Source organism: Pezoporus occidentalis, unplaced genomic scaffold (genome assembly GCF_034315485.1).
Source record: "Pezoporus occidentalis ecotype Australia unplaced genomic scaffold, CSIRO_AGI_Poc_V1 ctg20, whole genome shotgun sequence".
Taxonomy (NCBI): domain Eukaryota; kingdom Metazoa; phylum Chordata; class Aves; order Psittaciformes; family Psittacidae; genus Pezoporus; species Pezoporus occidentalis.
Window position 1 is genome coordinate 6,893,677 of NW_026913856.1, and position 123,974 is coordinate 7,017,650.

The 123,974-nt window shown below is 42.2% G+C and overlaps 3 protein-coding genes and 2 long non-coding RNA genes across 6 annotated transcripts; 3 read left to right on the forward strand and 2 right to left on the reverse strand.

Annotated features, from left to right (window-relative positions):
* Positions 1 to 2,057: 2,057 nt before the first annotated feature.
* Positions 2,058 to 5,113, reverse strand: LOC134163398 (uncharacterized). Its single transcript, XR_009964723.1, has 2 exons — positions 4,527 to 5,113; positions 2,058 to 2,420 (listed from the first exon to the last, which is right to left on the reverse strand). It is a non-coding gene; the product is annotated as an uncharacterized LOC134163398 (long non-coding RNA).
* A 788-nt stretch (positions 5,114 to 5,901) lies between these two features.
* On the forward strand, positions 5,902 to 22,898 carry WFDC1 (WAP four-disulfide core domain 1). 2 transcript variants are annotated; one of them, XM_062618331.1, is made up of 7 exons: positions 5,902 to 6,956; positions 13,204 to 13,399; positions 13,958 to 14,041; positions 16,254 to 16,394; positions 17,157 to 17,198; positions 18,034 to 18,108; positions 22,765 to 22,898. In XM_062618331.1, the coding sequence occupies exons 1-6, from the start codon at positions 6,810 to 6,812 to the stop codon at positions 18,090 to 18,092; spliced, it is 669 nt and encodes a 222-aa protein (XP_062474315.1). In that variant the 5' UTR covers positions 5,902 to 6,809; the 3' UTR covers positions 18,093 to 18,108; positions 22,765 to 22,898. The 2 variants fall into 2 exon arrangements, with proteins under 2 accessions (XP_062474315.1, XP_062474314.1); XM_062618330.1 differs by lacking the exon at positions 22,765 to 22,898 and adding an exon at positions 19,016 to 21,715 and having other exon boundaries at positions 5,905 to 6,956.
* A 149-nt stretch (positions 22,899 to 23,047) lies between these two features.
* Positions 23,048 to 24,758, forward strand: LOC134163478 (uncharacterized). The gene is made up of 2 exons (XR_009964747.1): positions 23,048 to 23,447; positions 24,538 to 24,758. It is a non-coding gene; the product is annotated as an uncharacterized LOC134163478 (long non-coding RNA).
* Positions 24,759 to 26,079: 1,321 nt separating this feature from the next.
* Positions 26,080 to 53,860, forward strand: ATP2C2 (ATPase secretory pathway Ca2+ transporting 2). Its single transcript, XM_062618332.1, has 27 exons — positions 26,080 to 26,589; positions 33,326 to 33,436; positions 34,363 to 34,479; positions 36,375 to 36,464; positions 36,546 to 36,581; positions 36,666 to 36,727; positions 37,648 to 37,756; positions 37,833 to 37,982; positions 38,075 to 38,143; positions 38,755 to 38,830; positions 39,075 to 39,141; positions 40,310 to 40,434; positions 42,293 to 42,390; positions 43,143 to 43,244; positions 44,058 to 44,147; positions 45,537 to 45,638; positions 46,215 to 46,371; positions 47,786 to 47,956; positions 48,581 to 48,678; positions 48,780 to 48,830; positions 49,252 to 49,418; positions 50,069 to 50,137; positions 50,220 to 50,336; positions 50,987 to 51,134; positions 51,728 to 51,823; positions 52,135 to 52,276; positions 52,965 to 53,860. Exons 1-27 carry the CDS (start codon positions 26,485 to 26,487, stop codon positions 53,072 to 53,074), a joined length of 2,835 nt encoding a protein of 944 aa, XP_062474316.1. The 5' UTR covers positions 26,080 to 26,484; the 3' UTR covers positions 53,075 to 53,860.
* A 1,291-nt stretch (positions 53,861 to 55,151) lies between these two features.
* MEAK7 (MTOR associated protein, eak-7 homolog) lies at positions 55,152 to 68,351 on the reverse strand. Its single transcript, XM_062618334.1, has 8 exons — positions 68,276 to 68,351; positions 66,471 to 66,647; positions 63,639 to 63,869; positions 62,760 to 62,904; positions 59,492 to 59,932; positions 58,127 to 58,245; positions 57,853 to 58,032; positions 55,152 to 56,803 (listed from the first exon to the last, which is right to left on the reverse strand). Exons 2-8 carry the CDS (start codon positions 66,636 to 66,638, stop codon positions 56,675 to 56,677), a joined length of 1,413 nt encoding a protein of 470 aa, XP_062474318.1. The 5' UTR covers positions 66,639 to 66,647; positions 68,276 to 68,351; the 3' UTR covers positions 55,152 to 56,674.
* Positions 68,352 to 123,974: the final 55,623 nt, after the last annotated feature.

Here is a 123,974-nt window from a genome sequence, read left to right on the forward strand (position 1 = left end):
ACTAACACTGCATGCCTTTCATTTTAGGGTGAAATCTGTTCTCCAGGACATTCCTTGGAGGTTTCCAGCCCGTGACTCGGCTTCTCTCAGCACTTGCAGTGTGAGAGCTGCATGGTATGTCCCTCCCATCCAAAACATGAATCAATCCCCATTGTCATTAGAGGGAAAGAGTTCCTATTTCCCCCCCAGCCCCTCTGACCTCCTCCTCTGCCTAGCTGTGGGGACTCCAACTGCTCACAGAGGCATCTTTTGGAGACAAAAGGCTCTGGGACAACAATGCCCCAGTGGGAACTGGCACAGGGAGTGTGTGGGCAAGAACCACAGCTCTGGTCCCACCCTGAGGAGTGTTTGGGATTCACAGTGGGCTCCCCAGGGCACGCAGCATCACAGCAGAGGCACGGCTGCATCACAGCAGATGCACGGCCACATGCTGCACCCTGACATGAGCCTCTCCCAGACAATTACCTTTCTGCCCCATAATTAATATGATGTTTTGATCATGTATTTGAAGCCTTCCTGCTAATTCTGTTAGAGGGATGCAGCACTCATGAGAGTGCCTCTCTAATAACATTCATCTGCTTAATTTATATCTCATATGCAGTGAACTTACTTGCAAGTAAAGACACTTTATGTTCCTCTTTATATGGTTTTCCAAACGGTCAGGGGCCACTTAACCTCTGCCAGGCTTTGTGAGTGCTTGAGGCCAGATGCTTAAAGGGAATCACCTGTCTGTGTTTTGAATGGCTTTTGATCTTTTATTTCATCCCATAAATTCCCAGTGGAGTTCACTGGTAGCAAACATCTGGCACAGACACAATAACCAGCTTTTCCTGCCCAGAGAAGGAGTGAATCATACTGAAAACCCAGATTTGGTGTCTTTCTGTAGAGCTGTCCATAAAATAACCCTCTGGGTGAGGAATGGTGTCATCTGCATTCAGTGTCTCCCCTCAAGAGATGCTACAGTTTCTCCTATTTGTGGATTATTGCATTCACCCACCTGGGTGGGCACACATAAGGGACTCCTTTTCCTGCTAGCCCATGCAGTGAGCAAACTCACTGGCTGGGCTCATAGGCAAGAAAAATAACATAATAATTATAATATTGCTGCTTTAGGACATCTTGCAGAAAGCACAGGTTGGAGGGGTGACCATACAGATGAAAGTGATGCCATCTATCACAGCTGAGGAGCCCAGCACTTCCTATGGGTTTCCTTGAACTTCACATGTCAAATTTAGCTGAACCAGGGAAGCTGAATCAGGACTATTGCTTTTCTGTTCTTATATTCACAACAAAACAGCTCTGGATTTACTTGGTTTTGCTGATTTCCTAAAACTGAGTGAAAGTCTGACTAGTAAACCACGAGGGTGAGCCTTCACAAGGCAGTCGAAGTAGCAGGGAGGAGCATTAACTTGTTTCTTTGTGATCAGTGGAGTTATTCTCCTGATGTGTCTGACCCATAAGAAGCCCAGCAAAGGGCTCTATCACCCTTTGCTGATCCCAGCACACACCTGCAGGTCTCCCCCAGGCCACATAAACCCTGTTCCAAATGGTACATCCATCAGGATGCGCACCCGGCTGTGTAGGGAATGGGGGAGCCAGAGCAGCTGCAACCTCACCTCCCCATCAGATCAGGTTATAACAACAACCTCTAACCTGCCTAACCCCCCGGAAATCAGTGCCCTTTGCTCTTGGCAACAGAGCCTATCCAGAACCGGTGAGGAAACAGCAGGCCTGTAAGTGCCACGGATAAGGATTTGCAGCCACCTCTGGCATGAAGGTACTGTGATTATATCAAGCTAAAATGAGTCACCTCGTGCTGCTGGAGCTGTGTGCTCTTAGGAAACTTTCTCTTTGACATAATCTTTCCTTAAAAGTCAGATCTTTCCTCTGGGAAAAGGGAAGTCTTGGCTTAGACTGACCTACCTCACTTGTTTTCTTGGCTGGAGAAAGACATTCTCCCTTGGCTGCACAAACACCCTGTGACTTTCACTCATAACCTGCCTGAGAACGCTTTTACAAACCATTATTTAATTCATTCTAATCAGGCAGCACAAACCCTGGTTCCTGAAGTGATTTTATTCTCCCAGCCTGATAAAATGCCTGTCGTTTTATTCGGATACATCGTCCCCACTGTAACAAATGGTGCTGAATGTTTTACAGGTCCTGGGGAGATGCTCAAGTCTTGGCCATGTCCTCCAAGCATCGTCTGACAGCAATTTATGTTACTGCAGAATCTGCCTTATTGAAACCATTTGTGGAATGGGAATTCATGCGGATTTGTGCACAGGAGATGACTGTTTAGTGATGATGTATGAACGATCTCATTTAACTTCCTTGAAGGCAGTGGGAATATGTAGCAAGAAGCCTCACCACAAATCTTGAAGCAGAAAAATCTTGACTTGGTGATATTCTGCTATTCCCTGGACAAGCATATGGAAAAAAAACAATTTATTATGAATGACACAACCAAGACCACTGTAAACTTTCAGTAGTAGAAAATTTGTGCACAGGTTCACACACATTTACATGTGGCCGGATGTGCTCTTTTCACCTTAATGCTTTCCCTGAGCTCATTGCTCATGTGGATATAGAATCATAGAATCATAGAATAGTTAGGGTTGGAAAGGACCTTAAGATCATCTAGTTCCAAACACCCTGCCATGGGCAGGAACACCTCACACTAAACCATCTCACCCAAGGTTCTGTTCAACCTGGCCTTGAACACCACCAGGGATGGAGCATTCACAACCTCCCTGGGCAACCCATTCCAGTGCCTCACCACCCTCACAGTAAAGAATTTCCTCCTTATATCCAATCTAAACTTCCCCTGTTTAAGTTTTAACCCGTTACCCCTTGTCCTATCACTACAGTCCCTAATGAAGAGTCCCTCTCCAGCATCCCTATAGGCCCCCTTCAGATACTGGAAGGTTGCTATGAGGTCTCCATGCAGCCTTCTCTTCTCCAGGATGAACAGCCCCAACTTTCTCAGCCTGTCTTCATACGGGAGGTGCTCCAGTCCCCTGATCATCCTCGTGGCCTCCTCTGGACTTGTTCCAACAGTTCCATGTCCTTCTTATGCTGAGGACACCAGAACTGCACACAATGCTCCAGGTGAGGTCTCACGAGGGCAGAGTAGAGGGGCAGGATCACCTCCTTCGACCTGCTGGTCACGCACCTTTTGATGCAGCCCAGGATATGGTTGCTTTCTGGGCTGCAAGCGCACACTGAAGCCGGCTCATGTTCATTTTCTCATCAACCAACACCCCCAAGTCCTTCTCCACAGGGCTGCTCTGAATCTCTTCTCTGCCCAACCTGTAGCTGTGCCTGGGATTGCTCCGACCCAGGTGTAGGACCTTGCACTTGGCATGGTTAAACTTCATGAGGTTGACATCAGCCCACCTCACAAGCGTGTCCAGATCCCTCTGGATGGCATTCCTTCCCTCCAGGGTATCAACCGAACCACACAGCTTGGTGTCATCGGCAAACTTGCTGAGGGCGCACTCAATCCCACTGTCCATGGCAGCAATGAAGATGTTGAACAAGACCGGTCCCAGCACCGATCCCTGAAGGACACCACTCGTTACTGGTCTCCAGCCGGACACTGGGCCATTGACCACAACTCTTTGCGTGTGGCCATCCAGCCAGTTCTTTATCCACTGAGTGGTCCATCCATCAGATTGATGTCTCTCCAATTTAGAGACAAGATATAGTTATATACATTACTAATCTTATCTCTTTTCTCTAGCTGTCAGTCTAACTGCCTGCCTGCTGAATGGCCAAGATTTCAGACAGGCAGGAGCCAAATTTAACCAAGACATTTTAATAATACAAGGACATCTTATGCCAGCATTATTTACTCCACTTTGCGTAGCACAGCCATACAGCAACCTTATATGGATGTAAGTATCACCAGAGGGAGTAAGTATCACCAAGAGTAAAGGACTGTGGCCCAAGTGTAGCATGTAGATAACATGTAGTTAAAAAGAAAATGACAGTCTATTTTCTCTTTCCCTTTTAGTAGCAATAGTTTTAAAAACATCATACATTATCAAACACTAGCACTTAGAGTAACGCAACTCAGAAATCTGTTTAGCAGTAAACTTTAAATTTCTAATTATTGCCTAATTATTAAATTTCTGATTATTGTTTCCTAAGGATTAGTGCCTGATTCTTATAATTACTTCACAAGCTGCTAAGACTTCTTTATACTAATAGTTGCAGCCATTAACCTGCTGAGAAATGCTTTGTTAAACATGGAATTCCTCAGAAAGTCAAAGCTGCTTCTCTTTTATTCTCCCCTTTTTTTTCTGAATGGGCCATTCAGAAGTGAACTTGGTGAGACACGAACTGCTCTGTGGAGGGAGCAAGGAGCCTCTTGTAGCTGAGTGCACTAAAGTCTCTCAGACTAAACAACTGCTGATTTCAGATGACATTTGGTGGGGATGATGGTGACCTGTAGGTACTGTCTTCACCTCAAGGTAACACTTGAGTCATTAGGGAGTCACTTTGCGTAGCAGTAGACTGACCTGTGGACAGGAGTTGTTCACAGTTGTCCTTATTGAATGCAGAAGAGAAGACAGCCAGAGGGACATGACCTGTTTAAAGGAAAACAGGGATAAATACTGTTTTAAATGACTACAGCTCTGGGAGAGAGGAGAACCAGCAGGATGGTGCAATGCAAGTGACAGGGACCTAGAGGCATGCTTTCTGATGAGAGGGCCTTCTCAGAAGGCTGGTGGAGGCTGATGAAGCCTCTGTGCCATTAAAGGTTCTCCAGCCCCATCCATGCCTGAAACAATTGTGCCATGGGCTCCCCCCAGATCCTGTCAGCCCCCAGAATGCTGCTCACACCTGTCATGTTATTGCAGGAGCAACCTATGGACCAAGCAGTGATGAAGTTTATACAAACTCAAAGCAACATACAGTCATTGCATCTCCACAGAGATCCCCTCTATGACACTTGCCCCCCAGGGCTCCTTTGGGAGACCATGAACTCCATGCAAGCAACGCAGCTTGCTCTGCTGGTCCCAGGAGGACCTCCTGTTGCTGCAGCTGTGAGGGAGGTGACCTTCCCCGGTTTAACACTTCATTCTCTTTCCCCATCCTTCTTTCTCTGCTTTCCTCCTGGCTTTTCTTACCAGCTAAATTCCCTGGCATGAACTGAACAGGTGTTGTTGCTAGGAAGCTTTCTACAGCAGTAGAGATACGGACAAAACTACCCCAAAGCAGTTACTGCTAAAAACACTGTAACTCCCTTATGTCTAAAAAATCAAATATATTCCATTAAATACAGAGCTTTTATAACCCATACCTCACTTTTCTTCTGATTCCCACTATCGCATTCTGGAAAGCGTGGAGATGGAGTCCTATGGCTACCACCTACATGCAGCTATTGATACTTAGATGTGGGTCCAAGTACTACAGCTTTCAGGTATAAGGAAGAATAGGAAGGTTTCTTTGCATTTGCTCACAGGCTTTGTCACTCCTGTGCAGACCCATTTTATAGCAGATATAAAAGAAATTCAGTGCATCCAGCCTTCTCTCTTCTGTACCCAGGCTATGGAGTGGGGTTGAGGTCAGGGTAAACTGAAGGCAAGCAAGGCTTAGTGCTCTTATCTCGACTAGCTTTGTGGTTCTATTTCTTTCTTCATTCCAGGTGGAGGCTGGTGCTGCTGGAGGAGAAATTCATGGAAGATTATAAAATAAGTGGCTCCCATATTTGGCTCTCCAAGCCCTGAACATTACTGAAGGCTGTGAGAGTGTATGCATACATATATATGTATATATACACATGTATACATACATATATATACATATATGCACATATATACACAAATGTATGTGTCTGTACTCATGTGTATGTAACAGTTGCCCTATCCTCATACGTTGTCCCCTGCCTCTGCCTCTGTCCCAGGCAGGATGCTGGGATTCTTTCAGCCTGATTTCATAAGTCCTTTCTTATCCTTCAGCCACTTGGGTGTCTGAATGTCCATGCAGGTGTCTAATACCTCATATCCAGTCTCTCCGTCTCTCCCATTGTCAGGCACAGCCTGACTCATGTCCCCTTCCTTCCATTTGGTCATGTCATTTCTAAATCACCTTCCTTCCCTACTCCCCACCCATGCGTATGGATTTCTTTTCCCCAATGGCCACGTCTTCCCCTTCTTCGAAATCATTTGCAGAAAGCTAACTCCAGTTTGGTTTAATTAAAGCCCCTGCTCTTTTATCATGTCTTTAAATCACTTCCTTCAAGCAATCTTTACATGAAATTATCACTTTGTCAAAGCACAATCCCAAGGCACAGCTCGGGGCACAGTGGGAAGCACACAAAGGGAAAGCAGGGAGGCTCGGTAAGTTTGGGTGAGCTGTTTGCTCAAAGCTGCCGAGCCCACCCCTCCAAGACCTTTATTTCCCCCTGCGGCAGCTGTCATCTGATCCCACGCCCTGGCTCTGAATGGGGCTCTCTGAGGATGCCAGATGTTGGGAACAAAGGTCTAAAAATAATCTTCACAAATAACCTTCCCATCTATCACTGTAGGAGGGCACGTGCTTGGTGCGGACATGCGAGCCGAGAACCTGAGCTAACTTGGACTAAAGAAGTTCAACAGCAGCTCCTGGCTTGTGGGCTTGGGTGGTTTTTTTTTTTCCCTTCCCCTTTCCCTTCCCAGAAGCTGCGCAGGGAAAAGCAGCTCTCAGCAGCGGTCAGCCCTCACTCTCCCTCCCTCCCTGTATCCCTCCCTATCCTCACGAAGGCTCTGATCGCCTGGATCCCAAAAGCCAGGCTGCTTACTTGATCTCTCCTTGGGAAAATGGATTCCAGGCTGCTGTCAGAGATGCGTTTCTGTACAAAGATCCTCACGGCAGCCTTATGTGTCTTAGTTTTGCTGCCAGACTTGGGCTGTGCAAGGAATCTCTGGAAGCGTGCTCTGCATCTGAAAATGACAGAGAAATACGATGTGAGTACACTGTGGTGGGGTGATCTGGGGGGAGCTGGGTGCGCTCACCGTGAAAAGGGAGTTTTCTTTCCATGTATTATTTTAGAATAAGAACTATTTGGATCCGCGGCTGTGTCTTTATAAAAGGATTACAATAAGTTTCCTAGGCTCTGCTAAACTTTTGCCACCTAGCTGCTGCAGTGGGAATATGTGTAAAGCATGCTTGGGACAGCGAGAAGACATTGGTACGGCAGCTGTCACTGCTGTTCCTATGGACATCATGGGACAGCAAGTGAAGTGTGAATGGGGAGAAAGGGAATGAAAAACCTGCATGGCTGGGGATAGAGTTAATGATAGAAGATACTGTGATTTATTGCTTAGAGCAGGGAGGAGGGGTCCCTGCCCCATTCCTCCTCTGCCTTCTGGGGTAATTTGGGGTAAATGTCACCAACTTCTAGTGTTAATGGGTCCTAAAGGGATGGTGGCATTGCCTAGGGTTTTGTAAATCACTGCAGCAGAGAGACCTCCAGGTGTATGTACAGTGTCAGAGTAACGTGCTGGTCACCTTAATGGGTGTAAGGATTTGATCAGAGAAATCCAGTCTCCTGGGGTGTTCTTTAGGAGGAGAGCTCCCCTCTGCTCCCCACATCCCTGCCCGCTTTTGGCAGACTGGTGGTGCTGAACACAGCCACTGCTTCCAAACCTGCATCGGTTCTTAAAACAGGGAAGAGTTACTGTGAGCAGAGAAAACGATGGTGCTGTGTCTTGTCCTGGTGTGTTTGAGCCAAAAGACTTAGAAATGGACATGGAGGAAATTGGAAAACAACAAAAAAGGAAAACAATTTGGTAGTTTGACTTTCACGCCTGCTGTTTAGAAAGAAAAATGTTAATTCAAAACTTTTATCATTAAAGTCCCTTTAGAAACCAGCTTCTGCCCCTGTAGTCCCTTAGGTGGAAACCCCAGCCAGTCTGTCTTCTCATTCTCAGGTCTGATATCATCTTCCATCCATTGCATGTGCTGGAAGTCCTTGGTGTCACATGGGATTCTTCCACCTGCTTTCTGCAGCCACTTAGAAAAGCTTTAATCTAAAAAGGATCCCTGTTTTTGCCCATGCCATCTAGAGTGATGTTTGGGGACAGCTACATTGGGTTGGTGTGATTGCTGACTCAGAAGGGTGACACAGGCCTTTTGCCTGTGCTGAATGAACTGCTCTGCTCGTCTCCTTGAAATTTTGCAGAAGACATTATGCTAATATTGGAAGGCACCCCAATATTTGACAACAAGACGTTTTCTTCATTGTATCCCCCCTTGGGACAAAGTATTCTCTGGTTTATATTTTAACTGGAAAATGGTGACATGAAAAGCTGTGTTTCCCTCAAAATCAGTCACTGGAAAGTGTATTTATTACTATGTTGTTCTGTCACACTTCAATGCGAAGCTCAAATTTAATAGTAGGTATGAAGTAAATGACCCAGAGAGATAGGACTGGGGCAGAACAGGAATTTACATGTTGATCTTCAGATAATATCCTCTGCAGAGGCACAGAGCCTGCTCCCCTGAGGATATATCCTCCTCTTTCAATCTGCAGTTCTTCAAAGGTCTGTTTTTTCTGGCAGCCATAAATCCAGGTGCTACTGACATGGCAAGCTCAGCTAGAATTGTTTGTATTGATAGAAACATCTTATCTTGGGAAAATAGAACATACTTTGCTTATTTCTTCTCAAAGCCTTGCAAGGAGGAAGACGTCTGCACTCCATCCTTTTACCCGCCAAAGTCTGTTCTAGCAGCCCCTCCTATTTCTCAGAAAGAAGCTTTCTTTTCTACCAAATGCTGTGTTCCCTCCAGTTTGAAAATCAAAATCTGTGGGTGGAACAGCTGATTTGTGAGTCACTTGGATAGAGGGATAACAGATGGAGGTGCTTACGGCACTATGCAGCCATACAGGAGATGGGCCATAGACATTGCTGTGGGATCCCCAGGACATGGGTAAGGTCCATAGAGAGAGGAGGTGGTGATGGGTGAGGATCTGACTGAGACTTATGTTGTATGAGTCCGAGACATCTGGGTCTGCAGCAGGAGCAATGCATCCACCAAACTGCTGGCCACAGAATGCTGAGCAAGCGTTGATGAGGAGCTGGCTTGAGGTCTGGCCAGGAGTTGTTCATTCAGGTGTCTGAGAAAGGGTGTTGGCTGGCAAGGAGGGGTCAAGTGGGAGCACTGAAGGGAGAAAGAGGAGAGGGAACGCAGTGAGGAGGAAAATCTGGCAGTCACAATGGGATGGAGGAGCTGGGCTTCCAGCTATTAGCAAATCCATGTATTTTACAGCCAGAGGGACACTTGTCTAGAGCAGTGATTTGTAGCTGGTGTTCTGCAGCCACTGCATAGCCTGTGGATGGTTCCCAAAAGGCAGAAGGAGGGAATTACCTGAGCAAGGGCTTCAATTCATTATCAAGACACCTACATATCTATTGGGAAAACCTGGGGCAGTCTTGATTCTAATTCAGTGTCAACTGCACCAAACGTTTGAGAAAGAAAACCAGCCTTCTTTTAAAGATTTCCAGAAATGAAGAATTCCTCACAGCTGCTGTAATGTTCTTCCAGCAGTTTATTTACCCTCCAGCTCACTGTCATTAACCAACACTGAGATATCCTCTTCATCCACCAGATTTTCACACCTCCCATGAGATTTCTGTCCCGCTTATGCCTCAGAGTAACATAAGAGCAGAGCAGCCCTCAGCCTCCCCTTTGAAACCTGCATAAAGTTCTTGCTCTGCGTTCCCTGCTTTCCACCCCTTTAATTGCCATTATGCATCTTCTTTGAGTGCACCCTAATTTTGGGACTATCTTCCAGTACTGCCTACACCAGAACCAGAATTACTAATCCAGAGTCAACAGCAGAATATTATTCCTATTGTTTTGGCCTTGTCCTATTTAACCCTCCTTCAGTTTGATATTTGCAACTTTGAACACGGATGATCTATGTTTTTCCAGGTCTTTGACAGAAATATTGGAGGGCTCTATATTACTCCTGACTGTGTTGTTCAGAGAAAAGGTGGTTTATGGCCAGTGTTTGGAAATACCTGCTGGGGCAGCGCTGGTGACTGGAGGCTGGGAATAAACCTCGCGATATTCAGGCCACGCAGAATATGACTTGGCAGAGAATTGTGCTTTAACACAAGCTCTGAGTTCAGTTTCAGGCACAAATAATAGAACAGATTTGGGATTTTTTTGGTGGCAGACCGCAGCCCATGGTTACTATAGAAAATAGGGTTGAGAGTAAGTGATTGCATTCAGGTTTTTCCTTGTATTCTTTCCCGACTTCCAGGGTTCCTGAGCTGAACTCTCAGCTTTCTGCCTTACTTTGTTTCTGGGTTTCTCTAAGACAGATACAGTCATTAATATTATTTAATAAGTCTCATTGGGAAACACCAATTTGCCTCCTGCATTGAATTATAAAGGAAGAAATCTGGACACAGTAGCAGCCTATAAAGATAATAATGCTGAGCCATGCCCAGAGCCAAACTATAAATCCTGGGAGAGCTTTTAAAAAGACCTTGTAACCCATACCTGGAGACATCCATAACCAGGTTATTTTGGGAATGAGGGAATTCTGCTTCCCACTGGGATGGTTTATGCATTGACAAACCAGTGGCAATGGTTTTATTAGATCAAATGTGCCTGGTCACGGGTTTTTTGACAGTGAGCTTTTGAAAGAAATAAGTTCAGAGCAAAAGGTGAACAGAGAAAATGGGCAGGGAAGTCATGAGGTACAAAATTATTTGGCTAAAAATGTTAGATTTTTCCCAACGGAAATCTCATTACTGAGCCAACTGTTCATTGCAGTTTTGGCTTCTTGGTTTCTGAATCATCTGTGAAGCAACTGCAGTAATTGTTTGGGGTTTGGGGGTTTTTTTCCATGTATCCACTATTCGCCTGTATTATTTGCTCATATTTCAGCCTGCAGCTGACATTTCACATAACAGAAAATAAACTGTGACCTTCCACGGATGAACACTTCTTCCAACAGAGACATGTTAAGTGCTTGAAACTGCTTAGATTTACTGTTAAATACTTATACCCCCAGATTATACATGGTCCAAGCACTTTATTTAAAATCCAACAGCAAAAAAAAAAAGTTGAACTTGCAACACCTTCAGTTCAAAAGCATGTTATTTCAAAGCTGGAGTGTTGTCAGCTTTTAAGGAATGGGATGATGGGATCACTCACACCTTGTTTTACACTTCAGCATTGAAAATATCACAATTAGGAAATTGTTTCCTTTCAAACCTATTTTGTGGTTCAAAAAGCCTATCAATTCATGGAAAAACAACCTCACAGAAGGGTTTTTGGTCAGTTTTTTGTTTGATTAATGGAAACAACTAAGGAAAAAGTGAATAAAATTGTTTATTGATACTGGGAACAGGGCAGACAGCTGTCATTTGTAGAAATATTAGGAGTTTTCTGTCTCAGACACAGACACACACACTCACACATTCTTTAACCAGTTAGAGCTATAAGCAGGGTATGGATTTTCTTTAACATACACCTTGTAACAGAAGTTAAAACTTCTGATCATCCTGTCTTTATATTTCTCCACTGGCTGACAAGCACTGTGGAGCCAGGCAGTGGACAAACTTTCTGCTTCCCATTTCCCCCTCACTATGGCTCAAAACCATAGGTCAACTTTGTGTTAAAACCCACTGCCTTATCAATACAATTCTATACTATGTACGATATGGAAGTAAAATGTCTCACATCAGTACCACAACCAATAAGCACCGTTACTTCTTTGGTGTCCCTTGGGGTTGCCTTCATCCTCTACATCACAAATTATCCCAAGGGAGTGAAGATGATGCTGTTTTCTCCGTTAAAGGATGATTGATTGCTGCTTGGTCATGTGTAGCAGCAGAGGCCAGCGGTCAGTACCCAGGGCAAAGGACCTCTTGGGGCCTCTCCTAGGACATTTTTCGCCCGGTTCATGTGTGCACACACTGTTTTGCAAAGGCACACATGTTCCACAGAAGCAGCTGGGAGGTTTCAACACCAAGGATGTAGCAGCATGTAAATAAAGAGGGGTATTAGTAGCACCCCAAATGTCTCCATAGCCTGATGGTGAAATTTTATAGAGACCCCCTCAGGGACAGTTGCACCATGTAGTTTCTTGGAATAACAACCGCAGTTGTTTGTCACTGATTTCTCAACATAACAGTGATGGAATCAAGTATATACAGGACTGTTAAACTCAACAGCCTGCTAGCAAATGCATGGCATCACTCACCTCATGCCTTTGGCTAGACACTGTGTTAAAAGTGCAAATCCGGAATCTGTGGTTTTATTTGATTAAAGCTTATTAATGTCTGGTAATAAATCTGCAAACTGATTGCCCTATCTGAGTACTTTATGCTGCTCTGGGGAGCTGAGCCCAAGGCCAGAGGTGAGTAGTTGCCATAGGTGAGAACGGAGTGGGCTTGGGTGATTCACCTCTCTGTTGGAGGGAGTTGGCTTCTTGCTAAATGTGTGAATAATATCTGAATGCTGCCTCTTATTTCTGGTAAAATCCTCTGCCTGTTAATCCACTTTAAATCTCCCTTGTCCTTTTGGTGTGCAATGAGCAGCTGGTCTCCTTTCTGCTGTAGTCAAACACAGCTTCATTTTCTTGGGGATTAAACTGACATCACCCACACATATTTCACTCAGATCATTGCATGTTTTAGCAATGGTCTCTGATTTAACAACCAAGCACCTTGCGCTGGGCAAGCTTGAATTACAGCTCCCCTGTGAATTCTGGTCCAAAATAAGGTGATAAAGGCAGAAGGAGCCTATTGAGGAGACAGGTGCTACGTGGGACATTAGTTCCACATCCCATCTGGGGATGTAACATCAAACCAATACGGTGTCAACACTTCCACTGCGTTACTATATAAGTATTATGGCATGCTCATCATGAGGATGCAGGGAATATTTCCCTCTGTTTCCCAAGCAAACATAAAAGACTTTGAAGAAATATTTTCTACCTCCTTATTGCCGTTACAATAACCTTAATTATAAAATGAGTTCCACACATTAATTTGGTGTTTGGGTTTCCAAAACAGTGCTGTAAGGTGATCATACAGCTCTTCAGTGTGCCGTATTCAGGGAGCTGAACGGTTCGTTCTTCCTCATGAATACCTGAAACCCACTCTGAAAATCCTTTCTGTGTTTCAGCTGATGGGATATTTGGTACTCACCTCATGCCAAACCTTTGTTTCCTTTTCTTCTCTTTGCAAGGATTATGAGTACCCTCTTCATTCTCACAGTTCCCACTACCAGAAGAATGACCGGTGCCCCCCTCCGCCCCAGACCTTGCCTGAGCGAGCCTGCGAGGTGCCAAGCTGCCGCTCCGACTCCGAGTGTGAGAGGCACAAGCGCTGCTGCTACAACGGGTGCATCTATGCCTGCCTGGAGTCTGTACAGCCACCACCAGGTAGGGTGGCCCCAGGGACCAGAGATAGAGAGAAGCATGTGGAATAGTGGCAGTCATCACCATGCGCGTTGGGTCTTGGGTGGGAGGCATAGTTTGAGTATGAGTTGAGGATAAAGCTTCAGTTCCACACTTCTATTTCCTGGGATGATTGCTCAAAGCAATTATGCAAAAATTTCTACCAGTGCAAACTGCAGATGACAGTTCTTTTCCTGGGATTATGTGTTCAGGAAGAGAAGGAATCCCAGTCTGAATTAGAAGCAAAGCAGCCATCTCATCTGATCCGTGCCATGGGAATGGATGATGGGAAACAATAGCTGCTGTGGCTTTTATGACACCAGGTTCCTGTGGCCCTGAATGCTTCTCCTCTTCCATGGTTCTGTTACCATTGGGACAACAAGAGAATGAATATAAGTATCTTGCTGAAAACTCAAATCCATCCTTCAGGAGCCTGTCAACATCATCACTGACTGTTAGAGGAAATCTGTGACTTCTCCATTGCTGTGTGGTCTGTGGCTACTCCACCTCAACTCTGTGGTTTCTTGTTTCTGCCTTTTACAGTCTTAGACTGGTTGGTTCAGCCCAAACCTCGCTGGCTGGGTGGAAATGGGTGGCTTTTGGATGGCCCAGAGGAAGTCTTACAAGGTACAGCATCTTCCACTGTCTTCTCTGAGATATCGGTATTTATAGTCACTAAATAATACACCCATCATACACAGGATTTGCAGGGATGTTGGGCTGCTTGCATTTGTTTGGAGTTTCCATAGGAATAGCACTGTGTGGTGCTGGGGGCTGGTTTCTGGTGGAATAAATCAGTTGTATCCATTCTTGAAATAAGTGGAAATATATCTTTTTCTAAGAAAAAATGTTTTGTCAGCATACACATATTTTCTGCCTGCCCCCTGATAGACTGTGGGTGGATTTGGACTGGGATATCATTTAATCCAGAGTAGATCCTCACACAGATGCCTTGGGCTGGGGCTAAGGCTCTCGGGTCTGAAGGCTGCTTTGAACAAGAGCCCTGGCAAACTGCTACAGAGTTATGCCAATCTGCCATGTTGCTGGGAGCATCTAAGCTTGAAGACTGATGATGAGATTGGGATAATTCCATAGGGAAAGGCCTTTTAATTCTTTTTTCCTATACCCCAAATTGAAACAAGGAGGGAGTAGGGAGGTGGGAAGAGAAGTTTTCTTCTACAAGACATTGCCAGATGCATGTGTGCATTCCTAAGGTTTTTAATTTCTTCATGGAAAGGCTGTTCCAGCTTTTGATCAGCTTTAGTCAGACACACAAGTGATGCCAATAAATTATCCTCTTTGGTCTTATACAGATGGTATCAGACTTGCTGAGCCTTGACTCTCATCTATTGTGGAAACTCCTAGTTCTTCAAGAGAAAATTCTGCCTCCAGCTCACTGGATTTGCACTGCTAGAAATAAGATCAAATAGGTTCCTCCTCATTCATCTTGTCACGCTTATATTATTTGTTCTTATCTTGAACACCTTCATCTCAGCTTGGGGGAGTAATTATTGCAATAAGAACCATCAGTCATGGCATGAGAATTACAGCAGAAGTCCTTGGAATTAAAATCCTGGCAAATGAAAGGGTGGAGTGTCCCTGCATAGTCTGTACATTTAATGGACACAAACACCGCCTGTGAGTCCTGCTTTGCTTTCTTGTTCTGCCCTGCACTAGCTGAATATCCAGGGTCAAGGCAGTTAAAGCCTCTGTTTGTAACAGGGAGGGTGTCATGGTTTAATCCCAGCCAGAACTCAGCCCCATAGAGCTGATCGTTCACTCCCCCCAGTGAGATAGGGGAGAGAATTGGAAGAGTAAGAGTGAGATGATGTTGGCTGGGTTGAGACAAAGGCAGTTTAATGGGTAAAGCAAGAGATGCACACAGAGGCAAAGCAAGGCAAGGAATCAATTCACCTCTTCCAATCATCAGGCTAGTGTTCAGCAATGCCCAGGAGAGCAGGGCTCCATCACACCTCATGGTGACTTGGGAAGACAAACACCATCACTCTGAATGTCCCCCCTTCCTTCTTTATCCCCCAGCTTTCTATGCTGAGCATGATGCCATAGGGCATGGGATAACCCCTGAGTCAGCTGGGGTAAGCTCTCCCAGATGTGCCCCCTCCAACCCCTTGTGCACCCACAGCCTGCTTGCTGATGGTGTGAGGAGCAGAAAAGACTGTGTAAGCACTGCTCAGCAGTAACTAAAACATCCCTGTCCTATCAGCACTGTTTCCAGCACAAACCCAAAACACAGCCCCATGCCAGCTACTATGAAGAAAATTAACTCCATCGCAGCCAAAATGAGCACAGGGTGGCACTGCCTTACTCCATAGTGAGTCACACCTGAGGTTGAAATTCATCAACAATTTAATGGGTGTGGAATGAAGAACAAAGCAGCAAACCATCAGCTTCCTGGTCATGTTTCCCTGGTTTCTCACTCAGCCTGAAATACTGGAGGAACAGACTTATGGCTGTTGAAAGGAATAGCAGCATGGAGGGACCATCAGTGCAAACACGGTGGGCATGGAGCATCTTCATCACTCTCCAGCACTTGTACACCACGCACAACAGGCTATGGGGAGAGTGTCCTTGTATGTAATCAGATTGACCTGCACTCCCCATACCAATGTAGACACCTCAGGTTTTTATGTAAGGTGTGAACTGCATCACCAGCCATGCCAGGCTTCTTTGAAGGTGTTAGCTCCTTGGTACCCTTGCATGGAAGTAGTCAGAGATCCTGTCTGGGAGGAGATACAGATGAAGGTGGCCATGCTGTCAGATTTGGGGTTACCTGTGGGTGTCGAAGACATGATTTATGACCTGCAGACTTCTTTTGCAGCTGAGGCCTGCAGTACCACTGAGGATGGAGATGAGCCTCTGCATTGCCCCACTGGCTATGAATGCCATATCATCAACCCTGGGAACGTGGCTGAAGGAATCCCTAACAGGGGACAGTGCATTAAGCTCCGAGGAAATCCAGGTCAGTTCTGGAAATGTCCCTTCCTTTCTGTTTCTGTCATGCAAACACCAGTAAGGGACAATGGGCTTTCACTGCCCAGAAAACATGAGAGCAGATGTACCACTAGATCTCCTCCAGAGCCAGCGGGTGCATTGAATAGTGAGATATGTACATCTGTACTGGTCTACAAATGATCTTGGTGTAGAGACATCAGTCACTGAAACGTCAAAACAGATCTCTGAACTGCATCCATAAAAGATTAAGATTTTCTGCAGGACTTATTGATCATCTATGTTACTCTTTTATAACTTACTTTTAATAGCATCCATATATTAATGTAATGCATGACTATGTGGCTCTTAGACATAAGGTGTTTCTAACAGCTTAAATGATTGTTTAAATGGTAAACAGAAAAACTTAGCTGCGTCTTGAATTATGTAAATCACTAATAGATGGTCTGAAATTTTACCTAAATTGCTTTCATTTGAGAAAATCTGTGATTCCTTCATTCATAGCTACTGAAAAGAACATAACATGCTCATGGCCAGCAGTTAACCACTCTCAGGGAAGGTGAATTGCATACCACATAGTTCAATAACCTGTTTTATAACAGGCTTATAACAGCTTACACCACTTCAGCTACACAGATTTTTTTATTTTCCTGTTTGTGAGGTTGCTATTTCTATACCTATAATTTCTCTGTGCTGTACACAGAAAGCTGGAGTTTAACACAAAGAATGAAAGCTCACTGTATGTGTTCTCATTACATACCTTCTTTTTCAGATGGACGCAACCTGAGGCATAAGTATTACAAAGAATACTTTGGTAAGCTGCTGGCATGAAGTGCTCGTTGTTATTAAGCTTTATAGTTATTGTATTGCTTACAATTAACTTGCTGCTTATGAAATTAAGGTTTGTACATAGGAAAAAGTGATTCTGTAGCGTGAAATCTCTACGCCTTGGTCAAAAGATCTCATTTTAAGATCCGCAATGCCGTGCCTGCGGACTCTTGATAATCAATATCTCCATGTGTTAAATGGTGCAGGGTTTTGCCAGGGGTTCCTGCCCAAGGGGTGAAAAACACCCAACCCAATACCCTTTTGTTATTTTTAAGTATACTTGAGCTTTGCTCCTGGCCCAGGGGCCCTTGCAGATGAACTCAGAACTCTGTCAATGCAGGGTCTTTTGCCAAGAGCTTGTACTGTGGTATGTGATAAGAGATGACCAGAGCCCAGAGAATCAGCCCCTTGTTGTTATCTATAACCACAGTGGTATTTGTGCTCTTGCACAAACTGATCAGCATGTGACTCAAATAAAGCAGGAGGACCTTCCAGAAAACCTTTTCCTCATGGCTTCAAAGCTCATGTTTTCTGCTAACTCTTGGATATAGAGGGGGAAAGTCAGATCAGATTGGAAGTACTACTCAGATATAACTAGACAACATCTTTGACATAATAAGGTTTACAAACAGCCAAATTTGTCCAGCTTAGCTCATAAAGCTATGACAGGATTTCCTTTCCTCTGTCCAGTGGGCTATCACTGCTCTCCCAGAGAACTGCTAAATGATGAGACCAGTAAAACTGTACTGCTTAGGTAATCTTGAGAAAAACTTTGCCACGGAACAGCATGAAATCTAACTTTGCGGATATTTGGTTTACAGGGAGCAGTTCCAACAATGTGGTCAGCTATGTGAAAAACCAGCAGAAGCATTTAGGCTAATCAAAGGTGTGCCAGGGTAAGTGTCCTGTGAATAAAGGGAAAGCTGGGTGAAAATAGTTGGTGGTTAGCATACAATTATTTAAAGAAGAGGTTGTTTGAGGGTGAAATTACATCTCTTCAAAATGCCACTATAAGGACAGCACCTTAAAACTGCATACAGATGCATACTTTGAGCTTCATGAAACACCTATGCTGACAAACAGACCTTGCTGTAGAAGTATCTTGAGAACCTGCAGCGTCGGAGATTGAGGTCTCCAAAACATTCCATGAGAAGCTAATGTCTTTCCCAAATACTGCTTTCCGTCACTCTTTTTTACTCTAACTTCACAAGATGCACCTGATTCCTTTGAAGAACCTTGAGGGTGTTTAGAGAATGAAGTGATTTTCAGGATGCTGCAAAACTTTGTCTACCTTAAGATTTTAACCTTTCTGTTTAGGGAGCTTCTTCTAATGTAGGTCTAACTGCTCCTGCAAGACAAATTAAAAAGCTATTTTGGACTGATTGCAACAAAGGTCAGTCTTAAAATACTTAGGCAGGTGGGTGATTTTGTGGGATAACTTTACGTGTGTGAACGGTTGCTCTGAGCAGTGTGACCCACTCATGTGAGTAAGTGTACATGTATCCGGCCAGAGCGAAGCCAACTGAAAAAGCTCCAGTCATTTTATCAGGCTTTGAATTAGGTAAGAATGAAAATGTTTATTAGACCAAAGGTTCAGTCCCACGGTAGTTTACTCAACACTTTAAAACTAACTTGAGCTTAACTGACAGCTATGGAAACAAAGCAGCTCAGTGTGTCTTTTACGTACCTACGTCAGGCTGACTGTTGGGATTGCACAGCTACATAAGGACAAGTTCTGTGCAAGCATCTCAGGAAGGATAAATATTTTAATTCCTCTTTTTGTTTTGTTTGATTTTCATCCAGCTGGACCGCTCTGTTTAGCAGCTGTCAAGGAATGCTTTACCCAACAGTTTTCTAGGTTTTGGAAGAACTCTGGTCCCAAATCTCCATGACCACGTCTCCAGTATTACCCTGATCCCTGCTCATCCATGATAAAAGGCTTCACTCTCCAAGGAGCACAGTGAATCTAGATTTTAAGCCTACCAGAAGGGGGAGAAATGTGATCCTCTGAAAGAAACCACACTGTTTATGAGCTGCCCTTCTACCAATGAAATGCAAATACCTCCGAGTGGATCCCTATAAACCACAGTGCCATTGTCAGGCTGCTGGAAGAGAGCCTGCCCTTTACGTATGTGTTATGTGACCGATTCAGATTTCACTACCACAAACATAACTCAGGATTATAAAATGAAGTGACGTCAGAATTGTACCTAAATATCATATCTCAACTGCATTATAATAGGCAAGACTGTAAGACCAAAGGGGATCTCTGGATCCAATCCAGTGTCTGCCTATCTTGAACAGCTAAGCCTTTTCGTAAGCTTAAAGTCTGAAGAAACCTGCAGGTTTCTTCTTTTCCACCCAAGGCTTACCAGGTTTGACACCCAAACCACAAGCCTAAACCTGAAGTCTTAAGAATTGGAAGAACTCTGGGTTAGGAGCAAAACCGGTTTTATAAATGTATATTTAGTTACTTTCCTTTAGCTTCTCAGTCTGGTGAGCTGCAGATCGAGAGCTAATGATGGAATAGATTTCTCCCTACAATGTCTAAGAAGACACACATATGTGCCAGCCTTTTTAAGTTTTCAGCCAGCACAGTTAATACTCACAAAGTGCACATCTGCTCTTTTGTACCCGCATAACCTCAGCAAAAAGGCAGAAGTCTGGATTATTTGATGCATATATTAAAAAGGCAAATTGAGGATAAGTTTGTGTAATTAAAAGGATTGTCTGGCAGATGGGCAGCTGCTCTTTAGAAGTCCTGTACCTTTATGTCAACTTCCATAAATCCTTAAGGCCAAGTTATTTGTATTAGGCCTCACAGCTTCTTTTAGCATTATAAAGTGGAAAACACATCTTCTATGGCTGTTTTCCTTTCCAGTGGCACTCCCAAAGGGACACTTGCATTTAATTTCAACAAATCTGTCAGAATTGCTAGGCAAAAGAAGCCGTGTTTGCTCCCTTATTTAGTACATGTCCCTGTATGCATGCATAAAATTAGCATTTTAATATGCAGAGTAGTAGTGGTAGATATAAATACCCAATTCACAAATACAAGTGCCTGCTGCCACCCACAAACTAGGGGATTCTTTTTTACACTCACCAAATAGCTTAAGCCAAAGCTAAACCACCTATAAAACACTTGATGCTTCTTCTGCGACATTTGCAGCTGGAGAGATGAAAGATGCCAAACTGCTCTTCTGTTTTCTATCAGCCATAAGCACACACACTCCCTGATGCTTTATAGAGCAAAGGAACAGATGAAGGGCTCCAGATTTTCCTAAATATCTTGGTTTGTTGAACTCCATTCACTTCTTTGAGCTTTTGCTCCAAGTTCTAGGTATTAAATGCAACACCATGTTTGCAGAAAGATGTATTTCTATGATTTTATCATATGCAGCTTCATACAATGATATCTTCTGTTGAGGTGCAGGAGTCCATCCATATCTTATAGTTCCAGTCTCAGTTTGGGCCAAAAACCTGCCGCTTTGCCACTGACCTTACTTGACAACTTAAAGCAACACAGCTCATAGCAAAAGTCCTAATGCAGCCTCACTCCTACATGCTGCTCAGTGAAACAGATTGTTTTCAGCATTACTTTTTGCAGAGAAATCAAGTTCTGATTAAGTGAGCAAAGCCCTTCGATGGTTACTGCTAAGACCCAAAGAGCGAATACCAAATAGTTCTACTTTAAAATTAAGAATTCAGTGCCTAAAAAGCTACGATGTAGGTGAAAAACTTAAGCATTAGTAAGTTTAAGCATTAAAAAATTTGCAAGATCAAAACTTCAGATCTCAACCTAATCTTGCAAAGCATCCAAAAATATGCTTTATTTGAGTGTACACACTCACTTCAGTGGCTGCTTTTTTGTAGCCACAAGAGCACACACCTGACCACCTTGCTGGATGGGATGGTGAGGATATAAAGGATATTTTCTACTTGCAAAAGGAATTTTAAAAAATTAAAATTGACAAATTAATACTTTGTTGTTTAAATTCAGTTTACTGGGTGTTATCAGGGACATCACCCTTCCTCATGGTGCTAGAACGGCTGGGGCTTGTTTCAAGTTAATTCTTTTCAAGTTATTCATTGTCAAACTCAGAAACAAGAGCCACAGAAAAAACTTGCCCAAGTTCTGCGTTTTCAACACTGGCATCCATTGGATGCTGAAATGAAAACACAGACCAAATAAGTTGTCCTCAGCTTGTCTTCTCTCCAAAGACAAATGGTTTAGCAACAGTCCTGCGGAGCACAGTAGGAAATCACTGCTGTAGGTTGTTCTTAATGTTTCCATGTACACTTTAAGTCACGTTGGGTGCTATAACAAACTTTATGTGTATCACTGTGTGCTACTAATGCTCATGGCCTTCCGGATCCTTGGCCACTGCCAGGGGAGCTGCTCTGCCTTGCAGCAGACCCTTCCCGGTTTGTGTCCTGGTGCTTACACATGTGCAGGTTCTGCCATTTCGGTGCTCAATAAAAAGTGACCAGTATATTTTTGAACTCTGCCTTGTTTCACTTGTCTGTTCTTAACATGGCTTTGAATTAGGGGAAAAAGGACAAGTCTTTCAAATGTTAGTTGTTGGGATGGCTCAGGAAGAATAGGCACAGTGAGAAAAGTGTAATTTTGTCACCTGGAAGTAACAGGCTCTCAAAACACATCTACCATCAGTGTCCCCTTCCAGAGGCCACCAGACACTCAGTCCTTGGTGCCTTCATTTCTACTGCCCAAGCTGAAGCTGATGGACAGTAGTGTAAAGAGGATAGTGATGGTGACCTAAGCAGATGGTGACTGTTTTATTTGACCAGGCATTTTCCTTGTTGATTCAGAGCTGTTGTTCACTGCTGGGTGCCTTTCAGCAGCCATCTCAGGCAGTTTTATGGGAGGCCAAGGCCTGCTCCAAGGATGGGTAGGTAAACCAAGTAGAGGTCATCAAGCTGCCCACTGCAGGAAACCAGAGCTGAAAGAGGAGCCTGGTACTGAGTGTTTGGGTTGCTGAGCACTGTTTTACCAGGATCAAACAAGATTTCATCATCCCACCAGCTCCACCCACACTGGTCTTGCTCTACCTGCTCATCAGGAGTGGGCATGAGTTTGCGTTGCTTCTCTTTTGCCCTACGTTGACAACAGAGAGTGAAACTGCCTGTGATGGAGCCAAGGAGGGAATAGCTATGGGTTTCATTGCTCTGGAAAGGTTTTCTATGGGTTGTGAGAAGGCACTGGCTAGCACTAGGTGTCAGGGCAGCTCTTCAGTCTGTCAGTTAAGTTAGCCTTGGGATCACTCAAACTCCTCATGACAATGGTCATATGGACTGTTAGGATGGGGAGGTCAAGGGTGTGTGTGCTTAACTCATGCCTCCTGCTGTAAGGTAAGAATAAGCAAGATTAGGTACCTTGGCTTGCAAGAGAAGAATCTATTTGGTGAACACAAAATTATACTTGGATCTCAACTTGTTTCCATGTTAATGCATGCCAGTATAACTGCTGTTGGTGTAATAGGCTTATGGTCTCCATGGAAAGAACACTGTGTAACCTAAGACATCATCTGCAGATGGCACTGAAGTGCCATTGGTGCACCCCTGAAACCAGCAGCTGGAGTCAACAGGAGGACAAACATCATAAGAGACCTCCAAGGAGCCAGAGGTCCGTATTAAAACCCCAGCAGGTCAGCAATCAAGTTGTAAATATGAGAATAATAATAATAAATTACTCTAATTTTGACCTGTTTAGTTCAGAGTTCCCTTGAGTTTTATGGTCCGGAAGCATTTTGATTGACTTCAGGAAGATCTTCCCTTGTTTTGTAAGCACTGAAGAAACCTATGGAGAACCTTTGGAGACTGACAGTTTCTCTTTGCCCATTGCATGGCAGGGATTTGTTCATACAGGGGTTGTGTCCCACCTTACTTTGTCTACACAGGCTGGATCTTTCTCTGGAGGCAGTGTGGGGTGAGCAACAATTGTCTGTCTAAGGCAAAAGGATTTACAGCATCATTTGTCATCATTTAAAGATAAATGAAAAGGACACTTTTGCTGATGAGTCTACAAAGGTAAGTCCTGTTTCTTCCCCTTACTTTCTCCTCATTACTTTTCTATGAGGACACAGTAGCAAGAACCAAGGCAGAAGCTGTGCAAAACAAAAAAGACCTTTTCCGAGGTTCCAAAAGGTCAGTTTCCAAGGCAGAGATGTGGATGCTGGGGCTCATTTCACCCAGCCTGAGCTGCACCACCAGGTGAGTCTCTCAGAAAGCCAGAAACCAAGAGGTTAAACTAAATCCCCCCTTTCTTCCTGGTGACACACTGAGGGACAGACCTAAGGCTTTTGTTGACCCTGTGTCAGTAGCATTGACAAGAGAGAAAGGAACCATGGCCCAGATCTTTGCTCTTTGTTTCTATAACCAGGGCAGTGGATGTTCTGCTCAGAGGCCTGGGGAAAAAAGCCCACCTGAAAGCAGAATATTGGGATTTTTGGGTAGCAGCAAGCATTAAATTCTACCCATGCACCAGAGGTTTGTTCCCTCAAGGTGGCACAAGAGGAACGAAAGTGTGGCCAGCCCTGGTTATGGCTAGGGAAGCAGGTAAAGGAGCTGTGAGTTTTGAACTGAAAGCAGCCCTTTTGGGCTCACACAATCTCAGTCACGGCTGCTGTACCGTATGTGTTTTCATAACACACATTTGCTATTTGAAAGAAAAACAAAAGGTTTCCCACATAACCTACTTAGAGCTAGAGTCTGATGCTGCAACTTTTTCATCCAATTAAATAGGAAATGCCATGAAAGTGCTGTGTTATTTTCTTTACAATGTAATCTTGATTCAGTTTATTCCCACCATTTTTTTGAACCACAAGACAGCAAAATACATGAATTTTCCATTGGATTGCCTAACAAGCTTTCCCCAAAGCACCAAGAAAATGAAACTTCAGTCTGTTCAGCAATTCTTCAGAACGCGTGGCAAATAGCCACAACAACTACATTTCCTTTCTGCCTTTATTCAGTTTCATTGGTGTTAAAATGTAATTTCACGTTATAGGGCTGAATGGACAGAAAGATGACAGGTCCTGAGCCCAAACTACGGCTTCTCTGGAGCTGCTGGGTAATAAACCACAATGCATTGATTCTTATGGTGTGTTACATGCTCCTCAACCCAAATTTCTCCTATTTAGGTCCCGTTTGTCTCAGTGTTTTTGCTGAGCCCCTCACTTCAGCAGTCCTCATGCCTGTGTGAGGCCAGGAGGGAGGTAGATGTGAATGAGCCCACACTGCAGACATTCTGGATCCTGTTCCCTGGTTGTGTACACACACTGGGATACACGTGTTTCCACAAGTAGCAGCTTTTGGCCAAGAGGAGGAAGTTAAACAAGGAAAGAGTCAGCAAGAGCCTGTTGCTCAATCAACTGTATGGGAGAGCCATGCCCTCCTGTATGAGAGAGGCTGCACTACCTCATACAGCACAGAGACCCAGGAGGACTCACCTTTGCCATGTGCTGGCTTCCTGGATGATGGGAGAGGGTTTGGGATGAGAAAAACAGGATTAAACCAAGAAAATTTCCTGGATTGATGGGTGAGGTTTTGGGGATGAGAAGAGCAACAACAAGAACAAGGGAATTCTTTTTCCCATCTCCCTAGAGAGGGGGAAGATGATTTTTTCTCCACTTTTCTATCAGGGAGCTATAATTCAGTGAGATCCCAAGGCTATCACTACTGCCAACACGCTCAGAGGAACAGAAGAATGTATTTCCTTGCCAGGCAGTGCCTGCTTTGCCTTATCAAGACCAGGGCAGAGCCAGCTGGCTGTGCTCCAGATCCTTGCAATAGTTACAGAAGGAGGGGACCAGCTGGGAAGCGTTTGTGAGCTCAGAGATGTGTTACCATCGAGTTCCCACACATTTTGATAAGGTCTAAATCTCTCCATACCCCTGGAGCCTGGGCAGCCTTTGGGCACCTTCCCTGAGCCCTGAGCAGGGCCTGTATGGGAGCTGCATTATCCCTGGGTGTTTTCCCATGGGAAGGAGGGGTGTTGCAGCAATACAGGAACTTCCCTCATCTGCTTGACGCGTCCAGTTGGGGTCATTAGGAAAGTATTTCTCAACCAGGAGCTGAGGGAGTTAGGAGGCACCAGCTGTGCTTTACAACAGCCTGGATATTTGTAGGGTGTTTCCCTATTGCTTCATTTTCTCCTCAGTGTGGAAAGAAGCTGCCCCAGTGTGTTACCTGCAGCTGCAAGCTCCATTGTGATGGTGGGGTGTCCCACGGGGCTCTTCAGCTTTCCCTAGAGCCAATGGCACCTGGGAGATGCAAATAGGAAACAGTGAAATGCTCCACATTTGATGGAAGCTGGCCAGGTTCTGCGTATCATGGGCTGTCCCATACGTGAGTGGTCCCATCATGGTCCAGATGTCACCTCCCCATCTCCAGAGCTGTGAAGCTGGCACCTGGGTGTCCTATGAGAAAATTGTTCCCCTGCAGAGAATTGTTGTTTTCTGACTTGGAATTACGTTTAATTCCCTTAATGCAGCTTTTACAGTCCAAGGAGGACCTTAATCTCATAATTTACACCTTAGAGACAATTTAAGCCTCAGTGAATCCCGCAGTCATGATGCCTGTGGGAGGATGTAGGTGTCCCGGTGCAAACCGGAGCACAGTGCTCCCGAAGAGGCAGCTATACATCTTCAGAAAGGATGTCACTGCAAACTTTAGCTGCATACTGAGATTCACCATGGAAGAGCTCCCCTCTGGTGAATGAACCGTGGGGTTTATAAATGATCACCACCAATTCATACATTATACCCTCTCCCTGATGTAAATACTTCTAAATACCAGCGTTGTGCTGACTGGAGCATTTCTCAAGGAGGATTTACAAACAGGCTCTGCAGTGTGTGCAACCTGTCCTGCCTCTGCACGCAGTGGCCTTGGCAAAACACCCTCCCTCCTATCTGTCTTCTGTGCTGGGGCACCTCCCGCATCTCTTCTTCAGAGGGTGGGGAGGAAAACACAGAGCTGCAAGCCCTCAATCCGGGTGCCGCATAGGGACACCTCACTCCTGTACCAGCCACGGTGTCAAACACAGCTCCTGGCAGGGTTGGATGGGCGAAGCACCCTGCATCGCTGCCGAAGGGTGCGCAGCCTCCCGCCGGCACCTGCGGCCGAAGGCGTGACTTGGCAGCAGGTAAACCTGCCTCCTCTCCCTGCCTGTGACCAGAGCCCTGTGCTGGCAGGGGAACCAGAGCCAGTGCTGCCGGCGGCGGGTGGCACTGTCCCACCGCTGCGCTGTGAAGATGGTAGAAGGAGGTTTCACCAAACTCCTCCAGAAGAAGCTGTTTTTCCACCTTGCACAGAAATATCAGCCCCTTGGAAGCGGCGAGCCGGAGGAGGAGGAGGAGGTGAGGATTGGCTTGTGCCTCTTGCCTGGACCTGCTGAATAGCTTTGTGTGATTGGGGTTAATTCTGTCTACTTAGTCTGCTTTGTCCCACCGGTAACTTGAGAGTGCTGCTGCTGCTCTCTGCCCCGTCCCCTGTACGATGAGGGATGTGATTGATGATGTTTACCGGGCAATGGGGTGAGATGGGGATTGTTGTTCCTAAGGGATACTCCCAGGACAGACAGCTCAGGCCAGGGCTGCTCAGGAATGTTGTCCTGTGCACCGAGGAGTTTCAAAATGAGCAGAACACGTAGGAGAGCGACTGCCATGCGGCTCGTGGGAGCTGTGGGAGGGTTTCGGGAGTGCTGGTGCCAAGCACAAATGCTGTCTCAGCAGAAGAGTAGATGGAGAGCAAGGCTGATCCCACCTCCAGGGGTACCACAGGGGATGTGACCCCTCGGGCTGTCTTCAGTGTGGTCTGTGCAGTCGTTACTGTAATGAATGGCTGGGAAGACCTGCAGAGCCCACCTCAAAATAACACTTTCACTCCTTGAGCTGTGCTGGTGTGTGAACATTCACTTCCCCCTCCCTGCTTTCACTACCTCTCCTCGGTGCAGACGGACCAAGGGGTGGACAGTGGTTTTTAGGTGGCACAGTTGCCGTTCTCCTTGCTTTTTCACCCCAAAACGTTCAGCTATGGGATTTTTGTTACCACCTTTGCTCAGCGCAGGGGTTTCTGTTGCTTAAGCCCTGGGTTTTCTCTCACATGAGAGATTGGTTGAGCGCCCTCCCATGTAAACACAATTCCTTCAGCATGTGGGGTTAGCCCTTAGTCCCATCCCAACAAGCACCATCCACACACTCCTAGATATTCATGCTCTTTTCCATGACTGAGGTGTTTTCTCGGGTGGCATTTCAGCTAATCCTCTGCTCTTTTCTGAGTCTCATCTTTCCAGTATGGGGGTTGGACAGTGCTACAGGGAGAAGGGCATTGAAGCCTTACCGTGTGCACCGCACAGCACATTGTGCAATGCTGCTCTGAGCTATTCATACATAGCTCAGAATACCAGGAAAGGAAGAGCTTGATGAGGTTGCAGAAGGTATCTAATCTCGTTTTGATGGGAAGCTGAGATTTCTGATAGGCAGGAGGCCACCAGCAATTAGTCTGCCTTGTTCTTTGTCAATACCACTTCTGTTGAAGCACAATAAATAATGATACATATTTAATTCCAAATACCAACCCTTCTTGAATTGTTGTCTACTCCATTCTGAGTATGGGATGTTTTGGTGTTAAAGATGTGAGTCCATGTCACCTAATGGAACTGAAGCCAGGAAAAAGACACCAATTGTGGGTTGTGAAGGAAAAGCCCCAGTGCTGATAGCTGCAAGGTGCTGCTGCTATCTGGAGGTGGCAGAACAGTTAACTTTCACACTGAAGCACAAGTACAGCTTGTGTCTAGACTCTGCTGTATTCAGTTTCAACTCCTTTTCTACAGCAGCCCATCCAGAATAACAGGGAAGTTTTGTGGTGCCAGCTCACAGTTTGTGAGAATCGTGTTTTTCCTGCAGAAATCTGAAGAACAGCCAAAGATTTTCCTTCTGTGCATCCAAGAATGTGTGTGCGTGTTCACATATGTGTGCACATATACATGTGTGTGCATGTGTGTTTGAAAGAGAGAAGAACCTATGCATCACAGAGACCACATCACCTCTTCCTTTTGACCATGCACCAAGTTCACCCCCTAGTATTCAGTGGACCCAGTGGGTACCATCAAAGGCAGATTTCCTGAGGGTTGCAACCCTCCTCTCCCAATAGCTTTTAACCTGATGAGCTGTTGGGTTTTGTCACACCATCCATGGCAATTCATCCATTTTCATACTATGGGATGGCCTCCGTTGCCACACATGGTGCCAGTATGAGAAGAATTCACCATGGAGATCTTCTGCCAACCCAGAAGAGACCTGCTGTGATTTAGGGGCTTTTTCTGTTGTTAGCTTTAGAAAGAGCTGGCTCCTACCCCAGGCACATCTGGGCAGTAGATTTTAGTGCATTACAGTTTTACTCAGAGTTTCTTCAGAGCTGCCAGGACTTTTCCTTTACAATTATTCCATTTCTCCTCACCAAAACCCTTTTGGATCCTTTCCCCCACAACGCATTCAAGGTTCAGCAGCCGCGGGATGAAGTTCGGGTATTTCCCTGTTCTGTCCTAAAAAAATTACTATTCCAGTTTAGCTTGAGGCTTTTTTCCATTTCAGGCTTCATACCAATGATCATTTATCTCCTGGAGACTTTCACAGGCTCCATATCCTCCTGAATACGTGGACCATCCTTATCAGAATAGTTTTGTTATCCTGCAGGTACCTATTTTTTCAATATGTCCTTAGGCTAAACAGTGCAACTTGCCTTCCAGGTGAAAAAAGGAATGGCATTGGATAGCCTCTGTGCAGCACTGACAGACCTCCTCTCCTCTCCTCTCCTCTCCTCTCCTCTCCTCTCCTCTCCTCTCCTCTCCTCTCCTCTCCTCTCCTCTCCTCTCCTCTCCTCTCCTCTCCTCTCCTCTCCTCTCCTCCTCCCTCTTTTCCCTTTTCCCTCTCCAGTTTCTCTTTTCCCCTTTCTCTTTTTCTTCCTTTCCTTTCCTTTCCTTTCCTTTCCTTTCCTTTCCTTTCCTTTCCTTTCCTTTCCTTTCCTTTCCTTTCCTTTCCTTTCCTTTCCTTTCCTTTCCTTTCCTTTCCTTTCCTTTCCTTTCCTTTCCTTTCCTTTCCTTTCCTTTCCTTTCCTTTCCTTTCCTTTCCTTTCCTTTCCTTTCCTTTCCTTTCCTTTCCTTTCCTTTCCTTTCCTTTCCTCTTTCCTTTCTTTTCCTTTCCCTTTCCTTTCCTGTTCCTCCAGCGTCGACAGGTTTCCAGGCTGAGGGCTGCAGCACCCTCTTCCCAAGAGAACCTATATATAAAGTTGATTTAACTGGGGCTTGGTTTTGGCCTGGGTGACACTTGTTTGGGAGAGCGAGGAGGTTCCTCAGTTGGAATCACTGTTGGCTATGGGCTTTCCTGCAGCGATGTCAATGCCATCATTCAGCTCAAGGGGGATTGCTTTAAGTTAAAGGGAGCTTGAAGATTATTTTTCCTTTAATTAGGAGGGGAGAAGAAAAAGGTCGTATTTGAGCCAGAGGAACAGAGCAGAGGTGGCGAAGGGAGTGGGATTTGCATCTGGGACCTTGCTCCCAAGGTCTATGCACTGCCCACACAGCCTGACTCAGCCCTCCAGTACCCTCGGTGTGACTTAAAATTCAGGGAATAGTTTAAAAGCAGCTTTTTTGAAAAACCCTTATTTTTTTTTAAGTATTAAAAAGTCTGTTTTGAGGCTTTTATCTGCAAGCAGGGGACCCGGGACTGCATTTCAAGTTAAAAAGCTTCGATGCTGCAATAGATGTGAGATGGGGATGAGGAAACTGTATGAGAGGAGCTGAAACCATGGTCGTGGGTAGGAAATGGCTGGGGGATCATATGAGGGAGCCCAGTGAGGCAGCCCCTCATTTGCAGGGCTGTGGTTTGCTCTGGGTTTGTTTCTGAATGCTGCCTGCACCCCTGAAATGCAGTCTGTTGCCTGCCCCGAGCACCAAGTAGAGCAAGGCAAAGGGGCTTTTGAGGGAATTGTTTGATTTATTATATTTCAGGGGTTTTTAGCAAGGATGAGGAATGTACAGGAAAAATGATTCTATTTAACATTTTTAAAGGCTTCTTGTCGGATTAAGTAACCCAGCCCACTTAATACCAGATTGCAATACATCAGATGCTCCAAAGTAATCTAAGACGGGGGGGGAAGAATCTGCAAGACCTCAGTACAGTCAGAGGTGGGGGGATATCCCAAGCACTGATCTGTTGGGCTGCTTGCCAGGGTATACAAAAAGAGCTATGTATTCTGCAGAAAGCCCCATGCATTCTTCCTTCCCACATGGGCTGCTTGGTGGGACAATTGATGGATTGTTTCAGGATGAGGGATGCAAAGGCACTGGTGCAGGTATTGGTAGCACTGAGCCTGCTCCCAGACACAAGCAGCTGCTCTCTACACCCTCCAATACCACCTGCTCTTGCAGAGCAATAGGTAAACTAATAATTCAGTTTATTTTACTTCTTCCTGCCCTGCTGTATGGAGTTGTGAGCTCTTGTGCTTGAGTTATGCCCAATGGACGAAGGTTAAAAGTGTAAATTGAGAATGTTGACAGCCCACATCTGTTCTATAGCGTAAATAGAAAGCAATTAACAAGGAGAGGTTATGTTAAGAAGAGGTTTGCTCAGGGCACTGCCTGATGCCTAACAGACATGGGATGGGATGTGTTTAGGGGCAAAAAGGGTCTGCACCAGCAGCACTTTGTAGAGCAGGAGGGAGATGATGCTCCCCTGCTGCATTTCCAGCTTGTGCAGCACTAAAGCTGTTCATCTGAACACATTCGTCAGGGGGAAATCACAGGCATAAGCTAATCAATGCAAATTAATGAGTCCCAATAAAGCTGTTCATTTCACAGCAGCCCCTGGCTGTAAGGAGCACAGAGATGTCAGCACTCCTCTCAATCCACAGTCAGCACTGGCTGCTTATGGCACAGCACATCCAACATGCTTTTGTCATTCATTTCCTCCACGCCTTTGGGAAGGTAAACAGCAGTGATAAGAGCTGGCCCCTGGCTTTCCCCACTGGCTCCAGGGCACTGCAGGCATGTTGCTGTTATGCCTGGGTCTTTTGCTATCCTCCAGCTCCTTTAATTACAATTTCAACTCCTTCAAGCAAGGCTGCACCTTGACACCTGCATGTGTCACCAGCAGCACAGAGGAGGCTGTAAAAGCTGTGCTAATCAAATCAACACAGTAATGAGTGCAAGGTGTGTGTCTGTATGTGACAGCCATATGTTTTCCTTCCCAGCAAGTCCTTCCATCTCCTTAGGTTCATGATTGGCTCTCGTTCTTGCAGCATCTGGGTGTCAACAAAGTTATGGGGAACTAATGAATTTGCACAAGTAGGACATACAAGTAGGAGTAAATCATCAGTTTTAAGCATGGAGGGGCTTTTTTCGTCCCTTCTAGGGATGTCTGTTAAGGAAACATTGAAATAATGGTGATGTCTGGAGGTAGTGTGCTTCAAAACAGCGCAGAAATACTGCAGCTTCTGTGGGAGAAACGTGCTCACCAGTGTGAGGGAAGCAGGAAAAGCCTTGGAAGTCTTGGACATAAGGCTGGGATTTGGAAGGGCAGGTTCTTCCCTGGCAAAATGGCTCCTCAATGAGACCAAGGGAGCACAGAAAACTCTTGTCTTTCTGCTGGCAGTGGGCTGGTGCTGGTATCACACGTGTTAGCAGCGTTAGCAGGTATGCTGTGGACTAGCAAACAGCAATGAAAAGAGGGCTGCAACGTATGGAAGTGGCAAAAGCCCATTTAAGAAGCAGGGCTTGGAGATACTCATATCTCATATACTACAAGCTCTCCAGAAGGCACCAGACAAAAATCAATTACAGGTACCAGCATAAGAAAACATCCAAAGAGGTTTTCTTCATTTATCCCCAGTTTTAGATTGCAAAACACTGGATGCTTCTGGAAACTTCCTGAATATTCAGAGACAGGCTAAGTTTCCAAATAGCACTTCAGGCACTTCTGAAGTCCTCCAAACCCTTGCTCAGGTGCTGATGAGCTATCTGAATGCTTTCCTCAGCAAACACCCCAGGGTGCTGGTAGCTGGTGCCAAATTCCTCCCATGTGGCAGAGCTGAGCTCTGCTGGGGGGTGATAACTAAGAGCTCTTGAGATACTTTTCTTAATGAAGACACTCCCTTGTGCTTTATGAATGAAGGTAAATGGAAATGGATTTTCCTGTCCCTTGGAAAGGGTGAGATTTCTCCTTCTTACTCTGCCATAGTGGTCACCTCGCCTCCATTCTAGTGCCTGGCTGAGATTTCAGGGGATGCCGCTGGTCTGGGAAGAGCAGTTTGGAAAAGGAGACAAGGGATCTCAAAAGCTAAGAGTGGACAGTGAGGGTGGTGAGGCACTGGAATGGGTTGCCCAAGGAAATTGTGAATGCTCCATCCCTGGTGGTGTTCAAGGCCAGGTTGGACAGAGCCTTGGGTGATATGGTTTAGTGTGAGGTGTCCCTGCCCATGGCAGGGGGGTTGGAACTTGATGATCTTAAGGTCCTTTCCAACCCTAACTATTCTATGATTCTACGACAGGGTACGGGGAGCAAGGCACAGCCCTTGGGCTGCCTGGATGGGGCAGGAAGGGTTTGTCCTGTTCACAGGTGTTCGCAGCAGGAGGAAAATGATGGACATGGGAGAGGGGACTTGCTTTTTCTGTCTCAGAGATCTTTCTGCTCACTTTTTCTGTTCATTTATCCTGTGAAAAAGGTTGGGTTTTTTTGTGCTCTGAGCATCGGGCTGTGAGACACTGGCATGGAAAAATGCCCATTTTAAGCAGATGCCAGCAGAGCTCAGCACACTTTTCTGACCATGGCAGTGGTGTGTGCTTTTCTTTTTGGTAATCAGCTCCTTACAGCCTTTCTTCCACTACAGGATTGTGCACATGGCTTTGAGGCTGTAATACAGATTACTTAGTGAGTGGTATAAAGCGCTGTGGTTTAGGAAGTGTTTTAGCTGACTGTGAAATCACACAGCTGGCAAGGTGTGGGAAAGGAATGGGATTAAGAGAAGAAGAAAAGAGATGCTAAAACGTTTTCATTGACTGTGCTCTCACCTAACAATTGCTTTATCTCGTTTATTCAGACCCATGAGGAGTGTGAGCTGAAAATAATTGAGCAGGAGAAGGAGGTGGCAGTTCTGCCTCCGAAAGACGCATGCAAGTGCCATAAAGAAGACTTGGCTAAAGCTTTAAATGTAAGGGGGTTATTGGCTCTTTGTGAACATAGCAGCTCAGTCTGTGTCATCTGAGCAGCAGGATTGGTCTTTGGTTTCACTGCTGGAGTGCCCAGTCCCTCTGCCTTTACCTGGGATGAATCCTCACGTTGGCTGTGTTGGAAGCTTAGCTCTGGGTACAGAACTTTGTCCCAGAGAAGGATTTCATTGCAGTGAATGGCTCTGTGAGCTGAAGGGAAAAGAGTTCAATTGTCCAGCCTGGATAACAAAGCACTGGTAGAGGATCCCTGGGTACAGGCTGCAGAGCTCAGACACTCCAGTTACCAGCAGGTCCCAAAAGTGTTGTGTAAATGTAGCCCTTTTCCCCTTTATTTCATAGCAGGTTTTATTTCAGAGGCAAAACTCATCATATTTATTGTCCTAAATGATTTCTCAAAGGCTTTTCATTGAAAGGCCTTTAACAGCTTGAATTATGAGGGAAAGCGATAATGATTGGTGATATTTTGGTGCCTGACCTTGCTATTTTTTAAAATCCAGGCAAAATAGACCTTATTCTTTCTCCATTTGTTCTCCTTGAATTTTGTCAGGGTATTTTTATTGCTATTTTTGCTTTAAATGTACAATGAAACTGGAAATCAATTCTTTACTATTTTAGGTTTTTCTCATCTACTATATGGATTCTCACTTATGGGATTTTTTTTTTCTTTCTTGAATTATTAACTTGTGTTTATGTTATTTTTTTGTGATGGCTGATGGTAAAGATTTACATTTTAACAAAAATAAATACCTGAACTGAAAAGCAATGGATAGTTTTATTTTTGGGGTGTTACTGAGCCATGAGCACCTTACCTACCTTACTTACAGGTTCTAAACATAACTTCGCCTTAAGAAGCTTCCTATGTCTATTCTGTAATATGCAATGTTTGGTTGTCTTATTTTCCCTCCAGGTTGATTTGCAAACTGGACTCTCTGAGTGTTCTGTGCTGCAGCGCAGGTTAAAGCATGGTTGGAATGAGTTTTCAGTAGAGAATACAGAGCCGATATGGAAGAAGTATCTGGACCAGGTAAGGATTTTCTGCACAGATCCTCATTTCCTGGCAAAGACCCCTCTCTGGATTAGCCTGAGCGTGTCTCTGCATTGAAGTATGCAGGGTTTCTGCTTCCACAGATTTAGCCTTGGAACAGGCTGTGCCCCTGGTACAGAAGCTGTCCGTTCCCCCAGGGAAAGCCATTGTAAGACTCAGATGGAGAGCCATTTAATGCAAAGATAACATCTTAAAATAAGAAGAAACCTTTTTATCTTCACACAGCCCACAAATCAAAAGCTCTAAAGCAATGACCTGATTTCTGGACCGTTCTTATTCCCTTTAAAGTACATGATAAAATCATGAAGGCTTGGGCAACATGGTCTAGGGTGAGGTGCCCCTGACCATGGCGATGGGGCTGGAACTGAATGATCTTAAGGTCCTTTACAACCCAAACCGTAAGTCTATGAAAGGCTTGAGGAAAATCAGTAGTACCTGAAAGTCACTTTGTTACCCCAGTGATGGAAAGCCCAAAACTCCCAGCAAAAGCAGGGACAAGTAGAGAGCTCAGGTGGGTGTTAGCGCCTCTAGGAGCAATGCATCGGTAACAGATACATTCATGCATGGTGCCATGCGCAGTGGAGAACCACAGTTTCAAACCAGCTGCCCCAAAAGGCCAAGCACAAGGTGGTATTTCCTGTCCTGTTTTTCCGCAGCTGACTTATCCATGAGTTTTGCTTTTGTTAACTGTTCCTCACCAGTATTGAATGTAACTCATTTCTCTTTTAGAACTTTTACCAAAACAGAAAGGTCTTTTATTTTGTTTGCTTATTTTCAACCATCAACTTGACTGATTTTCTTCTTGCTTAGCTGGATTGTGAAGATTTTGGTTGCTTTGAAAGGCTTTATTTTTATTTCATGGGATATCCCCTTTTTTCCTATGTGATCAATATTCTTCAAGCACTTTGCAATCATCTCTAAACCTCTTCGAGCATAAGAAGTGAGATGGTGGGGTTTTTTTCTGCTCTTCCTTAACAAGCTCTTTCTTCTATGGTGAAACAACATAAACTCTCTGGTGTATCTCTAATCCTTTCACAGCCTGTTGGTCTCTCTGGAAGAGCTGTTTGCAGTCCCACACCATTCACACCTCTGCCTTTGAGCATCATTCCTCAGCAGACACTTGACAGGGCCTCTTTCGGCTGCTGTTTCTGTAAAATGTCCCCTTTTGTGCAGTGCTGCTAAAGAAAAATGAAGGGACTTTCACCTTTGTCTTCATCATGGAATAAACTTAAACCATGGCTTTCCTACCATGCATCACCACACATCTGTTAGCTAAAACAGATAGTCTTGTCTTTGCCTGACTTAATTCCCTTATGCCAATTCCCACATTAGCTACATGAAGCTAAGGAGCAGCTAGGAGAAAGATCCTTAATACCTGTGCTTCAAAGTGAAAACAGTGAGGATCTGACTCCCACAGCCCTGGGACCAGTATGGAGTTTAGAGGATTAACTCAGGGGGAGGGAAGGAGAGAAATAAAAGAAAGGATTTCTGGTTTCATATTCTAAGAAGACAATAAAGATTTTGTTTGTCCCTATCATGCCTCCAAGCAGCTCTTAGAGTCAGCCCTGTACTGTATGGCTGCAGAGGTAAGGCTTGCCTGTGGAAGCAGGGGAAAAGAGAGAAAACTTGCGTCTTTTGATGTGAGCCTTGACCTGCTGGTCTCTGATGCCATTCATCTTCCGTACAGGGGCATGATCGACCATCAGCCTGAGTACAGGTGCTGCACCCTCTCTGTTCAGGCAGAGGCTGCTGGCACAAGCGAGGAGGGTCCATGCAACCAAACCACTTTAATCCTCTCCAATGAGATCTGAGGCCAGCTCAGCTTCAACAGCTCCATATTTAATTTTATATTGCATTTTTTCCTTTTCTTTCAGTTTAAAAATCCCCTCATTCTCTTGTTGCTGGCTTCTGCTTTAGTAAGTGTCATCACAAAAGAATACGAGGATGCTGCAAGCATCACCATGGTACGTGGTACTTCTCCTGCACCCTAACCCTTGGCTCTCTGGAGCTGGTGTGTCCATCCTGTAATGCCTCTTTGTTCACAGGCAGTGCTCATCGTGGTCACCGTGGCCTTCATCCAGGTATGTTAGCCTCTTCTCCATGGCCAGGGCTGTCATGAGTGAGCCCTCTCATGTAACTTGGCTTTCTGCTTTCTTGTTTAAAAGGAATATCGCTCGGAAAAATCTCTGGAAGAGCTTAACAAGTTGGTGCCCCCTGAGTGCAACTGGTGAGTCATGCCTGCTTCAGTGGGGGCTAACAGGGTTTGGGTTATGAGTGCAGAACTGACCGGAGAACAAAGCTACTCCAGGTTGTCATTCACACAAGGAGAACCTGTTCTCTGGTGGTGGCACCGTGTGTGGGTGCAGCTCTGAGTCACAGCAGAAGTGGATGTAAACTCTGGTTGTTAAAGTAGGCACCCAGAGGAGCTGAATAAATGCTGGGAGACAGGGGGGTCTCAGCAACGTCCCTCACAAGGGTCCCTGCAGCCTCCTGTGTGCCTCCCCTAGCTTGGGGAGCAGCTGTAGGGTCTATCAGACACCACTTTCTACACTGCTTTGGTGTTTGTAGGTTACAGGAAACACTTTTCCTGTTTATGCCTCTGCACAAGACCTGTCATGGACAACATGAATAAGCTGTAAGGCTCAGAGAAACTTTGCATTGCAAAAGAGCAATGGGGCTCTCTTCTGGTCCAAAGTTCACCCAGGTTTGGATTTTATAAACACCACTGTATGTTCCTTCTTTCTTTATGATATGACACCATAAGAATCTAACCACTTAAAAGTCTGTGCTTTTAATACAATAGTGAAATGTCAGAGGTAGTTCTAGCTTTAAAGAGCATCTTTTTCGGTTAAAGAATCAGCATTTCATCATTTAAAGCATGAGCCATGTCATTCCTATGGTATAAGACATGTTCAAGCCACTTTTTGCTGAAATGCAAGTCTTCCATAGCCTGACCATCTGTTATTTATGAGCCCAAACTGAACACAATCAGCTCTGATCTTTCCAAAGGTTTTATGTTCTTTTTATATTGGAAGCTCTTTGGGGCAGCGTTCTTGCTTTCTTGCCAGTTGCATTCCCAAGCCTGAGAAGGAATGAAAAACCTCACAGCCTGGTTTCCATTCTTCTTTTTCCATTTGTTTCGTGCAGCCTAAGGGAAGGGAAACTGCAGCACCTTCTAGCAAGAGAGCTTGTGCCTGGAGATATCATTTATCTGTCTGTTGGCGACAGGGTTCCTGCAGACCTCAGGCTGATAGAGGTAAATACAGCTATGCATACAAGAGCCTGCTTTGGCAATTGCTTGTGTTAACAGTGCCAGAAACGTGTCTTTTTAGGTTACAGATCTGCTGGTAGATGAATCCAGTTTTACTGGAGAAGCTGAGCCTTGTAACAAGACTGACAGTGTATTAATGGAAGCTGGAGACATAACCACGCTGAGCAATGTTGTTTTCATGGGGACATTGGTGCGATACGGGAAGGGAAAAGTGAGTCCTGTCATCTCTGATCTTTTCCTCAATGTTTGTTACAAAATCTTTAGATTTTTCATCTCCATCTCCCCCCCCCCCTTTTTTTTTAGGGTGTAGTTATTGGGACTGGTGAAAATTCACAGTTTGGAGAGGTGTTCAAAATGATGCAAGCTGAAGAGGTAAAGAAATGTGTGTGTGGAAATGGTGGGTGTCCTGAATGAAAGTTTGTGAGCGGGAGTGGTCCCAAGAATTAATTCACTCTCTTAATTTTTGTTTCTGCTATAAAATGACTGTGTCACTGAGGGAAACCAAAGTGCTGTATCCAGAAATGGTTATAAGCAGGATTTAGGCTTCTAAACCCAGACGTGTAATATTTAGCTGGAATCTAACCTTGTAGTCACCTAAACCTCATGGTTTCTTCTTCTTTATTTCACACACACATACTTTCCATGAGGTATATTTTTTTTTTTCACTTTTACACATGTCAAACATGCATTACCCAGTGCTGGACTCAATCACTAAGGTCTTTTCCAGATTTAGCCCTTGTTTTGCCTCTTCCTTGGCTCCCCAGCTGTTTTGCCCATCTTGAGTGCATTAAGGCAGAGACCCTCTCCCTGTGCTAGGGTCAATGCCCATCAGACTTTGTTGAGGGTTTGGGGTAGGTAAGCACCAGGCTATATCAGGCAGCTGTAGGGACCTGCAGTGTGGGTCAGTTGTTCTGGGCTGACCATCACCTCACCTCATCTCACATAACAAGCAAAGAAAAGCGGCTATTCTCTAATGTTTCCAGACTCCCAAAACACCTCTCCAGAAGAGCATGGACAGACTGGGGAAGCAGCTCACTCTCTTCTCCTTTGGCATAATCGGTGAGTTGGACACAATGCTCACACTTGCATGGTCAGCCATAAAGGATCTCTCTACTCCAGCCACTCTTCCAAAAGTACCTGTTGAAGTGGTTTACTTGGACTTTTGGGGTTGAAGCAGAGGCACCTCTGCAGGAGAGATTTGGGGAACTCATTGCATGCTCAGTTCTCCAATAACAGATAAAGCAGGTTAGAGATTTATTAATTTCTTGAAGTATTTTAATCACCTGTTTTTTTTCCCCATCAGGTTTAATAATGCTCATTGGCTGGTTACAAGGGAAGCATCTCCTTGGCATGTTCACAATTGGAGTTAGGTGAGGACTGGAGAGCACCTTTCCCTTTGATTTCTAATGGAACGTGTCCCAGGAAATTCCCTGTTCAAAACAATGGTCATTTCACAAAAGAGAACTTGAGAAAGACCCTTCATAAATATATATTGGTCTTGCACTGGTGAAATTAAAGTGAGTTTTACAACAGAGTTTGGGATTAAAAGAAGAACAAGTTTAAGGTTTATTTAATTTTGAAAATCTTCACTGGCATTTCTACCTCATCCCACTGTGAATGTCCTTTCCTATCTATGCTAAAGAATTTAGTGGGAGTGTAGCAACAGCAAACATTGCTCTTCTTTCTGGATTTACGTCTCAAGATAGGAATGAACATTTTATACAGCATAGAAAGCACAACCTCTTAGTCAAACATAATAAATCATGTATTTTTAGTAGTAGTCATAAAACCTGTTGTTTGGTGTTGTCATGGCTCTAAAATCGTTCCTTTAATGTATTCTGTGGACATAAAACCAAAACCACAAATGAGGAGACAACAGAGAAGCCAAACTGGCTCACTGCTCTCCTTCCTGTATCCTTGTGGGATGTGGTGGCAAAGTGGTTGCACCTGAGTTTTGGAGAGCCGCCTGTGGTTTTGAAAGCCTTCCTTGATCACTTTCTGCACATACCTAGAAGTGTTGAGAGTTACACAAGAGATAACTAAAGGACAGATAGAGGTAATCTGGATTCTTTTAGCATGTCAGGTGTTGCAGGTTTTGATGTTGCTTTGGTTTAGTGTATGCAGTGTGATTCTGTCCTGTGCCTGTATCCACATGTAAGAGAGGAGATGAGGGACTGTAGGTGGCCAGGAGCCAATAGCTAACGTATGAGCTGTGATGCCAAAGAACATTCAACTTCCATCCTCAAAAAGTTAAATAAATGAAATTAAATCCAACCCATAAATCACTAATTAGACAGAAATTAAAGCTCTTTGGCAATGTAAAGAAGAAAAGCTATTGTTTTGTCAAAATTATCCAAGAAAATGTCAAAGGGTTGTAAATGTCATAGCGTGGGGAGTCCCAGTTGTTAGCACTGCACGCTCCCATTCAGATACACAAATACAAGCAGAACTCACCCCATGGAATGTCCCTTTGGCACATTTTGGTTGGTACTTGGTGTGACCCCTGTGTTGAAGCTGTTGTGTCTCTGCCATCTACAGCCTGGCAGTGGCTGCCATCCCAGAGGGCCTCCCCATCGTGGTCACCGTCACACTGGTGCTCGGCGTTCTCCGGATGGCCAAGAAAAGGGTGATTGTGAAGAAGCTTCCCATAGTAGAAACCTTAGGTAAGGCTGTAAGACAGGGCATGCAGCTTGGTCACCTGCCAGCCTTCAAAATCTGAGCTGGATAGCAGTGGGCTGGCCAAGTGAGGTTCTGATCATAAGAATATAAATCTGGAGTGTTGCTTACTGGTCCAGAACAACCCACTCAGACTTAAATACACTTTATGTTCTCTGTTTCACACCCTTTTCCCTTATTTCAGTGATATTAACACAGGCAGGCACTAGGGACAGTGCACCCCAACCAATGGCATTAGCCTGTGGGGAGTAGAGCCCCTCTGTGGATATGCATGCCCTGCTTGGATTGAAAGGCTTTGTTTCTCCTTCCTCCCCATTCTGTGGTATCATCCTGCAGATCCATCCTGTCTGGATGAAAAACCTTGCAGCCCCTCAAGTCAAGCCTGGTGGCATAAAGAGAACCATTTATCCTTCTGCCTGTGTGGATGTGACAGCTTATATGGCTATCTCCCTGGTCTCCAGTCACAGAAAAGAGAGGACCTTGAGCAGACATTCAGCCCATCTTCACAATTGCAGGGCAGAATGAACTATAATGAAATTATTCTTCTACCTGCTTTTATCTTCAAATTGACCCTTATGCCCAGGCCGCTGTTTTCCAGGCTTTGATGCTCTGACCTTGGTCAGTATGGCAGTTATATGAAGGAGAAGACACACTGTGTATTTAGTACCACTCATTAAAAAGTACACGAAGTGCCAAGCCTGTCCCATGCAGTCACAAATACCTGCTGCACAGCCGGATCCTTCCGCTAAAACCAGTCTTCCTTGGAAATGCTATTGTTTGAACTGCCCTTGTTTGTTCTGCGGTTAAGGAATCTTATCACCCTTGCTTTATTGTATCTGCCCTCACCCAGGACATCTGAAACGGCTTCTTGCCTCATGAAGAATTTTGTTCTGGTAGGGCTGTACCCAAGTAGGCGTAACTGCCAGATGCCTGATGCTCTGCAGGACAGGCTGAGCATGGCAAAAACTGCAGTCTCCCTGTTAAACCTCTGAAAAGGAGAAAAATAATCTTCTTGATCTGACTCTTTTGTTGTCAATAACTGAAAATGAAATACTGGAGGTGGCAGCTTTGCTCTGAGATAATCCTTTAAACTGCAATTAATTTAATTGCATCCCAATCTGCTTTATCCCGTCCAGGTTTTCAGCTGGTGGCCATCATGCATGTGGTCATCTCCAGAGCCATGGGATGTGCTCAGGCTTAGAAGGGAACTGGAATCTGGTTCTTTTTTTTTTTTTTGCATTAAAGTAATTTTTTTGACTTCTTGAGAGTGGAAACGAGCCTTAATGTGGCAACTGTTGCATTGTGGTGTAAATGGGCCCTGGAAGAAGCATGCTTCACTGAATCAGGATTGTCACAAAGCAGAGAACAAGTCGGGCAGCTCCTGCTCTTAGCTGTGGACTTTAAAGTATTTTTAAGACAGTATTTAACCCATCTACCCTCACAATCCCTTGGTGAGACAAGGAAGGGGTGTTATTCCTGATTTAGGGAAGCAAGGGTAAATGGCCCATCTGAGGAGGCAAGTAGCTGATATTGCTGCTTGAAAATATTGATAACTCTCCAGAGATGAGTGCCTTCTCTGATTGCCCACCAAACGATGCTCAAGACAATGTGGCCCTCTTCAGGTGTCCCCTAGCACATCTCACATCCCAATTATATGCACAATATGACATGCGCTCAGATTTTTCCTTAAAACACCTTATTGAGAAACATCCATTTTTTGGTATTTTCTCCCTTTTCCCACTGGTGCAGTTTAAGGACCTTTAGGCAAACACGTTCTCCCTCTGCTGAATCTTATTGTTCAGTTGCATTACTTATTAGTTCTGATTAAAAACTTTCCTGCATCAGGTTGCTGCAATGTCATCTGCTCAGATAAGACAGGCACTCTGACTGCCAATGAGATGACAGTGACTCGGCTTGTGACTTCGGATGGGTTCCAGGCAGAGGTATGGGTAAGATGGTAATACAGGCTTTCCTGGTTTGGTTTTAATTCAGCTAGGCCCAAGTGAGGGATGCTAATCAGCCCCAAAACAAGCAGCTTCTTGCACGTCACCAGTTCCATTCTCATTTTGCAGTACTGGAGACAGGCAGAGGTGGGGCTGAGTGTACAAAAGCTGCTCAGATACCATAAACAAACATGTTCATTGACATAATCTGCTGCTCTCTGCAATTATTGTAAATACTGAAACCTGCCACTGACCTTTGTGGGTCCATCTTCTGTAGGAATATTTATTATACAAGTGGCTTGATACTTCTGCTTGGTCCATTTACCTGCAGGCAAAGTAGGCGAAACTTCAGGCATACAGAATACGGAGGGGCAGTGCAGTCATCAGTAGGGTTGGGCTTGAGCAACACTGGTGAACCCACTGCTGCCAAAGGGCTGGATCTCTCAGCTGAGCTGCAAGAGAATTCTGAAATCACAGCAAACAAGTTCTGTATAAGACAAGCTGATTTTTTTCTGTTCCTATACAACTATTGTAATATTATGCTTTCACTATCTGCAGCCTTTCCTCTACGCATTACTTTGATCTAGAAAGAAGAATCCCAGAAAGAATCCTTCAAAATCATAAATCTGCTCAAGTATATTTTTTTGTAAACACGTTTTGTATACAATCTGTATACAGATTGTTGTATACAGATGTAGTATAGTCCTGCTTGGCACTGGGAAATCTGCTCATTCTGTCTCTTCCTTCCTCAGGTCAGTGGCGTGGGCTACAATGGAGAAGGAAATGTTTATCTTCTGCCATCAAAAGAGATTCTTAAAGAATTTTCCAATGTCTCAGTTGGGAAACTAGTGGAGGTAAGTATAAACTGTGAAACACTTTGTCCTATTTACATTCAACTTTCATTTGCAATAGGTCACTTTGGTTAATGAGTGAGAGGAAAAAAACCCACATTTGTAACTGGAAAATGGTGTTGCTGGAGCATGCATTTGGGAAGGCTCTGAGTAATTGTGGTATATTATGGATGAACAGCAGCAATCATAACGCATGCAGGGAGAGACTGGAGTCATCAGTTCAAAATGTCAATGATATTTTGGATAAAAAGAGAATTCTGGCAAAGGAGACACAAATTCATTTTACCACATTCAGGTTTTTAATGTGGGCATATTCTAGATTTTAGCTAGCTACATAGTTAATTTATAAATGCACTGTGGCAGTCTCTGGGTTTTGTGTTAGCAATAAGTAAAACCTTGCACATTCAATTGTAGGCTAAAGTGGAGTGTTTGGGTAGTGAAATGATCTGAGCTGGAATCTTAAATGGAGATTAGGTTTATTTTATCCATTCTGCACATCAAAAGCAATAGTGGGAAAAACTAAGTTTTCATTTTCATGACTTACTGAGCTCATTAGACATATATCATGTTTTGATTGATATTATTCTATCTAAAACATAACATTTTACCAAATATTGGTGTATCCTACTGATTAAGTGGGTTTAGAAAGCACAAGAACTGACATCAAGAGATGCTGCTGTGAGGAATATCACATCTTTTGGGATGTGGCTGCTTTCATTCTCCAATCTTTCATTATTTTCATTATTCATTTAAAGAGACAAGCTATGAAATTGGTTATGAAAAAGATAAAACATGTAAATATGCCTCTTTCTCTAGGCTGGCTGTGTAGTCAACAATGCCATTATCAGGAAAAATAGTGTGATGGGACAGCCCACAGAAGGAGCTCTCATTGCCCTTGCAATGAAGGTAAGGCTGAAAGGAGCTGGAATAGTTACATCTGACAGCAGGGATCAGACTTCTTTAAAGTCCCGAGACTGGTTTTAGTCTTACCTTGTCTCCTCTCTCCAGGGTCATAGACTCACACCTCTCCTGTGTAAACCTCTTGTCACAGACAAACACCTTCCCTGGCCTTCTGTTCTAACAGCAATAATTGTTTTGCTTCGTTAATCTCTGCAATTAAGCTGCATGATGGATTTCTTTTGGACTCAGACTGGACTGCACTTTCTATATTTTCTTCACCTGCAATTAAGAGCTCAGGAGGAAGACAAGAGACTGAAAAATGACTAAGAACTGGCTGTACTAGAAATAATGGCAGAGGGTCATCCTCGATTTGGGTCATCTGCTAGCTTTTACTTTTTTCTAGTTGTGATTATGTAAAACGGGGGGGTTTATGAATATTACATTCATGCTTATAGGCAGAGGGTTGTAAAATGCCTCAAAGTATCATCTAATCAATGTTTCACAGCCTGTGGTCCATAGACCTCAGGTGGGCTGTAAAGCACAGAAGGTCCCTGATGAAATGATGCTCCTGCAAACATCTGCTCTCACCTCCTGTTTTTAAAGCTTGTAACGAGCAATGAAACCATGATTATTTTTTTTTAACCATGAAATTTTATTTCATTATTATTTTATATGCTAAATTAAAATCTTCCTTTTGCACCACCATTCAGCAGCAAAGCAATAGCAGAATACAAGGGACGTTGCCTCTTTTTCTTCTTTATTCTTTTTTTGGTTTGGTGGGAGCTGGGAGAGAGAAAAGCTGTTTCTGATCTCTACCTCTTCACCTAGAGCACCCATGCATGCTGCTAAAGCAGGCGTGTATTGATTTGAACTGTTGCACTTTAGAGCGGAAGGGTCTTCTTGTAGTGAATTGCTTTTTGAGTTTAATCCATCAGGAAATAATTTGAAACTACATTCATGATTGACCGTTCAGTTATTTGCACATTTCCTTTTTAATTTCAAGTTAGGTGGCTTGGAAATAACTGAGGTGGGGGAGCATGAGCTTGGGCTGGAAGAAATCTGCTCTGCCCTTTGCTTTGCCTTTGGTTTAGGGAAAGGACTTAAACCTCCTTTGACCCAAAGCCCCACCAAGACAGCAGTGCAGCTCCCCAGTGCTTGCAAAAGTCAACAGAGATCAAGCTTCAAACTCCAGTTTAATTTATCCCACATCAGGCACAAAAAGGAAAAGATGGATTTAAAATATGAGTTTTACTCTCCTCACACTTCCTCTTGAGCTCTTTGTCGTATGACCACTGGAAGCACATGGTCAACAGTCATGCCTGTAATATGGAAAATGTATATAAGCTTTGGCATTATTCAGCATTACAGTGCTCTTTTTGTTTTACCTTACTTTAGATGGAATTAGCTGACATAAAAGATATTTATGTAAGAAATAAGGAAATTCCGTTTAGCTCTGAACAGAAGTGGATGGCTGTGAAATGCGCACTGAAAAATCAGGTAAAGCAAACAGTGGTGTTAGTTAGTTTCATGTTTCTAATTGTGCCTCTACAATAGGCATCAAATGGTATCTCTTTAGCAAATAATGTTTTCAGAATTTAAAACTGTGTCAAGAGAAAACAGAACAAACCTCAAAATTCCCAACTTGGGTGTAATTTTAGTTTGTAAAAGCTGTGTTTGAATGGGAGAAGATAATACTTTTCATATAGGGCTTTGAGCATGAAAACAAAAGCTTTTCAGACAGGTGAAGAAAGATATGATGTTTGGAGGAAAATGCTGATTGTTTTTCCTTTATGGGGGTAAGGAGCTTATTTTGACTGATACAATATTCAAGTTAAAGAACTCACCAATCTTTTTATTACCATTCTGTCTATGATAGCTGAACATGAAAAATGGCTAGAGCAAAAATATCACATCCTATAGATAATACCTGCACCTGTGCATTTTACAAACAGGTAAAAGAGCAACAAAGATCTTTTTTACTGAGGATGTAAAGCCTTATACATTATCAGTATTTTTAAAGTGTGCTCTTTTCTTTCTTTTTTCAATAAAGTATATTATCTCCTTACTTTAAAGGATCAGGATGATATTTACTTTATGAAAGGAGCATTTGAAGAAGTGATTGGATACTGCTCTCTGTATAACAGCGGTGGCATCTCGTTATCACTTACGCCCCAGCAGAAAGCCTTCTACCAGCAGGAAGAAAAACGAATGGGGTCCTCAGGTCTAAGGGGTCAGTCATTACTGTCTACGTCCCTTACACTTATAGGTTATCTGCCCTTATGCTTTCCTGCTCTGTTTTGGTCAGTATGGACAGAGGCTCAGTCCTTAGCATCAATTACATGATCTCTTCATCATGCTCATCAGAGTTTGCCAAGGGTCATGTCTTGAGTATGCTGACTGCTTGCTTTCCACTGATCTTTTTGTTTTCTGAGTTTAAATTAGGGAGATTGAAAGGAGCTGAAAGTAAGCACTGGAAATGGTGAACACTTTTCTTCCACAGAGCGCTGTGATTGCCTGGGATACAGTCTGAATGGTGCATTGAAAATCTATGTGCTGAACCCGATCTAAGCAGTGCTCTGCCAAGTTTTGCTTTGGAGAAGCTGTTTCAAAGGCAACAAAAAGGCAACTCTGAAAAGGATTCAAAACATGGATTTGGGCACAGAGAGTTTTATTTGAAGCTTGGTTCAATTCTCTATTAGGACCAAATCTAACGATCTCCTTTTGGTCTTGACTACATGTCACTGCAGCCCACAGAAGTTTTTATACATGTGTCGTTTCCTTCCCTTCATTGCTAGAAACATCCTTTCAGAAATGTCTTAGACTTTTACACAGTTACAAAGACACCATCTCCTGTGCACATTCCCAGTGTGTAATAGATGAGAACAAGTCTTGGCAGACAGTCTGGAAGATGGTATAGTTAATGTACATATTCTCTAGCCTTGTGTCTTGCGGTTAGTAAATCATGTACAGAGCTTGCTTTGCAATATCTGAATCACCTACCAGTGTGAATGGCAAATTACTGCTCTGAAGAAAAGTGATTAGCTCAGGCAGCTGCTGTGAGCTGATGATTCAATCATCAAAGCAGCACTGACATGAACCCCTGGCACAATATCCTTGAGTGATTTGAGAATGATTGAAAGATACGGTTAGGCACCAAGAACAGAAACAAAGTGTTCAGAGCCTTGACGTTTGCATGATGGAAGTTTCACTGGTTTAAGTGAATTTACATTTTGTATTTTTCGATTAAAACAAAACAAACAAAAAGTCTAAGTTTTTACATGATTGCTATTGTATAACATAGCAATTTAATAGTGTCTAGTCTAACATTGCACTGTCCCAATTTAATCCTTCTGCATTTAAGGAAGACTTGATGGACAGCTTTAAATTAGAAAGAAATAATCCCTAAGCAAACATGTGGAACAGAAATGCTCCAATTCAGAAGAACTACATTAATTGATTGGACCAAATTTGTGTGTCTATGCAAGATCTGAATAGAATGACTAAAGACCTGGTTTTAATTACTTCCTCTGCTGGAAAACTGGCAATTTAATATCTCATCTAAATGTTCATTTTAAGGTATGGAAATGTATTATTAGTAATTTAGTCTTGTCTTCTTCCCCTCCCCCCCCCCCCTCTATTTCTAGTACTTGCTTTGGCTTCAGGTCCAGAACTTGGCAAACTAACATTTTTAGGTCTGGTTGGAATAATTGATCCCCCAAGGGCTGGAGTGAGAGAAGCTGTTCAAGTCCTTCTGGATTCTGGTGTATCAGTAAAGATGATAACTGGAGATGCCTTGGAAACTGCTGTGGCTATAGGTAGCAAACTTAGCTTCTTTCCTGTGGGTCTACAGTATGTCCGTTAGATCAGTCAAATGTTATGTTCCTTAATAATCAACTGGTTCCTTCTTTGTGTTTACAACTGAGGTTTTAAATGCCACTAAGTTCTTGCATTTCCATTGAAACAAATCATATGAAATGCAGTAATAGAGCAGCTATGAGCTATGGGACAAATTCCAGTAACTTAATTCCACTATTTTAGCACCAGAAATGGAGAAATCTCAGCGTAAGACCCTTAAATGAGACAGATGGCATTGTCAGGATTTTACACCCCACTAATATTAGGAGCATAAGTATCTCTGTGTTTCCCACTTTTGCTTTTTGTCATTAGAAATACACAGAGCAAGCAGCAGAGAAGAGACTGACAGATTAAGTATCAGCTTTACTTCTGGGTATTTGACTGCTTCCATAACTCCAGCTAAACAAGGACAGGGTGACTGACCCAGCTCAGAGCCCAGAGAACTATGTGCCCTATCAGATGCTCTAGGATCAGATAAATTTCCCAGTAAATTCTTTAATTGCTGCCGCTGTTCTCTGAGTCAAAAAATAGCCGTCTTTTCCCAGAGCTGATGGGCAGATCTCATTTTGGGCTTTTCCTTCCAGGGCAGAATATTGGTCTCTGCAATGGAAAGCTGAAAGCCATGTCTGGGGAAGAGCTGGACCAACTGGCAGAGGCAGAGCTATCATCCACCGTCAAAAACGTAATGGTTTTGATTACAAAAACCAAGCCAATCCAATAGCCAATCCAATAGCCAATCCAATAGCAACTGCCTAACACAAGATCGTATTTTTTGTTTTTCAGGTTTCCATTTTCTTCAGAACAAGTCCAAAGCACAAACTGAAAATAATAAAGGTACTAAGCACCTCTTAAATCCATTGTATATCTCACTAAAACAAGATGTGAGGGGAGGGAGAGAGGAGAGAGGGCAGCTCAGTTCTGGTATCAATTGTCACTGAATGCATCAACATTTTTCTTGCAGATCTGGCCTGAGTTATTTGAAAGACACTAGTGAGATATTAGCAAGCTTAATATCAGGAGAATTATTTTTGACGTTTCATTCCCCTCTTCTAACTCCTGATGGAGTTTTATACTCCTGAAAATCCAGTTTCTTAATTCTTAGTCTGAGTTCCATCCTCAGTAGGCTGCTGAGTCTGCTTTACCCTCAAAGTCACATAACACTTCTACTATTTCAATATTACGTTCAAATCTTGCTATTGCCAAAAGGACTTACCTCCTCCTGGCTTCAGAGCCTCTCATCTCTCCACTCTCACAGGCTTTGCAGAGGGCTGGTGCTATTGTGTCAATGACAGGAGATGGTGTTAATGATGCTGTGGCCCTTAAATCTGCTGATATCGGGATTGCAATGGGACAAGCTGGTACAGATGTCAGCAAAGAGGCTGCCAACATGATTCTTGTGGATGATGACTTCTCAACAGTAATGTAGGTTCAGTGACTTTCTTACTGTCAGACACTTTATTACTTCAGATACTTTCTGGCTATCCACTGCAACAAGTCTGCTGTGTGACTAGCCCTGGAAATAACACAGGACGCAAGACATGCACGTCAACAGGCAGTAAGTGGAGACACCTAGTGTGTGTCTGGCTCATTTTCAGTCGCGTACACGCGATGACTTTTATTTCAAGTGGTGGTGACAAAGCTACCTTTCATCTGAAAGCCCTGGTTTCTCATTGCTGTAACTAACTGGGGATTTGAAAGCGCCTGGAAGTCTGGAGAGATCATGACTTGTGCTCTCTGCCTCGTCCAGGAAACTCAGAGTAGACATAATTTGCAATGCTCTGCTGGTTCACACCAACAGAGGGAGTAAACAGCGTAGAGTGAGGCCATAAATAAGTCACAGGCTAGCTTAATGATCCAAGACCAGGCCATATGAACCAGGTTTTCAGATCCACTAGTTCTAATAAAGTAATTTTAACCAAGAACCTGCACTAATACCCTCCTCCTGAGCCAGGGTCTGAATTTCAACTGAAATTAATGCTGCAGAAGGCAACTTGCATTTTGAGTGTCACAGGAAGCTCAATGCAAAATAACATGAGTAGGGGTCATTTAGTAAACTCTTCTCTCCCTTCCAGGAATGCAATAGAAGAGGGAAAGGGAATATTTTACAATATAAAGAATTTTGTCCGGTTCCAGCTGAGCACGTAAGTTCCCCTTTGCTTCAATTCCAGTGAAAGCACCTTCTTGGTGATGCCATGCAGAATAATGTTCTTCTGTGTTCTGCAGGAGTATTTCAGCTTTGAGCCTAATTACTCTGTCAACTGTGCTCAACCTACCTAATCCACTCAATGCTATGCAGATCTTATGGATCAACATTATCATGGACGGGCCACCAGCCCAGAGGTATGGAAGAGTGAAGTGAGCAAAATGTTCTTGGTTTTAATATGCCTGAATTTGGCTTAGAAACACGAGCTGTTATGATTTCTTACCAATGTGCCAATCTTTCAGTAGTCAGATAAGACAAGTTGTACTTTTGTTCCCTCCTGGTCTCTCCGAAAGCATTTACTTGAGGTTTTAAATGTACACATTCAGTGGTGGAATCAATTATTCCACTTTTTGACTAGGAATGGTCCCTTATCCCAAGTGCACCACCTGTTTACTAAGTCCTGCAGGTCTGACTGGCAAGGGAATACTGGCTACATGCTGGGGTATATGCCCCAAAATCACAAGATGTGGGAACCTCATCCAACTGCTAATTACAAGTACTGCTAATTACAATTACTACTTCCAGAACATGGAAGAGACTTTTAGCCTCAATCTCACGGCTAGTTCTCCCTCTGTGATGGGATACTGATGTGATGCACCTTGGTCTAATATTAAGACTTTCGGCACAGGTGTTGCAGACAAATCTGGGATGTTACCTAACCCTCCCAGAATACTCCTGCTATGCTCCAAAGTATCACATCCTCCAGATCCATCTTGTTTTATCAGCAGTACTATTTTGGGATGATCTGCCTTAACTAAACACATCCCTCTGCTTCTCTTTGTGGCAGCCTGGGAGTGGAACCAGTTGATAGGGATACTATCAAACAGCCACCCCGACGTATCACAGATACTATACTCAGCAAATCACTGATCCTGAAAATCTTCATGTCAGCTGTAATTATCATCAGTGGAACCCTCTTTGTCTTCTGGAAGGAGGTGAGGAAAATCTGCAAAAGGATCTTGTTTTCATCAGGGTGGAGAACAAAACGAAGGGCAATTTCTGAAGTACATGTGGAGGACTTTCGAGTGGGGAAGGATCAGAATGGGCAGACAGTTAAGAACCCAGGGTAAGCTCCTGGTTCTGCTTCTGCCTTCCTGCATTGCCTCTAATTTGGCGGTTCCTATCTAGAATGGGAAAACTATTACTTGATACAATATCAGTGCTTTAAGGTACTTTTCGCCTCCAGCTTCCCAAGTATGTAGAAAATGCCAGGTACATGATTACTATGGATTGCTGTTAGTAAATACTGGCTGTCACTATAACAGTTCAAATAATACAATTTAGAATACTCTTTATAGAAATTCTACATCAGTTTAAGAATTTAAAACTTGGATGATAAGCTCATAACCTCAACAATTAGCACAGAGAAGTTAGTGCTACCTATAATAGATAGATAGAAATATATTTATTCCTTTTTTTTTTACTACTCTTTGACTGGGATCACTAAAGGAAATATTTAAATCATCTATTGAATCGGCGTATTTTTATAAGGCTTAACTAACCCCTGAATTTATACATGTTCTTTCAGAATCCAAAAGGTGGCATAAATCCTCGAACCACAACAATGACTTTTACCTGTTTTGTATTTTTTGACCTCTTCAATGCCCTGACATGCCGCTCCCAGGTAAGATTGCTCTGTCAGCAATAATTCCTTGTTTCAAAACACTAACATAAACATTAGAACACTAGTATTTTGCATAGGAAGGGGGTTTTTAATGTCATTTGAAGCAGCATGATTTTTATCATCTCTATAAATAAAGGTATCCATTATAGTTCAACTGCAAGTACACTTTCAACTATGTAGCTCTGCCTAAGTTACATGCTAACTTCAGAAGGAAGTTTGGAGTTTACATGCACAGAAACAGGGTGACATTCAAGTACCAATAGGAGATTGGGAAATGTTACATTGCTCATTTTTTCTCCCCCTTTCTCTAGACAAAGTTGATATTTGAAATAGGCTTTTTTCGAAACCGCATGTTCTTGTATTCTGTGCTGGGATCATTTTTGGGACAGCTGGCTGTTATATACATCCCTCCGCTACAAAAGATCTTCCAGACAGAGAATTTAGGAGTGCTAGGTAAGTTGCAAAATAAGTAATGTATTTTACCCATTAAAGCTATTTTTAAAAGCAGATGTGATTGATTGCCAAACTGTTACATGACAGCTCCCAGAAGACTGCTGGTAGGGGAACCCAATCAACAGCTCTTATGCCTATATACATACACATAGCTAAACACAAATAGCAGTAGTATTTAGTGATATTATCCCTGCCCAGGTTTTGAATTTTGATTTACTGCACATAAATGCATGTAAATAGGGGCTTGTGAAGATTTTTCATGAGCTCTCTATGATGATATTTCCCTAGATAATTCTATCTAGGATCATGATGCAGCCACTCCATTTTGAAAAAGCAGTGGGAATGTTTCCTTGCTGAAAAGCAACATACATTTTATCATTTGAATCAGTTTTAAGCAAACTCTACACACACTGTATTCCATCTGCTTTAGGTATGTAGTTAGGAGGAGGGTTCCATGATCCCAAATGATTAATGCAGCGGCTTCACCCACCAAGTGGACTATAGCAACCACAGGTATTTCTTGTCTACCACTGTTATATAATTCTAAAGCTAGCAAAAGCATAGACAGGGTATCCATCTATGGAGTTACACCAGCACAAATATCTGTTGTAGGAAAGTTGATACCTGGGGATCCCTGCCCAGCAGTAAATCCAGCTGTGTTCATATCTACTCTGTTCCCTCTTGGCAGACCTGATGTTTCTCACTGTACTGGCTTCCTCTGTTTTCATCGTGTCCGAATTCGTCAAACTCTGTGAGAAACACTGCTGCCAACTAAAGCACACAAATGGGACGTCATAATTGATGCAAACTTCCTCTAAAGATACACTTGGGACCAAGCTGTGATGCTGGACATTTGAAATGCAATGTTTTCTGACACCACACATCCTTTCTGAAGATACTCCAGGTGAATCTGTACACCAGTCTGTTCCTTCTAATGCTTTACCTAAACTGCTTGAGCTGTCTACAGAACCTCCAGAGCAGCTCATGTTTTAAACGAAGATCAGGTATACTTTTAGAACACTGATCTGTATCTCAAGAATGCTGTGACAGTCCTACACAAAATAACAGAATAGCACCTCTCCTATGAGAAAAAGCTGAGAGAGTCAGGGTTGTTCAACCTAGAGAAGACTCTGGGGATACCTTATTGCAGCTTTTCAGTCCTTAAAAGGGGCCTATAAGAAAGATGGGGATAGATTTTTTTAGCAGGGCCTGTTCCAGTAGGACGAAGGGCAATAATTTTAAACTAAAAGAGGGGAGATTCAGGCTGGATGTGAGGGAAAAATTCTTTACAATGAGGGTGGTAAAAAACTGGCCCAGGTTTGCCCAGAGAGGTGGTGGATGCACCATCCCTGGAGACATTCAAGGCCAGGCTGGAGGTGGCTCTGAGCAACCTGATCTAGTTGAAGATGTGCCTGCTCATTGCAGGGGTGGTTGGACTAGATGAACTTTGAAAGGCCCTTCCAACCCAAACCCTATGATTCTATGATTCACACCTGTACAGAAAAATCCATTGTGCATAAACTGCCATTTTATTTATGTAAATCAAAATGATTTTTGTTAATAAAATCCACATTTTAAAATGTTCCTGACAAGTATCTGAGACTCTTGATTTAGATACATTATTTTATGTAAAACTAGAAGAATGGAAAAGTCCTGCTTTCACTAGCATTTCCTTTCCTCTAGCCAGTGTTTCTAGATTCCCAGATGCCTGGCCTTGATTAAGAAAGATTCTCATGGAAACTGGGGGGAAATGTCAAACAAAGAGCAGAGAGAGACAGTAGAGAGCTGAAGTAGATAGCTACAGTGCCAACCCTGGGCTGACAGCTTTTGCCATGCACTGCAGTGATGTGACTAATAGGAGGAGTGGAAGGTTGATCTGACACACAGTAGTGGATGGATTTAATGGGGAAGAGACTCACTTCAAAAGCACACTAGAATAAAGATGACTCATACATGTAACAGGGACGTTAATCTTTGCAGCTGGATCAGCAGCTGTGTAAAAGTGATTGAGAGATGTTTAGCATAGCTAAGCTTACTGCTCGCAAATGCTTTCTGGATGGTTTTAGATGCATGAACATGAAACACATTGTAATGATTAAACTTTCAGGAGGGAGAGGAGGAAGAAAAGAAAAAAATACTGGGTCTCTTCTGAGCCACTTTTTTTATTTTTAAAGAACAATTTTGAATAATCCCATCTGCTAGTTTGATCAGTAGTGTCCTAGTAAATAATGCTTCACAGATATATTTGCTAAAAGTGCCATTAGTGTCAGTTTTCTTCTTTCCGCATGTTAACACCTTCAATTCAAAGTGAAGAGACTTAGATACAAACTTGTCTAAAAAGCACAGTTTCAGAGGTCAAAATGCTATACTGATTCTCACAAAATGTTTAAACATGATGATTTTGGATTCACAGCCTAGAAAGAACTAAGTATACTAATACTTTAAATGCAAGGAAACCTGGCCACTAAAATATTTTGGTGAAGAGGAGCTTTGTGCATTCACACTCTTCAGATACAGTCTCCAAAGGTGCCTGCTCACTAATTTCTTTTAAATCCTTGCAAATGGTTTCAGTTTCTGCCTTGCAATGGAAGGAAAAGAAAGTACAGTTGTTTATATTTCCTGTGTTACTGCAGAAATTCAATTACATCTCATTCCTGTATGCCATCACTTCAAGTATTCAGTATGTTTAGTCAGTGCTTGAGTGAAGAATACCTCTGAGACTTACGGTGAGAGTTTGAAAATGTTAAAACAGAAGCCAGCATCACCACCCTTAAAGAGATCATTGTGTATTTACTTGCTGTCTATACAGCACTCCTTACTTTGTACCATTTGAAATTCTAATTAAAATATACAGACAAGAAAAAAAATACAGAAGTATCTGTAATTATTTTAATACTTACATTTTTTCTATCTGTTACAAACTTAGGAGACCATCTGGTTTATTTAAGCAAATACAAGATTAAAGAACATTAACTCAGGCCTTTCACAGCATACTCTGTACTAGAACAAATAGCATATATGCCCCAATCATTAGTTCAGGTAGCATACAAAATGTACAGTTGAGTTCTAGGATGTCTGGCTAGATTGATTTCTTCATGCTCTCCTTTCAAGGTTAAATTCATATTGTTTAGTAGAAGTTTTAAAAATAGGATCTATATTAAGGCACAATTGCAGATTATTCAGAACATTACAATCTGGCTCCCTATGAAAAACATCAGGTGGAAAAAAGGGATTGCAGTATTGTATAGACAGTTAAAACACATTTTTTTTCTCTAAGATGCACTGAAAACTCATGCCAAGACAAAGGAGATTCTGTAAGGTCCTTTTCCTTAGGAGAAAGACTGACAGACGTACAAACTAATAACCAAACACAATCTGCTGGGTTAGAAATGACAGTCCCTGGTAGAAATTAGGGCTATTTTTCACAAGTTAATTACACATAGAATTAACAAGTTCAAACTAATAATTACTGGTAGATGTGAACAGATTCAAGCAGAAAAAGCTCTGAGTACAAGAGACATGACAACACTGTTTGCTGACTGGTGAACAGTCAACAAAACAGCAAAAAACCCAACCAAATACATTTTACATTATGTGCATTTTTTTTTCCATAATGAAGTAATGATTAATTATGTGGAAATAAAGTTTTCTTTAAACATGTTACAAACATAATGGTGATTTAAAAAAATTCTTACAAGGTATCTGCAGCTACTCTTCCCAATTACCTGTGGATGCTTCTTAGTTAATCCTTTTTACAGCATGATCTTTCACTCCAGTCCCAAGTGAGGCTACTAAAGACTGTACCTTCTCTAGACAATTTCAGCTGGAGGTGTGGCCCATTCTTAGGATGAATACGGATGAATTACTTCAATGGTTCTGTTCTATTAAGTTTAAAAAGCAATGGAAAATTTCTTAACTGCTCTACTGTGCAACGTAGTATTACAAAACTAAATACCATATACATACAGTTTTGGATATCTTGCAGCCCATTGTTGAAAATCCGACTTGGAAAACATGAAATTTAATGCTTTAACTGAAGCAATGTGGATTAATAGTAACCTTCATATGGAAACATGTGGCCTAACCTGAGTCTACCAAAGTAAGACATCATTATAGTTTGCATACAAATAAATAAGTGCAGTTGAGGTATGAGACCTAATCAGTGTCTTGAACAGTCTTTATATATATATATATATCTCTATACATATACACATAAATCTTGAAGTTAGTAATTGTATAGGATATTGTATGGGACCTAAATACTGTATGAGACTTAAGCTTTGTCCCAGATAATTAGGTAAATGTAAGGAAAAGAAAAAAAAGAGGAAAAAACATTCTGTTCAAGGAACATCAACAGTCAGGAGGAAAATAAAGGATTTTCATGTTACTGTGATTCTTTCAGTTATCATCCTCATCATCCTCTTCAACGGTTTCTCGTAGACCTTCACTCAGACGACTTTTTCCAGCCATTTCTAATAGGGCCTGAGCCTCAGGATCTACATCCAGGATACTCTTCTTACCCTTTTTCTTCAAAACAAAAAAACAAAGTCAGTTTAAAATGTCATTATGAGTGAATCGATATCAGGCTACAAGAAACAGACATACTCAAAAGTCCGCAAGTAATCTGGTTTGCTAACTTGTCACAACGAAGCATGGATACTATGTAAGTAAGGCATTTGAGATTCACTGTATTACATCACATAATTTTTATTACTGCAGTTATATAAAACAGTCATAAACTTTTCTTAAGATGACAATGAACTATTTCAAGGTTATTCAGGTTACATGCCAGCCAGAACATCCTGGTTAACCTGACTTCAGTTTAAAGTGCAGATGTGAACTTTTTTTTAAAGAAGAGATTGAAGTACAGTTCAACATTTTTTGTAAGGAATTTATTCTGTTTCTATGTAGAGCTAAGTGTCCAGCAAACAGACAGGGCACATCAATCTAGTCTGAAACAAAATAAAAATAAAATAAGAAAACAACCAAAAAAAACACCGAACTGTGCAGACTAGACAGTTCAACAACAGAATAAATCACACAGACAGCAGAGACTGGAAAGTGGTTGCCTGCTCATTCCCAGAAATAATCCAAGTGCAGAAAGACTAGCATAAACTCACATGAGTTTTCTGTAAACCAACAGTAAATTCAAAGTTAATGATAAACAAATCTTTTGGGCTCTCTTCCTGAACTATAGATTAGGCTTTACTAATTGTGAGCTTCCAGTGCTTGCTTTCTGGTTTACAAATAGTGGGGTTTATTGAACCCCTCCAAGGAGGTTCATATGGGACACCATTCCTCAATATCAGAAAGTCTTTTGAAATTCAGAATAAAATACTGCTCTGCTGACTCTATCACCTCATGGCTCCTGATGTTCTTTCTTGCTAGCACCCTCAGTAATTCCACCAGTGTTCTGCCATTTGCTTGCTACAAAACATATGGTACCATAAGGGCCAGTTAAAGAAAACATTATTCATTACAATAGAGAGAGAGTGGTTCATCAGAAAACTGTAACACTAAGTTTTGCATTCATATCTTCCATTCCAATCAGGACACAATTTCACAGGTTCACCTACCCCTGCACTTTCACGGAAGTCTCCCACTGCCCAAACTTCCATGGCATCCAGTGTAAAATCCTCCTTTGCTGACAGCTGGGGACTGTTGTAGGTGGTACATCGAGGCTTTGCTTTACTGTGTCCCTTCCCATAGTCACTGTCTATCCAGAGTCCAAAGTACCCGTGTTGTCCACCCATACCCTGTGAACCAGAGCAGCACACTAAGCACTTGGTACACATGTAAACCAAACTGGGCAAGTTATGAAACCTACAGTATAAATTGCTTAATACTTACAAGTCCATTTGGCATTGTTTGTTGGCCATGGTTCAAATACATGTAGTGGTCATTATAGGTTGTGTATGTGTAAACAGCAAGAGAGGGCAAAACAGAGAACAGAAAGCACCTATCGTCACCTGCAAACAGAAAAGCGTCTGTAGTCAAGCAACTGGCCAAGCAATATTGTGCCTACCAACAGGGTAGGAAAAAAATATTGAAGAAGTGCAGCTGAATAAATCAAAGACAGCAGCTGCAATTTCAGAAAGCCAATACCAATCTCCCATCAAGACCTAGACCTATTGTTTATTTTCAGTTAACTCTGTACAGGGTCACAGAAATCAATGTGATTATATGGCTGTGACCAAGGGCAGAGTCAGAGGCATGACTAGTACGTTACATTACTGTGCAAGGGTACACCTATCACAAGCCTGCACTGTGTCATCTAAAACTGGCCAGCTGCTAGACCTGAACAAACTGGTATGAGTGCAGGCTCCCTTAGTTGTGACTATACTGATATATAGATCAGTTTAGGGTCAATGACTTAAGAGTACAATTTTCATTATGCCCAGTTCGGTATTCAGAGGCACTCGTGATATGATTGTCTAGCACACTACATGTGTTAGTCTATCAGGAAAACACACAAAGCAAATGTGTAATCAACATAACATAATATTGTATTAACGGACTAAAGTGGCAGTTATCAAATACTAATTAAGTACAGGAATTTAGTGTTTAATGTAGCAAAAGTAAGGATTCCCAACAAGACAAGATTGCCCAGAGTCCAGAATTTTTTTTTTTTTTTTTTTATTTTGGAAAGCCATCACGAAAGTTCTTTCCAAAGAGTTACAGAAAAAACCCTCTCTTCCCCCCAGAGGTTTCAAGGGAACAAGAAGTTTAGCTTGCCCAAAGGATCCTTTTGCTGCTGGGACCACAAAGTCAAGCGCACAAACGGCAGCAGGAGGCTTAACCTTGCTCAGCTCTTCTGAGATGGAAGATTGCCATCTGCTGGGCATCTTACATAAACTCTAACTCATTGCCTATGCTGTGTTTCCCTCATTTCATTTCCAACCTATGCAGCCACGGGGATTGGTAAGATTTTACTTAAAGGAAAACTTGGTTTATGATCAATATCAAATAACAGACAAACACAAATCAGTAATATGCCTGACTGGGTACAAAGCAATAACAACTTAACACGTATTTTATGTTGTTCAAAAATTAGTGTTATTTTTGCCACAGGAAAATATACCTGGAAGCGTAAGAAATACTTCATGTCATAAAAGAAAACAGTGTCCATTAAGTGGACAGGATTCCTGTACCTGTACAGATTAGACAACATTTAACAGAGCCATGAGACAACAGAAACAGAAAAGAGAGTTTTACCTTGAAACTGTGGCTTCACCTCCCAGGAGTGAGATGCAAACCCACCAAAGATATAACCATCTAAGTCCTTTAAGATCATTATGCAAGGACCCTTGTTCACTATATGCGCACATAACTGTGAAAAGCTTTCCCCATGAAGCCTAGAAGAAAATAAAAGCTGCCACTTGTGCTGTAGCTCTGCAGGCAAGTGGGAGTTGATGTATATGATGGATGGGATGTCAAAGAGACTGACAAATCCTCTTCCCTTGATGCCTTTGCAGCTTGGAACCAGGTTGAGTATGTCTTTGGTTTGGTCTGTGAGAGAATGCAGAACATGGAGGCCTTGCCTGGTAATAACACTGAGGAAAACTGAGATCTGGGGAACTCGGTACACCCAATCCTCAATGACACTTTGATCAAAATTTGTCTCCATCAGCTGAGGACCCACAGGTTTTGTCCCATCTAAACAGTAAGACACACAGGAACAGTAGTAAGTCTCTCAGTCTGGAAAATAATCTGTTGATTTTCAAGTGTAAACACAATTATTACATTATTTTAAAGGACATGAAACCACATGTGAAAGGAGTCAGTGACAGTAAAGTGTCACCTATCTTAAGCAGATGCATCCACAGAGCTGAGAAAAAATTGCCTGTGACATCCACTGTTTGGGTTGTCATGACTAATAAATGTGGATCCTAGTTACAACTTCTGAGATGTTCTTTGCAAGACAGCAAAATCAATTATTACAACAGTGTAAAGATAAAACCTACACTTTGTAAAAGGACATACAGTCATAAATACATGCACATGCATATAAATGCCTGCCACCTGCGAGTCACAGGTATGTTCCATGACAAGTAGTTCTGTACATCCACTTAAAACTGGGACTTCAAACCAAAGGTCTCCTGAATTTCACAGAATCATAGACTAGTTAGGGTTGGAAAGGACCTTAAGATCATCTAGTTCCAACCCCCCTGCCATGGGCAGGGACACCTCACACTAAACCATCTCACCCAAGGCTCTGTCCAACCTGGCCTTGGACAGCACCAGGGATGGAGCATTCACAACCTCCCTGGGCAACCCATTCCAGTGCCTCACCACCCTCACAGTAAAGAACTTCCTCCCTATATCCAATCTAAACTTCCCCTGTTTAAGTTTTAACCCATTACCCCTTGTCCTATCACTACAGTCCCTAATGAAGAGTCCCTCCCCAGCATCCCATTAGGCCCCCTTCAGATACTGGAAGGCTGCTATGAAGTCTCCATGCAGCCTTCTCTTCTCCAGGCTGAACAGCCCCAACTTCCTCAGCCTATCTTCATACGGGAGGTGCTCCAGTCCCCTGATCATCCTCGTGGCCTCCTCTGGACTTGTTGCAACAGTTCCATGTCCTTTTTATGTTGAGGACACCAGAACTGCACACAATGCTCCAGGTGAGGTCTCACCAGAGCAGAGTAGAGGGGCAGGATCACCTCCTTCGACCTGCTGGTCACGCTCCTTTTGATGCAGCCCAGGATATGGTTGCTTCCTGGGCTGCAAGCACACACTGCCGGCCCATGTTCATTTTCTCATCAACCAACACCCCCAAGTCCTTCTCCACAGGGCTGCTCTGAATCTCTTCTTTACCCAACCTGTAGCTGTGCCTGGGATTGCTCCCACCCAGGTGTAGGACCTTGCACTTTTCATGATTAAACTTCATGAGGTTGGCATCAGCCCACCTCACAAGCGTGTCAAGGTCCCTCTGGATGGCATTCCTTCCCTCCAGGGTATCAACCGAACCACACAGCTTGGTGTCATCGGCAAACTTGCTGAGGGCGCACTCAATCCCACTGTCCATGGCAGCGATGAAGATGTTAAACAAGACTGGTCCCAACCCCGATCCCTGAGGGACACCACTCGTTACTGGTCTCCAGCTGGACATTGAGCCATTGACCACAACTCTTTGTGTGCGGCCATCCAACCACTTCTTTATCCACCGAGTGGTCCATCCATCAAATTGATGTCTCTCCAATTTACAGACAAGGATGTCATGTGGGACAGTGTCGAACGCTCTGCACAGGTCCAGGTAGCTGACGTCAACTGCTCTACCTCTGTCCATCAGTTCCATAGCCCCATCGTAGAAGGCCACCAAATTGGTCAGGCAGGATTTCCCCTTAGTGAAGCCATGCTGGCTGTCACCAAGCCCCTTGTTGTTTTTCATGGGTTAAAACTTAAACATAAGTTTAGACTGGATATAAGGAGGAAATTCTTTCCTGTTAGGGTGGTGAGGCACTGGAATGGGTTGCCCAGGGAAGTTGCAAATGCTCCATCCCTGGCGGTGTTCAAGGCCAGGCTGGACAAAGCCTTGGGCGAGATGGTTTAGAGTGATGTGTCCCTGCCCATGGCAGGAGGGTTTGAACTAGATGATCTTAAGGTCCTTTCCAACCCTATTCTATGATTCTATGTGCCTTAGCATGCCTTCCAGGAGAATCTGCTCCAAGATGTTGCCAGGCACAGAGGTGAGACTGACTGCTCTGTAGTTCCCTGGGTCATCTGTTTTCCCCTTCTTGAAAATGGGGGTTATATTTCCCTTTTTCCAGTCATCGGGAACTTCGCCTGACTGCCATGATCTTTCAAATATGATGGACAGTGGCTTAGCAACATCATTCACCATCTCCTTCAGGACCCACAGATGGATTTCATCAGGTCCCATGGACTTGCGCATGTTGAGGTTCTTAAGATGGTCTCAAACCAGATCCTCCCCTACAGTGGGCCCAGGGTCTTCATTCTCACAGTCCCTGCATCTGCCTTCTAAGACTTGGGTGGTGTTTATTCAATTCATTAGGGACTGTAGTGATAGGACAAGGGGTAACAGGTTCAAACTGAAACAGGGGAAGTTTAGATTGGATGTAAGGAGGAAGTTTTTTACTGTGAAGATGGTGAGGCACTGGAATGGGTTGCCCAAGGAAGTTCTGAATGCTCCATCTGTGGCAGTGTTCGGGACCAGGCTGGACAGAGCCTTGGGTGACATGGTTTAGTGTGAGGTGTTCCTGCCCATGGCAGGGGGTTTGGGACTAGATGATCTTATGTCCTTTCCAACCCTAACTACTCTATGATTCTATGAATTCAGGGGAGAAAGATGGTACAGTAAAACAAATAAAATTCCCAAGTCATTCACAAAGCACTAGGTTTGAAACACTGGTCTCACTATTTCAATTCAAAGATGCAACCTGAAGAGAAAAAAACTCTTGTAAAATCAATGAGTAGCTGAGCTCTGTGCCATTCTAGGATATACTGTATCAGTGCTACTTACCTGCAAGCTTCAATTCTGACAGCAGCTGAGAGGCCATAGCCTTTACTCCACTTGCAGAATCCCTAGTATTCTCTGAATTCCAACCTTTCAGTTCCTTCCTGTAGCTCAGTACATGGACTACAGACATGATCAGATCCTCTGTGAACTTAAAAAGTTAAAACATCACCATTTTGGCATTTCTTAAATAAAATCACCAAGAGATTGAAAGGACCTTCTAAAAGTAAAGTTGTGCAGTATTGATGCTGTAAACCCAATGGCAAAAACATCTCATAGTAAGTCAGAAATAACAGAAATGCTATTTCAGTTTCGTAAGTCTTGAAAAGTATCCTTTTTCAAGACATTCTGTAAATGTTATTTCACAAATCATCTCCATAAAATATGGCGTGAAAGTCCAATTTTTACTGTGGTAGGAGTTAGTTTTGCAAGATGCCACCCTTTCACCTTGCAAGCTACGTATTTGATTCACACATCTATCCTGCAACTAAAGCTCTAGAAAACACATTCTCAGTTCCCAGAAGCACCAGCCACACCATAACCCTTGCTGGCTCTTCAGTATAGCCAGTCTCAGCACTCTTCAAAGAGAGTTTGTGAAACATCACACAAAACAGCATATGCCACAAAATCCAGATCCTGCTTCCCAAAGTAGACAATTCAGCATAGGAAGGCCCTCAGCTGAAACAGTCACGCCATATAACATGGTTTGCCTACACTGTTTGTCACAGATCAGCAAGATAGTAGCATACAGAGATTAAAAAAAAAAATAAAATACAAAAGTCAGGAACCCTTGTTTTGAATCTTGTGCTCTGAAGATTACCTTCAAATTACCTACCCATTTCTGTTCTCTTAATATCCCCACAACACATTAAAATGCCTGTTTACCTCTTGAATTTGCTTGCCTTTCACAGGCCCTTCTGTATTGGAGATCATTTTCATTATTATGGTAATCTTCTCATCTGCATTCCCTTTTAAGAGGTTTGACATAAAAATTACAAACTGCTCCTTAGCAATCTGTTCATTCAGCCCAGATGATTTCCCAGTCAGGGCAATACTTTTCATTCCATTGTATAACCGAACAGTCATTCGCTCAGGTAATGGCTCCCGTGTATACGCCTACAATGAGAAAAACAGCAAAGAACATATTTTACAAATAAAAAATAACTCATATTTTCCAGCCAATCTGTGCTGACATGTACCACTGTGAATGACGGATTTCAATACCAAGTACCTACTACCAGCAGCAAACTTTTGTCAAAGGACTGGGTTTCCAAGAGAAAAAAAAAAACGGAAAAAACAACTCTGTATCACCTTTTCAATAGTATTTAGTGATTTAAGTTAATTATGGTTTTCTACAAAGGCCATGGACTTCAAGAAAACCCCAACACTGTAAAGTGTTAACAGGGTTTCTGTATGATAACTATGTTTTAAAGGCCTACAACTCTGCCAGGCCAACATCTAAAATTTAAACCTTTGATAGTGGAGCTCAAGAATACTTCAAAAAAAAAAAAAAAGAGAAATTAAAGCTTTTTCCATATCTCAGTTTGGCCTTAAGACAATGCAGGCAATGTGTTTATCCGTCATGCACACACAGAAACAATTCTGAGAAGTTTCCATCCACCCAGCAACATCTAATTCAAGCATGGAACAAAACTGAGATTGCCTGATTATTATAAGGCATCCCTAATGTTAAGACAGTCGAAATCAAAACTTATTCATCTAAACTGCATAACTGGCGCTTTGAATTGAATCTAACTGGTATACTTCATCATGAATCACAACACTGTGGGAAAGATCTGACTGGCTTCAAGAAACTCTCACAGTGTTCAAGATAATTACATGGTTTAAAAATAAATAATCTAAAATACATCCATACACTAGGACATTATTGCACAGCGTCTTCACTGCACGAAGTGTTGTGAATAACATACCAACCTGGACTGACTTTTATGTACCAGTTGTAGCCCAGTGCGGACCATGCTGAAATCAATGGAACTCCAGCTGCATAAAAGCACTCCAGCTGTTACCACCCATCTATTGCTGGCTCAAAACCACTCCTATTGAAGCCACCAGGGCTGTTAATGGCTGGTAATGTGCATATAGGGCAATATTCAATATGCCAACCTCTACCCTGCTTTTCTTGACGTCAGTGGTAAAACTCCCATTGATTTAAGCAGAGGCAGAATTAGCAGCCACAGTCTTGTACATTAGAGTGCTTCATATTGAGGGAGGGACAGTCACAAGGGGTACAGCTGTCTTTAAGAGGCTTTCTGAAAGTACTATATGAGCCTGAAGTGGGACAAGCAGCAGGGAACGTAAAAACCCTGTATTGAAGGGCTTTTTACTTCACACTGGAACAGTACCCACCTACTCCCTACCCTTTCCTACCCACCACTTTGTTGCATTGTTTTGTTATGCTTGCAGCTATTACAATGAGTAGACCAGGGGGGCAAAAAAGGACTGTAAAAGTTAATCTTCAGTAAGCATCTAAAAAACACCTCTGACAGTTTAGAATCCTTGTCTGAAATGGCTTCAAGAAAGTATCTGGAGATACCTGCTCTGCCTGCTTTCCAAGCTCTGCAGTGCAGCCTGCTCCGGTCCAGAATCCATGTAGTTTCCTTCTAGTAAAGCACTGAGCCTAAGAAGAGTGGTACCTACATGAGGTAATGCTTGGAGCCTCACCAATATGACCAGACTCTTGCTAGACCAACCTAGCTAAGGCATGAGCACAAACACCTCAAACAACTGCCACAATCAACCTAGCTGAGGCAAGAGCACAGACACCTTTGAGGTAGGTATTCCACTGCAAAAGGCCTGCACTGAGGAATTAGGCATCTACAGTCTTTCAAAAGATACTAAGTTTGCAAACAGAAAAGCAGGAAAAGACAAACGTTTATTGAAGATCATATCGATCTATGGGCAAAACTAGAAAAGGAACTTCTTCCAGGTCCCAAATAACAGACACCAAGAACCAGATTGTTGGATGTACTAGGGCTGAAAAGCTGTGCAGCAGCACCGCCACTATTTCCAAACTGGTGGTGGTCCATAAACAGCCAGGCTGGAAGAAGACTAAAGCTGGGCTGCTAAATGTCTTAAAATAACCTGCTTCTTTCACCAAGTTTTAATTTGATTCCATTAACTGTGCAACATACATGAAAACGCACTTATACTATTACATTCATTTGGCCACTTGATTCCTGCCTAACTGAAGTTATCAAGTATTGCAACAAATCATTTTCCTCTTCCTTCTTGATTAGAAAATGAATGCAAAGTTAATCAGAAAGCATAATGTATGTTAATCACCTAAACCAGAGAGACACAGCTTAATCAAGCAAAACTGAATCCTCTGCTTTTAATGTAAGTTAAAAGATTAGAGACAGTGATGCAACTGAGGAAAACATAACCAAATACAAACCAACTATGTGACAGCTTCTCAAGCAGACTCCAGGGGGAAGAATATTAATTTTCATATATCCCAACTTAGTTCAGAATCAGGAAAGCTGCAAATTGACCAAACAGTGCAATTTAAAACAACCAATACAAACCTGAAAGTCACTACTCATGTTAAACTGAAAGAAAAAGTTTAATATTCATTCTGCCTCAGAACATACTATTAAATTGAAAAAAAGCAACCCTTAAAAAGTAACTATTGCCATGTCTTTAGTTCTTTCTGGAATTATGTTCAATGCAGATATATCAGGAATAATATTGTCTTGCCTGTAGTGCTGCCAGAGTCACAGTCTTCTTTGGAGCTTTGCTATTTTTTCCTGCAGCTGAACCACTCAATCCTGATATGGTGTCAAATACTCCATCAATATCAGACTGCTCCTCAGGAAGGAATCTGGAAAGGTAATTCTGATACACATTGCTTTCTGCATTTCCCATCTTTTCAACCTGTAGCAAAGGAAAAGGAATAAAAAAAGCAGTAAACAGAAAGGTATCACAGTGGCTATGTCAAACAGACTAACATACCAGTGCAAGTTTTACCAGAGGAAATTACCAGCCTTCTAGAAAATTATAAACTACTGTTTATTCTCTGTATCCACTGAGACTTAATGAACTTGAGGAACACCAGCAACTGTACTTTAAAAATGTCCAATCTGCCAGCTGTTTGCTAAACCCACCCTGTTTACAAATTCAAACCTCATTTGGGTCTTATCAAATGGAAAAAACGATACGATCTAATGATTAAATTAGCTTGTAGAAAGTGACCACGAGTCTGTCAACTGGAATACATCAGTAATGCAAAGGGAATAGCCTGACTATGGATTATTTATGACAGGTTATGCTATATCTTTCTGATGCATTAACGGACTGAAGCTAATAAGATGTGGCACTAAAACACCAGAGATGAGATTGGAATGTTTTTTTCTAAGTATGCAATTCAAAACTCATTCAAAAAGCTGCCAAGAAACACAGTAATAAAAATACTTAGGATCACGACCCATGAAAAACACATAGCTTCATAAGCAGTCAGTTGTTGAGAGCTTGTACCCACAGAATTAAGGCTGGCTGAGGTGTTGATTTGGGGGTGGGGGGTGGGGGGGTGTTAGGTTTTAGACATTTAATGGTACCACTGTGATTTCCCTCACTGTTTCAGGATTCACCTGCATTATGGAGACTAAATTTTTAGGCCTGAAAATTAGTAGGGCCTGAAATCTCAAATTCCACCATTACCGTAAATGGTCTTCCCATCTATCTAGGGCGGACACGCTCCTGGGATGGCAAAATAAAAAAGCTGGGAAACGGAATAAAACACCCTTCAATGGTTTCCTTTCCATATATTCCATGTCCTTTCTGGTACCTCACTTTTGGTTCAGGATTCCCAGTTCCACAGAAACCTCTTTCTGCAGACAAGCCCATCGCACAGCCCTTCAGCAGCCTCACAAGGGCTCTGTCCAGCCTAATCCAGCCTTTCTGCCCTTAACCTGACGCTGACTTTGACAAACTACTGCACGGAGGAGGCTGGGCAGGAGCTTTTTACCTTGGCTGAACAGCACAGGAGCTAAACGCTTGCTCGTCTGCGAGGAAGATACGGATCGTGGGGTAAACACCAGAGTCAATGGAGACGACTGTAACCTGGAAGACGAACCATGCACCCCTTAACTCAGCGCTCCGCTGCAGAAAGGGGGTCCCCGACCCCTCTCCCACAGCCCGAGGATGCCCAAGTGGGGAAGCTCCGCCGCGGCCCAGGGGCTGTCTCCGCAGCGGGGCCGAGGCCCGGTGCTCAGGCACGGAGCTCCCCGCACCGGAATCGGTAGAAAGCCGGGCAAAAGGCTGCGCGGTTCGCCCTTCTGCTGCTTTATTTCCCGGTACGCTTAGGTCATCCCTCCCACACGGCTGGCAGCGGGCCCGGCGTGTTCCCGTTCCCTCTCCCTCCCCGCCATCCCGGCGACAACGCAGAGCGGGAGGAGAGCGACCCCCGCTCCGGGACGGGGTGAGGGGGACGGCAGGACCACCCCTTCGCTTACCGGCAGCACTCCCTACCGCTCTCCGCCCCCCGCCCCGGGCTCGGCCGCTACCCTTTAACACACGCCCCGGCAGCCGGGGCCGGGGCGGGCCGGCGCCTGCAGGCCGCACGGCTGGGGCGGAGCGCGGTGGGGAGGGCCCGGAGCCGCTTCAAGGGGTGGTGCCGTGCGGTGCTGCTCCTCAGGAGGCGGTGGTGGGGAGGCACCGAGGCCGGTGGTGGGATCGGGGCCGGCGGGGCTGGCACCGCGGTGCGGGGTGGGGGAGAGGCAGCGGTGCCGGAGGAAAGCTGTGAGGAAGTAACAGCACAAATCAGGGTTGTCAGTGCCTTCTCCCACAGACCCTTCTGCCTCGGCGCTTGTCAAAGCTGCCTCAGTACTGGTCACTAAGGCACTTTACCCCTCTCTGACGGGGGCTGCCTGTGGTCGTCATAGAACAGTTTGGGTTGGAAGGGACCTTAAGAGGTCACCTCCCTGAGGGGACTCTTATCCCTGAGGGGGCTCTTCTACCTAATGAACTCTTCTAACTGAAGAAGAGCCCTAAAACATGTTTTTTCACCAAAAAGAAGGTGAAAACTCAGTGTTATATGTCGGGCAGACCGACTGACTTCTAGAGGAAAGGCTGAGAGAGTTGGGGTTGGTCAGCCTGGAGAAAAGAAGGCTCTGGGGAGACCTTACTGAAGTCTTTCAGTTCTTAAAAGGGCCCATAAGAAGGATGGGAAAGAGCTTTTAGCAGAGCCTGTTGTGACAGGACGAGAGGCGATGGTTTTAAAGTAAAAGAGGGAGATTCAAGCTGGATGTGAGGAAAAATTCTTTACACTCGGGGTGGAAAAACACTGGCCCAGGTTGCCCAGAGAGGAGGTGGATGCCCCATCCCTGGAGACATTCAAGGCCAGGCTGGAGGTGGTTCTGAGCAACCTGATCTAGTTGAAGATGTGCCTGCTCATTGCAGGCAGTAGGACTAGATGGGCTTTGAAGGTCCCTTCCTACCCAAACTGTTCTATAGTCCTATGACCAACCCCAGTGGCCCTTGTCAGAGAGAGGTAAAGCGCCCTGATGCCTGCTATTGCAGGGGCTTTGAAAAGGGCTGGAAGGCTCTGTGGCAGAAGGCACTGCCAGCACTGATTTGTGTGCAAACAGATCCTGGCTTTTGGGAAGGAAAGAGACCTGTGTGCCTGTGTGTAATATACACACGCATGTCTCAAGGTGTACAGGCAGGCTCTGGTGAATTTCTGTGTCAATAGAGAGTGGAGAGAAAACACAAAACTTTCTCAATTAATAGTTTAAACTTCTACCTTGTGGCTAGCAAAATCACCCCAGTCTGCAGGCTGGACATGGAAAGACTGTGCAAGGGGTAAGTGGCAAATGCAGTGCTATGAGGACAATGCTTAGGGACTGACCAGAGACCGAACACTTAGGAGAAAAATTGTAGCCTCAATGGTTGCAAAACTGGTCTGAGAACTCACCTGTTTTCAGATCAATGACCTTCCATCTGTTACATTACTTCAGCAGCACTGCCCTTGTACTTTCAGCCGCAGGGTTTGTAATATATCAAGGCATTTGCCTTCATACCTGTGATGCTTCGTTTGGCCTTGGTTTGTCTGACTCTGATTGGTTTGTCTGCAGCCAGAGCTCAATGTGAAGCCTCCTTCCAGACAGCAGAAAGATGTCTGCAGATTTCTACAGAGGTGGTGTTTGCATTCCTGCAACCAGATACCATAGAACAGGTTAGCAGCCTTGGCATTTAACTTTCAATTATAGTCTGATCAGTGTGTTGTCAACAGAAAGCATCAATGTTCCTTTATACATAAGAAAGAAAACTATCTGTACTGGCCATGGCAGAGCTCCCTTTTATTTGTTCTTTTGCACCAAGTAAAAGTTATAAAGTTAAGTTCCAAAAATACCGGTTTGGGGGTTTTGTGGGTTTTTTACCTTCATGGTATGCAAAACTTCATAAACCCCTGTAGAATATCCTTGATGCCAGCTCTGACTTAGAAACACATTGACCACAATTTCAAGACGGTCACATTTGAATAAATGGATGCCGATTCAGGTTCATAATGGTCATCACTATGGTCATGGAAATTAAACAGCTTGAGTCAGCAGGATCGGGATATAACAAGTCAAACCTGAGGAAAATAATGAGATGTTCATGCAATGTGCGCACGAATTCAGCAAAGCTCATTGTGCTTGAGACTTACTTGTCCACACGGTGGCATTGCATGTTTAGAATGTTAGCTGCGTAGCCTGCGCTGTGGTCTTCAACACTGTTCAAAGCATGTCTAGATGCCCACATTTTCAGATTGCATGTGTGTAGAAATAAAAGCCCATATAAGAAATTAGTTTCATCCCTTTCCCATTAATTCTGCAAACATAATATGGGCCAGGAGGACAAAAATCCGTTCCTGGTGAAGCTCCCTCCCTGGGCCACATACACAGGTCCTGGAAAAAGTCTGCTCTGATGGTTTGGTTTCTGTCAATAATGAATTTCCAGTTGATGCCTAAGGAGAAAAAATGAAACATACAGCATAAGAATAACAAAGCTTTTGAATTCAAGTTAGCTTTTTCTTCTTTATTTTTAAAGGCTATTATTTCTGTGGATGTGTTTCTCCTGCAATTGAATCAATTGAATGATTTTATTTTAATAGTTGTGTTTCATACTGTAGTTCTGTCTGACATCTTTTCAGCCTGGAAATATGGGACCAGAGATTCTAGTATAACTGATCTTGCACTAAGACAACCAGTGGCCAGCCAGCCAGCTAAGACTGACTGACAGATGCACTGACCAGTATTATCTTCACAAACATATGTTGACTTCATGACTCTCTTCTCTCACTGTTGAGCTCAGAACCAGCCAAATGATACCTGGCCTTCCTTAGCTCCAAGCAGATGGTTTTGCAAAGATGTGTGCTGCTTTACCCTCTTCCGTTCAAGTCTTGCCCATTTGTAAGAGAGGTGACTCTAGGAATTGTGGGTTTATTTGCCCTGCCTGTCAATCTAAACGGAGCTTCCTGCTGCTACTGGATGGCATTTTGTCACTTACCTGTGACACTAGGCTATAATCTGCAGGGTAGACGTACTCTTAAAGCCACAAGACATTAAATTGCATCGATTATGCTCCTTCTAGGGGGAATTTCCAGGTCACAGGCTAGTACCCTTTCACAGTGTTTTTGCACTAAAAGTGTATAAAGTTAAACTAGTAACCTGGTCCATAACAGTAATAATTTGCTGTAATAGCATAACAGTAATAATTTAAAGAGAGTAATAATAACTCTCTTTAAATGACTAATCGCTTCTTCACATGTGTTTTCAGATGCTTTCACTGAGCCAGTTAGGTGTCTCAAGTCACTTGTTTCTGCCAGTAAGAAAGGGAGAATACACTAAGAAGCCTTTTAAGGACATTTGAGAATATCCTGGTCTATAAAAAAGAGGAAGAAGACACAAGAGGCTTCTGGGAAACAATTGTGGTTAATTTTGTGAACTAGTCATAGAAATTTATTTGTTTGCAGAGTAAAAAACAAACCCACAAACCCACTAAATGTTTTATTTAAAACACTGTATGGTTTTGACTTGCATAAAATGGAGTAGGTTTGGTTTTATCAGTTTGCCAAGACTATAGAAAATCTAAATGGCCTTAGTTCCAGGTAATTCTAATAATACTTTCTTTCAGTTAAAGGAAATTATTATGAAGTAACAACCTAGAGTGCAAATTTTGAGTTGAGCAGCTGTGGTTTTATATCAAGCACAACTATTTTACTTAGATTCTTTAAATTTTAGATTTAGATTAGATACTTAGTTTCTTTAATTTTTTTTTTTTTTTCTTGTGATAGAACAGAGGGAAATTTTGCTGCTCATTGGTCTTGTGTACACATGTTAAGGTTGTTACCCTCTGGTGGTAGTGATGCAGAGGATCCATTCGATTCACCTTTGACAAGAAACATACTTTCACTGTGTTCTTATTAAAGGGCAGATGAAAATAGGACCCCGCTGTATCAAACTATGCAGAGAGAGAGAGCTATAGAGGAGCTCTGTTCCAAATACACCTGTGGCTAGTTTGGGTCAGGTGTCCTGTCTCTGCTTCCTCCAGCTTCTTGTGCTCCTCCTTACTGGCAGAGCATGAGAGACTGAGAAGTTCTTAATCAGAGTAAGCGTTAGCAACAACTAAATCATTGGTGTGTTATCAGGCTAAAGTTGAAACGCAGCACTATACCAGCTGCTAAGAAGGAGAAAAATAACTGTTACAACTGAACCCAGGACGGGGTATGTTCCCCTTTTGGAGTATACTACCCTTTTGGGAAGCAGAGATTGGGAATATACTCCCAAACAAGCCATAGGGCTTTCAAACTCTCTTCCACCCTGTAGTCCAGATAAGCAGCATTTTAAGTCACATGGAGGAAACACATTTCCTACTTTTAACTTCCCAATTATTACTCAGCATTTTAATTACATTATATTGCAGAACTGTTCCATGCAAAAGAGGTCAGCCTTGACCTCTTGAAAACAGTGGAGTTGAATTATAAAAGACCCTTGTTCATGTTTTACGGTCCAATGAACACAAAAGTCATTGTACCTCTTTTTAATGCCATTAGGCTCTGTTTCCTGTTTTGATGTAGACTACAAGCCACCTACAGTCACAGTAAGTCAAATCATACAAAAATGTTACTAATTGGTAAAAGCAGTTGTCAGCTCAGCCCAGTGATCGTCCTGTAGTGTGACCTCAGCTCAAAATTCCTTTGACTCTAAAAGGTATAGTCCAAACCTACACACCGGTGCCCTTTGCTATACGTATTACTCAGCCCTGCATTTGCTTGGCTGCTATGACAGCCATAACCTTGCAGTTACTTACCTGATTTGTTTTCTGGGTTTTATGGGTTTGCCATATATGGCTAAAAGAAAAAGTCTGCCTGTAACTAGAACTGAGTCTGTAGGTAGTCAGAAAGGAAATTCTGGGTTTTGCAAGTTTTTGCACTTTCCTGTACAAAAAAACCTCTGCCTGTTAGTAGCGAACTCCATTCTATAAAAGGAGAAAGAAAGGATGCAGTGAAGAGGTGAATCTGATTATGAGTAAAGATAGTAATATCTAGTATCTTTGAAAATGTACTTCCAGTGGGTAAAAGCCTCCTGTCATAGCCTGTTAACTGAGAGGAAGCATGTTGTTGCCAAGAGGCAGCCTCTATATTTATAGCAAAACTGCAATGCCTAACTTTATTAAATTAAATTGTAGGGGGTTAGACTAGATGATATCCAGAGGTCCCTTCCAACTGTAATGATTCTATGATTCGTGAAATTGTAGTGTGTCTTGCATGTATATAGATCATAATGATTACCCTGGGCTGTGGACTAGATCCTGATGACTGGAAGAAATACATGACCCATAGTAAGGGGACAATATGGATATGAAATTCTCTTAGGCTGCCCTAGCCTTATCTTCCTCAGAATACTGCAGCCCATGTTTTGAGGGGGGTTGGATAGATCCTTTCCATTGTGTATGATTCAGAACTGTTTCATGGCAAGAGCAAGGTGGAATTATTACATGGCTGGACTAAATAGTTGAAAGGTGGAATAATTAATGTATGAAAATGTTGTCGGGCTTATTGGAGCAGTAATGAAGATGTGAGATGTTGACCATGCTGTCTTCTGGACTCTACAGAACTGAACAAAAAACAAAATGCAAGCTCTCTGAAGTGAGGAGAAAAGATACTTTTGTACTCCACTTTGGGAGAATGTGGAGGAAGACATTACTCTCGTTGTCCAGATTTTCTTTATGAAAAACACTTCAAACTGTCAGTGAACCTAAATACAAACGTAGTTTAATAATCAAAAATGTTAACTAGGAATTGCCTTAAAAAAAAATAAATAAAAAAAAAAAGGCAGCTTATTCCAATGTCTTTCACAAGGCAGTTTGCTTTCAGTTGAGTATATGAAATGCAGGGCAGCTGAAAGGTGAGAGAATATGATTATATGAAATTACAGCTTCATTAAAAATGCAACCTCTAATGCTTTAGAAACTGTACACAACCACTTCTGTTTATTTTCTGGTTAGCCTGGGCCTAGATAGAGTTAAATAATTACTGCATAACCTGACTCCTTTGTATTGTTTGCCAAGGTTTGTCATCTCTATTTAGTAAAAACTGTAGAGGAGGAGAGCAAGTCTGTAACTGAATAAAGGAGTCAAAGGGGAGAATTCTTTCTCTCACTGAATAGCAACAGTCATTGTTTTTGTTTCTTTTTTTTTGGTTTTTGTTTCTTTTTTTTTGGTTTTTGTTTCATTTTGTTTTTAAAAGGCTGCTTTCCATGAAGGAATTTTAGAATTTTTTCTAATAACTTTCACAGAGGGTCTGACGATTCATAACTTTAGCTGTTTCCATATATAGTGCTTCAGGATGAAAAGTAGAGGATCTTTTAACTCCGGATGGAAGAAGAAGGTCTCATTTCCTCAGAGCACAGCCTGCATTTAATCTATTTCAGTTGTAATATGGGCAACACTACACAGTAATAATGCTGTGGCACAGATTTTTTAAACTGGATATGAACACAGCCCCACAGAATGCTACCATCACAATTGTGTTCTTGTGGTCAGACTGGTCTGCTGATCCAAACGCCTAGAAGTGTTAACACCAGCAAAGACAATATGTGGAAATACGGTGATAAAAAAATCAAAGAATTTTAGAGAATTGTATCTTGAGTAGGAGATAGGAAAATCTCAGTAACATTCCTGAACTCATTTTCACCCTCTTTCACCTCTTTAATGCATACGGACTCTCTCTCTTTTGCCAAACAGTAGGAGAAAACCCCTTACAAACATCTTACATTTGTAGTTACTAGTGAAGGAAGTCTTTTTCAGCAGGACAGCTGTGTTTCTTGGCAGTGTACAGTATTTACACCCACCATGTAAAGAGAAACCAGCTTTTGTTTTCTGTTGTATGGAGAACTCAGGTTTTGAAAAGAAGTGATGGAAACATGATCAGGACTTGTGTGATTTTCACAGCCATTAAGTACACTAGCAAATTTCTTGCAATTTTAGGTGCTTGTGCTGCTAGCATTGCACTGCAGCTTCTTCCCTACCACCTGGGCTGGATTTTACATATTAAATTTCTTTTTGTGCAGTGCAGTTTATTTTCCACTGTAGCTCATCTTTTTGTCTGCTTCCCATATTTTTGTACAGGTTAAATGGAGTGTGTCTATCAGAGTCCAAAGTCCTTGGCCTACCTTTCCCTGAGTAAATAAGTGCCCATGATGGGATGGTTATTGACCAAAGCAATACTTGCCAAACCAGTGCAGATTATGGGAGCACACCGTTGCTTATTGCTCAGTGCTGGGATCTGTGCTCCAAGAGTATCTGGTAAAAGCTGAGACAGCAGATTAAAGTGCAAGAGATGAAAGTGTTCCTGCCTCATGCCTTTCCCAGAGGTTGCTTCCTTTATGGCTGCAGCACAAGTATGGAGCCACATCCCTGTACATTTCAGCATGGCCAGATTGCTCCAATGAGTTACAGCCAAAACCTGTGGCTAAAATACCTGGTTCTGGAGCAGCTTCCTACATGGTCCAGCTGTCCTGCCTACTGGAGCCATAAGCTCTGGGAGGAAGGTAGGGCAGTTAGTTTTTGCTGTCTCTGTGTTTATCCCATGGGTGGGCAGTCCAGCACCTTTACAAAGCAAGTGTGGCAGATCTCACAGATGCTGTCCAGAGCAGAACATACCAGCTTTCCCTTGATTTTCTGTTTTCCAGCTATACTTTACTACATTACAGTGAAACCATCATTAGCAACAAATAGCCTTAAACTGTAAATCCAGCTATTCTCCACAGTATAATAAGCTGTCTTGAAGGTCAGACTGGTGTTTTACAGCTTGGACCCTATTACATGTTACACAAGCAAGAGGATAATGTGCATTTATACTGAGTAAAGTACCAGTAAGATCATAACAAAGAGCTGTGATAGCTTTGAAGGGCTAAGTGTAAGCCATCTGCTGCTAGAGCTGACTCAGAGCGTGTGTGTCCCCAGACAGGACTGAAATTGCTGTTTTAAAACTGTGATTTCCACTGTTAAACAGGAGGTATGTCACAGATCAGAGTCCGAAACAACAAGCTCTGCCAGGCCTTTAGGTTGGCCTCTCTGCTGGCAGATGATGATGAGGCTCAAAAGGGGGTGGGGGAAGGAAGCGAAGCTGTGAAACACTGGGAAAGAAAAATTAACCCTGATCTAAAAGGTGGGAAAAATCTGAGTGAAAAATTAAAAAAAAAAAAACACCATTTTTTTTTCCCCAAATGTTTTGCTCTTGCTCGATGGCCTCAGGAAGTGTAGTTGTTCTCTTGTACCTCTCTGTAGCTAGCTGGAGTCATGCTGCAAGCATGCTGTTGCAGAGATTGTCCATACAAGTACTGAAAGAGTACAGGGCACAATGACCCTGATTTTACTCAAGTGCTATTGCAATACACTTCCTAACAACATAGATAAAACAGCATTTTTGGCACAAGTAGCCCTGGAATCACCCTTTATTCTCATCCAACAGAAGGAACCCCTTGCCCTTAGGCACCTCCTGTCAGAGCCAGCACACCTGTCAAAAGGGGTGGAGTTATGCTGTTTCCAGTGGCTTGAGGAGCACCAAAACGCCTCTTGCACTCAAAAGCAGCCACACAGCTGGCAGGAATGTAAGGCCACCATCAAAACTGTCTCACATGATACCTTATGCTGCTCAGGAAGATCAGGCTGTTTCTATGGCTACTGCTGCCTTTCTCTCAAACACATGTACTTATTGGTTCTGATGAGATCGTATTCTATTATAGAAAATAATTACTTACTGCATTATATTGCAGCATTTGTTGAGCTAGTAAATATCTGAATTCCTGTAATAAAGACATTTTCCACCGAATATATTCTTATAAATGGGTAGGATTTTCCTCATCTCTGATTTATAAATGCATCGAATATGGCCTTGAAAGTCCTTGTTCTGGTTTCCATGACAACAGGCCTGATTTTTGAGACTATTTCTTTCCTTACTTCATCTTGGGTGGGAAAGAGTTGCTGTCCCCTTCCAGAACAGTGTGATGGGCAACTAAAATGATTGTCTTGAAGGAAAACCAGAAACTTCAGACAGTTTTCTGAAACACAAGTGAGAAATGCATGAGAAGAATGGCACCACAAATCTGGCATGGGCTTGAGTCAGGTTTTTTGTACACAGAAATTCAAGTGCATATGTATCCCAGGAAAATGCAGTCATATACTAGACTGTTATGTACCTAGCAAACTGATTCCATAGCCCTGAATAACACTCTGTTGGCATGTAGAACAATAACCAATGAAGATGTAGCCAGTCTGCTCATACTGTAACTTTATAGGTGAATTAGTACTGAGAGCATTTTCTTGTTTAAAACAGACTCTCACTATTTTTTCCCTCAATAGTTCCCATTTTCAGGAATGGACTGCTTGGACTGTCGCCTTCACAGATCATTGACGGGTCAAACATATCCCTTCAATGTGAAATGGTGCATTTGAGACTGTGGGTAGTAAAGGTATCATAAATAATCTACAGCTGCTTTGCAAAGACCTTTCTAGGGTTTCTTTTTGCACTTTAAAAACTTTCCAGGAAAAATGAAAATAGCTACTGGTACTCCTTGGTCAAAGTAGTTTAGTAACTGCTGTTCTAAAATGATAAAGAGGTTTTGCAGACTCCTGAAAATCCTTGGAAAATGTCTTGATTCCCTTTTTCCTGCAGAGGAGAATCACAATGTACCTGCATTTTTGTGGGTAATAAGAACCTTCAAATGTGCAGTACACTAAGGTTGCAGATGAAATGTTTGTCTTTTGCTTACCATAGAGTTGGTAATCTATGTGAGTAAAAGACGTTATGGAACCCTAATGTTTAAGATGTCATTGTATTAAGGCATTTTTATCTCATTTTCATTTGAGCTGGAAGCAGCATGATAAATCATCTAGCTGTTCTTGAAACTAGTACAGGAGTGTTCCCAGTGTTTGATCTGAATGCTGGAATTTCCAGCTCATCTTTTGCAGCAGAAGATCCAAATGTAGGTTAGATACTCTCTATAAAGACAGAATGCAGGAATATCTCATTTAGGCATGTTTTATCCATTCTGCTTTAGTCTGTCCAAAGAGAGATCATATCTGTAATTTACATTAGCAGCTAATCTCTGAATCCTAAACAAAGAACAGGCAGTCCCCAACTATGCAATACCTAATGCATCTCATAGAAAGATGAAATTGCTGACCCTTTATGACTGAAAAGCAAGCACCGTTATGAGATCAGTATCAGACACAGCACAAAAGTGATTTAGTGATTGCCTTTTCCTTTTGTCATGATTAAACCATGATGGTCAGCCTGCCGAAACAGCAAGTCCCTTGGTGAGGATGAAGCCAGAGCAGTACAATTTCTAGCTGCCCAGCCAACTAGAAACAATGTAAATGCACTTGTTCTCTGTGCCCTAGTGTTACATGTAGGGGATTAGAAAAGTGAGTCATTTGCTGGAAAAAGTACTGATCCTGTCGCAGGAGGATGACTGTTAAGAAAGCTCTAGCATTCTGTAAAGGCTAATTATAAGAGTGGTGAGTGTTTTTGCTTTATTCAAGGCAAAACTAAAGCAAGGAAGTAGTCCCAGTTGAAAACAGAGAAACCTACGCAATAGCATATTGCAGGTTTAGCCTTCAGATAACTTTTCCTCCTCTAAATTGCTATCACACTTAGAACACTTTTGTGGTTTTATAACCCAGGGCATTGGAAAAGACATGATTTTTCCATGTTTGGGATTGTCTTCATATCCTGTGGTACAACTTCATGCTATATTGCACCCCACAGTAGTATTGTGTTGAATTTCTAAGTTTTGTTTGTGGCAGTGTCTGAAAGTTTCTGCAAATAATCAACTGACTCCTGCTTTTCATGTAGCTCAGGGCAAGTTTAGAAGAAATAAATGTAACATGACTTAGGCATCCTTAAACAATCTTAACATTAGCAGCAGGCTGACAATAAGCTCTGCAGTGCTACCTCCAGTAACGCTATTTTCATTATTTTGAATAAATTTATGAGCTCTCATTTATTTGTTTGTTTGCTTTTTCTCAGCAGGAGAGTTTACTATCTGGTTGCTGAAGCATCATTATTCTTGTAAAATTGAATAGTACTGTCTTAGGATCATGCACATAGAAACTGTTTTGAGACACAGAATCATTGAATCATAGAATGTTTTCAGTTGGAAAGGGACCTTAAGGTTATCTGGTTCCAACCCACTGCCATGGGCAGGGACACCTCACACTAAACCATGTCACCCAAGGCTCTGTCCAACCTGGAGCATTCACAACTTCCCTTAGCAACCTGTGACAGCACCTCACTACCCTCACAGTAAAGAACTTCTTCTTTATATCCAACCTAAACTTCCTCTGTTTAAGTTTTAACTCGTTACCCCTTGTCCTATCACTACAGTCCCTAATGAAGAGTCCTTCTCCAGAATCCCTATAGGCCCCCTTCAGATACTGGAAGGCTGCTATGACGTCTCCACGCAGCCTTCTCTCCTCCAGGCTGGAGAGCCCAAACTTCCTCAGCCTGTCTACATACGGGAGGTGCTCCAGTCCCCTGATCATCCTCGTGGCCTCCTCTGGACTTGTTCCAACAGTTCCATGTCCTTCTTATGCTGAGGACACCAGAACTGCACACAATGCTCCAGGTGAGGTCTCACGAGAGCAGAGTAGAGGGGCAGGATCCCCTCCTTCGACCTGCTGGTCACGCTCCCTTTGATGCAGCCCAGGATACGGTTGCTTTCTGGGCTGTGAGCGCACACTGAAGCCGGCTCGTGTTCATTTTCTCATCAACCAACACCCCTAAGTCCTTCTTCTCAGGGCTGCTCTGAATCTCTTCTCTGCCCAACCTGTAGCTGTGCCTGGGATTGCTCCTACCCAGGTGTAGGACCTTGCACTTGGCATGGTTAAACTTCATGAGGTTGGCATCAGCCCACCTCACAAGCGTGTCAAGGTCCCTCTGGATGGCATTCCTTCCCTCCAAGGTATCAACCGAACCACGCAGCTCGGTGTCATCAGCAAACTTGCTGAGGGCACACTCAATCCCACTGTCCATGTCAGTGACAAAGATGTTGAACAAGACCGGTCCCAACCCCGATCCCTGAGGGACACCACTCGTTACTGGTCTCCAGCCGGACATTGAGTCATTGACCACAACTCTTTGTGTGCGGCCATCCATCCAGTTCTTTATCCACCGAGTGGTCCATCCATCAAATTGATGTCTCTCCAATTTAGAGACAAGGATGTCGTGTGGGACATTCTCAAACGCTTTGCACAAGTCCAGGTTGCTGACATCAACTGCTCTACCCCAGTCCATCAGTTCCGTAGCCCCATCATAGAAGGCCACCAAATTGGTCAGGCAGGATTTCCCCTTAGTGAAGCCATGCTGGCTGTCACCAAGCACCTTGTTGTTTTTCATGTGCCTTAGCATGCCTTCCAGGAGAATCTGCTCCAAGATTTTGCCAGGCACAGAGGTGAGACTGACTGGTCTGTAGCTCCCTGGGTCATCTATTTTCCCCATCTGGAAAATGGGGGTTATATTTCCCTTTTCCAGTCCTTGGGAACTTCACCTGACTGCCATGATTTTTCAAATATGATGGACAGTGGCTTAGCAACTTCATTCGCCAGCTCCTTCAGGACCTGCTACCAGCCCTGTTGTTACATCTGTGACAGGTACTTTTTTTTTGTGCTAAAGGATAGCTTTTAAGTTAGAAGAACAGCAAAGATTGAGGTTAAAAAGAACCATCAGACTTGATCTAACCCTGTAATTTTTTTATTTTTGCAGGCTTCTCCTGTCAGACCATCTGTGGCTGTTGTCAGTCGACCATTTGTCTGACCTCTGAGAGGTAGAAACGCATTCTGTTCCCTAGTCAGTTGTTCACTTCTTTTTATTCTAGCATTTAAATAGGATTGTATTCAATTTTATTTAAATCCCTTGTATCAACACTTAAGGAACCAAAGTCCTCCCACTCTGCTCTGTGGCATCCCATTGTATACCAGCATATTATTCTTCTTTGTGTCCTATACATATTCATTTCCCTTAATCTTTCATGCTAATTTATGTTTCCCTTTCCCATTCTTTTTCCTTTCTTGATTGTTATTAAATGCCTGGATGATACTTAAATGTCAGAAAAGCCCCAAGAAATGTCACATACTGGGGGAAAACACAATACTTTATGTTTTTAAAGCCCTGAGCATGGTAATATCTGCTCTCATGCTGCAGGGCTGTTCCTGCCACATCTCAAAAAAAAATAGATCTCTTGAGAGAAATAGATTTAGGTTGCTGATGGTGTTTTGATTTTGAACTTTGATACTGAAATTGGATGTTCAGAAATGAATCCTATCTTCTCTCTGGTTCAACTCTGTTCTGATAATGGAACAATCAGCTGGTTTCATTAATTATTAATGCTAACACATGGCAAAAGCAATTTGGAGATTCACAAGATGTGTGTGGGTCTGCTGATGGAAATGTAAAGGGGGCAATTATCAGTCTGAAAATAAATGAGAGTGGCAAATGCCAAAGAGAAGGGGGAATCAGCAAAAGCTTAGGTAGAGCTGGAAGAATAAAAAGATATTTTATTTTACATTCAGATGCATATCTTAAGTTACAATTAAGTGAAAATTCCTAAAGCAGGGCATGTGGTTCACATGAGTATTAGGTTACTTGGCTGAACTGTGGTCTGTGCAAATACGCATTTATACATCTTTACAAGAATTTTGATACTTACTGAATGCATAGAAAAAGTAGAAAGCTATTCACTATTAAGGAACTGTATACCTAGAGAAACAAGAATATAACTCCTATCCATGCATTTTAGTAGGCTTCTTGTGTATTTATGCTGAGGAGGGAAAGCAGAAGTCTTGAGACCATGGAATAAGAGCTGCTAAATAGCATGAGTGCTATTTGAAGGTGAATTTTTATCTACATCAGCCTACATAGTCTAATGAACAATAATACTGCCACTGTAGAAATTAACTGTATGAATTCACCCCAAAGAGTGATACAGTAGAATGGGTTACTCCTGTCATCTCCCTCTGCTTGCTGCATAGACACTGCTCTGAAATGGGAGCTCATATTCTGGTAGTTTCTAAATGCTGAAAAAATCAGGAACAGAAGGAGGCACTGGAGTGGGTTGCCCAAGGAGGTTGTGAATGCTCCATCCCTGGTGGTGTTCAAGGCCAGGCTGGACAAAGCCTTGGGTGGCATGGTTTAGTGTGAGATGTCCCTGCCCATGGCAGGGGGGTTGGAACTTCATGATCTTAAGGTCCTTTCCAACCCTAACTATTCTATGGTTCTATGATTTTTCCATATGTTTTCTTCTATTTCCCTAAAGAAAAAGACTGCATTGACAAGCTTGTGCACAGCAATAACATCTTATTTGAATATCTAGAAGAACAGTTCCTAAGTGAGTGGCATGTTCAAAACCCCTACCCTAGTATGTGATGTATGGCCAAATCTGGCCTCTAGATGCTGTCTGCATTCAGTTTCCAGGAAAGCTTTCCCTCCCAGTGCCACAGGCCCCAGTGACAGCAGAGCCATCTGTGACAGATATGTCAGCCCAGTTTTATTCTGTGTTTCCTAACCACAGCAGCACTGGAAAGCAAGACTAGAAAGGTTAACAACTCCCCCTGCTCCCAGATTGCTAACAAGGGTTGGCACATGGGAGAATAAAATACGAAGCAGCTTTCTTTTGCTTAGGCTGCTGCAGCTCATGCAGTGCCATGGATTAATCAAACTCCAGACTGTCTGATGGAGTTTTTCCCACAGAGCAAAACATTAACCAAGTCAATTGACTGCATTTTCATTTCTTGAGGGAGTGCTCAGCCCACACACCCTATTGTGTGTCTGATCACAGCGACATGTCTGCTGTAGCAATATTGTGTTATCTCAGAGATGCTTTGTGCTATATCTTGAGCTGTTGCCTCCAATGTAAAAGGAAATGGAAATTCTTGCTCAGACCTACTCGACAAAGAAATAAATTCTTGCAAATTCACTGCCCCAAACTTGGGAAATTAAAGTAGCTGCTGTTGAAAAATACTGTAATAAACCCCCATCCATCTGGAATGTTTCATAATCCACCACAGATTGCCAGTTAACTGCATACTTAGTTCTACGTAATAAGGACAGATAATAGGCCGTATTAGTGTAAGTCCCCCAGAGGCAGTGAAGTACATCACAATATTCCTAAATAGCATATTTTTATTAAAGCAATGCCTGCAAGCTTCTGTCTGGTACTAGAAACCTATTGTGCTAGGAATGAAAGGCCTGATTTACAGCACATAGTCCTATTAAGTGAAGCACTTAATTGCTTACTTCAAGTACCAGTTTAAATAAACTGGTATTTTCTAATTAAATGTGGGAAATTACAATGTGGCTGGTTGGGAGACAAGGTTTTTAAATCCTCTTCTAGAGCAGGAGGAACTGTAAATAGTCTGTCTTAGCTGTTCAGATTAAAGTGAATCTTGTATCACAGAAAGATACCTTTGAGCAAAGGTGTGTGAAATATTTAGGATTTTGCACATAGAAATGAATCATAGATTTTTTTGCTAATTTATGGAGAACCTATTGAGGCTGGTTTGGATTTAGACTAAAATTCCTATTCATTAAATAATGCGAAGATGCAGTTTTTAAAAACACATCTAATTAATTTTATTTGAATAAATCACACTTTTCCATGCTCTATTGAACATAATGTAACTGATGACCTATTCCTGCTTACATTAATTTTAGTATTTTTCAACAGTGTTTCTGAGAAGCCACTCAGTAAAGAGTAACTGCTGTCCAGGGGTTAAAAAAAGGGAAATCAAATCAGATTGTCACAGGATTGTTGGAGTCTAAGGAAATTATGCATCTTCACATTTTATTTCATTTACTCTGCAGTGATTTGTTAGTTCTTGCATACCTGTGACAAGTTGTGTCATTTTTTCAGTTCAAAATTTTTCTCAACATTTTCTGTTTGTCATATAACTGGCAGCATTTCCATACACAAAGTCACATTTACAGGTATATCTCTGCAGATATACGCAAAAATCAGCAGTGTAGTACCTGACATGGCTGCACTGCTACAGAGAAGTCATTTAAACTTGAACTGCTCTCAGAAAAGTTTTGAATTGATCCAGAATGCTTTCGAGGGCTTCCACTGAAATGCCTCCACCTGTAATCATAAGGTGTCCCAAAACCCAGACTTTCTGAACATGTTGCTTCTGTGTGTGGTCTTTACAGAAGGGAGAAAGCTGACTGCTTAGAACAGTTTGCTGCTATCAAAACGATCCAATTTTATTTGTTGTTGCCTTCCTTCTCCTGAGGTTGCCACATGACTGATGAGGTAAAAATTCTATCATGAGCCACTACGTGTAAGAAAAGCCAGACTGAGCCTGGACCTCCCCACCTCCTCATGTATTATACATCTGAAACTCATGATAATTTCATAGGATTTCACCCTCTAAGAACAGTGCCTTCATGACCTAGAGCCTCTGGGTCTTCCTCATAGCAGGCATCACATGAATAAAGCATTCAGCTCCACCTTCACTTTTGTACTACAGACTTAGCTTAGCTTAATTCCCAGGAGTGTTAAGCACCAGTTACAGCAACGGATACTTCATTTATTACCCCTGGAAGCACGAAGCACTTGTGTCCATTGGGAGACTCATCTTGCATTTAGCCTCCCACAAGCCTGTGTGCAAAAGGCATTATTATTTTAGAAAAATTTAGCTTTTCTATATTTATATAGATTACAATTAGATCAGTGGGGTTTCCTCTCTCTTAGACGCAAGAGAGTTGCTGTTCTCAAATTTTTGTCATACCATCAAACTAGAGAATCTGATTCTTGTAATCCAATCAAAGATGTCAGTAGCAAGAACAGCAGTTACTAACCTAAAAGAAAACTGGCACTGTCTCTTTTCAATCCTGATGAGACTCTTTCCTTTTCAGCTGTCTCTGAAATCTGCCAGTCTGGGAAGCGTCTGCATCACTCGCAGGCACATGCCTGCCTTGATAGTAGGTTGTGAAAATGCCAGTTAGAGCCATTTGATCTGGACTGGTATTAAAGTGCCTAGAGGAACTCACTCCCAAAGGGCAAGATAACTACTGGTTTCTCACATGTAGCAGATTTCAGGAGGCTTCTTGCACCTTCAAATATGATGGGGAGGCTTCCAGAATCTAAAATCTTCCAAATCCTACAACAGAATTCCATCAAAGTTTCTGTTTGATAACCTGCTCATATCTAGTCTTTTTTTCCTTTTTAATTAACAAAAAAACCCAACAACCCACTTCTGAATACTAGACTGGTTTTCCCTCTAACTTTAAGATATCTTCTAGCTAAGTAGGTGGCATATTACCAGCACCTTTCTTACATCCAGCTTCAAAGTGTTTTAACGTCTGATTATCATGTTATAAGAACACCTGATAAATAACAATTAATGCCTAATGGCAGAAAAGAAAAAAAAGGCATGCCATCCAGTTAGGCATATGTATGTGCACGTGTCTGTAAGGTAAATATACATGTTATAAGCACACATCTACACATGTGTGCATGACATGATAGCTGGGCACATTTATATATTGGAGAGATATAATTTGGTTGTGTTTTTTTTTCCTTTGTCAATGGATTTATTTCAGAACAGATACACCAAGTCTTCAGCCATACAAATGGCTTGACTTGTATTAAAATCCTGGCCATTTATACCACCCATATAGATAAGAGCATGTGTTCTCCTAACCAATATAACCAGCTGTTTGTGTTTCTCATGTACATTTGTTGAAAGGTGTTGCTCTGAAGTAACTTCTCTGTTTTGATGCCACAACTGAGTGATAATGAGAACTTTTGTGTGTATGTGTATGTATGTATGTATGTACGTGTGTGTGTGTGTGTTTGTGTGTGTAGATCTGCTATATATTTAACAAACAGCATTCTTTCTCCCCACCTTCACAAACACGCTCTTGTAAATCTAAATTAACCCCCATCAGGACATTTGGTTGTAAGTGGTTTCATCTTACCGTAATTACCAAGTCATGTGGAGTAGCTAAACAATTGTCTGCACAACAATGGAGATGAAATAAAGATAGCCTGTAATTAATTCCATCTAGGTTATAACTAATTTTGACTGAGTTGCTCAGGACAATATCCTTAAGTCTCACAGGCTTCTATAAAGAGGACTGATCACCAGCTGCTGCTCTTTGATTTTTAAAGCAGATGGGGCTATTTCCAGCTATTGCTGAAAAGGAAATGATGAGGATGAGGGTAGAGAGTGATTGATAGGCTTTGGATGGGTCCTTGGTTTAGACTGCTACAAGGACTGCCCTGTCAGCAAGCTGGTCTGTGACACAGTCATTTAAAGATTTTAGAGTTATTTTGTTGTAATTTGTCTTTAAATTTGTAAGAACCTGGTTTTGTTTCATTAGAGATAAGTAAAAATTTGTGATGTAATGCCATGTCAGTAAATATTTCATCATATGCTGTATGTTTAATCTGCTTTGAGTCATAGTGGTCCTAAAAGCAATAATGAAGAATACAAACATGAATGTTCCTAGTCTTTGTCATTTTGCAGAAACAACAGATGAAAAATATCTGCTGGATTGTTATCCTGCTTCTGTCTGTCAGTGTAAAATTGTTCTCTACTTCATTATACAGGAAGCTTTGGTGAATAATTCATTAAAACTAATTTATATGAGAAGTTCTGCCACTTTTTTTGTTTGCTGACAAATTGCAAAAGTCTCAGATGGATTTTTTTTGTTAGAAATTATTCATAAATTTCTAGAACAAATAAGTCCCAGATCGCTGGTAGGCTGTGCTCATTGGGAGTAATGGATATATAAACTGAGATTCTAGCAGTTCCTCAAATACCACGGTATTTAGTTTTTCTTGATTGGGTAGCTTCTGGAACTAGCTAATACAGGACATGTTCTTAATTATGCCTTTAAATACAAAAGGTTAAAATCAGGGTTGGGTATTAGCTGTCTCTAATTATCTATAGTGAAACACTTGTTTAAAATGAGAGCAGATATGTGACAACTTTTGGGATAAAACTTTCCAACCTGAGAACCACTGCCTGAAGTTGTGAGTGGGGAGGGAAAAGTCAAAATGTTTTCCTCATCATGATACACATGATAACTAGAAAGGCTGGAGATTCAAGTGTGAAATAATAGTGTGTCAAATACTTTTTTCAAGAACTTCTTGTTCGATCTACATTTTCCTGTGCTAAATTTTCTGCTTCCTATCATTTTGTTTGGCTGCCTTTTCATCGCTGTAGCCTACACACCGTCCTATTAATTCTTAAAGACCCAGTGTCATGTGCTTTTGAAGGTTAAATTCCCACTGAAAGCAATGTTTAAAAGCTTATATGAAAGACCTACTAATATATAAGGAACAAAATTGGCAAAGAAATTAGATGAGCAACTTCTGTATCATACTGGGGTTTTGAAATTGGTACAAAAAGCATTCACCAGTGTAATCTTTCTACTGTGCTTGATATACAGCTTAAGTTCAAACCAGTTCTTGCATCCTGTTTAGTTTGAGGGATAGAACTTGCAGTTCTGTTTTCAGGAAAGCATCAATGTAGTGTGTGGAAACATAGCCTGCATCATCTGTTTCCCTTACCTTAGATGCAATGATTCAATCTGTTTAGTGCTCTTTTTTGTCTTTTCATTCATACCCTGCTTGTAAATTCCCTCTTTTTCCCTTTAACACAGGTGTCCTTAAACTCCTTGGTTTTCCCACTTGGATAATGTATTTTTAGGAATTGTAGACACGTCTGTCCATACTAGCTCTGCACAGCTACTCAATCAGTTCTAGACAAGCTGGCATTCCTAAAGCAACATGCAGTACCCTGAGAAGCTGCTATCTTAGCTTGTCACTGGCTATGTAGTCGATGTGCCAAATACTTTAATAATCTTCAAATAAAGATTTGCTGATTATCATTGCTGATTATTGTAGGGAAGAGGCATATCCCATCTATTTTATGAAGCTGAGATAATCCTAGGGTATAATCCTCCTGAATAAATGCCCAATTTTTTTAAGTAAATTAAGGCTGGAAGTGGTTTTGGTTTTCTGCTTGTTTCCTCTCCCCCCTTCAGTTCTCCCTTTTCAGCAATGTTGTGCTTCTCTTACTTCCAGGGGAGCACAACAGGACCACCTAACCTTTCAGTACTAGGTCTTGTAAAGCCTTGCACAGGCAATTTCCCTGTTCTCTAGCAATTTCCAGCCTGCCTGAACAGTAGGAATAAAGTACCTTCCAAGACATTAACACTCTGAGGCATTAGTTATGGTTTTCAGCCTAGTACCTGTCCCCACTAGAGTAGGTGAGTAATGCTATTCTTTATTTAAAAGGAGAGCTTTTTAAGTGACTAACACATTTGTTTCTTTTCTTCAAAGGATTCTTCCATGCTGGCACAATCTCCTATAGAATGTTCTAGAGAAAATCCAAGGAAGATCTACAGTTTTACATTCCTTACTCCTCCTGTTTTCCTTATTCAGGTATGTTGTTCAATTAGCTATAATTCCTTATTATCTACTCTCAGATTGCATAACAGGAGCAGAAATCCTTCTCTGTGTACTAAGAAACTAGCAGACTTGTCTGTAACTCATTATTGAATAGGCACAGTAGGCTTGTCCTTCTCCAAGATATTTCCTCACTAAACTCTTTAGGAGGGATTAAAAACTAAATTAATTAATTAATTAAAAAGGAACTCTTTTCAGAGTTTTCAGAGCTAACACACATCTTGTACTTCAAGCTGAGATGTAAAAATCTTAGTTAATGGACTTTATGCATTTATGTTAGGATTTTCTAAACCTTACCATGTTGAGAAAAAAATGACTGCATATGATTGTTCTAGTTCAAGGCATTCAGTAGCTCTCTCAAGTGGGGGGTTTATAAGTTGCAGTCTTCTGAGGGCACAAGCAGCTTTCCACAACTACCTGTAATCAATCTGAATATCTAATTCTGCTAGAAGCACAATATGGTTTCTGTAGTAATTTTATGACTTGAATGGCTTTATTCAGTGGTAATGCCAGATCACTGTATTCTCGTCCTTCTCGTTTCTTCTCCCATTTTTCACTTGTTCCTGCTTTTGCCTTGCCCTCAGTTTCTGTCAGAGGAATTTGTTACACAGCAAAGTGGATCAGTGAACTGATCCATCTTAAAAATCACCTGATTTTTAAAGCCAGCTCAGTCTCCTGACAGGTTCACACTATGGCCTCTTGGGCAGCTATGAGGAAGAAAAGGGTGGTATTACCATGAGCTGGTGATATGACGTGATGTCTTTAGCCACATAAATCCAGTCTGACGGACATATTCATGAGGTTGGCTGGGCTCTCTGTAATGATCAAGGAAAGAATATACTGCAGTTCTTCTGAAAGCTGTGTTAATGTCTGACCAAGAAGCCAGTCACTCACAAAGAGGAAGCACAGCCTTGAGATCAGTCTAAGGGTTGTAGGAAGGTGCAGCTCTATCTAGAGAAGCAATTTCTGGTTTGTGAAGAGAGTATGAGTAAACTGTCCACCCACCTTATTTTCATCTAGCTTCCTGCTCTCTGGGGCTCTGACCCTACTTGTAACAATGCCAAGTGCACATGATGCTGGGAGTGGGGTCTGCGAGTATCTCTTCTTAGAAATAGATTGTGTGAATTTATTGTGGTTTGACTTTTGCTTTAAGTTTAAGGCTGTCAGTCTTGGCTGTTGCACTGAAATACTCCTTGAGTCCTGGACTCATTAGGTTATGCATCCAATTTGGGCTTTCTTTGATACTGCAAACACAGACTTGCTCCATCGAAGGAAGCAGTATCTTGAAAAGTCATAAACCTCTGTCTCCTAAAACCCTGTTTTATGAGCAATGATTCCTTTCTGCAGTTATCGGGTTGTTTCTTCACTAAGTTCTTTGACCAGTGAGAATTTTCATGTCTCTATATGGTACCTGGTTTTTGTTTCCTGCACATCTGTATTTTTAACATCTTATCTGCTAATGTGAAATATTTGTTCCATACATTAGAAACTGGAGAAATGTAGATGTAATTCTGTCTACTACATCCAACTTTTCTCTTTTCTAGATTTTGATCTGTTCATGGCCAGTGGTGGAGCATGGCCTCCACCAGCTGTAGTCCCTAGAACTGGGTAGATGTAGTGAGGGATCCAACAGTCTTCTCTAGTTTAAGCTCACCCCCATCACAAAAGGCACTCATTCAGATGTGGTAATGGCTTGCTGTAGGATGGCTGTGAGTACCTTCCATCAGCTAGCTACCTGTCCTGCTTCTATCTTGGAAATTTCCACAGAAACTCTGCTTTTGGTCAAAGGGATTCTTGGGGGAATAGTAATACTTAGTAAGAAGAAAAATGTTTTATTTTCTGATCCTGCAAAGATCAGTTTTCAGGACTGTGGTCATAATCCTCCAAAGTGATGTTAGTGTGGATAATTGCAAGAGATTATTAACCTTCTGACCTTCTCTTTTGGTGGGGTCATTGGAGGGGGGTGCTTGAGGGAGACTGAAGCAAGCAAGCTTGCCTGCAGTCGTGTAGCCAGCCAGGAGCAGACTGGTAGAACTAAGCAATAGAATCAGGTCTCTGAATACCTTGCTTAACTCTTTTCTTCCACACACCCCCCCTTGTTTTTTGTTGTTGTTGGGTTTTTTTGTTTTGATTTTGGCTTTGGGGGGGTTCTTGGGTTTTTTGTTTGTTTGTTTGTTTGTTTAAATTTAGCTAGACAATGGGGTTTGCTTTTCTTAGTTCCCTTCTCAGTCCCTTTGGAGTAATCTACAGAGCTAGTGCTTCATGTTTCAAAATGTACCAAGCAATCTCATATCCTGTTCTCTGACTTTCCTTTGAACTCAGAAATAACTGCAACAGAAATAAGCAAAATGTGGGTCTAGAAATTTTTCAGTATTTGTGAGAGTTTCAAAATCATAAGCTATGGAAATGGCCTGATTGCAGATGATTCTTCTGTAGCAGAGATCTTGACTGACTTGTAAGTTTACTATCTTTTACTGATGTATCGATGAGATATGCAGAATATATTTTTGTCTTTTCCCTGCGAATGATTTTTCACATGGCTTCCAGTTAATCTTGAAAAGGAACTTAGTCTGATCTTGAGAGAGAGAAATGTAGAAGGGAGAACTAGGCAGCCACACCCTGTTTCCACACATCTGTGTTTGTGCTTACTCTGCTCTTTCAATCGGTGTCTCAATGCTAGTTAGTTCCTTCTTGGATGTGCAAAATGATACCAGCATGGCACTTCAAGCTGCAGACACTGAAACCAAAGTCCTTTTCATGGTGTCTCAGTTGTGCCTCCTTTGTCCACTTGAAACAGGTTTTTTAATGTAAGAAGCTTACTTAACCCAGGGTTTAGAGCTATTTTTATCTAGTACAAAATGTACAGGCAGGGAAAGAAGGTATTCAGAGCTAGAGGATAGCACTGTTTGGTTTTCTGAAAACTGTTTTCTAAAAAGCCTAGAAAATATTTAGGTATTCTGCACACCCACATTGTTTGGGTTAACTCTGAAGGACAAGGAGGCAGATTCATCTGCAAAAGCCCACTGATGTAGTCAATTCAAACCAACTGTAATTCCATTGCTTTGGTTGGCACTAACTTCTACTGAGATTCCGAATCCTTATCTCTGAGTCCTAGCAAACACATGAAAATTTCTCTTTCTCAGACCACTGCTTCTGCACTATTTGCAATAATAAATAGAACCCCTTCTGTGTTCACCTCACTAAGTACCAAAATTGCCATTACTGTAATAATTTATCAAAGTGCAGTGTCTTCTTAAAGCACAGATCCATAGCACAGCTTGGAGGTTAGCAGACCCCTTTATGTTTCAGTTCCCCAATATTTACTGGAAGTGTTTATTTAGGTGCCAACTTGTGGATGGGAGTGAGCTTTGCAGAATTAGAAACACTGGGGCAAAGATGACTGATACAATTTTTCAGGCTTTACAAGAGCATCTATGTCACTGGTACAAGATGATTTCACTCCACCTTAAATGGAGAAGCATGTCTGTTGCCATTGTGAGCTTTTAATCACTCCGCTTACAGTGCTTTTCCCATCCTGGCAGCTGGCACACACAGCAGTCCCTTGTTAAGGCTTGCAGGAGAGGTGGATATTTTTGTTTTAGTCAAGTAAGTGACCACAGCATCAAGCACAGTCCCAACAACACCCAGCAATTTACTCAGCTGGAGAGTGTGTTGATTTCACACAGCAGATGTTTAATGCAGTATTCACTATAATGTGCACAATAACTGCCCTTCCAGAGCATGCAGCAACACAAAGCTTATTGAATGCAGGGGGTTATTAAAAAGCCACTATACTGGAGTTTACATTAATCAAGAGCACAGTTAAGAAAGCTGTGCTTGTTGTAGCTGGAGGTTTAGCAACACAAGCTATTTGGCTTTGGTATCAGAAGTAGGTAAACTCTATAATAACAGAATAAAAATGCATGCAAAGTGACAGAGGAAAACATTCTGCAATCCACATAGAGGAGTCACATCATCTCAAGTGTAAGGAGAAGCTCTAGCACTCAGTCTCACTCTCTTGCAGCTTCACCTGAATGGCCACACTGCTGACTTCTCAAGCAAGCTTACTGCAGAGACTTTGGCTAATGGAGGTGAATTCCCTTCCTAACATCATGAAAAGTTCTGGTATTTTCACAGAGAATGTTACTCCCCAAGTTCTTGATGAACAGAGAAAAAATCTAGTCCCAGTTGCACCGAGAGTTTTCACAGCAATCACAGTTTTCCACATCCCAGAAGTAGATCCTCTTGCTCTCATACAAAATGAGTAGCAAAGCCTGAAAAAAAGGATTTCACTTTCCACAAAAGCCTGTCATGACTTGTGATGGGTCAAAGATTTTGTAACTAGCCAAAGGCCAGAGAGGAAGTTTGGTATGTGTTTTTGTCACAGTGGTAATGCCAACTTATGCAACTCTGGTTGACCAGACAGTGTCCTGAGCTGTGGAACTGATTAGGCTGGAAATTTACAGTTATGGGCCTTGAGGGGGTTTTGTGTTGGGGGGAGTTGTGTGGTTTGGGGTTTTTTTTCCACTTTCCAATATAGTCTGCTCTTTTCCTTCACTTTGCATAGCCAAAAAGTCAGTCAGACTTCTGGCACAATGAAAGAGATGGTTCTATATCATATTTAATTGGTTCTTGCAGCTGTGTTACCCAATATTTTACTATTACTGCAGAGCTCTAAGCTTCCAGTAGTTCCTCAGATTGTCTTCAGAAATGTGTTCTCTGGAAAATGTCTCCAAATAACACCGGGTTGAGAACCCCATTTAAAACACAGCGTCAAAATCAGTTGCAAAAACTCTATTTGAGAAGAAACATCTTAATATATTTGCCACTCTAAAATATTAACATGAAGTGCCAAAACCAGCTGCATTACAAAGTTCTTCAAAGGCACTAGGATAACATGGCTACTTCCTGCATCCCCATCTCAGCATTTCTTAAAGAGTGGGTAACCCTGGGACATAACAAGGCTGGGTTAACAAAGGCCAGGTCTCAGACTAGGAGAGAAGCTGCCAGAGAAGAATGGGTCTATACCACCCCCCTTAAAAATCTTTCCTCTTAATCCCCAGTGGGCCTTACAGCTCTGTGAAGATGGCTGCTTTGACCTTTTTCTACTTTTGGTTTAATATACCACTTCTCTTTGGTGCTCAGCTGGGACTGTAGATGGTACTGCTTTCTCTAGTGATCAGAAAGTCTGGCAGAACTGTTGGCTTCAGCTTTCATATGAATAACAATGAAATCAGAAGCCAAGAAATTTGAGCAAAACACAAATACCCTGGAGAGAGATGTGTCATGGTTGTGGTTTTACACCATCCTCCTGTGCCCTCCTTTTCCTTGCTGTAAAAGTTAGTTTGAAAGTTGCAGAATAAAAGTTGTTATGGGATCTCTTTCTTATTTATAACAGTGCAGAGCTACAGGCTTTCTTTCATATGTGACCTCAGAAAAACTGACTGCAAGATTAGTGCTCACCCTCCATATATCCTGTGAGTCAAAGGTCCTCTTTGGGATTCCAAGTGTCTTCTAGTAAGCAAATGTGTGTTGGTTGGTCTCAGCACCTTGCAGAAATAGCATTGGTGTATTGTGGGGGCATTTTATTTTGTTTTATTATATTTTGTTTTATTTTATTTTATTTATTTTATCTATTTTACTCTTTTCCCCCCATTTAAGATTGAGCTCTGCTGTCTGAAGGTAACTTCAAACTTTTATTGATTTCACTGTGTGAGGGTCTAGATGCCAGGTTTGCTGTGCCCTGAAAGCAAACCAGACCATTCTGTGATGCCCTGAAATCCTGCTCTAAAGGCCCAGCTTTGCTGACTGCTTGTGCCCAGCAACCTCTATTCCCTGTCCCTCTCTGAAGTAAAAAGGTGGCTTAGCACACTTTAGCTTTGAAATAAGAATTTGTGTTGCACTTTTTGGTTGTTCTAATTAATTGTACTAATCCTTACCCAAAGTTTGTGTTGCTGGAATCTGTTTGGTGATATTGCAGGCAGTTGCAGGTGCCCAGAAGGGCTGCTCTGAGTGTTTGCAGGCACCAAAGAGGGCAAAACCACTACCCATTTGTATGTTGCTTCAGAGCTACCTTTATTCAGAAAGACTCCGGATTGCTATGGCAACCCCAATCACAAGCTGTCAAGGATTCATGCTAAAACTCGGAATGCCTCAAGCTTCAAGGGCTTTTCTCTCTTCTTATTTTCTCCATTGCAGAAATCAATTCTGAGCAGATGGGCCTATAGCGGCTTTACTGTGGACCCTTTATGTCCTGGGAGCCCTTTGTTCCCCAGCTTCACAAGGCTGAGCAAACGCAGCTGCCCTTGGAGTCAGTGGGAATATCAGGTGTTTGTTTGTTTTCCAGTTACTCAGATCAGCAGGATCCTTGCAATGAAATCACCCAGTCCAGTGCCTCTTTTCAGTTGCAGAATATCTTGGTGGGGTGAGGTCTGTAACTCCTGGTCTTGCATTGCTCTGTTTGGAAAGACTTACCCTTATTACAGCCAGAAAACTTTGGTGTGTTTGCTGGGTGCCAAAACTTTAGGGCCCTGGGAGATGAGCTCTGTTAAATCTTGTAGGAGTGATGTAAGAGATTCTTGCCTCATCTATTCCTTACACCTGGCTCCAAAAGGTTACTAACTTGATTGCAGAAGCAACAACTCATTACCTACACGTACACCTCTAGCCTCAGCTTAGAACCATGAGCTCCCATGGATGGGAATTTATTTGGCTACTTCTTGGACTGTGATGGTTCTGTCTCTCCAGCTGCTTGCTTGGTCCTGTCTTGGATATCTGTTTACAGTGGCATAATCACACCTTAATTTTTCTATCTTTACCATGGTTATGCAGGTAACATGTTTATACAAAACTCTGTTCATCAGATGAGCTTTATGATGAACAGGAGATCTGGAGAATTCCTTTGCTTGCCCACAATGTAGGAGAATACGTCAGGGAGATCTCTTATCATGTTTTATTCTCTCTGTGCTGAATGCACTTCAGAACCACCTTCTTCTCCCAAACTGAAATGTGAAAAGCAATTCTGTTCAACCCACCAACCTTCATGTCCTTGCTGCTGGTGGACAGATGAATTCCTACACAGCTAAATTGCTCTCCAATTCTGAGAAGACAGCCTCCTTTATTTGTTCTGAATCACACTGGATGTTATCAGGGCTCCATGGTTATCCAATTCAGCCTTCTGCTACCTGCCTAGAATTTACCCCAAGTTTATCAACTGGCAAAAACTGGAGGACCTTTATAGGTATGAACCTGAATTTCCCCGATTTACCTGATTCTGACCATTTGCTGAAACAACTCCAAGTTCATCCAAGATTTTACACAACTGGAAGTGGTGTCCACAACTTACACAACAACTCTTTTGTGCTTTCACCCTTTGGCTGAAAAGGGAAACAGTTGTAAGGGTGCGGAGATTTCCTGGATCATAGAAGCAGAAGCAGGAAATGGGGAAAATGCAGCCAAAAGGACTCTCTCAATTCTCTAAAAAACATGCCTCAGTGAGATTCCAGACAAATCTGTCTTTGATTGTCTCTTACTTGATATTATGGAAAGAGGGATCTCATTTTTAAATTTTATTCTTAAATTGGCAGATCAGTATGGCCAAAAGTGAACAGGAACAGTCTGAAGAATTGCTAAATACTAAAAGAAAGTAAAAGTGATGTGAGGGGTTATGCTGTTATTGTCTAATTGAGCTTTACAAACCAGAACATACAGTATTTAATCATACAGTCTTACATGACTGTGCTTTATGAATATATTTGTTAAATAGTGAGGCTGGTTAAGTAGTGTCCTTGGTACCTACTGAGGGAAGATCTCCTCCTCCTTGTTTTGATACCAGGTGTGGGCAGCTGTAGTCTCTCAGAGCTATTTCTGACAAAGAATAAATTGCACTGCATATGAAATGACTGGTGCAGCATGAAGACTCCCACAGAAATAGTTCACAAGTGACTACCCTGTCTCTATCTCAAGCCTACAACAGTAGATGTTTGCAGGGCATAGCAATCTAGCAGTAATTTTAGCATCAATCTTATTACTTTTGAGTGAAAATGCACAAGACAACCCCAAAATATTTCCTGGGCATAAAGCCAAAGCAGAATAATTTAACCACATTGAAGTATTTCATGTTTTGAGGACTTTTTTTACATGGTAACACATGAAAATCACTGTGTTGTCAAAGAAAACAGAGGTTTTGTAGAAACAGTCCTTTGTAGTGGCAGAATATTTTGTCACTAAATTTTGACCCATTTTCCCAAGGGTATTTCTAGAGGAGTAATGTTCAAAACTCTAATGCATGTGCAAATTAGTCTCTTAGCCATGGCTATAGGAACAGAGTTAAACTGGTGTTAGGGGATTAATAACACTCCAGGTCTGAAAAGAAGAGAAGTGTGAGGGGGTGGGAGGTGGGTCTAATTTCATGGTTTCTGCCAATGTCAACCCTGGCATATGTATAATTAACCTACTTGATTAGCATCACAGAATAAAAATATGAATGGGGGAGTTATTCTACTCTGCCAGTCTCTAGGCTGAGGAGCTGGAAGGAGCAGAGAGAGGAAGAGGGGTGGGCAGCAAAGCCTCGAGGATATAACAGTTGGTAATGAACTTCTGCTAGCTAGAGGCTTAGCATGACTTCCTTTTCCTCTGTTTATGGCAAAGCTCCAGTTACAGCCTCCTTCCTGAAGTGAAGTTATGGTCTCTCCACAGGACACAAGGCAGCTTGTGCAGTCCTGTTCTTATTGCTCCTGTTAAAAGGCATGGAGAAATGACCACAGAGTCACACATCGGTGTTCCTAGGCCCTTGTGTTAAGTACAACAGTCCTTCACAATAAATAACTCCAACAGTTCTTACCGAAAACACAGTTCACACAAAGGAGGGAGCATTAGTCACTTTTTTCCTGTCCCAGACAAAATAACCAAGGCAACCTATCCCTTCTCTAGAAAGTGGAAGTAAGAATAAGTAGCTACGGAATCCTGCAGGGCAGATGCCTGATAACAAATCCATTCAGTTTAGCTTCCCTTATGGAAAATAAAGGAATAGAAGAACTCATTATTGCTAGTGCCCCAAGCAGGAGCTTAGCAGCTAGCAGTAGAGACAGCTCAGATTATAAGTGTATTTATAATAGAGTCTTTTAAGTCTGCCACATGGAAGGATTTGTGAGTCAGCAAACAGGTCTGCAAGGGGCAGGCCAGCACAAAAAGGAAAATTGTCGCTAATTATTCAGCCTCGAACATGCCAAAGTCTGCTCTCTTTCCTTTATCAATAATCATTGTTCTGGGGAGGACAGGTTTGCTATTTTCTGACTTCTTTGAAAGGTAAGTGCACAGATGGCAAAGAAAAGTGTTGTCTTGTGACAGATTTGAATAAAGCAGGTCAGTCTGTCTGAGCTGTGAGCATGAGTCAGGCTCCCTTCGCCAGTCAGGAAAGCGCAGGAAAAGAGGGGGATAGGACCAACATTTCAGGGATAAGTGCAGGAAACAAAGAAACATGTGTAAGAGGGGATCAGAGTGGAAATCGGTGTCAAAACCCCAGGTCTGAATAAGGATGGGACACTAAGTGGGAGTGTGGCTGGAGAGAAAGAGAAAACCTGCTGCTGCTGCTAAAGGATGTAACAGTAGAGAATGAAAAAGTTCTGTGGCAGAAAGCAGAAAGATGGACTGTCAAGGGCTAAAAGAAAAGAGAGTAGACGATGGAGCCATGAGCAGAAAGAATAAGGCCTGCAGCTGGAAACAGGAAATAGTACAAAGCCACTGCCAAGAGGAAGCCAGCAAAAATCCGGTCTCATCAGTGCCCCAGCTGTGCTGATATTCTCACTCTCACTCCTTTCAGTGTAACACCTAAAGTGAGGTGTAGCCATTCATGCTACAAACTCATTGTTTTGTGTGAGATCACAGCCATGAAGCCATTGCATTTTCACTGGAGTAGTAGACTCCACAAATTATTTTAGTTTGACTAAAATATCTAGTTTGACTAAAATCCTATTTAGTGTTCTGCTAGGATACAGGCACAGTTGCTGCTTTAAACAGTCAAACAAATTGAGATGCACAAAATGGGCCAGATCATTCCCTGATGCATTGAGCATGGATGAACCTTGCCCAAAATCTTTTAAAAATCACATTTACTTCTCTCTGTCACTAGCAAAAGTGTGAGTTAAGAATGCTGGAACCAGCTGAGGCCACTGATTCCTTGAATTAAGGACATTATGTACTTAAAACCACTTGTAATAAGCACGAGAATTATTGCGGTCTGTAGCTCATTATCTTGAATAAAGCACTTCTGGGATTCTGGAGAGGACTTGGGTAGTTACTGTTCTGTGTTGTTGCAGCCAGGCTGTGAGAGTCTGAGCCCACTGTGATGTTTTCCATAGAAGTTACAAGAATTAAGAAGAGATTGTACACTGGCTTTCAACTGGCTTCCAAAATGGTTTTATTACTGGTTTCAGGATGTGAGCAAATTAAGCGAGTTAATTGGGTTTTGTTTGTTTGTTGTTTTTTTATTTCCTTGTACTCCAATGGAAAGAAAAGTAGGAAATCCCCTTGCAAATTAATCTGCCTTTTACTCAGTCTACTTCTTAAAATTATTTGCTTTTGTTCCTTTCCACTTTTGTTTTGGGGCTACGTCTGTGCTTCAGTCCTGTGAAGTTTTAGAGATAGAAGACCTTTGGTTTCCCAGAATATATGCTGTGTGAAGTACCTTTCTCTGTGTGAGCACAGATCTGAAATTATACAAGTAGCCTGAGACAGACAACAGTTTCTGGGAGGAAGTGAGAAAGAGGGACTCTTTAATGGGAAGTGTGCCACTGTTGAGTGTAGTGTAGAACAAAACTTTCACAATACCATTTTCAGAATTACATCATCATTAGTGGTTCATGGTAACAACCATCACTGCAATGATATTGTCTGTCTACAGCCCTTTGAGCTGATAGCACATTACACACGTGGCCACTATTAAACTTCATGGCACTACCCTGGAGTAGGTAACAGCGTAGAAAGAGTAGTTAATGGAATTGAAGTCCCTCAGTGCTTGCCTTAATTTACCTCACAGTAACAATACCATTTGTATATGGTGAGGCTTTGTTTATGATCAGATGTGTTCTAGGCACAGCAATTTCTGACCCTTACAGAACAAGAAAATGGCAAGATTTTAGACTGAAGAGTTCTTCCTGGTCATTCTGGAGATATCCCAGGTCTAACTTTATCACCAGAAGTTAAGACATAGCCAAAAAAGGTTCTCATAATTCTTTCATCCTTACAGATGTGTCTATCTGTATCGTTGCTTCTATCTCCCATTTCATTCTCACCCTCTCATTCCATCTCTGTCACTCTGAAATGATGTGAAGTACCATAGTCAGGTTGGGGAAAAGAACTGATGTGCTGAGAAGCTGATACATCTGCAGATTAAAAATTCTCCCTTTGGGCCAGATCTAGAGACTGTGGAGGTCCAGATGAGTCCCATGGATTTCAAAAAGATCCTGTGAAAACTCAAATGTGAATGCCTGCTTCATTTTTTATGTCTCCAGAGAAGGAGGTAGCTTTAAAAGAAGGCTGTCCCATCCACTCCTTCAAAGCTTGTCATATGGTCCTATCACACCATGCACTCAACCCTACTGATAAGCTTCAGATCATTCTAGCAAGAGTCTCTGCCTTTGTATATTGCCAGGAAGAAATAATTGTTCAAGGAAGCAAAATCTACATCTTCTTGCAACCATGCTTGAGACACAGTGGGCATAGGAAACAGAAAGTGGACACAGCTCTGGGAGACAAAAAAGGTTTCTTTTCCTGCCCACAAAGATCAAGACTTCTTCATTGGAACAATACATTTCCCACTCATTGCTTTCCCACTGATAAAAACCTAGTTAGTTAAAATAGGGGAGGTTGGGGCTATCTAGCTCAAAACCACACCTGAAATTAAGTAATTTAATTCCATTATTTGCACATCTTCTGGTTTTTTTGTGTGATTCATCAATAAAATCAACATATGTTGGAGTTCATATAGAAGATATATGTAGGTTTCCTGTGCAGCACAAAAAAGCAGTAAGCAAATATATGTAATGAGTGCTCTGCTACACAGTTACCATAGAGACAGCATGTTAAAAGAACTGTTTTCCTTATACCTTATCACTGATCTACAATTAAAATCAACACCTTATCTATTCTTGTTGAATTCTTTTTGCTTCTGTGGCACATAGACAAAGTGATGAATTGGTGGTTGTATTCATGTGTTTAAGACGAATGAACAACCTATTTCATGCATGCTCCTCCGAGCTGCTGAAACCCAAGAATGCAGACTCAGTCCCTCCCATCTCTGGGGTTGAGCAGAGTTCACATCTCAGAGCTCTTCACTTTGTTCCCTAAACTGTGCTCACAGTTTCCTGTTTAGATGCAAAAAAAAGGAGCTAAAGAGATCTCCGTGCTTCCTGTTCTAAGCTCAGTACAGTCATTTCTTCCACAGCAGCAGCTGCGAATGTCAGGGTATTTCTTTGAAAGGCACTTGAGTTAATTTTTCTTGTTCTTATCAGTTCAGATGGCTCATTTGTAAATGAGTTTCAAAACCTAATTTCAAGTGGCAAAAAAATAATCGGATGAAACAGGTTCTTTGGGTTGTAAAAGCATTAGCTAAGCATGGGTTCATGTCAGAGAAGTACAAAGCACTTTGGAAACAGTTAATACCTTAGGAGAGCTCTGTAAACTTTGCGAAGAAGGTACAAAATACCTGAATTACAGTTCTGCAGACACTGCTGTTCCTTTGCTATATTATCTACACTCCTCTAAGGTTTAGAAAAGGGTCTTGATACTTGTTAGTTCCTACAACTTCAACCTATGTTGTTTTATTGAGCTTGGAGGTGAAGTGATGCATTCTGGATGCTGTTGCAATGCGCATTGGGGATGAGTCTTGCACTCAGTAGCTCAGAAATACACAATCTGGCTGCAACTTCATTGTACAGTGCTGGAAAGCTTTGCTGCTGAGGCCCTTTGGTTGTTAATTTCTTCTTGTGGTTTCAGGAAATTAAAATGTCACACTGACCAAGGTTAATAGATTCTCTGAAAGGCCAGCAAGACGCATGTCATATGAGCAATGAAAAACAATTCCAGTTGAGGCTTCTTTCTTTTTCTGATTGGTTTAACTGAAATCTTTGCAAGGTGACAAGTCTCAATACAAGCTCTGGAAAAGCCAAGAGAGAAACCTTCCAGAAGAAAACAAGTTCTTAAATGTACAGGAAGATCAATACCATTCAGGGCTCTGAGGGTTCATATACAGGAGCCCTCAGAGGTCTGGCTGTGAAAACTGGTGAGTGAAGGCAAGACCCCCATTCCAGAATATATTCCTTCCTCCAAGATTGATTATGTCCAGGTGATAAAAGGACATAAACCAAGTGCCATCATGGTACACCTTTTCACCACCTTCAATATCCCCTCCCCAGTTTTAACATCTATGCTGAATCTATTTTCTGCTCTATATTATTTTTTCACTAATTGCACAATAATTCTTCAATTACTGTAGATCCATCTGTTGGATGCTCTGCATCCTTATGACTCTTCCTGACCTAAATTTGGAAAGGCTCCACCTTGCACCTCCTTTCATTCCCTCAGGGTACTGACTCCCAGGCACCAACAGATTAAATTGAAGTACCAAATGCCAGCAGTCTGTCCTGTCTAGCTCCCAGCAATTAATAGTCTCACAGAAGGGACAGATTAACTGCATATGAAGCAGCATCCTGAATCATGCTGTAATTTGCAAGCCATCATATTCAAGTTATGAAACCAGAGCTGTTTGCTTGCATATGCAAAGCCAGAAACTGGCGATGTAAAATTCCCTTTCTGTTTCAGGAAAAAGAAAGCTTTGGATGTCAGAGGATGTCTTTAGGAATGAACTGAGATCCCAAATTAGATGTTGCCTCTTTTTGTCGTCATCTGGACAATTAGCACTATTTGTGTGTTGTGTTTGTGTGTTGTGATGAACAGCAGCACAGAATTCAGAGGGAGAAGGACCCAGCATCCAGAAGTGCTGGTGAGGCAGGAGGTGGATTTGGGGGGTGGGGGGTGGTGTTCTTCAAGGGTTTGTACACTGTAACTTTATGATTCTGTTGACATTCCAACTACAGTAATAAGTGCTTTTACATCTTCAAAGTGCTTACAGATGGAATCTCACTTAATTTCCTAGGAAAGGAAAATAAGAAAATGATCAGTAACAGATAATGATTTAATTTTGTCAAAGAATTCAAAGCTTACAGGGGATTAAAGGCCTGATGTCAAGCTAAATCAAAGCAATGGAAACGAGCTGGAACTTGGATCTGTCCAAGCTTTCTCGTAGGCAAAAGTGAACTTCACCACTCTTCAAATATGGTCTAGGTATGGAGGCCCTTGTTCAGTGGAAGGGAGGAAGAGGGAAAGGACAGAAGTATGCAAAGGGCAGAGCTGAGATCCCTGAAGAGCAGGGCTCATGGTTTCACTGCCAGCAGGATGTTGGGACTGGCAATAGCTGATGCGAAGAAATGTGCTGTCCCTCCAGCCCACTGCAGTGACTCCTTCTACCAGGGCAGTGAGCTCATGGCTCTGCTTGGTGTCTGCCTACCTTGCCCTGGCCAGAGCCAGGCCTGCTGCAGCCCTTCCGTGACCTGCCAACATCACTGTGCTGGGAATAAATGCCGCATGAAGGCATAAATTAGAGCTGGAGTGTCCAAATCCCAGAGAAGTGCCCAGTTTACAAATTAACACAGTGCTTCTCACAAAGATCCTGGCTTATTTTGTTACAGGGAGGGCTAGGTGGATGAAAATATTTCTTTTTAGATGGTAATCATAGAATAGGAGGATTGGGGTCACAGAAAACTAAAATCTTTGCGAGAGCCAAGTTCTGGTTCGAAAGTGCTCCTTTCTTTCAAGATCTTCAGCTATTCCCTGAATGCTTAGGAACACTTTTTGAAGAACCATTTTTGAAATGGTACAGCACAAGAAAAACATTCCTCCTTCAGAGAGCACTGAATACTAATTTACTGTTAGCACACTGTGGAAACAGAAGATTCATCATGGTCCCCTTTCATAAGGATGTTTTTTCCCTGTCTTTTTTGAATTTAATACTGTGACAAATTAGGGTTAAAGTGTTCTGTTTTCTCAGCTCTACTCTGATTCTGTAAAAGGCCTACCCAACACTGGTTTTCCATGGCATTGCTCAGATATAAGAATGACCAAAGGCATTCTGTAAAGCTGCTAAATAGGCAATGTTAAGCAGTGACAAGAGCAGCAAGTACGTAAACACGGCAGGCATTGTATCCACCCCAGTATCCTGCATACTGATGTGAACACTGGCACCAGTTAAGGCACGGTTGGTTTAAGTCTGGTGGCCCAGTACATCCCAGCTAGAGAGCAGACTGGCTTTGAAAGACCTATTCTGTTGCCAGCTCTCAGATAGATTTTTGGTATGAACATCTGAGGACTGCCTGGGTGAGGAACCTCACTGCTTTAGGTTAGAGTCCATACATGCTAGGTATTTTGCTATTGTTCAAATTTCCTTTCAAGTAAGCTGGATCTTTAGGGAGGAGAGGAAAATTCCCCCACAGCTCTTCAAGCTTTATGCATCTAAAGGCTCCTTCTATCCTTGTGGGCATGTCAGGGTCTTTTCAGAAAAAGTCTGATGTTCCTCAGTACCATTGCAACCTAGGCAAATAAAAGCTCCCTTAGACATGCATCAGTGCAGAGCATAGGCCTGCAATCTGCACCAGAGAAAGCTTTTCAAATCGCCTCAAGCCTGTACCCACATACTGCCTTGCCAATAGAGACACGAGGGAAGTCTAGACTCAGGTGCCTTGGTAATAATTTCTGAGCCAAGCTAGGTTTTATCTTATAATGATGGTTCATTAGACTAAATTATGTATTTAATGACACCTTTGAATCATTTTATGTTTTCAGAGAATTAATTATGAAGACATTCCTGACTTGTGAATCTTAAATGGGCAAATGTATCTGCAGATGTTGTCCATCATTGGCATTATAGGATTATATATTAATCTTTCACAGCCATGAAAACATGTGGAAATTAGTGCTCAATGGTTCTGTTAGAGCTCATCATTAAAAAACACAAGACAATCCAAATGTGTAGAATGCATGCACCTAGGAAAGGCTTTAAAAGTGTGTGCCTGCATGGTGATTAGACCATAAACCATGTCCTGATTCACTGTAAAAAAAAAATAATGGGTCCACTGCACTCCTAGACCTCCATAAATCTCCAGATATTTACAAGAATGGTTTCCTTTTCACTTGATCAAATAGTGGTTTAAAGCAAGGTTAGTTGATAGGCAAAGAATTGAGGTATGTCCAGACCTGCCATGCAGACAATAAAGGTGATGTACGGTGAGAGGCAGGATTTAAATTCCTTTTTATGTGAGATGCTGAAGTTACTCTAAAAAGCTGTCATTACGAGAGGTTGTCTGATCTAGAGCTGAAGGTATTCTCAGAAATTAATCAAACTAAACTGAATGTTGGAGAATATCAAATGCGAAGTGGTGTTTGGTTCATGTGCTATTCATTTGGGTAACTGAAAGGGTGAATGAGGAAAGAGCAAAAAGGGAGCAAAGTGCAGGCATCCAACTAACTCACTACAGCCAATGCTTCTGATAGCATAATTATAACTGTAATGTTCTAATTTTCTAAAGTGTATGAGCAATGCCAGGAAGCATAGATAACAACCTGGTATTCATTAGATTGACCTGAATTTGTGCATGATTTTTTTCTGATCCTGTAGCTTTTTTGAGATGGATTGTACACGGAAATTAAAGAGAATGACCCTGGAAATGATTGGACTCTTTCCACGCAGATGCATCTATGCAAAAGTTATCTTCCAATTTTTATCTTTTCTTCTCTGGGTGAATCCCTTCAGTGATACCAAGTTTTCAGACCTGAAAGGTCCAGCCTGGCAATACCTTCCAGTTCTGAACGGTCCCATAGTGGCACAAGTAGCTGTAATCTGCAGAAAGACTTCCCCAGAGATCTTATCAAAGAGGCTGTTGTCATACTGAAATGAGACCAGATGGTCTTGTTCTGAATTTTGGAGGGGCCTCTCCCTGGCCTTTGGCATGACACACCTCTTTATATTCATGGCCATGTGTAATTAATTGCATCCATGATAAATTTATTTACATAATTAATATCCACATATATAATTTGAAAGGATTCAACACAGCAGAATTATATCAGCCTAGTGTTTAAAGCTAGTTTCTGAAATTACATGTTCTGCCTGAAGATTTTCTGAGTTGAAAGCAAGGCTCAGCCTAGTCTGTTCTGACTGTGGCCTTGGCTTTGCCTTGCTCCCAAGCACAATTACAAGGGAGTCTGTGGTAGCTGCATAGAAATTGTTTTGGTTAAGAGGTTTCTTTTCTTGGTATAAATCAGAGCCCAACTCTGACTGAATTGCTGCAAGTACAACATAAATTCCCTTAAACCAGCAGACTACAGAGCACAGCTCAGTTCTGTCCTCTTCTTTCTTGTGTGTCTCAATGTCACCATATTTCTCCCTTGACCCTTTTGAAGAATACAGCAAAAAAATATTCATTCTTTCCTTTAGCCTTTTAATTTTCTTTTGTATGTTTTTCCTTCTTTTTTATCCCAGTGTCTTCTCAGTCTTGTTTTCTCTTCTCCTTCCTCATTTCATCTAAGCTCTGTTCATGCTGAATAAAGTGACATCTCCTGCAACAGGCAATTTAATTCAAAAAGAGATAGCACATATTCCTTTTTTTCTTTTTATAGCAATCTTATTCAAGTAGGCAAAGGTTCTCTGCATTGTATTCTGTGATCAACTTGCCTGAGTAACCACTACACTCTAATAATGCAAATAATTTTCCAGCTAAGGTCATTTATCAGTTGAAAGAAAATTCATGTTTTAACCAAAGTAATAATAAAAAGTAACTCAGCTGGTTTAGTGCTCCTGAAAATTTGGCAATGGAGAATTTGATAAGGATGTCAATATTTATGAAATTTTTATTGGATGGGGGTACTTTCCACATCCTGCGGTTATATATGTGTCCTGGGTTCAGCTGTAACAGTTATTTTTCTCCTTCTTAGTAGCTGGTGCAGTGCTGTCTCTTCGACTTCAGTCTGAGAACAGTGCTGATAACACACCAATGTTTTAGTTAGATGTTTAGAGAGACGTTAGCTCAGATTACTTAGTCACTGGCTAGAAGGACACTTATGAGAGATACAGGAGGCTTAAACACCTTCTCCAAAACAAAGATCATTTTAATGTTTCCTAGCTAATGCCTAAACCAGGGTAAAACATGGGCAACCTAAAATGCAGTAGTGGGGCAGAAATACTGCAGTGGCTTTCTCAGTGAAGAGGGTGGGTGGGAAAGTGTTAGGATGCTCGGGATCCTGGTGAGAGTCTGTTCTAGCCCATTTCCAGATAAAGTGTGGGATGGACACTCCATCATTCCTAGAGAATGGATATTCCCCTCCTTGGAGATTCAGACCAGAAATTTAAGTCACCCTGAACGTGGTCCGTATGTTCCTATAGAAAGTTCCTGTTTCAGCAATCAAATGGTTTTGTCCCCAAAAGAATACAAATTTTTTTGCTGTAATGATGTAATGTTTTTGCAGTATGACCAGGATTCCACTTGTAAATTGCCTTAAAATCTTTGGCATTTGGCTGTAGCTGATTTCTCTTACAAATCCCTGAGGTCATGATTCAAGAATACAATAAATCCAGCTTAAGAGCTCCTTGTGTCGGATCGGAAAAGTCATGACACAGAATCACATCACGCAGAGCACTGATCCAGAGTAAGCAAATTCACCTATTCAGATGTATTAAAAAACAATCACAAGTTTCTGTTGGATCACAAGTCTCACTCCCAGATGAGGCATTTTCTGCAGCTACTGCTCCAATGCTTTTATGGTATCAGAAATTGTCTGTCCTCTTCTAGGCAGGGGAACACAAGTGTAAACACTGCGTCCTGCACTCCAACTACATCAGAAATGCAATCATGTGCCAATGCCTGATCCACACCAAATGTGTATTTCTGGCAGACCAGCAGTGCAGAGGTCTGGTATTAATGATCACAGAACCAGGCCTCAATCCAGAAGCGTGGGAAGATGCTTGAAGAAAGCAGCAGTGCTTTTTCAGAGCACTCAAGGAGGATCAGGGTAGCCATTTCTCCTGGCCCTGTGACCAGGGAAGTGAGCAGAGCTGCACACTCAAACCACTGCAGAGAACTCTTCCTTAAGTACTGGGAAAACTTAAGAGTCCAATGAGATGTCACCAAATGAGAAAGCAGCTGTGAAACATTCCAGCTGTGGCTAGAATGGAACACAATTGCTCCCCAGTCCACATGAAGGTTTCCTAAGCTGGCCACTGCCAGACATTCATTGGTATAAATGACTGAAGCAGTTAGGCTTGAAATAGCTTAAACACTTTGTCAAACCAAAGAAAAGCTTAGCAAATCAAGGTGATTCTTTTAATACATTTTTTTGGTTAATAGCATCTGATTTTAAGGAAATAAATTATAATTTCATGTAAAGCAAGTAGCAGTTCCAAACTGAGAAAACGAATTCTTGTACCTTTTAGTAGTAGTTTTCCTATTGAGAAAAGGAATTGATCCCTGATTGCAAATTTGCTTGAGCTTTTTTGGATTTTTTTTTTTTTTGTGGCCTGAAGCCACTCATTGCTTTCAGTATTTCAACAGGACACCTTTTCTTTGTGAGGTGTGCTGTCATGTGATAACGTTTTATTACCTAGTTCCAATTTGGGCACTTTGACTCAAGGAGTAACTTCCTTGTGTGGCTCAGGTGCCAGGTGAACGTTTCACACTAACTGGGGGCATTTCTTTGTGGTCCCTTGACCGTGTTGCTAAACATGGTGACAGAAATAATAATTAAGACATCTGAGGTCACATTCACAATTGCCAGAACAATCTTGTAGTCTGTTCCAGAAAACAAGGAATTGCAGTAAACAAGGGAGAGGCTTCCCAGAAAGAGTAATTTTACAGTGAGCTCAGTCCATCGTGAGCCACAGAGACCTGAAGCAGTTTATTGTAGTACCCCTGCAGGTCAGCCCTGGTGGAGAGTGAGCATGGATGTTTACAAATCTGAAGGCTTTGATTGATGTATTTAGAGACAGAGCCCGTTCTGAGCTATGTTGTTGTTCGTCCTTCAGTACAACTGTTTTGTCTTTCTCCCTCTGTTAAATATAATCTGTGCTGAAAGGGGAAAATGGTAATTAATTAATTCTTGATAATGCTCATTGTTTTCTTGCACAGTTTGTGTACAGAGCACATAGTGCAACCCCAAGGCGTTACCCACGGAGGAGAGCTCCAGAGATGGAACTCTGCCATGTCATAACACTGATGCTCTGAACCATGCAGGGTATTTTGTTCTGCTGGGAGGCAGAGTCTCCAGTCAGATAGTTATTATTGCTGACTCTTTTTTTAATAATAAAAAATGTATCTCCAAAACCAAAGAGAATCAAAGTGTATAGGGAAAGATGTTACTTCAATTTCTTGAAGTCCATAAAAAGCACAGAACTCCTGGAATGGATGGATTATTGGCACTAAACCAAAAATCAAAGGCAAGAAAAAAAAGAATAATACCTGAATGTGTAAAATAGTCTCAATCAAGACTTGATTCTTTTTTAAGTAAGACAACTGGATAGGATTATTATGATAGGAAAGGTTACAGAAACATTTGGGTTATTAAGATCCTAGTTAGGAGTGAGTATCTGTTGTATTCAGTCTTATATAAAAGCATCATAAAATGCAGCCCATACCTGGACAAATTATATTCTGAAAGTCTAGATTCAGAGAGGCTGGGGAGGGATGGAGGCACAGAGAAGGGAAGTGCCATGCCACAAGTCAGACAATAGCTTAGTAGCAGCAGCAAAAATAGAACCAGAGCCAGCTTCTTCCCATCTGGTATGATGGGAACTCACTCCTTCCTTGACCGTCTGTTGTGAAATAAATCATTGTTTGCAGAAGTAAGACACATACTACTCAAATACTTGGCTGCAAATCTATTCCATGAAGAGGTTTTCAGCTATTTATTAAGCTTTAGGTTCTCTATTAGATGTGTGGTCACTGAATAGTAAATTTAAGCCTACTCACAATAAGATTTCTATTCCTGGTAGTGTATTATGGATCCCTTAGAAGTACTCCTTGGAGTCCCAGGTGTTTGCAAATTACAATATCTAAAAGCCTGTGTTTTTTATAAGACTCTTTATACATTCTTGGTCCTGAGTATTTTTTTGATATTTACACTAAATACTAACAGCTGAAGTAATTCTGAACCACCTCATTTCTTGTCATTTTCTTTTGACTACAGCAAATCGCATCATTGACATTTTCATGCTGAATGAAAACTGAAAGTGAAAGAAAGGTGAATTTTGAACTGTTCCTACAACAACTCAGGAATGTAGAATTAAAATTGCATCCAAACTAATTCTACTTCCTTTGAAACACAGGGCCTTGAAGATACACATATTATCAGTAACTTTGGGGGCCTCCAAATGAGTCTGATCAATAGGGAAATGTTTATCTTTGTAAACTATCGATATTTTAGGAATCTCCATGGAGGTAACTGCCATGGCAGTTCAACAATGCCCAGTATATGAAACACATTTATATTAATACCTCTAATTTGTCCAAAATGCCCTTTTTCCATTCTTGCAATAGCTAGAAAAAGGTATTGCATTAGATTTCCAGTTACTAGCAGAATACTCAGTTAATTCAGTTAAGAGATGTCTTCCTGTTGGAAATAAATGTAAACCAGTATAGGAAAGCTGAACTGATCAAACTGAGGTCTTTTCAAAGAAAAAACAGAACAATTGCCGGATGCAAGTGGATAAAAATTACCCTATGGGACAAAAATTCCTTGGAACATGCTGGGTTGGGTTTTTTTTGAACATTCTTTAGGACAAGCTAAAAGCTTCCCCGGGAATACATCAGTTCAGTTTAGCATTGAAGGGGAAAAATAAGTTTAATTGCTTAAATTCTTTTCATTTGTTATTTATTACTTTTGAAGAAATAATAAATGTCACTGTTCAGATACTATTTCTACAGTTCTTTATATATATGCAAATGGTGTCTTGAAATCAACACAAAATGGTTTGGTTGTGTCAAAAAAAAGCTTTGTTTTGCTAGAAGCATCACAACATTTTGTGGGGGTTTGTTTTTTTTCAGTTTGCACAAAGCAAATTTGGAATTACAGCCTTATAGACAAACTGGGATGGGAAGGGACTTCTGGAGGCCACATAGTCCAAGCTCAGACTCAAAACAGAGCTAGTTTCTGAGTTGGATCAGGGTGCAAAGACCTTGTCCTCACAGAGTTTGAAATTCCACAAGAAGTGAGATTCCCCAGCCTCTCTGGATCCCTGCTCCAGTGCTTCACCATTCTCTTTGTGAACATTAGGTGTGATCAGAATTTCCTTCTTTGTAACTTGTGACTGTCTTCTCTCAAACCACAGCATAGCATCATGCCAGGAAGCTAAGCTGGAAAAGGATACACACAGAGGATTCTCCTGTCCAGGCATCCTGGAATTCAAATTCATGTTTATGCCAGCAGCAGGACTGGGGAATGCAGGATGTTGTGGTGATGAAGACACCGGTTGTGATGATTAGCTTTTTGACTATTTCTGTGAAGCATCATCTGAAAAAGAAACTGGCTAATATTTATCACACCAAAAAGGCAGAGTGACAGACAGCCTGATGCCACTGTGTCTCACTTGCCAAATGCATGGTTTTTAGTTGCTCTTTCATATTCTGCCTGCCCACAGCTCCTTTGCCATCTTTACCCTGCATCATCATCAACATCTGTCAGGAAGTCAATCTTTATCTCAGGAACAGTTCATCAGTGGAGCTCATGTCAGAGATGCAGAAAGTGTCCTTGGCCTCACTGGTAATGTGAAGAAAACTGTAAGCCAAAATGGCTTTTTGCCCTTCTGCCAAGGCTCCAAATCATTTTTAAGTTGATGATGCAAAATGTTAGGGTTTTTATTTCCTGTCCATCTGTAGCATTCTTATCCCTGATGTTTTCGCACTGGGTGGAACTGGAAAACTCTTAACAGCCAGGGAAGTGCCTAGTGTCTGAGGATAAAGACATAACTAAGATGGTTTCCTGAGCACGTGAGGAAAGGTGACTGTTTAACGCAAGAAAAAGCTGGGGAAGGAGCAAGCTCTCAGATTATTTTTCAACTGGGTTGAATTGGAGGACCAGAGCATATCACAAAAGGCAAACAGCAGCTTGCAGGACTCACTGGGGGGTTAATGCAAAGTGCAGTTGCTGTGATTGTGCTTGCAAGCAGAATAAAAACCCAGAACAGGTCGTTTGGCACGTCCTGGACATAACACGGCTTTCATTGAACTCAGCAAATGTATGAGCTGCAGGGCTGGGAAATACAAGTCAGAAGTGGCTTGCTTTACACTGCAAACACAAAGCAGGACTCTGAGGAAGTATTTTGTAAACACTGGTGTGTTTACACTGAGCACCCTCACTAATCAGAGCTTTCACCTTGCTGTACTCTTTGAAACAACAGTCATAATTTCTTTAAACAATGAGTGTTTTCTAAAGCCATGGCTGTGTTTTAAAACATTTATTATTTGAAATTCAGTCAAAATGAAATTGGATAGGTGTCCTGTTACTTTGTGGATATATGGGAGAAAAAGAGGGGGACTAATGATTAAACAGAAGACTTTCAGTTCAGTCTTCTGACCATTTGGGCTGTCAGACAGTACATGAGACCTTGCACATTTTTCACTTTGCTGATTTTCCTGCTTGTGAAGTGAAATGCAAAGCTGGAAGATTTCCTCTCTGAGACCCAGATTGCTCATCTGACGGGGGGAGATGTTTCTCCTTGTCATAAGTCACAGCAGAACCGAGTCTCAGGAGAGCCAGCAAACTTGGCTTCCCACAGACACATCGGGGACACAGGTGGGATGCTAATACCTGTGTATTAGAAATATCTGTCCAGAAAAACCTGCTGAAGGAAGGTGCCCAAATGTTCCTCCTTGACTTTAAAGAAGAAAAATTCTGAAGGCTGGAAAAAATGTGCTCAGCAATCATAAGACAAAGATAGCAAATAAATAAACAGCTCAATTACCAAAGTGCTTGACATGAACAAGGACAATTCTCCACAGTACAGAGTAAAATGCAAACTTGTACCAGTATAGACACTGCAGCTATCTGACACACGCACAGTTCCATTGCTTCAATGGTTCAATTCAAAGCAAGATAGGGAGCCAGAAAGTGCTAACTTAGTCAGTTGGAGAAGTCAAACACAATTACAATTACCTGTGACTAAGCAAAATTAAACCATCTGATTCTGCCAGAGCAAACCGCAGCTCTTAACCTGGGGCGCTTTAGGAACCAGCAATAAACTGAACTCTTGTGTCAGACTGGCCAATTATATTACAGTCAGGCCCACTCAAGAGGTAAGTATATTTGGACATGTGAGGAAACACCAGTAGAGACAATTTTCTATTAATCTGGAGCAGACAAAGCAGGTTCCTTGGTTAGCTGCCCTTGCTATTACTATCAAGAGGTGCAGCAATGCAAGGATAATAGCTATAGCACAGGCCCCGGCTCTTGTTGTGGCTCTTTAACAACCAAAATAAGTAGAAACCACCCTTGGACAGATCTGAGTAAGTGCAAGGACATTACAGGGTCAGTGGCAACGATGTGGAACAGAGTAATGAAATTCAGGCATCTCCAGATGAGTCTCAGTGATTGCCATAACCATATATCCCACCGCACAGCTGCATCTCTGTCACTTGCGTTTTGGGCTGGAATCCTGTATCCTATTGTATTGAGAAAGGGACTAGGATGATCAAAAAGGGTTTTTCCACATCTAACTTCTCTGATGCTGTTTCTTTTGAAAAGGACTGTAGGGTATTGCATTATTTCCACCTTTGTAGAAAAGATTTATCTTAAAAAAGATTCTTTATTAAATAGTCTCCTGCTGGGATTCATTTACAGAGTTGGGTTATCTGAGAGCTCCAGAGTGCTCTGAAAATAGAAGAGGGAAAATGCTTCAATGCAGGAGAAAATGCACGCCTATTCCTAAATGTTAATGTGACATTTCCTAGAGTGTTGGACACACAGAGAATGGTGGCCATTGAGTTATATTTTTTTTTACTAAAAATATTCCAGTCAACTCCAATAGTCTCTTCTACTGATCTGTGTTTCTAAAAGTCTCTTTGAAATCTTCTTTATCTCCTGCTTTGTCGTCTTTGATGATGCTGCTGGGGTCAGTTATTTTTTCTGAACACATCTCTTCCATTTGTCAGGCTGGGTTGCATGTGACCACTGAAAACATGCATCAGTTATGGAAGCATCTCAAAGTCTGCTTATGAATGAAGCCAGTCTGGTTTAAAGTGTTGTACAGACGTAGAAAAGCAGTCCCTTCACCAAGGAATTTGTAATCTAACCCTCAATCAGCAGTCAAGCCCTAGACCACCCTCATCCTAACAATCTAATTTACAATATAAGATGTCAGATACAAACACTTAGAGATAAATTTCTGATTATAGAGCCACAGTCTTCCTTCACTGCGGTGTGGAAGTTCTGCCTTTTAAATCCAAGCTGCTGTAGGTCTATGTTGTACTAATGGTTGACTTCTTGCCTTGGTACTTAGAAGATATGCAAGATGAACTGGTAGAAGTGTCTGTATATACCTGGACAACACTTGTCTGGGGTGATGTTGAATTAGGTGTGTTTTATGAGCTTGGTTTGCTTTTATGATCTGTGGGTGTACAGATGATACTGCCTTCACTCATCTGTATCGTTTTCCCACTGGTTGTGTGTTATGAAGAACAGAGCAATTGAGTAAACGGCCCCAAAGGAGACATCCCTGCTAATTGCTCAAAATTAATGTGGAACTTGACACAGGAGATAATTTAAGCCTCTGATAAAATTGCGTATTGCTTATTGCTCCTGGAGGGAATGCTTGACAGCTTGGGGAAATTAACTGATCCCTAACCATGTTGATGTCCAAATAGATTATCCCAAGCACTGAAGTCAGAGAAAAGTTAAACGCTAATTCAGAGGCTCTGATGGTGTCCTCTGAATTCAGCTGTCTCTCTGCTGATCCACGGGTGAGCTAAAGGAAATAAAAACTAGAAAGGAATGTGATCCAGTCTGCTGCCATTTGCTGTCTGATGCACTGTGATGACCTGTTGGGATGGAAGTGTAGGAACTCTGCATCACCGGGTAGCAAGCAAATACAGAAAATACTGCTCTCCTTTAAAGCCGTTCACATAGGCCTTGCAAAGGTCAATGATTGAGGAAACAAAAAGCATCTTATCAATTTTACATTTTTAAGTTATCCTGAAAAACTCTTCATTGTGTAGGATACTTTTCAAGGAACTACATGAAAAAGGAGATTACAGCTACTAGAGGAATCACAGCAGTGGGGATGACCCATTGTCAATGTTAAGCTTCTCCTTCAGTCAATGTGAAGCTGTCACGCTAGAAGGAAGGCGTAAAAATGCAACCACACTGCAGTGATGAAGCTGTCAAAGTCAGAGCACTATAATACATCCCTTTCAATGATCATTTCTTCCTGAGCTCATCAAGTAGAACATCTTGGCTCTGTGATCGTGCTGAAAAACACCATTTAAATTTATTAGATACCCAGCATGGTGCCCAATCTCCAGACATCTTTTCTGTAGTATTCACTGCTTGAAAACTCTTTCAGGACATCTTTCCTTGTGCTCGAGATTAGTCTGATCTTGTCTAACCAGCATAGTGGGGAAGATCTGCAGTATCACAGGTGTATGCTCAATGCTCTGTGCAATTGATTTATTTATGGTGAAACCTGGCGTGAGATGAGGTAAAGGAAAGGTAATGTTACTTATGAATCAAATTATCCTTCTTTTGTGTACTCATTTAAGAACACAATCTTGCCGGAGGCTTAAAAGCTTTGGCTTCACTTTACAGACACTTTGACTCTGTCTGGTTGTACAATTTTTTTACCCTTACATGTCACAGCAACATCTCTGTATCCGGTCCTATAAAGATTGATTTCAGATGAGCAGGAGCCAGTAGATGCTGGTTGTACCTGGACTGTGTTCTTTAACAGATGTAGCTCAGCAATAATTCATGTAGTTGAATCCAAGATCAAAATATGAATACATGATGTAAAAAAACAAATCACAGTTCTGAGTTTGGTTTTTTCCTTTCCATTTAACCAACAGTAACAGAGAGAAGAATCAGATGACCTGCAACAACAGGTCTTTCTCATTTCTTTTGTACTTCATTGCTGAAATGATCATTTTTCTCTCTGAAAGAGTGAGAGGGCAACATGGGACCTTATTACTATTTGTAGAGAGTTTTCTTTGGTGATGGTTTTACCACACCAAGTTTGTAACTGTTGAAACATGATATGGATCCAAAAGCCTGGTAAAGTGAAAGGCTGTTCTGTAGAAGAGGGTAATGGGGTACAATTTCAGTTATAGGGTAACAAATAGAGCTTGCATCAGACAACATAAGGGTAGGAGACATCGCTGTAACTTAATTTGCACAAAGGAATTGTGGAAATAAGTTAGTTAATTGCTGCAGCAACCTACAGGGTGTCCAGCCACAAGAACCTGTAAGTGTGTAAAAAGACAAGTAAGAGTTCACAAGTTTCATCCTGGAAAATACTGGAAGTGCCTAGGAAAGTCTGAGAACTCGCAGGTATTTTCAGGGCTCCATAGAGGTTTATCCTGAATCCATCTCATGCATCAATTGATCTTGTACACCAGGCTGCCAAAGGAGAAGCTCTCTGGTCCCTTCTTACTGTTCATACTGATTTATGAACCAGATCTGAATGCAAACTGTAGATGTGTCTTTCTCTGTTCTCTTGAAATATAGTGGAAGGTCAAATCTGGCTGCAGATTCAAATAGAGAATTTCAGGCCTATCTGTGATTTATACTGGTCTGTCGTGCCTGTAACATGAAAAGTACTCTGTTTAACGAGAAAGTGGACTCTGTTTCTCTTCCAGCTCCCATATCCCTGATTCAATCTAAACCACATTTCCTTCACAAAGAACCTTTCAAAAGCAAAGAATTTCAAAAATCACTGCTATGAGTGGTCCAAGAACCTACATTGTAAAGAAGTCCCCAAATGATCTATCACCATTGCAGATTTGTTTGCTAGCTGGGATTTCTTGGTCCAGCAATGGGTCAATTTTCATACACAGACAGAAAGACCTTTTGTTTTCCCAAGTATGTGTGAATCTTGTGGAATCCCTTTAGAAGAAAAAAAACAACATATCTTTAGCTTCAAAGTGTAACGCCAGAACCAGTTGCTTTGAAAACATCCTTGCCTCTAATGTGTTTTTCATTAGGAAAATGTATTTCCAAACTGAAATTAGTACCAGTTTTCAGGAAGGACTCAAGTGTGTGCTTGCCTTGACATCTGTTGGTATAAATAATGTAGTAAAATGTAAATTCAGAATTATTTATGTGTATTTGAGAAGATAACTTGTTACTGGGTAGTAATTCTGACAACCTGCTTGTAAATGCAGAGCTGTGCTCAATTCAAATACTACACCCTGCATAAAGGAACGGAGTAATTATTGCTGGATCACACTTGCAGATTGGTTTTACAAGTTGCAACCAAATAAAAATGAGAAATTGCAGACTGGCAGTGAAATGTCACCAGGGAGCAGCCTTGGGGACAGTTAAGCTTGGAAAAGAAGTTTACAGTGAAAGCTGATTTGCTGTTGTGATTTACATTTCCAATAAAGCTAAACCCCAGGGGAATTTTGGCCTGTGAGGGGTGTTTGCAAGCTGGTGAATGCAGAACATGGACGTTCTCCATTAACCAGATTTTAAAATTCGCCCCAAAAATATCCTTGCAGAATGAAAAGCTGCATGCTGTGCATTAATATTAGGGACAACTACATTAATAAGGCAATAATTAATTGGCAGTTGCCCTAACAGGCCTCTCTGACCTTAGTTCCAGATTCAACCATTATTGCTTTTCAAAGGATTCATCATTCAAAGCAACCTCCTCCCCTTTTTTCTTATGCTGCATAAAGGACTGGTAAATAACATGCATTCTTTCTGCAAACAGCGAGATTGACTTGCTGGGAGCAGTTTAAATGCTTGAATGTTAAAAGCAGAAATTTGAGCATACATTTCACTGCTCTTACTTCAATTTTCGAGCATTGTGCCCTCCCGCCTTGAGTGAAAGGTGCTGCTTTATGGTGTTCATAACAATAGTAGAACCAGAATTTCTCTACCCAGCTCCACAGGCGCTATTTGAGGTCGCTGCTCTGTTTTGTGCCTCTGGCTTAAGTGAAAGCTTTATGTATTCTTGCTGTTTATCCTGTCAAAGACTTCCAGTTTCTATTAATCTACTGAGAAGAAAACTCAGTGATCTGCAAGCAGGTTCAGAGGCAACTGTGTGGGGTGGCAGCATTTACCACAAGGGCAGATCAGGCAGCTGGGGGCCAGTGACCAGTTCCATACCTTCTTTTAATCTGCCCTTACATTTCCATCAGAGCTCTTTCCCAGCACATCATTTTTATCCAACATGCACTAAAACCAAACTTTCTTGGTTTCTTGCCTGGTTTACATTTAAGAGGATGAGCTTGTGCTTCTTTAGTTTAATTCCACATCAATTCATAAATTCTTTTCCCACTGGAAGGCTTCAGGTTTTCTGGCTGTGCTGAAAGTAGCATTTGGCTACTATCATAAGTCCTACTTCAGACAACTTAATCTATTCAAAATAGCGCTGAAAGGAAAAAGAAGCACTATTGCAAACAAAGGCTTGTGTATCCTTATCTAAGGATGAGAACCTTATGGCTGTAAGAGACAAGTTTTATCTTTGGATCCAGCTGTAACGCTTTAAGACATTACTACTTCAGCTCTTTGCCCTGTCTACTCAGCCTAGAGTACAACTAGCTTATGTATGCCTTGTGACTGCAAATGCATCTGAGTTAGTGAAAATGCACTTTGTATTATATAGTTCCTGAGACAGTGAAGATGCTTGGAGTTCAGAAGAGACATGAGATCAAATCTAATCCTCTGTGCACAGCAGGCAATTGTATTTCCCCTCTTTGTTGAGCCCAGTGGTTTATTCAAGCATTTATTCCAGAAAGAGAGCATTCTTGCTTTGTGTAGTAGAAGAAAAGGTGAATCAATTGCCTTGACTGTTTCTTCCAGAGGTTAAACACCTTCCCTTATAAAAATGTGTGCCTAGTTTGCTGTTTCAATTTGTCTGTCTTCAGCCTTCAGCCACTGATTCTTCTTGTCCTGTCATGCTGTGCTCAGCTGCATGATACCAGGTCAGCCCCCAGCAAAACATCATCCTCTCTCTTCACCCACAGCCCAAGGCAGCATGGTTCACTTTCTATAGTTTGATGCCCCATCACAGTAGGTTTTGTTAATTGGATGCAATCTCCTCTGTGTCCCAGGTCAGTAATTCTTGTAGTATGCCATCCCATTCACTGCAATTAAATCACCCACGGCAAAAATGTGCTCAATTTATGACTGACTCCTCCGTGCACTCGTGTAATAATCCTCAGATAAACTGATCATGAGATTGTACTGCTTAAAGCCAGTGTTTATCTTTCCAAGCACTTAAGGCATTAAGTATCAGTATGAGAGGAAAATGAAATGCTGGCAGAGAGTTTTCAGAAACAAACATGAACTGGAATATTAAAAGGCTTGATGCAAGGAGGGCCATCTACCAGATTTGTGGTTTCATCTGACAGGTCCTAGCTTTTAAATAAGGAGGAGGAAGAGAACAGATTTTGTAGTGTGTCTGATTTACAGCTCTGATGTAAGACATACATCTCTGTATACATAGTGGTTGACATTCTGGATCAAATAACTCCATAATTACATCCACATTAGCCCAGTGGCAGCATGATTTTGGAAGCTTGAGGATCCTCCTGAAAGTTTGCCTAAGTATGTTAAAAAGAAGATAAGTTTGATGCAAGATGCTTCTAGGAAAACAGCTCACCAGGGAAAGGAAGTGCTGATTTCTGACTTTGTTTTTCATGACTCTGAAATGCTTTTATTAACCCTGTAAATTCCATCTGAACCGAAGGTGTTTAGGGAAAAGAACTCAAACTCTTTCCAAAGAGAATATGGTGTCTGGTGACAGCCAGCACAAGGATATTGGAAACAGCTGCTTGTCTGGGAAGTGCAGAGAATACTGATACCTCGATAAGGACGCTGAAACCCTTTCATTGCAAAATGGACAAGAGTCACTTTTTAGCTAGAAAGCAGTGTAGTGCTGCTCCCTATTCTTACTAGTTAAGTTCAAATGCTTTTAATAGCCTACACAGAATATTTTGGTACTTGATAGCATGAATATAATTTTATGATAAAGACTTATAATTTTTTCTGAAATAAAAAAAAGCTAGTAATTTTTTGCATAAAATTTTTGCAGGATTTCTCAAGAATTGTGACAGCTTTTATTTTCATTTTGGTTTGGAACTCAGCAAAACTGAAATATTGAAATTTTAAGTTAAAATTAAGTTAAATACACTTTTCATGCTCTTTGGTATGATAACACACCCTTTACTGTTACATTCTAGATGGAAAAGAGCTGAAAATTTAGACTTGGTCACAGCACACTTTAAGTCTTTTCTGAGCCCTGTATTCTGTAGTGAGATTTCGTCTGTTTTCTCACTTGAAACATTTCTTGGTGCATAGTAACCTAGAAATCAGTGTGAGAAGGCATCCTTCCACCTTTGCAGAGGGGTAATCTCACTACAGCTTTTTTGCTCTCGGAGTCTCTGACTCCACTGAGGATACCCCTGAGACATGTTGGATTCCTGATTTTGGCAAAACACTTCCTCCCATGAAAAATGATGTCAGAATCAACTTCAGTGGGACAGGATTCAACTCTTATTATTTTTAGCTCACATCACTAATATCCTCACTGGAGTCTTGCCCTGTGTGTAATAAAACCTAGCTTAAATTGCTGGGTTCAGCTGTTGCCTTGAACAGATGCATTGCTGTAATTTGCCAATAGGATGTATTACATCCTGATTACAGTTTCTGTTGAGTGATAGGCCAAAATTACGAGGCAGAAATGTGGCTAATCACGATAAAGAAGATAAGTCTATTAATGTACTGCCCACATTTAATATTTGCAGAACAGATGCTGTTTGTTCCCCTTCTGCAGCATTTACATGGAAATGTGTTTTCATTCTGAAGACACCTTAAGGTAAATGAAAAACCTTATCGGACGTTTTGATGGAGGAGGGAGAAAGCTGAAACATCTTGGAAGGTTTCTTTCTGTTTCTCAGCCCTGTTAAACTTACACAAATCAATCAGTTGCTGTAAGATGAGCCAAGTGAGCTACGCCAGGCCAGAAACAGATGTCTGTGAAAGCTGAAGTGACCATCTTTAGCAGATGGATTGCCAGCATAGGTGCAAATCATACTAGTAAAGCCTGTACCACGCCAGGGATTAAGGCCTAAGTGGGCTGTGAATGGTGGTGTTGCACTCGTTCCCACCAAGCAATATGCAGTTCATCATGCTGCAATTGAACCATCTCTCAGTGTTTCGCATCACTGGACCATAAAGCCAAGCTTTAGATGAGGGCTGCATTAACACATTGCCCCCATTATACACTAGAGAGGTCCCAAAAGTCTGAGGTTTGGGGGCGGAGGAGGTCTCACTTCATAGCTCAATAAGAGAGATTCCACTTCCACAATGTGGAATGGTTCCAGTCTGGGGAAATCTGTGATTTCCCTGCTTTCAGCCCCACCAAGCACTACCACGGCTGTAAGAGATGCAGTGCCAAGAGCAAGCGGAAGCGCATCCGCTGGGGACGAGGCAAGAAAATGAGCTTCTGTCGTCACGCTGAAACAGAGCTTATAGCTCACATATTATACTGACAGTGATTAAACAATGTCTGTTTTTGTGCTCTGTCCCGGAGCACTGAACTGAGATAGACTCATATTGTAATGCACAAAATGTCTTGCATCTCCTCTTCACCCGTCTCTGCAGCACCTCCGGTGCCTTGTTGCTAAATAACTGCAACAATTCAAGCTGGAGAGATTAGGTCACCCCAGGGGTCTGTGCAGCAGAGCCTACTTAACACCAGCCAGTAATCTGGCATCATGCACTCTTTGGGACAGCAGGCTATAAAAACACAGCGGCGGTTTCCATGGGCTGCTCTGTGCAGCCAGGGTTGCCTGGTTAAGCTGTTTTATATTCTGCAAAGGCCCACTTACTCCTCAGAGTGAGAATTTGTTGTTCACGTGTTGCAGCTTGCTATGACTCAGAGCAGCCTTGCTGTCTCCCATGCTCAAACCACGACTTTGCCCCTACATACAGAGCCTTTTTCTCCCTTATGCCTACCGTGGTATCCTAAACATGTCTTGGGGTGGTTACCCATTCACCCCATCCCCTACCACCATCTGACCGCACTGCATAGAAGACCCCTAGTCTGGGCTTGCTAAAATGAAGTCATCTGCTGTGTCTGACTCTGAATCAGAAGATTTTGGAGGATATTTTGCTGAGTTCTGTTGCTCCCTCCCTACTGAAGCTGGATGCCACCTCATATCTGCTGCACTCGTAATGTGGGGGAATAGAAGATCCTTTGGTGATGCCAAATATAAAGCAGCCGTTGAACCGTTTCAATCTGTTCCTTGCCAGACACATCCCCCATAGTGCTCTTGCCACCACTGATGCTCTCCTTTGCTTTGTCAGAGGCAGAGCAGAGTCTCCCCAGACCCAAGAGCTGACATACGGCAAAGCCCCCACTGGGCTGCCACACGAGGAACACCGCAGGCTCCTGTAATGCAGCCTGCAAGCCTTTGTGCAGCAGCAGGTTTTTGAAAGCCTGATGAAAGGGCTGATAAGGCCAAAGCAGGTTTTGAATACCAAATGGACACAAAACAGGGCGCCTGACTATATCGAAAATACATTAAAAATGAAAGTCCATGTCTCATACAGTCATTAGCATAAATCCCAGGATGGGGCATTATCAGCCCTGCTCTGATAAGGTGAGGAATGCATATTTTAAGAGGCTGACTCCCCAGGCTGGGCTGTGGGGCCCTGTAACACACAGGTTGCTATTTCTGCTTCTATTCCATTGTAAAAGGCCCTTTCCTAGACAAAAGTATTGTGCTCCAGGAACAACAGTATAATCTGGTTTATACTGATCTTTCTGAAACACTCTGAGACCTCCTGATGAGAAGTATTACAGAAAAAAAAATAGGTATTCTTGATTCCTTTTTTGTCTCCACCACTCCAGTACAAATGCAGTCTGTAACAGAGTCCCTAATATATCTGATCAGAGCATCAGCCGCTTGCATTCAGCTACGCTAATGTGCTGTGAAGGATGATGCTGAGGAGGCCTGGAGTATTAAAATAGAGACAGTTTCCAATTTATGCTGTGTTATTGTGATATGCCAAGTGTGAGATCCCAAATGCACCACGAATAATTGGGTTTATGCTTTCACTCTTCATGTCCCAGTCTCTTTTTCTGCTTAGTTTTTGTCAATTGTTTCTTGCATTCTTAATTTTTAGCAAGGAAAGATAATGCAAACAAACATCATGGGGTAAATACTTTTCCAGCAAAGCAACAGATAAGTTTTAGCCTGCAGAGCAGGTTATGTGTTACGCTGGGCACATACACCCCTGTGACTAGCTGCGCTGCTCCTATTACAAACATAAGGGTTTGACATGATACCCATAAAGTCACCCTCTTGAGGAAAATTAAGACCATTTGGTAATGCTGAAGTATAATCTACATTTCAAAAACAAAGCCATTTAATGGCGAATTCAGATGACTCTTGCAAGAGTGATGAGTACAGAGGGTGGGAAGCATTGAATTCTTGAAACACATTTTGCCCCAAACGCTCCTAGGCAGCCACTTGGGATGTATATTCATCAGCTTGGGCTGGGGTCAGGGCTGGGTGTGCTTCCACGACATTCTTTATAACAAAGATAATCTTATATTTGACTGAGGATTTGACAAGCATGGATTTGATTAACTTGGCTGTTGCAGTGTTCGGGGAGCAAGACTGCACAAACAAGAGCTTTCCTGTGGGTTTTTCAGAACCAACCCAACTGTGCTCCAGTGAGGCCAAAGACATGCAGTAATGCTTTTGTACATCTCATGCTGGTTTCCCCCCCCGAGTTCTTTAGAGCAAAATCACAAGGTAGCCTGTCTGAGAAGATGAAATTGAGGCTGGAAACAAAGCAAAACTCCACTAAATTCTCCATTATTAGTATCATTCATTAGGCTTCTTTCTCCATAAGGATTTATCCTGATTTATCTTATCACAAATGACTAATTCCTTCCCATCCTCATTTTTCTCATGTG

Bases quoted from the DNA above. Each gene is read 5' to 3' on its own strand.
- ATP2C2 (XM_062618332.1), top strand. From the start codon at position 26,485: ATGGTAGAAGGAGGTTTCACCAAACTCCTCCAGAAGAAGCTGTTTTTC. The intron at 33,437-34,362 runs GTAAGGGGGTTA...TTTTCCCTCCAG, and splicing joins ACTTGGCTAAAGCTTTAAAT to GTTGATTTGCAAACTGGACT. The intron at 43,245-44,057 runs GTAAGTATAAAC...CTCTTTCTCTAG, and splicing joins CAGTTGGGAAACTAGTGGAG to GCTGGCTGTGTAGTCAACAA.
- WFDC1 (XM_062618331.1), top strand. From the start codon at position 6,810: ATGGATTCCAGGCTGCTGTCAGAGATGCGTTTCTGTACAAAGATCCTC. The intron at 13,400-13,957 runs GTAGGGTGGCCC...TGCCTTTTACAG, and splicing joins GTCTGTACAGCCACCACCAG to TCTTAGACTGGTTGGTTCAG. The intron at 14,042-16,253 runs GTACAGCATCTT...CTTCTTTTGCAG, and splicing joins CCCAGAGGAAGTCTTACAAG to CTGAGGCCTGCAGTACCACT.
- MEAK7 (XM_062618334.1), bottom strand. From the start codon at position 66,638: ATGGGAAATGCAGAAAGCAATGTGTATCAGAATTACCTTTCCAGATTC. The intron at 63,870-66,470 runs GCAAGACAATAT...TTCTCATTGTAG, and splicing joins TGACTCTGGCAGCACTACAG to GCGTATACACGGGAGCCATT. The intron at 59,933-62,759 runs GTAAGTAGCACT...CTTACTGTTTAG, and splicing joins GTCAGAATTGAAGCTTGCAG to ATGGGACAAAACCTGTGGGT.